A 144,179-nucleotide genomic window follows, 5' to 3' on the forward strand; every position below is an offset into this window, starting at 1 on the left:
TTATTTTTCTTCCATGTTTTATATTTTTAGTCTTCATTTTTTTCTCCTTTTCCTCTTTCTTTGAGGAAAAAATGGAAATGTCCTCAAAAAATTGTTGTGGTGAATACATAATTATGTGATTATACCAGGAATCATTGATTGTTTACTTATGGTAGATTGTATGGTATGTGAATAAAGCTGTTTAAAAATAAACAGAGGGATACAAGTGCTGGAAAATGTGGAGAGAGGGATGTACCTGGTCCCTGTTGTTAGGGAGCAAGAATGGCACAGCCAAGCTGGAGGGTAGTGTGGTGGTTCCACAGGAAGCTAACTATGGGTTTGCTGTATGGTCTTGCAACCCCATTACTGGGTATATACTTCAAAGAACTGAGAGCAGGGACATGAGTGGACATTGCACACTGGTGTTTATGGCAGCAGAATTCATGATTCACAATGTATAGAGGTGTCCTAAGTGTACATCAACTGAAAAACAGAATGGTGAAATGTGGTGTACACATACAATGGAATGCTGAGAGGTGGCAAGAAGAAATGAAGTTGTGAGGTGTGCACCTAGGTGAGTGGACCTTGAGGACAGTATGTTGAGTGAAATAAGCCAGAATAAAAAAGACAAACATTATAATGCCTCACTAATATGGACTGACTGTAATGTGCCAACTCTGAGAATTCAATCTGAGAGCATAGGTTATCAGGGGAAGGCTTATGGTAAAGGTTCCTAGATTGTAAGCTCTTACAGTAGTCACATTTATTCATGAGTTGTAATGGTTATTTCTAAATTCTGAGATGCTGAATTGTTTGTGTATAACCTGGTTGGTCCCTAACTTCGGGTAACTGTGTGACACCTGAGACTCAAAGCCAGAGTTTGGTAGCTATGAATGTCAGCATTACCCCATACAGCAACTGTTAAAGAAGCTGAAAAAGAGATCAGACTTTAATTAGAGGTATGAACAAAATGGACTTGGTTATAGCTAAGGTAAACCAGACTAAAGGGAAAAGGATGATATTGACTGTGTTTTAAAACTTCAACTTTTATGTGAAACCAATAGAAAAGATGTTTATTTGGTGGAAAAGCTATATTTTCTGTAGCATGCTATATAATGTAACTTGTATGGTCCATTTATTCAAATACCATAATTACATGGAACCTTGAATAGGGGGTGAGATCTAGTTGGTTTGTACAGGTTAGCATAAAACCCTGACACATCTGAGAGTAATTTGTGCAGGGAAGAAAAAGTGTTTGCAAAGCCCCCTTGAGGGACTGGGGGAAAATGTGGAAATATTAAACTTCCCCACCTGGGGAATTCCTGATATTTTGTCAAGCATTGGGGACTACCATTGTAGTAGGCCAAGTCCTCGATCTTGGGGCTTGCCATTATGAAGCTTGTTACTGCAAAGGAGAGGCTAAGCCTACTTATGATTGTGCCTAAATGTTACTCCCAGAGAACATTTTTCATTGCTCGGATGTGGCTTGTCTCTCTAAGCCAACACTGCAGGTAAACTCACTGCCCTCCCCACTATGTGGGGAATGACTCCCAGGGGTATAAATCTCCCTGGCAATGTGGGACATGACTCCCAGGGATGAGCCTGGACCCAGAATCATGGGACTGAGAAAGACTTCTGGACCAAAAGGGGGAAGAGAAATGCAATGAAATAAATTTTCAGTGGCTGAGAGATTTCAAATGGAGTTGAGGGGTTATTCTGGAGGTTATTCTTATGCATTATATAGATATCCCTTTTTAGTTTTCAATGTATTAGAATAGCTAAAAGGAAATACCTGAAACTGTTGAACTGCAATCCAGTATCCTTGAGTCATGAAGACAATCGTACAACTATACAGCTTAAACTGTGTGACCATGTGATTGTGAAGTTGTGGCCCACACTCCCTTTGTCCAGTGTATTTACAGAGGAGTAGAAAAAAGGAGGACAAAAAGTAAATGAATAATATGGGGGAAAGGAGTATGAGATGTTTTGGGCATTCTTTTTAACTTTAACTTTAACTTTAATTTTATTTAATTTATTGGAGTGATGAGGGTGTTCAAAAAATTGATTTTGGTGATGAATGCACAACTGTATGATGGTAATGTGAACAACTGATTGTACACTTTGCATGATTTTATGGTGTGTGAATATATCTCAATAAAATTGCATTAAAAAACAATAAAGAGTTCAAATCAAAGACTTAACCTCAAAACTGGAAGAATTAAAAAAGAATAGCCAATTTTGTTTGCTGCCTCCCAAACTAAAGGGAACAGAAGAAGGAAATAACAAAGATTAGAGAGGAGTTAAATGAAATAGAAAACAAAATGCAATAGAGAGTATCAACAAAACTAATTGTTGCTTCTTTGAAAAGATCAATGAAATTGACAAATATTTAGCTCGACTGACAAGGAAATAGAGACAATACAAATAAAAATCAGAAGTGTAAAAGGGGACATTACTACCAACCCCACTGAAATAAAAAGGACTAGCAGTGCACACCAATAAATTAGATAACCTAGATGAAATGAACAAATTCTCAGAAACACACAAACTACCTACACTGGCTCAAGAAGAAATAGAAGATCTCACCAAATCAATTACTAGTAATGAAATTGAATCAGTATCAAAATCCTCCCAACAAGGAAAAGCCCAGGACCAGATGGCTTTACAGGGGACTTCTACCAAACATTCCAGGAAAACTTTATAATTCTGCTCAAACTCTTCCAAAAACTTAAGAAAAGGGAATGCTCCCTAATTCATTCTATGAGGCCATCATCACCCTCATACCAAAGCCAGATAAAGAAACCACAAGAAAAGAAAGCTACAAACCAGTGTCTGTTATGAATATGGATGAAAAAATCTTGAATAAAATATGACAGACCTAATTCAACACCATATTAAAATAATTATACACCATGATCAAGTAGTATTTATCCCTGGCATGAAATGTTGTTTCAACATAAGAAAATTAATTAAATTAATACTGTACATTAACACAATGAAGGAAAAAATTCTCAATCATGTCAATTGATGGACAAAACATTTGACAAAATCTAGCATGGCTTCTTGATAAAAACAAGTAGAATACTTGGAATAGAAGGAAACTCCTTCAGCATGATAAAGGGCATGTATGAAAACCCACAGATAACAACCTCATCACTGGTAAAATGTTGAAATCTTTCCCTCTAAATCAGGAACAAGACCAGGATGCTCACCATCACCACTGTTATTCAACAATGTACTGGAAGTTCTTTGCCAGAGCAATTAAGCAAGAAAAAGAAATAAAAGGTATCCAACTTGGAATGGAGGAAGTAAAACTTTCCCTCTTTTCAGATGACATGATCTTTTTTTTTTTTATTAATTTCAGTTTTATTGAAATACATTCACACACAATACAATCATCCATGATATACAATCCGCTGTCCACAGTATGATAACATAGTTATGCGTTCATCACCACAATCTATCTCTGAACATTTTCCTTACATCAGAAAGAACCAGAACAAGAATAAAAAATAAAAGTGAAAAAAGAACACCCAAATCATCCCCCCATCCCACCCCATTTGTCCTTTAGTTTTTATCCCCATTCCTCCACTCATCCATACACTAGATAAAGGGGGTGTGATCCACAAGGTCTTCACAATCACACTGTCATCCCTTGTAATCTACATTATTATATAATTGTCTTCAGGAGTCCAGACTGCTGGGTTGGAGTTTGGTAGTTTCAGGTATTTACTTCTAGCTATTCCAATACATTAAAGCCTAAGAGGTGTTATCTATATAGTGCATAAGAATGTCCACCAGAGTGACCTCTCGACTCCATTTGGAATCTCTCAGCCACTGAAACTATTTCGAGATGACATGATCGTATGTAAAGAAAATCCTGAAAAATCCACAGCAAACTACTAGAGCTAATAAATAAATTCAGAAGAGTGACAAGGTACAAGAATAACACCTAAAAATCAGTAATGTTTCTATAAATAAGCAATGAACAATCAGAAGAAAAATCAAGAAAAAAATTCCATTCACAATAGCAACCAAAAGAATCAAACATCTAGGAATAAATCTAACCAAACATGTAAAGGACTTGTACACAGAAAACTATAAAACAATGCTAAAAGAAATCAAAGAAGACCTACATAAATGGAAGGATATGCCATAATCATGGATTGGAAGACTAAATGTTGTTAAGAGATCAATCCTACCCAAAGAAATATATAGATTCAATACAATCCCCATCAAAATTCCAACAACCTTCTTTGCAAAAATGGAAAAGCCAATACAAAATTCATATGAAAGGTTAAGGGGTCCCAATAAGCTCTAGTCATCTTGAAAATGAAGAGTGAAATTGGAGGACTCACAGTTCCCAATCCTAAAACTCTACAAAGCCCTAGTGATCAAAACAGCATGGTACTAACACAAGGGTAGACATATAGAACAATGGCATAGAATTTAGAGCTCAGAAATAAACCCTCACATTTATGGCCAACTGATTTTGGATAAGGTGGCAAAGACCACTCTATTGGGAAGGAATAGTCTCTTCAACAAACGGCACTGGGAAAACTGGATTTCCATGTGCAAAAAATAAAAAAAGGAAGATCCCCTCCCTCACACCTAATACAGAAGTCAACTCAAAATGAATCAAAATCCTACATATAAGATTCACAATTATCGAACTCTTGGTAGAAAATGTAGGGAAGCATCTTCAAGACCTTGTATTTGGCAATAATTTCTCAGACTTTAGACCCAAAGCACAAAGAACAAAAGAAAAAATAAATTAAAGGGACCTCATCAAAATTAAAAGATTTTGTGGCTTTAAAGGAATTTATAATGAAAGTAAAATGACAACCTACACAATGGGAAAAAATATGTTTGGAATCTACATGTCTGATAAAAGTTTAATATCCATAATATGTAAAGAATCCTTCAACTTAACAACAAAAAGAAAAACAACCCAATTTTAAAATGGGCAAAATTGTTCAACAGACATCTCCCCAAAGACGATGTACAAATGGCCAGAAAGTACCTGAGAGGATGCTCAACATCATTAGCCATCAGGGAAATGCAAATCAAAACCACAATGAGAAATCATTTCATACCCGTTATAACAAGTGTTGGAGAGGATGTGGAAAAATAGGAAGACTCATTCATTGCTGGTAGTGATATAAAATGCTGTAACTACTGCAGAAGACAGTTTGGTGGTTCCTCAGAAAGCTAAATATAGAACTAACATATGACCCAGTAATCTCTCTACATGGTCTATACTCACAATAATAGAAAGCAGGTATGATGGTTAGCTTCATGTGTCAACTTGGCAAGGTAATAGTACCCAGTTGTTTGGTCAAGTAAGCAGAGTCTAACTGTTATTGTGAGGATATTTTGTGCATAAATCATCAGTAAGTTGATTACATCTATGGCTGATTAAATCTACAATCAACTGAGGAGATTGCCTTTAGCAATGAAAGATGTTTCATCTAATCAGTTGAAGGCTTTAAAAGGAGAAGTGATGATTTCAGCAATCAGAAGAGAGGATTTTCATCTCTTCATCAGCCAGACAGCTTCTCTTGGAGAATTCATTGAAAATCTTCATTGGAGTTCCCAGTTTGCAGTCTGCCCTATGGAATTTGGACTCCTGCATTCCCAAGGTTTTGTGAGACACTTTTATAAAATCTCATAATATTTACATGTATCTACTGTCATTTCTGTTTGCGTAGAGAAACCTGACTAATAAAGCAGAGTCTTGAACAGATCTTTTCACCTGATGTTCATAGTAGCATTATTCACAGTTTACAAAAGATGGAAGCAAACCAAGTGTCTATCAACCTATAAATGGACAAATAAAGTGTGATATATACATACAATGGAATATTATTCAGCCACAAAAAGGAAGGAATTCCTTATGTATGTGACAACCTGGATGAAACTTGAAGACATGTCAAATGAAATAGGCCAGACACAAGAAGACAAATATTATATGATCTCAGTGATTTAAAAAAATTAGAATAATCAAAGTCATAGAGTCAGAATCTGGAATATAGTTTACCAGGAGACAGGTTGGAGGTATAGAATGGGAATTTAAGGCTTAACATATACAGCGTTTGTATGTGGAATGATGGAAATGTTTGAGAATAGATGGTGGTGATAGTAGCACAACATTGGGAATGTAAATAACAGTACTGAAATATATATCTGAACATGATTAAAAGGGGAAATATTAGATTGTGTATATAGTAAGGAATGAATTTTTTTAAAAATCCATGGAACTACACAACACAAACAGTGAACCTAAATTAAACCACGGACTATAGTTAATTGTACAATTATAAAAGTGTGCTATCCTCAAGTGTAAAAATGTTCCACACCAATGTAAGCTGTTAATAGTAGGGTGGTATTCAGGAATCCTGTATTTTATGCATGATTTTTCTGTAAACCCACAACTTCTGTAATAAAGAAAAAAAATTAACACTTAGAACATTGCCTGGCACAGAACAAAGTAGGTGCTGAATAAATATTTGTAAACAAATGAAACTGTTCTTTAATCTTTGAGACAGTTTAGAGTGGTTAAACACTTTTCCTTTAAAATGCTAGGAAATGGGACAGTGAAGAGTGGAGAGGTTGTGAGGGTAATACAAAACTACCTCACTCCCAATCCATTTTCTAGAATTTGTAGTTTAGAATTAAGCCACTGTCATATTATGAATAACATGAAGAATTAAAGTCTTTTAAGAAAAAACTTGGGATGAATTTAAATTTTCACTTCTTTGGATTTTTTTGTAAAGGTTTAAAATATTTTGTGGTTGTTTTGCTAAATATGTTGCATAAATATTTGTCTTAATTTAGAATATGACTTATAGTTTTGTCAGAAGTCTTAAATTTTAAATTTTCATCTAGATTTTCTTATTTCTCTTTGTTTCTTATATCTGCCACATAAAAGGCATTCGCTTACTCTTGAAAGGAAGGAAGGCAATAAGAAAGGAAGGGAAAGAAGGAGAAAGGTTAGGAGGGAAGGAGTGAGAAGATATAGTAATATGAAGAAAGAGAGAAAAATCAAGTGCTTGGTACATAGTAAACACATTTTTAAAATGATTTATGAATAAAAAAGACCTAAAGAGCCATAAAATTGAATTCTCTTATTCCTACCAACAGAAAATTCTCAGTAATTCAGTTTAAAAAATTCACTCTAACTTACTAACATTTTTTGAGCGCCCCACTTTATGCAAAGTCACTGTGCTAATCCTGCAGGTTTATATAGCTGAAAATATAGTTCTTCAAGAAATTTACTCACTAGTGTTTGTGGGAGTGAGAGAAGAAAGTAAAAATTAATAAATGTCATTCAAGATAAAGTAAAATGTGTTATAAGAAAAGAAAACAGAATGCAGGAGATCACGTCCAGTGACAAATAGCTGGAGAGGATGTGCCACTTGAATAAACCTTCTTGGGAGTCAAAAGAGAAGGCATTCTAAGTAGAGAGCAGCTTGGTTGAGGTGGTAAAATCTGCTACAGATTTGGGAAAAAGAAAGTGCAAACATCTCAGATGGATATCACAGTCATCATCCTACAAACAACTACATGCCAAAAAATAATATTGGCAATTGGAGATTGAAGCCAGATTAAAAGACAAATAGATAACAACTATCTCAGAGTCCTTCTTTGAATGAAGAAGGCTAGGAATATGTAGTTATATACATACCAGCTTTAAAAAGTATTTCCTTATTATTGTAAACTGCCCAACACAAAAGCACTTTAATATTTTTCTTCCAGTTGTATCTGTGAGTTCCATTACATCCAGTGGAAGCTTAATTCACATAGAAACTCTGCAGTTGGTTCTGGAAACATCTTCCATGTGCTTTTTGTTAAATAATATATCAGAATATCAAGAGAACTGAATTATAATGCTTAGCACTGGAATGCTGAATCTTTAGCTACATATGCCTCCCAGCTACAATTTCATGTTTTTTTGAAAGACTAATCCAGGCATTACATTGTCAGTGCCTCCCGAAGTATGCCTTGCCAATTATTCTGCTTGTTTTCAAAGGTTCTCTTAGTACAGGTATTTCCTGTTTTATTTTAAAATTAATGATAAATGATAGGCTTTTGAAGGTTTGGAGAATGAATTGTGGTCCAAGAAATATTTTTTTGTACTGGACAGGCATTGCCTAAACTGTTCCAACAGTTTTCCTTCTCTCAAGTTGAAAAAGTAGTTTTTTTTTTTTTTTTTCCTACTGTAATACCTTTTTGAGGATTTAAAGAATATATTTTGAGTTCATTCACAGAATATATTTTCAAAATAAAAACATATTAATATGGTTGTTATTTTTTTCTTAAAAGAAGAGAAACTGTTGAATTAACAAATATCTGTCTTAGCAAGGATCAGTCCATTTTTCTCAATGCCAGCTTTGGTAGTGATGGGATGGTCTACAGAATATCAGTTTCCTTTTATTTTTCCTTTCAGAAAATGATATTGTTTCAAGAAATCATAAGATCAATTAAAGAGTTTGGTTTCCAATGTTAAGGCTACCCGTGCACAAATGAAAGGGTGAGGAATATTTTGGAGTTTATCATTGTGAAAAACACCTGCAATTCAAATCCTACAAAGTTTGCACTTTTATTCTTTGCCTGGGTTAATCTTAAGGGAGACGTTTTCCTCTGGATTCTAAAGACATTTTACCTTACCCCTAAAATAGTGTCTTGAACTCTCCCTCTTCCAAACTCTGTGCCTGGATGGTGCCTCCTCTGCCTCAGATTCCATGATCTTCTTCGTTCAATATGTCCAAATTCAGGGATGCTCTTTCTGGCCACACGTGAATGTGACTGGCGCCATTTGCAATCTCTGCAAACCTGGGCAAAGAACCAAGGAATCACACCTGGCACTATAGTCCTGTCCAAGTAGGATGAAAATAGGGCAAGCTGAACTTCAACTGCTGACATAGCCAGGGCTGTCTGGCCCTCCACATACCTTTGTTCTCATCTTGAAAGATCACAGTGACCCAATGTTAGTCCAAAACCTGATGGAGATCCTCTTTTCCTCCAGGCCAAGGCCACTGCCTCTGAGATTAGGTTAACCTTATGTTCAAAGCACTTTTTTGGACCCCAGTTCCACATTAGAACTGAAAAAAAAAAAAGTTTATATACATATTTATGTATATACACATACACACATCTATCTATATGCATATTCTAAAAATAAAACAAAATATTGAAAGCATATTATTTTTAGAATTTCATTGGGATGCTGTGCTCCTTTGGGCAATAAGATATTTTAAAACATCAGTGATAATGATGTTCTTACATTTATTTAACTGCTTGTCACAGCCACCTGGTGGGTTGGCCCTTAGATTTACATGCTGAAAAGTAGGAGGAAAAATAGTAATGATTAAAAAGACATTTGAGTGCTACTCTTGCCTCTGGCTGGTTTACTTTGGACATCATAACCCCTTTTTTTTCAGGATCTAATATTTGGGAGTATGCTTGAGAAAACAGAGCTTCAGGGAAAGCTAAAAATGACCTCTTTTTGGCCAACTCACTCTGACTTTAAAGTAGTATGTCTTTACAGAACATGGTAAGTGTTCAAAGCCTGCTTTTAGTTTTCCCGTATTTCTTATTACAAAAGAAAAATAATTTTGTAATTTATGTATTTGTTTAATTTCTACTTTTATTTCAATAGGAGAAGCATTGCCTCCTTTGTCATAAAAGAAAATGTTGATAACATCATTCCTTTCTTACCGTTATCTTTGTATTCCTTCAGCTCTGCAAGCTGCAGGGTGGAGGTTCTGCTCCACTAGCCTGGCCTAAGGAACATACACAGGAAAGCAAGAACATTCTGTGGTGGCAATACTGTGTTACGCAAAGAACACGGGCTTGCTTTAGAAACATGGACAAGATATTTACTTTTCTGTGCTTGTTTCCCCCTGTAAAACGGTGATGATACCTGCTTTCTGGTGTCTTCGTTATGATAAATAAAATTTTAATTACAACCTCGGCTGCGGCGGCCCACACCCCTGCCAAGATGCACCAGATCAAGGTCAGTTCCGCTGAAGGGGCGGGGAAGGAGGAGCCCAAGAGGAGATCGGGGAGGTTGTCAGCTAAACATGCTCCTGCGAAAGTGGAAACGAGGTAAAAACAGGCAGCAGGAAAGGATAAATCTTTAGACAAAACAGTACAAACAGAAGGGTAATGGGGACCAAAGGGAAAACAGGCTGAGGTGGTTAACCAAGAAACTAAAGATTTACCTTTAGAAAACTGAGAAACTAAAATGAGGAGAGTCAACCCCTAATGAAGCAGGAGAGCAAGAAGCCAACTCTGATTAATGTCACATACCACATCTTATCAGTGGTCCTTGTATCTCCCTTCTTGTACAATTTTTATCAACTATTTTGTACATACAAGTTTTTAAATGGAATCCCACCTCACTCCATTTTTTATGTGTAAATGTTTGTTTTTTTAACAGGTGAAATCACTTGCTGGTTGTTTATTTTTTGGTAAAACCAGAAAACAGTGGGATATTTTTCATGGGAGGCTTTGACTGTCTTGGTTGGAAACTTAACATTCCAGAGATTGGGGGAGGCAGTTTTTATATTCTATAATACAACACATACAAAATGGCAATTTGGAGTCACAGTCATTGAAAATAACATTTTAAATTACTTCCTTTCTCATGTTGTTTTTTAGTAGAATTGCTTTTAAAAGAAAACCACTCCCTCATCTTGGCTTTCTCTGTCAGAATTGAGGGTACTCTGTAGCATCTTTGGTCATGGAAGTCTCGTCTTCTTAATAACTTTGTTATGATCTATGAAAGATTGGAAATTTGGATTTGTAGTGTGTATGATATTCAGTTGTGAATTAGTGGGACTTACAATATCACTTATCAACATTTGAAGATTTTTGTACTTGATATGCTGTTAAGGAAAATTTACCTCCAAATTTTAAGCTGGAAAATCACTGGTATAATTTTAGGAAAGAATTACAACTTCATGGGTTTTTAGATTTTTTGGTATGTACATTAATAATTATATACAAATTGTTCATAATTCCTGTGCGCTGATCTTCAAAACAACCAATAAAATCTCAATTATGAAATAGAAAATTTTAATTATAAAAGTATGCACATTGTCCTTGGCACTTAGTAGGTGTTCTGGGACTTTCCACAGGTTCATTGGTATATTTAGCAAAAATGGCCTATTTTAAACTTTTTTATTGAATTCAAAAAAATTTAATTGCTTGTCACAATCACCTGGTGGGTTGGCCATTAGATTTGCATGCCAAAAAGTAGGAGGAAACATAATAATGATTAAAAAGACATTTGAGTGCTACTCAGGCAATTTTCAAGTTTCAAAGTATAAATTTTGTTTTCTCCAGTTCCTCAGAACTTACTGATCAGGGCTTCTGCCAATCTTTGAACCTGATAAATTTTTAAAATCCCCTTTTCTATTTTACATGGTGCATCACATGCCCTTGGTTCCACAGGGCCCCAGGGCTTTCCTTTGCTGCTCCAGGACTTTTCTGCTGGAGCAGCAGGGAGGCCAAGGAGCTCCCTAAACTGCCAAATAGCTCCCTAAATGTGACTCCAAATTGCCATTTTGTATGTGTTGTATTAAAAGGATATAAAAACTGTCTTCCCCAACCCCTGGAATGTTAAGTTTCCAACCAAGACAGTCAAAGCCTCCCATGAATAATATCCCACTGTTTTCTGGTTTTACCAAAAAATAGACAACCAGCAAGTGATTTCACCTGTTAAAAAAACAAACATTTACACATAAAAAATGGAGTGAGGTGGGATTCCATTTAAAAACTGGTACAGTATCCTCTGTACCAGTTCTGCTAACTGGCTGACCATCTGGAACACCTGGGAAGCTATTTAAACCATCGGATTTATGCAGATTCTGATTTAGTAGCAGACCATGAAATGTGCAGGATGCCAGACATTAACTGGACTAAATCATGTCCACGTTTCCCTCCCCTTTGTTTAAATTTATATGTCTTCTAATGACCCCATTTTCTTCCAATTTACTTTAAACAATTGTGCATAATCTCAATCCTCTTATTCTTCTATTGACTAACCCCCTGGATTCTCCTTAGTGACCCTCGGCATGCCAAATCATACTTAAAACTTTCTCTAGCCCTCTTGCTCCTTTCTCTTCCACCTCTTCTCTAAACTTGAAGGAATTATTCATTTGCATTTTCCCTGTATGCCCCCCAATAATTCCCTCTGTACCAGACCATGGGCTAGGGTCCTCTGAATGCTTCTCTCTTAACTTCCCTCAGTGTGATCACATTCTCCCTCTGCCTTGACGTTCCTGCTGGCTGTGGTTATTGAGAGGAATTCCTCTCCTGGTTTTCCTCCAATTCCATTCAAAATCTAATGGGAAATGGTTGCCTGCTGGGGCTCCCGCCTGTCCTGACCCCTTTCTCTCTTGACAGGACTTGTCCCCAGGGTGTAGTGACAGACGACTTTGCACTGTGGCCCCTGGACCCAGGTGGAAGCCAGTCTGTTTGCAAGGGTCTGTTTGCAAGGGTAGTGCTGACACCCTGAGACTGCATCCTGCCAGAACTGTCAGTGCTCCTAGAGGTGCGTGGGAATGAGGGAGTTGGGGAGATGGGCTGATGTGAGGGTTATTGATGTTTCTCATGGTTTGATTATCTCCTCCATGAAGAAGAGCCCACATTTCTAGCTCTATCTTCACTACAGTTAAAGCTTCCATCTTTGCTGCCTCCTGGACATCTCCCCTCAATGTCTCACTTCATTATAACTTCTCCAAAACCTGTTTTCTACTTTACACTTCCTTGTTTTCCAGTGGTTCTTTCTCCTTACCAATCAGGCTTGAATATATGGACTCCTATTGGCTTTTTCTTCTCCTTCCCACATACCAGTCTATGACCAATTCCTTTTTCTTTTAAAAATTTTATTGTGGTTAAATATATATAACATAAAAGTCATGACTAATGATTTTTTTTTTCAAAAGGAGAATGAGTTTATTGCTCCCTAAAGCAAGGAGAACTATTGGCGTAAAATCTGTCTCCCTAAGTCTAAGGGGTTTAGAATTTTATGGATTCAAAAATGGGGAGATGGAGTTGTTACCATTACAACAACTACAATTTACAAATGTAAAGGAGTGAAGGTAAGCTAGAATGAAGCTAACCATTACAATAACAAGTCAGTGGTTAATTCTGGGCTGAGTAAATTTCCTTCATTAACATTAGGGTGCTGTCTTTGTGATTTTAAGACTCTAAAACATGTTGTAAAACATGATAAGGGGGTACAAGTTGGGCCATTCAGGAGATTTTTAAAATTTGCAAATCAATGGGTTTCAGTAATTTCAAGTATTTCCTTTTGATTATTCTATGAAACACTAGAAAGTAAGAAAAAGGCATCTAGTAATGGGTCAGTCATCATAATTATTTGTTAAATCTTACTTTCCTGGTTACAATTCCTCACTTTTGCTTTTGTTCATTCATCAAACTCAAGGGATATTTGGAAGATGACCATCTGACTTCTTAATGCTGTAAAGGGGTTTTGACCTTCTAGGGTAGAGGAATGAAACTGGTGGTCGTTCCTGGAGAGACTGGTACCTCAGTGTTCCAGGGCTTCACCGGCATAGGAACAATCCAGCTTTAAGTCTGGAAAAAAAAAAAAAAAACCCTGAATAAGTAAATTGAAAATTGTAGGTTTAAACAAAAGGAGTTGAAGGATTATGATTATATGATTTATTTTAGATTTTTGGATAGAACTCATGGTGTTCTTTAGGGTTTTCAGGAAGAGTGTTGGCAATATCTGGCTGAGGACTGCATAAGAGGAACCTTGAGAGTGACCTCCCAACTCTGTTGGAAATCTCTTAGCCACTGACACTATTTTATTTCTTTTCCCCCTTTTGATCATGAAAGCATTGCTAATCCCATGGTGCCAGGGTGGGTACCCCTGGGAGTCATGTCCCATGCACAGGGGAAGGTAGTGAGATTATTTGCAGAATTTGGCTTAGAAAGAGAGGCCACATTTAAGAAACAAGGAGATCTTCAGGGAGCAACTGTTGGGCATTACAGCATTACAGAAGTAAGTTTTATAAGTGCAAGCCTGAAGATCGAGGACTTGGCTTATTAGCATATTTCTTTTTACTAGACAGGGTTTATATATTTTAGGATTCATTTTTATAGATGTGGGAATGCCAGGCCCCCAAGTGTCTTGAAGACTGCACACAGCAGTTTGCTTGACCTAGGACAGTTAATATTTGACCTATTCTCCTGGTCCGTGCTAAATGTAAGCTGTAACTACCTCCTCCCTGAGACTCCCTGAGACACTGTTATTTACAAAATAATCTATAAACCTCCCCTCGTCCTGGTTGATTACAATCAATCCCTCCCTACATTGCAAGCCTGCCTTATGCTCTAATACCCATTGTAATGTCTAGCCCTTATAACCAGCTTATTCAGCTCCCCCCTCCCCACACAGTGCAGAGTATTTTCACACTGAGCTCTGAACCCACCACCATTCAGAGCAGCTCCTGAATTCAGGGAAATGTGACTTGACTTCCCACCCTGTCAGTAAGCCCCATAATAAAGGTTCATGTCTCAGAATGTGTCCAGTGCTTTCTTTAATCCTTTGGCTACAAAAGTCCTCTTGGGCTGTGGCAACAGGTTTACAGTTTTAAATGGGGATAATTTATGTTTTTTAACAAGGAGTAGATCTTACATTTAGACTTTGCAAAATTTCTTGGTTACAGTTTTAGTAAATTGGGAGCCCCTTATTGCTTGAGAGAACAGCAGGAATTCCCCAGGTGGGGATATTTAGTAGTTCTATATTTTCCTTTTACTTTGTAAATACTTTATTTTTTTTAATTTTTAATTTTTTTAATTTTTTAATTTTAATTTTTATTATTTTTTTAACATTTTATTTTGGAATAGATTCAAAGTTATAGGAACAGTTGCAAAAACCATACAAACCCCATGCACAGAACTCCATCATTCCCTGACCCCCCCCGATACCCCCCAATACCCCCCCCATTCACAAACTTTAACATGTTGTCCCACTGCTATTTCTTTCCCTCCCTACATCCCTCCCTCCCTCCCTCCCTCTTTCCCTATCTATCATCCATCATCTATTGCTTTGTCTTCTGAACATATGCGAGCTAGCTGCACACCTCCTTGAACAAACACTATAATTCCCATATACAATTCCCATGAACAAGAACATTCTTGTATGCAATCCCATTAAGCGCAGCTAAGAAGTACAAGAGATTCAACAATGATACAAAGCTTATGTTCTATGTTTCCTTTTCCTTATGTCTCAACTATGTCCCTTTGAGCCTCCTGTCCTCCATCGTCTGATCCTATCCAGGGTCATCCTTGGCATTCAATTGTTGTCTATTTAGACTGTTTTTTTTTTTCCTCAACTGTGGAAACATATATACAGCCTAAATCTTCCCATTCCACCCCCTCCCTAGCCTTCCATTAGTGGGATTAATCACATTTAGAATGTTGTAATGCTATTACCTTCCCACCCTCCATTGCTAGAAATTTCCCTTCACCTCAAACAGCAACCTTACACTCATTTCTTAACTCCCCATTGCCCCTTCCCCCATTTCTCTTTGATACCAGCTTAACTTCTATAGGGCACATAGACTATGTTCCTATACTCCTCCATTCCCCCACCTTTATATAGTTCTTGTCAAAAATTACATATTTTACATTGAGTTCAAAACCACTGATTTGTCCTTAGAGTTTGTGTATTTTATATCGTGTAGGAAGTAAATAGTGGAGTTATAATTCAAAAAATTATTGACTTCTATTTGTATTCCATTGTGGTTGGAGTATGTGCTTTGAATATATTCAATTTTCTTTTTTCTTCTTAAATTTATTGAGGCTTGTTTTATGTCCCAGCCTATGGTCCCTTCTGGAGAAAGAGCCATGATCCCTAGAGAAAAATGAGTGTCCTGGTGATTTGGGATGTAAGGTTCTATATATGTCTGTTAAAATTCTCTACATCTCTTTCTACTTTCTTTGTTTCTCTGTCGGTAGGGCTCTGTTTAGTATCTGGAGTAGGGCAGGTCTTTTATTGGCAAACTCTCTCAGCATTTGTTTGTCTGTGAAAAATTTAAGCTCTCCCTCAGATTGGAAGGAGAATTTTGCTGGATAAAGTATTCTTGGTTGGAAATTTTTCTCTCTCAGGATTTAAAATATGTCATGCCACTGCCTTCTTGCCTCCATGGTGGCCGCTGAGTAGTCACAACTTAGTCTTATGTTGTTTCCTTTGTATGTGGTGAATTGCTTTTCTCTTGCTGCTTTCAGAACTTGCTCCTTCTCTTCAGTATTTGAGAGTCTGATCAGAATATGTCTTGGTGTGGGTTTTTTTGGATTTATTCTATTTGGAGTTTGCGGGGCATTTATGCATTGTGTATTTATATTGTATAGAAGGTTTGGGAAGTTTTCCCCAACAATTTCTTTGAATACTCTTTCTAGACCTTTACCCTTCTCTTCCCCTTCTGGGACACCAATGAGTCTTAAGTTTGGACATTTTATTTTATCTATCGTATCCCTGAGATCCATTTCGATTTTTTCGATTTTTTTCTCCATTCTTTCTTTTGTGCTTTCATTTTCTGTTCTGTGGACTTCTAGGACTTTGAGTCTTTGTTCAGCTTCCTCTAATCTTGTATTGTGAATATCCAGAATCTTTTTAATTTGGCCAACAGTTTCTTTTATTTCCATAAGATCTTCTATTTTTTATTTACTCTTGCAATGTCTTATTTATGTTCTTCTAGGGTCTTATTTATGTCGCTTATATCCTGGGTCATGGTCTTCTTGATGTCCTTAAATCCTTTGCCACATTTTCATTCCTCGATTGTAGTTCTTTGATTAATTGAGCCAAGAACTGGGTGTCTTCTGATATTTTGATATGGTGTTTGGACTTGGGTTCTCCATATCATCTGGTTTTATCATATGCATTGAGATTTTCTGTTGTTTTTGGCCTCTTGGCATTTGCTTTGCTTGATAGGGTTCTTTCAAATTGTTAAAAAAAAAAATGCCAATCTAATTTTTCAGACACACAGGTTGGTGGCGTACACTTTCTCTAGCTAACCAGCAAGTGGCGTCTGTGAGTCACCTATACCCCTCAAGTCAGCTCTCCCCAACCTTGTCCCCGCGGTGTGTGGGGAAATGATTCTTGTGGGGTTCAGTTGGTGAACTCAGTTTGGGTGTGTTGCTAGAGCCCTGAATGTGGGGCGTGTGTCCGGGTGGCCAGGGAGGCAGGGCAGTTTTAAAATTCAATCACCCCAGGTGTTCCTGGAGATTCAAGGCTGTCACAAGAGTCTAAGCCTTCATTTCATTTCAGCCCAAGACCCTCTCTCTCACTGTCCCACAAACCACCGGACTTGGCACAGAGTCCCTGGGTTTTCCGAGTGGGCCCTCTCTCTCAGCTGTGATCTTCCAGGACCTCTGCTGAGGTAGGGCTGTGCTATGTCACAACTGTGCGCTGTCCCTCAAGGGAAGGCCCGGGCCGCCCTGCTGTGCTGGGGCATTCTCAGCCCGACGCAAAAATGGTTGAACAGGGTGTCTCCACAACCCCCTCTCTTCGCACAGTTCCTCCTTCCCAGCTCCAGGACAACTGGTGGGGCTCTGGGCTGTGGGCATGGCTCCAGGCAGGAGTTTATCCAGCCCTCCAGGGATCCAGCTACAAGCTGTGGGGCTTCTCCCTCCCTCTGGCTCTCCCCTGCACTCCCCGGTCCCAAGGGTGTCTGCCGCGAGCTATCCTCCACGGTGGATACAGAGAGGCCGGTTCAGCTCGCTCCTGTCGTGTTTCGCTGTACGGTTTCCACCCTCGGCAACTGCGGCTGCTCCTGGGTTTTTCCCTTCGTTTTTTTAAAGAACCAGTTTGTCTCCAGCCGCTAACCCCACACCGCAGCACGGCTGCAGGTCTTCCAGCCAGCTTACTCACTCATTTCGGAACGCAGGCTCCTGGTTACACCAAGTATACAGCCCCTGTGGTGCTAGGAGGCCTCATTCAACTGGCGCATCGCTGAAACTGGTACTCTGGGTCTCCTTTTGGTTTTTTTCTAGTATTTTTCATGGAGATTTTTTTTTTGTCCTGTCTCACCTAGCCGCCATCTTAGGTTCTTTGTAAATACTTTTTATTTTATGTCTAAAACATTCTGAAAGGTATCAGGGTATTTCATTAACTTCTACAGAATACAAAAATCTCAATCTCTATCTTAGGCTTTATGTTAAATAAAGCTGAGTTAGGTTATCTGTATAAACTGACCAGACAGGTTAAGTCAAAGAGCGTGCTATAGAAAGTTAAAAATTTTAGGCCAAAATAAATCCCTCCTCCTTTGGTCTCTCATAGAAATTCAAGTCTTAAAATTCAATTAAGACCACCCTTTACCCTGTATTCTAATTCACTTTAGTTCTAATTAGTTTAGCCCCATTCACATCCCTAATTGAAGTCTGATCCCTCCTTCAGCTTCTTCAACAGTTGCTGTATGGAGCCATCTTTTTAGAATTAATGCTGCTCCTGCAGTATACCTCAAGAGTGGGAGAACCCCAACTCCAAGTCTTAGGTGTCATAATGATTTTTACCTCCTTTGAAGTGTCTCTTCCTTTGCATCAATTTGACGGGTGGTAAGATGTAAGGAATCAAGTATATTAAAAATACATACATATTTTATATATTTATATATGTAATACCCATTGTACAAAGATATCCTAAAATACTATTTTTCTCACTATCTTGCCTCAAACCTTTGATGAATGAAGAATGCTCATCACTTAAAATTACTCAAAAAACTAAAATTGAGCCTTGATTTCACATTCAAATTTCATCACAATCCAGTTCTTGGTTAAATTTCTGTTATTCCCCTCACTGTTTTTGGGAGTGGGTTGGGATTTGTAATTTTCACCAATCACATCTTCCCATATCATTCATATATTCAACGAATGTTGAATATGTCTGTGGATAGTGCATCCTGTGAGCACCACTCATCAAACATGCTGTAATTATACCCACATGCTATCTTCGTTCAAATTGACCATCCTGCTTGGCCTGTCTTCCCCACCTAGTTCTTATTCCAGGTTTAGCTTAAGCCTCACCTTTTCCAAAGCCTCATCTTGGTCAACCCCATTCTCTTTGAACTTTTAGTTTCCCCAATATCTGTATTCCTCTTCATTTTGTCCTTTTGTTTAAGCAGACTTGATACCAATGTTTTCTTTACTTATATGTCTTTCTAACAAGTTGAGAAATTGTTTCAGGTAAATAGTTTTCAAATTTTTATCCCTTATCAGCAGCATCAGCTACAGGCAACTTGTTAGAAGTTCAGATTTTCAGGCCCTATCCCAGACCTACTGTATCAAAATTATGGTGATGGAGATCAGCACTCTGTGTTTTATCAAGCCCTCCAGGGCATTCTAATATTCCCTGAAGTTTGAGAACAACAACTCCAGGATCTGAGGACAAGGAAGGTTTGGTCTGGTGTTTATTCCCCCAAAACACAGCAAGATATTTGGAACAATACTCTTTCTAAAAGTGTATTTGAAAGCCTTTGAAAAGCTCCAAGTCTTCACATACATATGCAATTGTTTATTTTTAGCCTATCTCTTTTTAACAATTAATTGAATCAATTTAAAAAGATGATGAATGGAAAATTGAAATAAAGGAAAAGAGGTAAATGTGCTACCACAAGGTTGGCTATTGTTTTCAGAATATCTCTGAGCTTCCTGGCAGCAAGCAAAATTAGGGAAGCATGGTATCTTTCTTGCTCTGTTTGTACCAAAGGAGGTCAAAATTCTATAACTAAATTCCCAAAAAAATTCCTCAGTTGGAGCCTTTTGGAGAGATCATTTAGTGAGATAAAATACAAAATCCTCAGCAAGGATCTTCTGACGTTTTCAGCAATGATTTTCATATGACTGGCTTATGTTTATAATCACCGTTATACAAAGTGTACGAAGCTTAGCATGCAAGAAAGAGGAGCTATTACTAAACCTGTGATGAGCTTACTCTTCCCTTTCTCATAATTGGATGGCTGGGAGAGAGGGGTTACTTTTCCCTTGCAAGCCAGCCACCAAGAAAATATTGTGGAGTGCTGTCTTGGACTGAGATCCATTCTGGCTGAGCCCTGTCAGGGACAAGAGGGGTGTGAGATGGGTGGGCCATTATCCACAGGAGAGAATAAACATCTAAAAGAGGGTAGTTGTATGAAAGTTCCCAGGCATTGCCTATGTGGCCCCAAGGTCACTGAGCCTGAAGAAGGTGAGTTTGGACTGGAGTGTGGGGTTCCCCATCAAGTAGAATATTGAAGCCAGTGCAGTGAGAATGGACATTTGAATCTGAAAACAGAGAGTCTAAGAGATCAGGCTAGTATCTCCTCAGCACTGTCCACCATGGAGAACAATTTACAAGAAGACAAAAGCTTTTATCATGATGAGCAGATGCTTGTATTTGATGGTTGAAAATAAGGCTTTTCTGGAATTTGGAGTTTAAACCAAAGCCATTAGATAATCTCAGGGCTGATCTTAGATAGGACTAGGACACAAGCAGATTTATCTTTAGTATAACCCTATCCAATTTGGGCATGGCCCTCTATTTGCAATCTGGTGTCTGTTCTCTCTGATTGGACAACCTTAGGACAGATGGATGCTGGGGGTGGGGGGGAGTTTAATTCCTAAATAGCCCAACAAATATTGGCTATAAAGTGTTTTTTAAGCATCTTCCATTAGCAATCGTGCACAAGAAATTTTCCTGAAGACAGCACTATGACGAGTCTCCAAAATGTTTGATAGAATAAAGACGTGATGAAGAAGAAAAATCACAAAATTTTGAGTCAGAATTCCAGACTCCTGTCATTTATCAGCTGCATGACCTCATCAGAGGAGAAAATGAGCATAAAAGTGTTATTTCTTATATTATACATGGTCAGGGGAATTAATCTTTGTTTCTTTGACTTCAGATACAAATTACACTAAAATAAGAGACAAAAGCTATTTCAGGGGAGTTGTCCATGCATTTTCTGGTGTCGGCTACACATTTCCAAAGTTTTGTTCAGTCCTAACCCCAGGGTACATGGTGCCACTTACTGAGTGTCTGCTACCTGCCAGGTGATGGCCCACTTTCACAACCATTTCACAAATGAGGAAATCGTAGTACCAAGATGTTCAATTTTATCCAAGCTCTCATAGAAAGATGAGGTTTGTGAGCTCCTACTGCAGTCTTTTGTACCTGTCTTTTTAGAAGGGTCTCCACTGGAAGAGGAGAGAGAAAGAATAATAATAACAATAATAGTAATAGTAATAGAAATAACAGTAATAGTAATATAGTAATACCAGCTTACTGAATGCCTAGAGCTTTGTTAAACATTTTATGTGCTTTATGGTGTACAATCAACTCTTCACAGTGCTTTATCTTGTTTAATCATCACAATGAGCTTGTGAGATGATTATTAGTTATCCAATTTTATAGTTAAGGATACTGAGGTTCAGAGCCTTAAAGAATGTGCCCAAGGTAATTCCTCTGGCATTGAAATCCAGGTTTCCTTCCTTAAGGCCTTGATTTTCACACTATGCTCTACTGCCTCCCAGAGTAGAGCAGGAATAAGAACCACCACATTTCTCACTTCCAAATCAATGAACTCAACAACAATATCAAATTCCTGAAGAGTCCCCCCTAAAATTTAAGTAAATTTAAGTCCTCACCAAAGTTTGAGTACTGAAAATAAAGGAATCAAGAGGTTGCTAAAGTGACTTAGGCCTATATTGCATTTAAATGGAAACTAAAACTTCCAAAGATCTATAATAATAATAATAAAATCACTAATAGTATTATTCCCTAAACTAGTATGATGTTCTTTAGTATAAAAGATAATTAAAACCGATCATTCCTTTCTGTGATCCTTTTCTTATTTTATTTTTTTAGGATTCTAGTTTCATCTTTATACAAAATGATTAAGGTGAGTGTTTTTGTTTGCTAAAGCTGCCAAAATGCAATATACCAGAAAATGGGTTGGCTTTTAGCAATGGGTATTTATTAAATTATAAGTTACAATGCTAAGGCCATGAAAATGTCCAAATTAAGGTATCAACAAGAGGATACCTTCTCTGAAGAAAGGCTGCTGGCATCCAGGGTTCCTCTGTCACATGATAAGGCACAAGGCAATGTCTGCTGGTCCTTCTCTCCTGGATTCTGGTTTCAGCAGCTGTCTCCAAAAGGTCTCTGGGTATTTTCTCTCTCTTATCCTCAAAAAGGACCCCAGTAAAGGGATTTAGACCCACTCTGAATGGACTGGGTCACATCTCAATTGAGCCAAAAGGTCTTACCCACAATAGGTCTGCCCCCACAGGGATGGATTAAAAGAGCATGGTCTCAGATGTGGCCCTGTCTCTCTAGCTAAGCCAACTTGAAAGGTGAAATCACTGCCCTCCCCCCTACGTGGGATCAGACACCCAGGGAAGTGAATCTCCCTGGCAACGTGGAATATGACTCCCGGGGAGGAATGTAGACCCGGCATCGTGGGATGGAGAACATCTTCTTGACCAAAAGGGGGATGTGAAAGGAAATGAAATAAGCTTCAGTGGCAGAGAGATTCCAAAAGGAGCCGAGAGATCACTCTGGTGGGCACTCTTACGCACACTTTAGACAACCTTTTTTAGGTTCTAAAGAATTGGGGTAGCTGGTGGTGGATACCTGAAACTATTAAACTACAACCCAGAACCCATGAATCTCGAAGACAGTTGTATAAAAATGTAGCTTATGAGGGGTGACAGTGGGATTGGGAATGCCATAAGGACCAAACTCCACTTGTCTAGTTTATGGATCGATGTGTAGAAAAGTAGGGGAAGCAAACAAACAGACAAAGGTACCTAGTGTTCTTTTTTACTTCAATTGCTCTTTTTCACTCTAATTATTATTCTTGTTATTTTTGTGTGTGTGCTAATGAAGGTGTCAGGGATTGATTTAGGTGATGAATGTACAACTATGTAATGGTACTGTAAACAATCGAAAGTACAATTTGTTTTGTATGAAAAAAAAAAAAAAAAAAAAAAAAAAAAGAGCATGGTCTTTTTTTTTTTTAAATTCAGTTTTATTGAGATATATTCACATACCATACAGTCATTCATGGTGTTCAATCAACTCTTCACAGTACCATCTTATAGTTGTGCATTTATCACCCCAAACCATTTTTGAACATTTTCTTTACACCATAAAGAATAAAAATAAGAAAAAAAAACAGAAGTAAAAAAGAACACCCAAATCATCCTCCCCATCCCACCCCAATCTTCATTTAGTCCCTGTCCTCATTTTTCTACTCATCCATCCATACACTGGGTAAAGGGAGTATGATCCACAAGGTTTTCACCATCACACTGTCACCCCTTGTAAGCTACATAGTTACACAATTGTCTTCAACAGTCAGGCCACTGGGTTGGAGTTTGATAGTTTCAGGTATTTACTTCTAGCTATTCCAATTCACTAAAACCTATAAAGGGATATCTATATAGTGGATAAAAATGCCCACCAGACTGACCTCGCGACTCCATTTGAAATCTCTCAGCCATTGAAACTTTATTTTGTTTCATTCTGCTTCCCCCCTTTGGTCAAGAAGATGCTCTCAATCCCACGATGCCAGGTCCAGGTTCATCACTGGGAGTCATATCCTGCGTTGCCAGGGAGATTTACATCCCTGGGAGTCAGGTCCCACGTGGGGGGAGGGCAGTGAGTTCATCTGCTGAGTTGGCTTAGCTAGAGAGAGAGGGCCACGTCTGAGCAACCAGGAAGCACTCAGAGGGAGACACTTAGGCACAGTTATAAGCAAGTTTAGCCTCTCCTTTGCAGCAACAAGCCTCACAAGGGCAAGCCCCAAGATAGAGGGCTCAGCACACCAAACCATCAGTCCTCAATGTTTGTGAGAACATCAGCAACAACCCAAGTGAGGAAGTCCAACACTTCTGCATTTTTCTCCAGCTCCTCAGGGGGGCCCTGCATATATATTTTTATTCTCTGCCCTAATTATTCTGGGATGTGTCACTATTTCACACTAATCTGTGCAAACCTACCAGATCTCACTTCCTGTTCAAAGTTCCACGTAATTGTGGTGTTTGAACAAGCTGACTGTACAAATTAAATTGTTTAATGTACTACAGAAAATACAGATCCTGCTCCAGATAACCATCTCTTCCCTTGGTCTCACATGGAAGTTGCAGTTTTAAAGCACAGTCAGTATTGTCCTTTTCCCTTCGGCCCGTTTTACCCTAGTCCTAACCAGATCTGTTTCATTCATATATCTAATTGACATCTAGACTCTTTTTCAGCTTTTTGAACAGTTGCTGTATGTACTCATACTGATGAAGAACATGGTCTTTTTGGGGGGTGCATAACAGATTCAAACCAGCACAATGAGGAAAAAGATCCAAGGTGAGAAAAGGGAATATCATAGCTTTCTGGAATACAGTTTGCCTGATTCCATGAAAAGAATGGGGAATTTAGCAAACTTCCTCCCTAAACTGGGATTGTTAGTGCCTACCTCCCAGCAGGGCTAGCTACATAATTTGTGGGGCCCAGTACAAACTGGAAACTCGGGGCCTCTTGTTCAAACTTAATAAGAATTTCAAGGCAGTGACCAGTAGAGCCTTAAACCATGTGGGGGGACTTCTGTATACAGATCACAGGCTCATGAGCTGGCTCTGCCTCCTGGTACTATTGGAGCACTAGGGACACACCAATAATGTCTATACTTCTGATAGGAAAGATTTTGGGCAATTTTTAAAAACAAACTAAACTTGACTTAACCAAAGGATAAGTTTCCTTGGTGAGTACAGACTTGGCCCTCTTAGAGATGCCACACTAAGGAGGCTAAGGAAGGATACCTGAAGTATTTGCTGTCAAATTCAACCAAGGAATTCTATCTCTGAACACAAGTTTGTATAGGTGCCTAATTGCTACAAGTTATTTTATTGTTTAGTTGTTATTTTCTTGCAAAAAGCCACTCAAGTGTTTTATTTTAGTCAATAATTACACAAAATACTTTCAAATGTAAATTTAATAGGGTAGAATAACAATATTGATTTTATTTGGCTTGTGATCTTGATGGCTCTCATTGCTTAATTGACTAAGCAGGGGGCAGAGCATGTTTAGAGCACCTGTCTTGGGTTTGTCTCTGCTTCTCTGTCCCCTCCATTCACCCACAAGCTACAGAAACAAGGAGAGGAATGGGGGAGGGTTTAAACCCAGAAATAGTACATGTCCTCTATGTAGATATTAAACAAAAGATTTTAAAAATTTGCAAAATTCAAAGGAGATGTTTCTGGAAAAATAATTTCAATAACTGGTATAATTATATTTTAGAGGAAAATGTAAAAGATCACCTTGCCTGCTAAAATTTTAACCATGTCAAGTAAAGAATATTAAAAATATGTACTAGAACTATCTCTTTCTCCCTCTTAGTTTCCATGTAGATTTATACTCAGAACCCTTAAAATAGAAAGAGGGAAATGAAAACAAAAGAAAACAAAACTTAAGCCATAACTTCAAAATGCAAAAAGATAAGATAGACCCTTAATGGAACCCTGAAAAATAAGTAACCAGTCTACCTGGTTTAAAGCTTTTAAATAAAGTGACTAGTTTTCTTGAGTGTGTTCTGGGGTAGAGGAATGGGGAGAAAGAATGCTATAAAACTGTCACCTACAGGAATGCTCCCTTTATTTGAAATTTTCATACTGGGATTGTCAAGTCTGCTTGTTAAAATGGCATCTTGGAAAGCAGAAGTTACCTTTCAAAGTGCAGAAGGCAGTCAATAAGAGAAAGGGGTGGATCAAACACAATGGGTATTCAGATTTAGTGAAAGAGAAGAAATTAAGGGGTACATTTAAGAAACAGATCAGAAAATCGAGGGACGGATTAGTTAGTTGTACACAAAGACATACTGCTCAGGAAATGAGCTAAGAGAACAACCATAGAAAACACAATTTAGGGGAAAAGGTTGGCAGAAAAATATTAAATACCTCAAGGGATAGATTGTATGCCTGCTTAAGTACCCAATTTAGAAACATTGACTGGAAGTACTAAAAAAACCTGAGATTTGATCTTCAAATACAAATTTAATTAGATGATTCAGAAAGAAAATTTCCTGGAGTTGCCATAAAATTGAGGTAAAAGTTAAAACTGACCTTAAATAGTCAATCATATAACTTAGTGACTTTACTTTCTGTGGTTGGATATAATATTTATCCAATATGTATTTATTCAACTTTACTTTCATTGATCATGGATGCAGGGCTCTGGGCTAGGTAAAAGTAATAGAAGGTGAATGGAGAAAATATACAAGGTTCCTATTTGTAAAGATGAAAATGTTTTGGTAATGGATGGTGGTGATGGTAGTGCAACATAGTGAATGTAATTAACAGCACTGAAATATATATCTGAATATGATTTAAAGGGGAAATACTAGTTTGTATTTATGGTAACAGAATAAAATTAAAAAAAAAATTATTGGAATTGCACCTCACAGTGAAGGTTTTATTGTTTGGTACCAAATTACTTTATTTGAAGGAATGATACAAATGAAATAACTTAGTGGATGTTTTGATATAACTTACAGAAGAGATAAAGGTAAATTCACCATACATGTACTGCTGGGGTGACTACAGAAGTCACCCCATGGTTACGGGGAAGCCTGCTTAAGGCTTGTGCTGGTCAAGAGATCTCTGCCAAGCCAGATTCCTGGCCCCCATCTTGAATAAGTTGGTTACAAACACCCGATTCTTTGCTGGATTTCATCTGCTTGCTCAGGTGCTGAGTCTCAACGAAGTCACACAGGCGGGGGTCATTGCTGTCAGCCGCCATTTTGTGCAGTTCGGGTAGTGCGTGATTCCCGCTCTTTTCCGAACACACTCTATCGCATTCCGCCCGCTCTCCCAGTTGCCACCCCCCCGGTCTTCTGACATCCTGAAGGAAGATTCATCCACCGTGTTGGTTCTGCAGCTTCGTAAGTTTCTCAGCATGTTTCCTGTCCTCTCTCAGGAGACCGGTGAAGAAAATATTTGGCACAGTTCTTCAAAGCCACATCGTCATGGTGAAAGCAGTGAGATATCGACAGCTAAGAGGTACAGAGCTCCAGGGTGATCTGGAGGTCGAAGGCAGCCTCTGAGCCCTGGGGATGGTTCTGGCTAACTCTGTGGCGGGGTCGTTGTGGTCAGGGCGGGCGGCGGCGGGGGCCTCGGGCGGGTCCGAGGACGTGGTGAGGACACAGTGGACAGCTGGTTCCGGGCGGCCGCTGAGTGGGGCGAGTGCAGGTTCCCTCCGAGCACTGTTGAAGCAGGAAACCGCTGCGACACTCCGCAAAGACCACTGTCTTGGTAGAGTTTTAAGCAAGAAGGAGTCCTGCATAGATTTTCATTTTAGAGAGCTCACTTTGACTGTGGTACTAAGGATGGGACAGAGTAAGACTCATAGGACGCTGGTGCCATAATCAAGGGCGAGATCTTGAGGGCCTACAGAAGATAGCCCATTAGGAGTGCAAAATTAGCAGGTTTAAGTAAAGTTTGGATGTGGGGGTGGGGGGTGAAAGGAAGAATAAACTGAGCACAATTCTCAGGTTTTAGCTCTGGTGACTGGGTAATTACTGTGCCATCAACGGCCTTAATGCAGGAAAAGGAGGATGTATGTCTGGGTTAGGATCCCCACAGGAAACAGGAATTTCTCTTTAACTTGGGGAATTTGAGGAGAATTTAATAACTGCAGTATTTACAAAGAAGTGAGCAGGGTATAAGAAACAGTGAGGAAAAACAAACATCCTGAAATAACTACATTGCTTCTAATATGCTCCTACCGTAACCCAAGAAAATTAACGAACCATAGTCATGTTTTCTATTCCCTTGTACTTCATAATTTTTCTTATTCCTTTGTTTTGTTTTGTTTGAAATGTTTTTTTTTTTTTTTAAGTTTTTGATAAATAAAGTTAAAAAAAAAAAAACAGTGGGGGATAGGACAACACCTTGGAGCTATTAATAGTGGGGTGGGAGAAGGAATGCTGTTATCACCCCAAGACCTGAAGGGAACAGCTACTGGAACCTGGAGACAGAGAAGGCTGCCTGAAAAGCACTGTGACCTTGGTCAAAGGAAAAGGGTAGCAGCTGTCTATTGCAGCCATGCAGGGAGGTGAGGGTGGAGGGATAATAAACCCTGTGACCTCACTCCTCGCTCTCTCCTTCTGATTTTGTGCTGGGATCCCTCGTTGGCCAGACCTGACCAGAAACAGAAGCAAAGGGCAAGGAAGCTTGTTGATGTAGTCCATAGAGGTTATCCTTTCTGGGTAAGAGTATATAGCTCAATGTTGCTGAAGAACATAGTGAAGTCAGCAATGAGCAGGTGGAGTTTGAGGTTTGTGAAGAATATCCTGAGGCGATATTGCATAATAGTCAGGGAGAGGACGGGTTCCATAGGCGGAATTGCCTGCACTTGCATCCGAGATTCACCACTTACTGGCCATGTGAACTTGGACATGTTTCTTAACTTCTCTGACAAGAGAAGCAGCAGGCTGTTGCCACCTGGCAGGAAGAATTCCTCATCTCTAAAATGGGGGATAATAATATATCTACTTCCTAGAGTTGTTGTAGTTTATGATGCGTTAACACATGCAAATTATTTAGGATCATGCCTATCACATGGAAAGTACTCAGTAAATATCAGCTATAAGCTACTGTGGTGGTTTGGAATTGTACCTACCCCCAAAAATCATGTTCTTAAAGTTAATCCTTCCTGTGAGTGTAAACCTATTATAAGTAAGACCTTTTGATAAGGCTGCTTTTGATGAGGTGCAGCCCAGGGTGGCTCTCAATCCTCTTACTGGAGTCCTTTATAAGGTACTGAAATTCAGACAAAGAGAAAGCCACAGAAGCAAGAAGCTGAAAGCAATGAAACCCAGAAGAGAAGGGAGAGCCCAGCAGACCCTCCATGTGCACTGTCATGTGGCAGAGGAGCCAAGGATCGCCAGCAGCTAGTCTTTGGGAAGAAAGCATCACCTTGATGATGCTTCGATATGGCCATTCTCACAGCCTCAAAACTGTAAGCTTGTAAGCTGATAAAGCCAACCCATTTTATGGTAATTGCTTTCAGCAGCCTAGCAAACTAAAACAGCTACTATCCAAATGAATGTGCCAGGTAGACAGGTGAATAAATGAATCTTAAGTTCAGGGTAAAAGGGAAATTAGATTCACTAGTGTTGAGGGAAGTTATGATACTGAATGAACCACCCAGGATGAGTGTCGAGAGCATCAGTGCCCAATAGAAACATCATGTGAGGCATACATGTAATTGAATTATGTCCCCCCAAAACACATGCTCTTAATCTTAGCTCACAGCTCTGTGAGTGTGAATTGTAAATAGGACCTTTGGAACATGTTATTTTTAGTTAGGGTATGGCCAACCGAAGCAGAGTGGGCCTTGATCCAGATTACTGCATACCTTGTAAAAAGAACCCCAAAGTCACAGAAAGCATAAAGGAGAGGCATCATCATGTGACAGGTGGTAGAAATGCATACCAAGGAACCCCAGGGACTGCAGCAGCCAGCACCAGAGCCCTAAAGTCTTCAGGGAGAAAGCAAGCCTTGCCGATATCTTGATTTTGTACCTCTTCTAGCCTCAAAACCATAAACCAATACATTCTCACTGTTTAAGCAACCCATTATGCAGTAATATGATAGCAGACAGGCAAAATAAGACAGAATTTTAAAAATTTTAAACTTAAGAAAACAGAAAGAATTGTGGGAAGATGATAGAGTAGGAAGCTCCAGGATTTGGTCCTTCTACCAGAACAACTATTAAACAGGCAGGAGCTGTCAGAAGGAAATATTTTGCAACTCCAGAAGCCATAGAGAACACAGTACAGCATCTAGGGAAGAGTGGGAGGAGGAGGCTAGTAAATTATGGTGAAGAACAGTAAATTGCTCTTTCCATGTGGTGTTTACCCCCCAACTTGTGGCAGGCTGACACTGGGTCCAGGCCCTGGCTGGCTCACTGGTGTCAGAAAGAGATTTAAAGAGACCCTCTTCCCCAAGACTAGTAGTGGGTACAGCCAATCTCTGATCATGGCTTTTGATTAGCAACTTAGGGCTTCTAGTTAGTGACTTCGGGCCACTGGGGGCCTGGGTTGGAGGGCAGCCATTGTTCCAACCAAGCCTGGACAGAGGTGGCTGCAGAAGACACTTAAAGACCCAGCGCTTCCTCAGTGCTGCAGGGACAGTTGGCTGAAGGGCTGCATTTGCTGGGCAGGTCAAGAGAGCTCAGTTTGGGGGACTATGGGAGAAGATCATGGTACCCTTCCTAATCGCCTCCCCAGGGCACTTTGGAGGTGGTCTGTGGCCCCTTGGTGGGTCCATAGCCCAGAGTCGGCTGGGAAAGACCTACTTGGGAAACTCCTCTCCTGCTTGTCCCCCTCCCAGAATTTTCCCTTCAGATGAAAGCAGCTTGAGGCAAAGAAAGAAACTATAGAGGCCTGGGAAAAAGGCTTGTCCACTTTAAAAACCTGGGAAAGGAAGGTCTGTCTCCTGGGAAACAGAGAGGGTAATCAAACTCCTATAAACAGGGGAAGTCTAAAATAACTAATAAGCACATTTCTGTACCTCAAAGGATTTTATCATGAAGTCAAATGAGAACCTACACAATGGGAGAAAACATTTGGAAACCACATATCTGATAAAGATTTTCATTTAGAATATATGAAGAAGTCCTTCAAATTAACAAGACAAACAACCTAATTTTAAAATGGGCAAAAGACTTGAATAGACATTTCTCCAAAGGGGAATTACAAATGGCTAAAAAGCACATGAAAAGATGCTCAACATCACTAGCTATCAGGGAAATGCAAACCAAAACCACAATGAGAGACTATTTCACACCCTTTGGAACAGCTGCTGTTAAAAAAAAATGGAAAATTACAACTGTTGTAGAGGGCATGGAGAAATAGGAACACTCATCCATTGCTGGTGGCAGTGTAAAATGGGGCACACTGTGAAAGACAGTTTGGCAGTTCCTCAGAAAGTTAAGTAAAGAATTACCATATGACCTGGAAATAAATATCGAAAAGAATTGAAAGCAGGGTGTAAGCGGATATTTTCACACCAGTGTTCAATTGCTAAAAGAGGAAGCAACCCAAGTGTCCATCAACCTATGAATGGATAAACAAAACTTGACATATACATCCACTGGCCTATTAAGTCATTAAAAGGAATGAAGTCCTGATACGTGCGACAAGGATGAACCTGAAGACATCATGTTGAGTGAAATAAACCAGACACAAAGGACAAATATTGTCTGATGTCACTGATATGAAATAATTAGAATAAGGAAACTCATAGTGGAATTTGAGTTCCCGGTGATGGGGTGGAAGGAATAGGAAGTTACGCTTAAAATGTGCAGGGTTCCTATTTGGAATGATGGAAATGCTTTGGTAATTAATGGTGGAGCTGGTAGCACAACATTGTGAACATAATTAATAGCACAGAATTATATATTTGAATGTAGTTAAAAGGGAAATGTTAGGTTGTATATATGGTAATAGAATAAAATTAAAAGAAAAAATCCAAGGAACTGCAGTATACAAACAATGAACCATAAGTTAAAACCATAGACGATAGTTAATAATGCAATTATAAAAATGTGCTGCCATCAATTTTAATAAATGTTCCATAACAATGCAAGGTGTGAAAATAGGGTAGTATAGGGGAATCTTGTATTTTATGTAGTATTAGTCTCTAAACCTACAACTTCTCTAATAAAAAATAAAAAACTCAAAACTCAAAGCATTAAAAACATTAAAAGGGATAAGCCAACTTGGCGGGTGAACTCACTGCCCTCCCCCTATGTGGGATCTGACTCCCAGGGGTGTAAATCTCCCCGGCAATGTAAGATATGACACCCGGGGATGAACCTGGACCAAACGTTGTGGGATTGAGAACATCTTCTCTACCAAAAGGGGGATGCGAAATGAAACGAAATAAAGTTTCAGTGGCTGAGAGATTCCAAATGGAGTCGAGAGGTCACTCTGGTGGGCATTCTTATGCACTATATAGATAACACTTTTTAGGTTTTAATGTATTGGAATAGGTAGAAGTAAATACCCAAAACTACCAAACTCCAATCCAGTGACCTTGACTCTTAAAGATGATTGTGTAACAGTATAGCTTACAATGCGTGATGGTGTGATTGTGAAAGCCTTGTGGATCACACTCCCTTGATTCAGTATATGGATGGATGAGTAGAAAAATGGGGGCAAAAAGCTGAGTGAAAAATAGGGTGGGAGTGGGGGATGATTTGGATGTTCTTTTTTACTTTTTTTTAAATTCTTATTTTCACTTTTTCAGGTACAAGGAAAATGTTCAAAAAATAGATTGGGGTGATGAATGCACAACTACGTGATGGTACTGTGAACAATTGATTTTACACTTTGGATGATTGTATAGTATGTGAATATATCTCAATAAAATTGAATTAAAAAAGGACAGCTGAAATTAATTTTGATATAGTTTATTTAACCCAATATATCCCAAACATTATTATTTCAACATGTGTTCAACATAAAAAAAGATAATGAGACATTTTAATTTCGATTTTTGTTGTTCTCAGTCTCTGAAATGTGGTGTGCATTTTCTAATTACAGCACAGACTAGAGACATTTCAGATGCCCGGCTGCCACACGTGGCCAGTGCAGGTCTAGGGTTAGAAGCTCGAGAAGAACAGGAGAGGTATCTGAACAATACACATGATTAAGGCTCTGGGGCAGGAGGAAGAGACTCAGATGAGAAGGGGAAGATTATAAGAATCAGAAGTGTGGAGGCATTCAGGTAATAGAGTTTTTTTAAGCAAAGTTTTAATTTTAGATGCAGCCGTCAGTCCCGTAAGAGCAAGTCTATAAAACGTGCTCTGGAATTGGCAAATAGAAAGTTGTTGGTTACCTGGAAGAGAATTGTTTTTATAGGGAAAATGGTGGTCAAATAATGGGTGGGGATAAGTTGGAGGATTGTGCTGGAGGGGAAGGTGAAGTCAAAGGAAAATTTCATTGATTTTATTATATTTTTAGAATTGGAGTGACTTGAGCATATTTCTAGGTTAAGGTGAAGGAGTTTGTGGGGCATCCAGATGGGTAAAGATGTGTAGGTGGCATTTCAAAATGTGTTAGCAAGAAAGAATACACACCAGGGCTTCTCAACACATCTTTAAGGAAAGAAGCTTAAAAGGTCACTTTCACTCTCTCCCTTTTATTCTCTTTATCCATCCATTTTTCCTGTCATCACTTCTATTTCAGTATCCCCCTTTCCTCTAGTCTTCTACTCTCACTCATCTCCTTTACTCTTGTATCAGAGCAATCATAGTCACAAATATCATTAATCCCAGAAATTATTTGACAACTCAGCAAACATTTTTTGAGGCCCACTTGTAAACTGTCTGTCTTGTCGATATTCATTTCCCAGTTTTCCCGTCCCATAAACCTTTTATTTCCACTTCAAAATTAGTATAATTCTACAGATAGGGCTTGTTACCTAGACAGTTCTGTCTCCTTTGACACATAGATTTGTTCCTATGTGTGCATTTCACCTAAGCCTGCTGATTAGAGTAAATGTTTAGATTCAATAGAAATGTTAGAAAAACGGTGTTCACTCTCCCTCTAGATGGTGTACTATGCAAATACGAGGCCGGGAATTGCTACAGCTATTATTTTATTGTGGTAAAATTTGCCATTTTAACTGTTTTCAAGTGTACAATTCTGTGGGATATTAATTACTTTTGCAATATCGTGGTATAGCACCACCTTCATTACTTTTTCATCCCCTATCCCCAAATGAAACTCTTTATCCAAAAGAAACAACTTCCTACCCCCCTTCCTCCAGCCCCTGATAACTTCTTATCTACTTTCTCTATCTATGAATTTTGCTTGTTCCAAATATTTCGTAGAAGTGAAATCATACAATATTTTTCCTTTTGTGTCTGGCTTATTTCACTTAGCATGGTGTTTTCAAGGTTCATCCATGTATCAGGACTTCATTCCTTTTTATTTCTTAATAAAATTCCATTATTTGAATATACCACATTTTGTTTATCCATTATTCTGTTAAGGGACATGGGTTCTTTCTACCTTTTGGCTATTGCAAATACTGCCACTATAAATATTAGTATAAAAATGGCATTTTCCTAATGACTAATGATGTTGAGCATCTTCTCCTGTGCCTTTGGCCATTGTAGAACTGTTTATTAAAGTATTTGCCCATTTTAATGGGATTGTTTGTCTTTTTGTTGTTGAGTTGAAGCGATTCTTTATATATTCTGGCTATAAAACTCTTATCAGATATATTATTTGCAGCTGTCTTCCATAATGTTGGTTGTCTTTCAACTTTCTTGATAATGTCTTTTGATGTGCAAAAGCTTTTAATTTTGATAAAGTCCAATTTATCTATTTTTTTTGCTTTGTTGTTTGTCTCTTGCTTTGTTGCTCATGCCTTTGATATCATATCTAAGAGCCCATTGCCTAATAAAAGGTCCTGAGGATTTTTCCCTATGATTTCTTCTAAGAATTTTTTGATTTTAGCTCTTATATAAGATCTTTGATCCATTTTGAGTTCATTTTTGCCTATATTGTGAGGTAAGGGGTCTCTTCATTCTTTTGTGTTTGTCTATCTAGTTTTCCTAGTACCATGTGTTGAAGAGATGATTCTTTCCCCATTGAGTAGATTGACTCCCTTGTCAAAAATCAACTGGCTGTAAATGTGTGGGTTTGTTTTTGTGCTCTCAATTCTATTCCTTTGACTGATATGTCTGTCCTTATGCTAATACCACACTGTTTTGATTACTGCAGTTTGTAATACATTTTGAAATCAGGATGTGTGAGTTCTCCAACTTTGTTCTTCTTTTTCAAGATGGTTCTGGCTATTCGAGGTAAATTATATTTATTTTTTTCAAACAGGTTGAATTGTATTTTCTATTATTTGCAACCAAAGATATCTACTCCAGAGCTTGCCATGTGCCAGAATTTGTGCTAGAAGCTTGAGGTCATTTACTTAATAGCCCTCAATGATTCTCTTTTTCTATATGGATATTGATTCTTAGGATAGTCACAAAGTCTAAATTCCTTTCCAGGGAGTTTCAAGGTCAACAATGCCACCGAGGCCTGGCCTTGCTTACTTGTTCAGCTGCATCCCCTTTTGGCATTTTACCCTCTAATACTAATGAACTATTTATAATTCTCCAAATATGCTCTGGATGTTTTAAAATATGGTCTCAAATTATTTGAAATTCCTCTGAACATGGTACGTGATATATATGCTCCTTCCCCTACAATCTGGTTGGGCTTGTGACTGCTTTGGCCAAGAGATTATAGCAGAAGTGATGCTTAAGTGACTTCCAAAACTAGGCTCTAAAAGGTTGTGCAGCTTCCTTCCATTTCTCTTGGAATTCTCACTCTCTAGATGCTTCCTGTTATTCCCTCTTGGAACCCAAGTGTCATGCTGTGAGAATCTTAAGCCACTTGGAAAGCCCACACATATAGGTCCTCCTAACCACAGTCATAGTTAAGCACAGCTTTGGCGTTATTTTGACCCAGACACAAGATATGTGAGTGAAGAAGCCTTCAGATGATTCCATCCTTTAAGCATTGTGTCATTCCCAGGCATGTCTGGATTTCTAGAGCTTTTGTAGTTGAGGATCAACACACTGTGGAGCAGAGGAAAGCTGTCCTGCTGTGTTCTACCTGAATTCCTGTTTCACAGAATCCATGAGCATAATAAAATGTCTGTTATTTTATGTCATTAAGTTTGAGATCCTTTGTTACATAGCATTAGATAATTGGAACATAATTTGAAATTTGCATTAGAATTTACGTCTGTGTGGCAGGAACACACTTCCCCTTGTTGCCCAGGGAAATTCTCATCCTACAAATATAGAATAAAATTCTACTAACACATTGAAGCTTTCCTTTAAGCCCCCAGGCCAGCATTACCTTTCCTTTCTATGCTACCTTAAGTGTGACCTCATAAATTATCTTGAAGAATTTTAATTGTGGTCTACTTCTGCACTGATTTTTTTTTTTTTTCGCTGTCATTTCTCTTAGTTTATTATCTAGAAGTCTAGAAGTGGGATGACTGGGCATGTGGGATGAGCCCATTAAATTTTTTTTTTAATTCAGTTTTATTCAGATATAGTCACATACCATACAATCATCCATGGTGTACAATTAATTGTTCACAGTACCATCATATAGTTGTGCATTCATCACCCCAATTTTTGAACATTTTCCTTACACCAAAAAGAATAAAAATAAGAATAAAAAATAAAAGTAAGAAAGAACACCCGAATCATTCCATCCCCCCCATCCCACCCTATTTTTCATTTAGTTTTAGTCCCCATTTTTCTACTCATCCATCCATACATTGGATAAATGGAGTGTGAGCCACAAGGTTTTCATAATCACACCATCACCCCATGTAAGCTACATAGTTATAGTTACAATCATCTTTGAGAATCAAGGCTCCTGGGTTGCAGTTTGACAGTTTCAGGTATTTACTTCTGGCTATTCCAATACACTAAAACCTAAAAAGGGATATCTATACCATGCATAAGAATGCCCTCCAGAGTGACCTCTTAACTCCATTTTAAGTCTCTCAGCCACTGAAACTTTATGTTGTTTCATTTTGCTTCCCCCTTTTGGTCAAGCAGATGTTCTCAGTCGCACGATGCCGGGTCCAGGCTCATCCCCGGGAGTCATAACATACATTGCCAGGGAGATTTACATCTTGGAAGTCAGATCCCACATTGGGGCGAGAGCAGTGAATTCACCTGCCAAGTTGGCTTAGCTAGAGAGAGAGGGCCACATCTGAGCAACAAAGATGTACTCAGGGGGAGACTCTTAGGCACAATTATAAGTAGGCTTAGCCTCTCCTTTGCAGCAACAAGCTTCATAAGGGCAAGCCCCAAGATCGAGGGCTTGGCACACCAAATTGTCAGTCCTCAATGTTTGTCTGCACTGCTTCTTGAGGGTAGGAAGCTATGTATCCTAAGGGCCTGGCTGTAGCACCTAGTGTGCAGATGTCCAATAAATACACTAAAATATTTTATGCTACAAGGGTTATAGAGTTCAGGATGACATTGTCCAGAACAAGGAAGAGTCTGAGATTTTATACTACTTGCAAGTTAAAAGGTTACCCTGCCACATTTCATGGATTTTGGCCAAAGGTAGACAACTCCTTGACCAGAGACAAAGGAATGTATAACTCATGACAATAGTGGTAGCCAGAGTGTCAGCATTTCTGTTAGTTCCTAAAGCCCCAATTCCTTCAAGGCAAGGTAAAGAGGGCCAGGTGATGCCTGAACATGCAGTGGGTTGCCTTATAGGAGAGGAACCCCAAACTTAGGAGAGGAACCCCAAACTTAGGAAACCTGAATCTTTTATAATAGTATATCTGCCTGCCCTTTGTACTGGAGGGAGCTATTATCTTTATTATATGAAACTGCCCTCTGCTCTGGAGGTGTATACTAGTCTTTTTTTCCTAGACTGTTTGATGTACAATCTTCCTATAAAAGATAATTGGGAACAAAGGTGGTTATTCTGTGCAGGATGAGTTCAGAATGTGAGAAACCCAGGGAGATTTGTCTCTCAACAAGCACACAGAAGAGATCAGTTCTACCAGTGATCTTTGAAGTCATGAAAGACTTCAAATAGGAGGTGATACTTAGGTTGAGTCTTAAAACAATACACATGGGCATCCTCACCAGGCAGATGGTATCAGTATGACTTTTCATGAAGCAGGAGCAATTTGAGCAAAGGTAAGGAACAATGGAAGTTTTGGGTATCTAGTGGTTTGGCATGGATAAAGTGTAAGGGATGAGGGAAGAAGAGGACTAGTATGAGATAGCTGGAGAGGTAGGCCAGTGGGAGCTTACAGAAGGTCCTCTGTGTCATGCTGAGGAGTGTGGACTTTCTCCTGCAGTCAACAGAGGCCCACTGAAGGTTTTTAAGCAAATGAAGCATGTGATCAGATCTGCATTTTAGAAAGATCCATCTGGTGGAGACAGACAGGGCATTCCAGGGAGTGAGTACACATGAACAAAAGAATGGAGACATAAAAGTGCTCAGAAAATTGAGGGGACTGTAGCAGATCTCTGAACATGATGGCCAATGCAACCCGTAAAAGGGAATGTTTGTTAGTAGTAGTTTAGCTTTCAGCCAATCACCAGGTGCCAATTTTTAAACTGGACATAAACTGGGAAAGTCCAGGGCTATGCCATGTTAGGATAAGTTAATATTATGTCTAAGTAATCTGTGGTGATAGACTAGATCTATGATGGGAAGTGTGTTCCATCTTAAATGTCAACTCAGATTAGTTGCTATGGGTTGCCTAGAAAATGATGTTAGGAAGGATAGTCAGCCCCTGGTAACCTGTATTCTAGTTTCTGACTATGAATTTGCTTATTCTAGTTATTTCATATAAGTGACAACAGAAAATATTTGTCCATGATGAAAAATTTTGGTAATGAATAGTGGTGATAGTAATACAACATTGTGAATGTAATTAGCACCAATGAATTATATATCTGAATGTGGCTAAAAGGGGAAATTTTAGGTGGTGTATATAGTGCTAGAAGAAAAATTAAAAAACTAAAAACAAGCACAACTCGAAGAGTGAACCTCAGTGTAAACTTTGGACTATAGTTAATAGTACAAGTATTATAATATTATCAATTGTAACAGAGATATCACAGAAAATTAAAAATGTTAAAATTGGGGGTGGGTATATGAAAACTATTTTCTGCATGGTATTTCTGTAAATCTACGACTTCTCAAATAAAAGTAAAAAATTTTAAAAAAGGAGGTACTATAATAATGTTGTATCATGTGTCTTTTGGGTTTATTCTAGTTGGAGCTCTTTGAACATCTTGGATGTATATATCCAGGTTTTTTGTTAAATTTGGGAAGTTAGCCATTATCTTTTTGAATATTTTCTGTGCCCTTTTCTCTGCTTTTTTTTTTTTTTTTTCCTCCTTCTGGGACTCCCATAATGCACATATTGGTATGTTTGATGGTGGTTGCTTGTGCTTTTGTTATAAAAACATTATCTAATTCAAGTTCCTAAAGATGCTTCCTTGTTTTCTTCTAGGAGTTTTATAGTTTTAATTCTTATATTTTGATCTTTGATCCATTTTGAGTTAATTTTTGTATATGGTGTGTTCTGGTTTGCTAATGCTGCCGTTATGCAAAATACCAGAAATGGATTGGCTTTTATAAAGGGGGTTTATTTGGTTACAAATTTACAGTCCTAAGGTCATAAAAGTGTCCAAACTAAGACATCAACAAGAGGATACCTTCACTGAAGAAAAGTCTATGGTGTCCGGAACACCTCTGTCAACTGGGAAGGCATGTGACTTGCATCTGCTGTTAGTATGCTCCCGGGTTGCATTTCAAAATGACTTTCTCCAAAATGTTTTTGGGCTTGTCTCTCTTAGCCTCTTCAGCACCTGTGTATCTAACTGTCTGTGGGACCTCTCTCAGTTTCTCTGGAGCAAACTCTGGACTAGCATCTCTTAGCTTAGCATCTCCAAACGTCTCTCTGTCCATATCTCCTAGTATCAGCTTTCAATGGCTGTCTCCAAAATTCTCTCTAGGCTGCTCTTATAGGGCTCCAGTGATTTAGTTAAGACTCACCCTGAATGGGCAGGGTCAAATGTCCATGGAAACATTCAATCAAGAGATCACACCCTAATCAAAAAGATTAATAACTCTTCCCCCACAAGATTGCATTAAAAAATATGGCTTTTTAGAGGGACGTAATCTATCCAAACTGGCACATGGTATGATGTACAGGTCCAATTTAATTCTTTTGCTTGTGTATATACATCTTTCTTGGCACCACTTGTTAAAGAGACTCTTCTTTTCCTGTTAAGTGGACTTGCCACTGACAAATGGAGCTTTAAATCCAAGGTCTACCTAGAATAGGAGATAAGTGAAGCAACAGCCAAGTGGGAGGTAGAGATACCATCAGGTTATACCAAAGAGGTGAGTTGTTAACACAAGATTGCTTTTTAAAAATGAGGTGACTGGGGGCACCCCCCCTCCCCAATAATTTTATCCTGGCATTTGTGGATAATAGTGAGAAAAGTGAAATAAAACAAGGACATTATGGTCAGTACCAAAGGGGCTGACTATGGGTCTCTTTTTGCTTGGGGTTTTCTAGTCTTTTTCAATAGTAAACACCATTGTAATGTGTGTTTGCTATGTTATTTGACAATATTTGATTCTGTTATGGAGGATAAACAAAACAAATGGGTTGGATAAACTCATAAGGTGTAAGTATAGGATCTATAAAAGCAAGTTGCTTATAAAACATAGAAAATTAACTGAGTGTAGTAAGTATAGATATTAACTTACCTGTAAGACATAGTAAAGATATTTGGAATAGTTAGAATATATAGTGAACAGGATTGAACCAGAAGAATTTCACTTATATAGTAAGGGACAGATGGTACCAAATATTCGTGATACATTAAATATGCATGAGGCACACAAATCGCTCAGTGCTCACTATTTAGTATCTGTGGTGGTATGAAACTGTTTGTGCCCCAGAAAAACATAATTTGAAATCTAATCCATTCCTGTTGATGTAAACCCATTGTAAGTGGGACCTTTTGAAGAGGCTACTTCAGTTAAGGTGTGGCCCCTCATTCAGGATGGGCCTTAATCCTACAACTGGAGTCCTTCATAAACTAAATAGAGAGAGAGAGTGAGAGTGTGAGAGTGTGCCACGGAAGCAAGTAGCTGAAAGCAACAAAATTCAGAAGTGGAGGGAGAGACCAGCAGATGCTGCCATGTTCTTTGGGAAGAAAACGTCACCCTGAAGATGTCTTGATTTGGATGTTTCTTGACCTCAAAACTGTAAGTTAATAAATTCCCATGGTTTAAACCCGACCCATTTCAGAGTATTTGCTTTGAGCCACCTAGGAAACTAAAACAGTATTCAATATTGAACCAGTCAGTATTAACTTGCTCACTCATTGGTGACCTCATACTTGACCTATGTTACCTCTGACCTAAAAACACAGATAACCCTCTCAACAGGTTAGTTGTTGAGCTAATCCTTTACTTTGGATCTTTCAAGTATGTATTACTTCTAATCACCTCCCATTTGCTGATCCCACTTGCTCAAACTTAACTCTGAACCTCTGAACCTTTAAAAAAACTACACCATCAGTGGAGAAGGCAGATACAGCAGAGGAGCAAGACATTTGAACATAGTATAACACAGGGTGCTTGTAGTGTGGCCCGTCCATCTGTTCCTACTCTATGCTTTGAAAAGTTTATGTATGTCCTTCTGTTGTCTTCTGGCTTGCACCGGATCTGAGGAGAAGTATGCTGTACTGTCTTGTCTTGGTTTATCTGTATGGAATGTAAGTTTTATTTCTTCCTCAAATTGCCGGCAAGAGTTAATTTTTATCTCTGGTTTATAGCAGTTTGTATATGATGTGTCTAAGGATGTGTGTGTATGTGTATGTGTGTTTTATATTTATCCAGTTTGTTGTTCTCTGAGCTTTGTGGATCTGTGGTTTGGTGTCTTTGATTAATTTTGGAAAATTCTTGACCATTTTATGTTCATATATTTATTGACCATTTTATCTGTATATATTTCCTCTGTTTCATTGTTTCTAGCTTGTCCTACTTGAATTCCAATTACAAGTATATTATATAGTTTGATATTGTTCTGCAGTTTGTGGATGCTCTGTTCTATTATTTTTAAACATTTTTTCTTTGTAGTTCAGTTTATGGATATTCTATTGCCCTATCTTTACATTCACTCATTCTTTTCCTGGCTGTGTCAAGTTTATGGATGAGCTTGTTGAAGGCATTCTTCCTCTCTGACTTTGTTTTTCATTTGTAGTATTTCAGTTGATTGTTTCTTATAGTTCCCATCTCCATGCCGAAATTTCCCATCTGTCTACCTTTTCCACTAGAGACTTGTAACATATTAATTGCAGTTATTTTAAATTCCCTATCTGATAATTTGAGCATCTAGGCCACATCTGTGTCTAGTAATTGTTTTGTCCTTAACAGAATGTTATTTTTTTCTTGTTCCTTTGTGATAAGTTTTGATTGAAAGGTGGACATTATGCGTAGGATGTCACTATAGATGAAAGTAGGCATGCTTCTTCTTTGGCTAGGACTTTAGCTTGGGTGTTAAGTCAATTTATTTAAGAGTTGAGCTGTGTTTGGGTTTTATTGCAGTTACCCTCTGCATACAACCATCTTCATACTGCTTTAGCATTTCCTTGTGCTTAGGGTAGGAGCTGGTTTGTCAGATAGCTTTTCTCAGAGTCTGCTCCACCCTCAGCTTTAAGTCCTCCCTTTGTGCCTGTGTGCCAGAAAGGGAAGTCTCTTTGGGCTCTTGCCCTTCTCAGCAGAAGATTTGCCATTACTTATTATCCAATGCTTGCTAGCCTGGTGGGGGCTAGGGTGGGGAGTTGGGTTCTCAATTGTTCTGGTCCAGTCTCAGTCTTAGCAGCTGTGTTCCTGGGTTATAGGGGTGGGGTCTTCTCAGTTATCCTGCCCTCCCCTCAGAGGTAGTGGACCTTTAATGTACAATAAGGTTTGTTGTTTTTTTCCTGTCCCCTTCTCCTAGCTGTAAGGGTGTCCTGACAGTGGCAGGTTTTGTTACCCTTCCACCAGTGCCTTAAGGTTTTTATTTCACAGGGAAGAAGGGTCTGGGCTGGGCTTTGTGCCTTTCCAGCAGTGGCTGTTGTTCTCCTCCCCCAGGCCTGCACCATAAGGAAAGAGGCTTTCTGTGTCTCTTGCCTCAAATGTTTCTGTTGAGCTCTTTGTGAGTTCCTTGGAGAAAAGCCTGAAAGTATGTGCAAACTTTCCTTGCATCTGTGGCTCTTAGGGATTCTATAGTCTTATACTATCCCACAGCCAGCCTTTAGCAACCCAGTCAATATTTTTAGCTCAAGTCAAACCTTCCTGGTTTGTATGGCATCCTGCATCTGTCTCAGGTTAGCAATTGCTTGTTCTTTTTGGAAGTCCCTAGCTTTCCTTAGATTTTGTGGTAATTGACTGCCCTGCAACCTCAACCCTTGGAACCAGTCAAGAATTGATTTTGTAGATTACTCAAACTTGTCTGTTGTAAAGGTAGGAGCAATGGACTCTCCAGCTTCTAGATCCTAAACAGAAGTTTGCACCTTATCCTAACCTACACCATCTGTTTCCCTTTGCTTCTCATTGTTTGTTTTAAATTGTTTTAATAAACTATGAGCATCTTAATTTGACCTGTGAGCTTTTCTGTTCCCTAATGTCGAGAATTTACCTGGTAGGGTATTGCTAGTCTACTACTGCATCAAGGTAATTTCCCACATGGCTACTATTGCTTGATGTAGACAAGGCTTCTTCCTGTTAAAATTATTTCCTGAGAGTCTTAGTTCCACACAGACCCATGGGTTTATAGACATGCTGAAGAGTGACAATACTTTCATACATGAACAATTAATCATTAATACAATATGTAAAACAGGCACACATATACACATGCATAACAATGAAAAACTATTCCAATTATAATGAACCATACTTCTCTTTCCAATTTCTTGAAATTAGAGAGTAAGAAATTACCCAGGATTATTTTGTCCAATCTCTTTTTTCATGGTGATGTAACTGAGATTGATTGGTGGAGTGACATATCTGAGGTCACAGAGGACTTAGATCTGAGATAAACCCTCTGTCTTCTGAGGCCCAGAATTTGGGGATTTAGAAAAGACTTCAAATATGAGAAATTTCTAGTGGGGAAGTAGCAAAAACATACAGTTTGTCCTTTCACGAGTATATGAGTTAATTTTCATTTGGCCACAAGTAATAAACTCAACCAACCCGATCTGAAGCATGTATTATCTCATAAAACAAGAAGCCTAGAGAAGGTGGCTGGTGCCAGGTATAACTGCTCAATAGTGTCAGATTATTTGTATTTCTCAACACTGCCGCAGTCATATGTTGGCTGTTTATCCTTGGGCTCATTGCCAAATAGTTGCAAGGTAATATTGCTGCTTGAAATACAACATCTTACATAACCATGTTCCATGAAGAAAGGGGAGGCAGGCCTCCTTGTCTTTCTCTTTTTATGCACAGGTAAAATCCTTATAGGGTGTACCCACATGAAATTTTTTCTTACATCTCAAAGACTCAAATAGGGTAATGTGCTCACCTAGAAACCAATCACTAGCAAGGGGAATGGCTTAGAGTCTAAATCTAAACTGAGCACAGTTCAAACATGGCCTAGTCCCAGGCGAAGGAGCCTCTTTCCCATGCGTGTTGCTTCCTTGGAGTTCTAACTACTAAGGACAAAGGTGGCAATAGCATTGGGTTTAGCTGTTTTTTAGGTTCACTAAATAATGTTTTGCTGCATTAAAAATAACCACAATGAAATAAAGATGAAAGTCTGGTGGGGAAATAAAGCAACTATAGCAAAGTCACAAAAAATATACCTGCCTTCTTCACACTGGAAATCATAAAGAGAAAAAAATCAAGTGATAAAGTCAGTCAAGATTTATATTTCTGACGTGATTGTATTATCTAAGAAGCCTATCACTATTTCAAATAAAGCCTGGGGAAAATGAGAAGAAAGTAAATTTAAGATGAAAGGACTGCTACTATTTTTAATACCAAGAAATCTTCATTCCTCAGTTGTTGGCTCCATAAAGATTGTCAAGGAAGATTCTCATTTATTCTACATGGGTTTACTCTCAAAACTTCAAGTAAAAGTAAGGCTCGACCCTCTACCATAGGTTTTACCCTTGGGAAGACGGTTGCTGTAAAGGAGAGGCTAGGCCTCCCTATAATTGTGCCTAAGAGCCTCCTTCCGAATGCCTCTTTGTTGCTCAGATGTGGCCCTCTCTCTCTAGCTAAGCCAACTTGAAAGGTGAAATCACTGCCCTCCCCACTACGTGGGATCAGACACCCAGGGGAGTGAATCTCCCTGGCAACGTGGAATATGACTCCCGGGGAGGAACGTAGACCTGGCATCGTGGGACGGAGAACATCTTCTTGACCAAAAGGGGGATGTGAAAGGAAATGAAATAAGCTTCAGTGGCAGAGAGATTCCAAAAGGAGCCGAGAGGTCACTCTGGTGGGCACTCTTTTGCACACTTTAGACAACCCTTTTTAGGTTCTAAAGAATTGGGGTAGCTGGTGGTGGATACCTGAAACTATCAAACTACAACCCAGAACCCATGAATCTCGAAGACAGTTGTATAAAAATGTAGCTTATGAGGGGTGACAATGAGATTGGGAAAGCCATAAGGACCACACTCCACTTTGTCTAGTTTATGGATGGATGAGTAGAAAAATAGGGGAAGGAAACAAACAGACAAAGGTACCCAGTGTTCTTTTTTACTTCAATTGCTCTTTTTCACTCTAATTATTATTCTTGTTATTTTTGTGTGTGTGCTAATGAAGGTGTCAGGGATTGATTTGGGTGATGAATGTACCACTATGTAATGGTACTGTAAACAATCGAAAGTACGATTTGTTTTGTATGACTGCGTGGTATGTGAATATATCTCAATAAAATGAAGACTTAAAAAAAAAAAAAAGAAATCTTCATTCCTCAGTTATTGGCTCCATAAAGATTGTCAAGGAAGAGTCTCATTTATTCTACATGGGTTTACTCTCAAAACTTCAAGTAAAAGTAAGGCTCGACCCTCTACCATAGGTTTTACCCTTGGGAAGACGGTTGCTGTAAAGGAGAGGCTAGGCCTCCCTATAATTGTGCCTAAGAGCCTCCTTCCAGATGCCTCTTTGTTGCTCAGATGTGGCCCTCTCTCTCTAGCTAAGCCAACTTGAAAGGTGAAATCACTGCCCTCTCCGCTACATGGGATCAGACACCCGGGGGAGTGAATCTCCCTGGCAACGTGGAATATGACTCCCGGGGAGGAACATAGACCTGGCATCGTGGGACAGAGAACATCTTCTTGACCAAAAGGGGGATGTGAAAGGAAATGAAATAAGCATCAGTGGCAGAGAGATTCCAAAAGGAGCCGAGAGGTCATGCTGGTGGGCACTCTTACGCACGATTTAGACAACCTTTTCTAGGTTCTAAAGAAGTGGGGTAGCTGGTGGTGGATACCTGAAACTATCAAACTACAACCCAGAACCCATGAATCTTGAAGACAATTGTATAAAAATGGAGCTTATGAGGGGTGACAATGGGATTGGGAAAGCCATAAGGACCACACTCCACTTTGTCTAGTTTATGGTTGGATGAGTAGAGAAATAGGGGAAGGAAACAAACAAACAAACAGACAAAGGTACCCAGTGTTCTTTTTTACTTCAATTGCTCTTTTTCACTTTAATTATTATTCTTGTTATTTTTGTGTGTGTGCTAATGAAGGTGTCAGGGATTGATTTAGGTGATGAATGTACAACTATGTAATGGTACTGTGAACAATCGAATGTACGATTTGTTTTGTATGACTGCATGGTTTGTGAATATATCTCAATAAAATGAAGATAAAAAAATAAAGTATATTATATTGCTTTTACAGAAATCATAGCTTAATTAGTAAAAATATTACCAGTAGAGTTTTACAGGCATTCAAGGCTAAGTCTCTCATAATGTGGATACCTTCACTTGATCTTCAACCACTCATGGATTGAGTTGCTTTGCTTTGTGTGACATTTGTGTTCATGAAGCATCATTTAATGTAAAAATAGAATATGACTTAAAGTTACTCTAAATCAAGATGCTATAAATTTTCTGTTAACTCAAACAAGGGGGAGTTCTCTGATCTCATGTCCAGTTGCTTCTGGAGGAACAGGGGCTCCCAGGCTTGGTAACACGTAAATTATTTTTTACACTGTAAACTTGTTCCTTTTACCTTGGGTGCTCCTTTAGTAAAAATGTGTTAAAGTTGAAATAAAAAAAAAAAAAAGTAAGGCTCAAGTAGTATTATTAAAACACAGCTGGTGAGAAAGGGAAATAAAGATGCCACAGGTAAAGGCACAGAAAATGTGGAGGAATTTCTCTATTTTCCTACTCCTACCCTCTTTCACGTTGGTCTGCCTCCTTCCAGTAATTCAAATGTAGGTGACTTTACTGTCATGTCTACTTTTAATTTTGACCCTTCTATTTAATCCTAGTGACCTTGAGCACATGTCCCTAAGTTTCTAAGTTTATAAAGTGGAGAATCAAATGCCTACTTATCCTTGAGCTCTCTTCCTCCAGTCCGAGTTTAGGCTTTCTCCCTAACATTCCTGACATATATCCATTAGTATCACTTTTCATATCAGTTAGCACCTACAATTACCAGATTAGATGTTCGTACCTCCATCATAGAGTGGATTTCTCAAGGATAGGGAGTTTCCATATTCATTTTGTTTTAATCGCTGGTGTCCAGGACAGTGCTTAGCATATTCAGTGAATGTTTATACACTGACCCATAAACGATAATATCTACCATTTAGGGTTGTTGTGTGGATCACATGAGATGGTGCATGTGATAGTATATTGTAAAGTGGAAAGTGCTTCCTGGATGATGGTTATTATATTTATGGGTTAAAGTTGGTTTTAGTGGAATGACTGAGCTAGTAATATAACTGCTATTTATGTTAATAATTCTGTGACAAAATAATTACAGTAGCAATCACTGGTGAACATTGACTGGACACTGCTTGTGGCTCATTCTTCGCTGATGTGTCACGCACTCTTTCTCATACCAGATCTACGTATTATTTGGCTCTGGCCTTCATTTCTGCCCTGATCTTGTCAGCTCTGTCCTCCCCCTAGGGGCCAAAACCTATTTCAGTTTGTTCTAATGTGGCTGAGGGCGTGCTCTACACAGGACTGACCCCCTGGAAAATAAGGCTGCCAACTCGCTGGCTCCATTAATTACTCCATATGGACAATTGTACAGACACATTCATACATCATTATTCATAATAGCCAAGAGATGGAAACAACCCAAATGTCCATCGACTGGTGAATGGATAAATAAAATGTGGTTTATCCATACAATGGAGTATTATTCAGCCATAAAAAGGAAAGAAGTACTGATACATGGAACAGCATGAATGAGCCTAAAAATATTATGCTAAGTGAAACAAGCCAGATAAAAATGGGCAAATATTGTTTGATTCTATTTATATGAATTGTCCAGAATAGGCAAATCCAAAGAAATGGAAAATAGATTAGTGGTTGCCACGGCCTGGGGGGAGGGGAAAATGGAGCATAACTACTACTGGGTAGGAGATTTCTTTTTGGAGTAAATTAGATAGTGGTGTTGTATGCATAATTCTGTGAAAATACTAAAAACTGACAAATTGTGTACTTTAAAAGGTTTAATTTTATGATATGTGAATTACATCTCAATAAAGGCGTTATTGAAAAGAAAAGATTAAGCCAACATTTCCTTTCACCCCTTGGGATACTCAAGTTTGTACTTATATAGAAATTAGTACAGAAGTGGTGTTCATTCACCAGTCTTTGAGTCGCTCTTTCAGACCATCCACTTGTTTTTGTCGTTCTCGTATACTTTATTGCCAAGCCTGAATCAGAAAAGGTTAATAAAATTTTGTTTTGTCACTCAATAACAACAGTTTTAGATTCCTGGATAAAATATATACTATTAAGCTGCAACAGTGTATTTCAACCCATACTCTAAGCATTCTGAAATATTGATTACATTTGGGAAATTCGGGTTTTGTTTTTTTTAACAATTCAAGGTCATTAGAAAAATTAACTGTCAGTCAGATGAATAACATTCTACACTTAGATATAAAGGTGAAAATATCTGGAATAATTAAGGGATTGACATGTAATAGTGTTTGCACAAAAATAACCTATTTTTTACTTTTTTATTGTGGTAACATATATATAAAAACATAAAATATACCATTTTAAATGTACAATTCAAAATCTCAATCTATTTTAAAGAACTTATGTTGTTCATTATAATTCTTTGTATACAACTACTTCAGTACAATTCCTCTAAGAAGTTTCTCCTTTAAGAAACAAACATAAGATTAAATGGTGAAAAGAAACCTTTCTCTACTTCTAAGTCTTTCAAGTTGATTTTAAAAATAAAATCTTAAGTTTGCCCTCTTTCCCCAAACTGTTTACCTACCAGGAGACTTGGGGGCAAAGTATACTTATATGGAATTCATTCTTGACATGTCCCTGGAATCCTTCTTCCACCATTCAGCAACCCTTATTGCAACAACAGGCAATAGAATATCACAATTTTTCTACTGAACAAATACAATTTGAGTTTGAAATGAGTGACACTGCACATCATCAGGCATACCTGAGAAGGCTGTAACCTAAACGATGAACCTGTTTATAACATATGCTAGACTCCCAATTTCTGTTTTGGTCTTCAGAGGCCTGTTGCCAAATCCCTTTCTACATTAAAAACACTAACCACACTCTCTACTTATCTGACAGACTGTGAAACAGTGGAGAATAAAAATTCTGCTTGGATATCATGTCTTCACTGAACATATAGCAGCCACACACAATCATGGTCAGTAATGACTAAAATATGGCACTAAATACAATCCCCTCCATGTGGATTGAATTAATTGATTTATTAGGTGTAAAGTAGCCAGGTGGATTCAAGCTAATTAAGAATTTGATTGCTAATTGCCAACAAGGGGGATTTTAAAAACATGAGTAAGTTGAAGAAGGGGATATATTTGTAGCACATACAAACTGCAGGCTGCCTGCAGCAAGGAAAGCAATGATAGGAATATATTGCTATATATATAACGCTATATAACTACAGGTCTGAGCAGTACCATATCCTTGTTAGGAGACATCCATAAGAAAACCAGACAAGACAAACAAACAACAGCAACAACAACAACAAAAAAACATGAAAAATTAAGAAGGAGCATCAAAAAAGAAAGATATGAAGCGTGAAATAATAATAAACTAGGATGACCTTACCCTCTAGAGGAATGATATGGAATGAAATAATATTCCATGGTATCTTATTTTGTCCATCCATTCATCCTTCCTGAACATTCATCCACTCACTGATCTACCTAACCATTATGCAAAGGTTGTTGAATGTTTTTTGTACACTTTTATGTCCAGTTTCTTTACTTGATACTGTATTTGAGTATGTCAACATGTTAGTAGAAGAAAACCATTGACATTTTCTTCAAACAATTATTTAGAACACATGTGCTATGCAATGTGCTAAGCACGTCACATGGATAATCACCTTTAATTCTAGCAAACATCTACAGATGAAGAAACTGAAGATTAGACATGTAAAAAAACTTGCCCAAGGGCATAAATCTGGTAAGTGGTAGAACTGAGATCCAACCCACAAGCTCTTTCCAGAGCTCGTTTACCTACACTACATTTCCATAAATCTTTTTAATGGTTAAGTCATATTTCATTTTCTAGATGTACCATAATTCATGTAATTATCCCCCTATTTTTGGACATGTACCTTACTTCCAATATTTTTTGTTATTAAACAACTATTGGTGTAGTGAACACATTTGTTTATTAATTTGTCGACTTCTCTGATTATTTCTTGCCATTTGTATGTCATCTTTGGAGAAATGTCTATTTAGATCTTGACTCATTTTTTTGTTGTTTTAAACTAAAGAGCATTTATTTCTTACTAAGACTTTATTTTGAGTACATAACTAAACTTTGTCACCACCCCCAACCCAATCTTGTGGAAGTTAGTACAGTGACTGTTAAAAGCAGATACAAACAGCTTGCATGATTGAAACCAACATTAACTGACAAAGAACAACTTTCAAATAAATCATCATGAAAATGTTTAAGTAAATAATAAAAGGGAAAAGAGGGGTTTCAGATTGAACAAGATCTTCACATTTCATCTAATACATTCATTCCCAGCTAGAGCGTAACAAAATGGAAACAGAAACTACCATAGTACAAAACTTCCACTACAGTCCGCTGTACACACCTGTGTGTCATCTCCCCACCACCCGCTAATGCGTCCAACTCATTTATTTCCCAGCCTGTTGAGCCTGCCGACGAAGATGCACGTAGATCTTAATCCTGTCTTTTTTGTAAGGTTGGTATGTCTGGGTTTCATCTCGGTAAACAAGGCATCTGACTGCCAGATCGTCAATAAAAGCAAACAACTGACGGATCCCTTATGTGATGGACTGATGGAATTCATTCTCTTCAGATGTTCTTCATACATTTTACAAACACCTTCCATGCACTCATTCACAGATTCATAGTCAGCGTTAAGTTCTGCCTTCTGGCCTCTTGGTAGGCTGCACCAGCAAGATGGGTGTGAGACATCGCGCCAACTCCTTCCCTGCAGCTGCTGCCGACGCCGCCGCCCGCTGCCAACAGCGAATCCCTGTGAGAGAAGCCGCCCCACTCATTTTAAAATTGGGTTGTTTTTGGATTGTTTATCTTTTTATTACTGCATTGTAAGAGTTCTTTATATATTCCAGGTACAAGTCCATTAACAGATATGTGATTTGCAAATGTTTTCTCCTTTCTAAGGTGTTGTCTTTTCATTTTTTGGAGATTTGCTTTGAAGCGGAAAAGTTTTTAATTTTCATGAAGCCCATTTTTTTTCTATTTTTTCTGTTGTTACTTGTGCTTTGGGTGTCATATCTAAGAAACCATTGCCTAATCCAAGGTCATAAAGATTCATCCCTATTTTTATGGTTTTAGCACTTAAATTTAGGCCTTTGACCAATTCTGAGTTAATTTTTTATATATGGTGTGATGTAGGGTTCCAACTATTCTTTTGAATTTGCTATATGGTTGTCCCAGCACCATTTTTGAAAGACTGTTCTTTTCCCCATTGAATGGCCTTGATACTCATGTCAAAAGCAATTGACCAGAGATATATGGGTTTGTTTCTGGCTTCTAAATTATATTTCATTGATCTATATGTCTAATCTTATGCCATTACCACACTGTCTTGAATAATGTTGTAATAAGTTTTGAAATCGAGAACTGTGAGTCTTCTAGTGTTCTTCTTTTTTCAAGATTGTTTGGCTATCCTAGATCTTACGAGTTTCCATTTGAGTTTTAGAATCAGCTTGTCAATTTCTACAAAGAATCCAGATGGTATTCTGATAGGGACTGTGCAGAAACCGCAGATCAATTTGGGGAGTATTACCATCTTCACAATATTATGTCTTCTTACTCATAAACATGGCATATCTTTGTATTTATTTAGATCTTTAATTTTTCTCAACAATGGTTTGTAGTTTTCAGAGTATGTTTTATATCTTTAATTTATCCCTAAGTATTTTTTTTTTGATTTGCTATTGTAAATGGAATTGTTTTCTTAATTTCATTTTTCGATTGTTCATTGCAAGTGTATAGAAATATACATTTATTTTTGTGTCTTAATCTTGTTTCTGGCAGCCTTACTGAACTTATTTAGTAGCTCTAGTAGTTTTATGGTAAATTCTCTAGGATTCTCTCTATATGAGACCATGTCATCTGTGAATAGTGTTAATTTTACTTCTTACCTTCCTTCTAATCTGGATGCCTTTTATTTAACTTTCATGCCTATTTGCCCTGGCTAGAGCCTCCAATAAGTTGTTAAATAAAAGGGGTGACAGCAAATATCCTTGTCTTGTCACTTATCTTAGTTCAAAAACAATACAGTATTTTACCATTAATTATGATGTTAGCCCTTTTTCAGTTCAAGGAAATTCCTTTCTATTCCTAGTTTGTTGAGTGTTTTTATTATAAAACAGTGTTCAATTTTGTAAAAAAAATTTTTTTTTTGCATCTATTCTGGTGCCCATGTGGTTTTATTTTTTATTCTATTGATATGGTGTACCATATTAATCGTATTTGGATAGCAAACCAACCTTGAATACCTAGGGTAAGCCCACCTAATTATATGTGTAATTATTTTTATATGTTGCTGGATTCACTTTGCTAGTATTTTGTTGAAGATTTTTACTTCTATCTTCGTAAGAGTTATTGACTTATAATTTTCTTTTCTTGTTATGTCTTTGTCTGGTTTTGGTATCAGAATAATGCTACGTAGAATGATTTGGGAAGTGTTCCCTACTCTTCTATTTTTTGGAAGAGTTTGTGAAGAATTGGTATTAATTCTTTTTTAAATGTTTGGTAGAATTTACCTGTGAAGCCGTTTGATTTTTCCTTTAGATTAGATTTCTGGAAGTGGAATTACTGAGTCAAAGATATAAAATAATTCCAAAACTCTTTGGGCATATTGCCAAATTGCTTTCCAGTGAGGATGTATCAATTCATACTTCTACTATTAGTGCATGAGCTAGCACATAGTCACAGTAGGTACTCACTAAATATATGTTGAAATAAATTTCCTTGAGGATTGTTTTTTCTCAACCCTAAAAAATCACATTCAGTAGTGTATTAATCAAAAAATTGTTTTCAGTCCTAGGAATGAATTTCAAATCTTTTTCAAATTAAAGATTGTATCTCCTGCTTTCAGTAATTAAAATTTTCTGAGTTTACTATCTTGATTTCAGCACCATCTCAACTACAGTGAACCTTAAATTATTTAGGTCGATCATTGTTTAGAGTGCAATAAATAATAATCGTGGCCTATATCTGCGTAATGCTTTTACACTTGAGAGAGTCTTTTTACTAGAAGTATACCTTTCTTAGGAAGGATGTGTAGTAAGCATCTATATGATATGCTAAATGTGGTTCAGGACACAAGCTAGCTCACTTTGTTCTGCTGTTGCCATTAACAAAATGTGACAAATTATCTATGGCTTTCATAATTATGAATATTAATATAAAATGCTTGACAGATTCTTGTAACATACGTATCATATATAAGAGATTTCATATTTTCATCACAACCATTCATAATTATTCTGGATGTATTTCCCATGTTGATGAATTTTAGTACCCACTAGTATTTCATTTTAATCTTGATTGTATACTAAGAATTTGCTAATCAACTGAGATACTTGAAAGAAACATAAAATGTGGACCTTAGTTGTAGAATGTAGCAATTTGAGTTGAGTGTTTTGCCCATTAACCGTAGAGCTCTGTTCTCTCTTGATGCACTCTCTTCACGGAGGCAGGCTCCTCTTCACAAAATGTTTTGGAACTTTACACCCATTGTCCACTTCGGCACAAGATCCATTCTAAACCTGCCAGATCCAGTGTATTCCTTCTCTTGTCCTTGTTTCTTTTAGTACTGGGAAAAACAACTCAATAATGTAAGACATATTCCATACAGTTTGGTTCCAGGGGAGGTTTAGAAAACCAGTTAAACGTATTCTTTAATCACTCTGGTAGCAGAAAACTATATTGCTTAAAATGGCCTTCCGGGCACTAGTCATTATAAGTCTTCCTTCATTACATTTGAGCATCTTAGTTTTTCTTTTTTTATTGCCTTTCACTTTGGTGGTTGTTTGTAGCTCTGCTGGACTCATTTGTTTCTTTCTCTAAGAGTTCCCTGGGTTTGTATCTGATCTTATCTTTAGTGTCACCACCTTCCCAACTCTTGCTGGTTGATTTAATACTCAGTGACATTATCTCCGATTCTCTTGTGAGTTAATTCACACCAACTTAGAGCAAGATACTGCATGAATTATAAACAAAACATTGTCAGTCTAACAGGCAGAAAAGGTTAAATTCTGGATTTAATTTTTATTGTGACTGGTTCCTACCTTTCTTACCCCATTTCCGTGTGTGTGTGTGTGTGTGTGTGTGTGTGTCTGTGTGTGTGTGTGTGTTAAGTTCCCTAGGTTTCATGATAATTTCCTAAACATACAGTTTTCTTCCTTACACTTTATTGTGCTTCAAACTTAGCTACTGAGGGTAAACTCATTTCATATTTCTTTTCAGGCGTAGCTGTTTATTTCTGAAACCTGTGACTTCCCTCTCAAAATTCACTGAGGAGTTCATCCGGAAGTGGGCTTGAATGCTTGTATCACAGGTAGGTTCTGGGCACATAATGTGTGTACTTCCCACTTCTTAGTTAAATTGTTTTGCTTGGAGGTAAGAAAAATTAACTCCTTAAATAATGAGAATTTATTGCAAGGGTATAGGAGTATCTCAAGGAACCCCAGACCAGCTGGCCTGCCCAGGCACTGAATGCAGAACCTGGAAAGCCACCAGTCACTCAGGCACGCAGGACCACTCTACTCCAGTTCTGCTTCTCTCTGGGCATCTTCGTGTCAGCTGCTTCTCAGGATACATTGTAGAAGAGGTTCACCCCATAGCTCCTGAATTTATACCACATCCTATTTCTAGATCTCTGGGGAAAAAAATAATTAGATTTGCCCAGTATGGATCAAATTTACATCCCTGGTCCAATCACCTGTGAGCAGGAACCACATTCTCCGGTGGAAATGGGTGCTTGGGGTGGTTCTTAATGAAAAGATGTCACATAAGCTAGGCAGACAACTTTGTGTTTATATTTAGTGTACTGTGTAGGTGCTATTTCTGGAATTACAGAAAGTAGCCATTTAACAAATAATACGCTATATCTAGTTTCCTTCAAAAATGTGTATAAGGTTGAGGCTTCATCAATATCATGGTGTTTGCTCTCTTAATTATCCTCATCTGTCATGTTCATACTTTCCACATGGTCTCTTGGGCCCATCCTTTTATTCATTTATAGTCCCCTTCCAGGTATCAGGGAGCTCATAAATCATTTGCAAATTTTTCTGATTCATTCATTTCTGGATAGAGATAAGTAGAAGGAATGGAACTGCCCTAGTGAGATTCAGCTTTGTGCTCTCTGAAGCTGATGTGGGTATTATGTCTCCAATAAACGTTCTTAATGTTCTCAATAATACCAGCTGTTGTGATTTTCTTACTAACGTGGTCTTTAGTGAATTGCACTCTCTGGCTTGTTACTACACATCTGTGTGACAACGGGAACATTTCCGTAATCATGAAATTGGGTTTGAATTTTGAGATACTGTCTCTGAAGATATATCTATTTAGAATCTGGTGATACCAAGGTCTATGTCTCAATGTAATTTGTTGATGGAGCAATGTTTTATATTTATTCATTCGTTAATTATTTATTTATTGAGATCTAAACAAGAGCTTAGCACCATATGGGCTAAAAAGAGAGAAGACTGTTCCACAGGTGGTTTACAAATAAAAAAAGAGGAGGTATTAAGATAAGAGTTTGGTGGATAAAGGACATGATAAAAAAAAAAGTCATGGAGATCAAAATAGGAGAGTTCCAAAGAGGAGAGGGGTACTACTATAAAGGGAAGGGGTCATGGGATTTGGCAATTAAAGGGGACCTGTTGGTGAGTACTTAGAGATGCTAATTTTTAATTATTTCAACATATATCCTTTTATTATCCACTTTTACTCTGTTTTCTCCATTGCTCATACTTAAATTCTTGTTTAACGTTTTTGAAACACCAGAAACTTCTTTTCATCAGTGTGGAGATTATAGTCATGGGGGTAGGGTCAAGAAATAACCTCACCCCTATTATTTGTAGGTCCCCAGGACAAGAGTACAAATGGAGACCCACATACCATTTGTCTAAATATTTAAAATTGTATTCAAGCTTGAAAAATTTTAAGCTAATATTTTTAATTATCTTAAATTCAGTTTAAAATGCATTTAAAATGTATTTAAATCTTATTGAAATTTTTATAAAAATAAACCTATTTTCAATTTTAGCTTTTAACATCCATTTAGTTGACAATGTAGTCAGTACCAAGCATGCATCAGTATTCACATATGTAACGTATAGCCCTAATAGTATACAAATTAAACATTTTTAATTTTACAAAACTGTACTTCCTCCACAGCCATGTGCAACTGTTGAAAATACTGTGTGCCAAATTTGTGATTACCTCCAGAACTCTCCAGTACCAGGAAATGTAATTCAAAGCATTTGCATGCTTCACACTAATAAGAAAGGATAATTCTTTATGCAAGACTGTTGAATTCATGCTATCAGAGAAGAATGGTTTGACAGGTCAATTTGCCTTTTCTCTTAAGTATTTTCTCCGCTCAACTACTCCCCCCCCTCCTCTCCCCCATGCTCTGAAGCAGTGTCCAACCCTGAACCATGGCCTTTGGACACAGCTACCTTTTGTTTCAAAGATCTAGGGAAAGAGTTGTGGAAAGGCTTGCCTCTGGGGCCTGAATGGTGTTCATCTCAAGAGAGGATATTAAGATTTCAGGCTGTGCTGAGTCTGTGCTGAGAGCTAGATCCCAGGTGACAGAAACACAGAAGCACCCCTGGGGCCATTGGGGTATGTGTGTGTATGGGGGGGGGTGGCGGGGAGGGGGAGAGAGAGAGAGAGAGAGAGAGAAAGAAGCATAGAGCCTTCTAAAGTGTGGGGCCCACTGTGGGGACCTCTCTAAGGGCAGGGCTAGAAAGAGAGGAAGCAGTGACAGTTAGGCTGTATAGCATTAGGAGATTAAGAAAGTAGCTTGTACATCCTCCACTAGAACATAAGCTCAATGAGGGCAGCAATTTCTCTTTGCATTATGCCCGGCTGTATCCCAAGCCTAAAACAGCATGCCTGGCACATAGTAGACCCTCAGTAAACATACTGAATGACTGACTGGGTTAATAATAGTCAATAATATTTTACCATTTCAAACACTAACTGAATGCTCAGGGGTGGCCAATCGACTGGCAATTTCTTTTGGTGCTCTGAGCCTCACTTCACCTTTTTAAGAAATATTTGTCAAATGACTGTCCTTGCCTCCTAGGGATTCCATTGCTCACATTAAGAACTGCAAAAATGAATCATTTGGGTAATTCATCATTTCTTGTATGTGAAATCTTCTTGCCAGACTTAGACCTTTCCAGGCCTCAGATATCCACACATTACGCTGACTTAGGCTAATGTATTTGGAGATGCGGTCGTGTCCTGCAGGAGCCTGGAAGGGCCTGTCAGAAAGATGCCACGTAAGTGCACGGAAATCTGCAAACAAGGAGCTGCTCAGTTGTTTCCCTGCAGGGACAACTGTATTGTTTTTAATAGTCTATTTTAATGGTCCTGAATAAAATACTCTTCTTTTTATTTGATCTCTGTCTCCTAGTGGGATTTCTTCCTGTCTTCTTTCTGTGATCAGGATAATTTGCTCTTTAGACATTTATTTCTTTCAACAGGGGTTCTTGATTATCAGTGGCAGGGACTCTTTCTCCATTTACTAATGTTCAATCCCTGTGGTCCCTGACTTATGGGATCATTTGCAAAAATAGGTTGAATGTTGGGAGTCTGGGATGAATGAAAGGAATTCCAAAAGAAAAAAAGGCAACAAACAAACAAAAAATCAAGCCCAGGCTTGATTTAATCTGCTAAAGGTATCTGGATTGATTTTTTTTTTTTTTCAAATGTTCTAGCAGAGAGCATAGGCATCCAAGATTAACCCTAGTTTCACCACGCCCAAACTCCAACTGTATGATTCCTTTAACAAATATAGGGCCAAATTAGAATGACCCCTGCTTCTAGATCTGTGATGCCAACAAAGATTTTTTGGCTTATGTTCATAGCTGTGCTTTATTTTCACAGCAGATCTAGACTTCGGTTTTGCACCACTGTGTATATTTCAGAAGATTCCTTCTTTATTTTAAGTTTGAGGTGACTCCACAGAACAATGAGTTTGTATAAGTAAATGTGCACAGGCCTTGTGACTTAGTTTATCATTGGAACCTGTTGAAAAAACGGTAGAGATAAAGAAGTAAGCTTTGCAAAACCCTTTGGTGGATCACTGTATTTTTGCACGTATGTTATCCATTCTGTACTTTGCTATCCATACAAGAGAATATCCTCTTGCAAAGACAAAGCCAGGAAGCCCTAGACACAGTTGGGAAGTCTGTGAAGTTGTCTTTGGTATGGGCCCCTTCCTGCTGCCCTCTCCTTCACAGAACTTCTCCAAACAGGCCTTCAAGCTGCTCTCCCCTGCAGATGCCTACCCCAACCCCACGCCTAGGCTTAAAATTCTCAGGCTATGCTGTGCTCCAAAATCCCGAGAAAAATGGAATAACAGCTAGTAAGAGTGTTCAAAATTCATCCTGCTCCTCTGTATAGTTTGGAGAGCTCCAGCTCTCCAGAGCACCCAAACCCACCTAGATCCAACTAAGGGCACCTGAGCCAAGGGGGGCAAATCAGACTCCTTGCTGGAAAAAGCCATGTGCCCTTCTTACTTGGATTATCAGCTAAAAGGACAGTAAGCCAAAGCTGCCCTTCACCTTCCTGGCCACCTTGTGGGAAGTCAGCCTGAAAATGAAATCATCACAGAGGGAAGCATGTGGAAAATGGTGACTGATTCCTAATGGTATCACCTGAAACTCTGGAAAAACTATGACTGAAATGCAATTGATTCCTTGAAATTCCCAGTTATGGGAGCCTATACATGACCTTTAATCTAATTTGGATTGTATTTCTTTCACTTCCTTGAAAACATTTCTAATACAATTCCTTAAATTCACTTCACTTTCAAGATTGACCCATTTCTAGTCGCCTGCTTTCCATCTCAGAGGAAATCTCAACAGTAGCTCATCTCTTGCCTCCACAGTTCTCTTGTTTCTCTTCCTATTTATAGGCAAATCCCTTTGATCGTATAGGTTAGTATCTTAATTTCTTTCCTGCCTTTTCTTTCTACAACTGCTTGTCAAATCTCATAAATTACCATTGGGACATCTCATGGATCCATACACTCCAACTGATCCTTCCTCCTTTGAAGGTCATTTCTCCAGTGCATTCTGTATACTTCAGTCAATCCTGAAGAAGCTTCAGAAATTTCCTGAAGAAGAAATTTCAGGATCCTCTCTCTACCCTGCCTCAGCCCAAAGGAAGAAGGATATGTATACTTCTCCAAATAACCCCTTTATTAGCTTTTCCCCAACAGGGTAGTAGTAGTTTGTCTGATAAATCATAGGGTACTATTTGAGGGAAAATTTTACTTCTGGACCAAAGGACTGCCTGAACTGCATCCTCACTCTTTCCTACCCTGGGCCTATGGACCATGGGCCGTCTCTTGTGTTTCCCACCCTCCATTTGCCAGCTCATTTGGGTGGCGTCTGCCTCTTTGAGGAAGGTGCCTGTCCAGAGTACACTCTGTTCCTATGTCTTCACCTTATCTAAGTGTGTAAATCAGTGGGTAGGAGTTGAAGTCCCACAGAGCACTGAAGTTTAAAAATGGGTTTTCCAATAAATAGCTTGGCAGAAAGGCCCAACATGAAGGTAAAAGGATGTTGAGTATCTGCTAGCAGCTATTAAAAATTAATATTTGTTTCCTTTGGTGGAGCCAGAATTTCAGAAGAGGAGTACCTTGTAGGATTCAGGCACACAAATCTGTAATATCTCCCTTCCTTGAAACCTTTGTGGTTTCTCTCACCCATAGAGTAAACTCTAAGCTTATTTGTAAGTCATTATGTAGCACCATAGTCTACTGGGGTACTTTGGGTTCCTCATCATGCCAAACACTTCTAGACTACTATGACTCTTCTCCTCTTCCCTTTACCCAGACTTCTTTTTTCTCACCACCCCATCTATCAAGATTCTGCCATCCTTCAATGAACTGTAAATGCCACCTCCTTCTTGAAGTCATACAATAAGAATTAATTGTTCTTCTCTTCAGGTCCTATGTCACTTTCTTCTTACTTTCCTTAGGTTATACTTTGGTTTTCCATTGTTTTCCAGTCATTGATGTATAACAGTCATTCATACAAGAGAGTATAAGTTCTGTGAGGACAGCGATTGTATCTTACTCATATTTTTAACTGCCTTACTCCATGCGTGAACAGTACCTTGCATAAAATAGGTATTTAATATAAAATTTTTTCTCAGAGATCTAATGGAAGACCAAGGTGGCTGTGGGGATTGGTGCAGGTTGGTTTTGCCCAATATTCTTACCCAATGATTATTTCTGTAGTTGAGTCCCTACCTACCTCTCTTGACTTAGCTACACCCTCACCCACCACCAGGACCTCTCCCCCAAGTCTAATGGAACTACAGATAGTTTCCCCTAAACTGCAATGATACTTCATTTCATGATATTGTTGCTTTACTACTTTTGTCTCAAATGCCTTCCGTATTCCTGTTGTTCAGGACAAATTACCTGTTACCTATTTTTTAAAGCTTTTTCTGTCAACCTTATCACCCTTTCTCATCCATTGGAAGAATTGATGCCTTTCGTCTCTGCCCTTTACACTTTCTGTAGACTGCTTTTACAGCATATACATTGTTTCATCATTTCCACTTTTTTTGTTTGTGGCTCTCTCCATTTACTATATTATAATTGCTTGAGAGCAGGTTCCTTATCTTATTCATCTTTGGATCCCTACTGTCTACTTCAAAGCTTGAAACATAGGTTTTGCCTTGTATTAGATTTAGGGATTTCTCTCCACCTTCAAGAAGAAGCTAAGGACTTTGAGGGCAAGAAGTATATCTAAATCATATTTTTACTACATCATTTCTACTCAGTAAATGTTTGTAGAAGGAATACATAAAGAACAATTCCTAGACTTTGGCCAGTTGAGCCTAGGAATAAAGAAATAGTCCTGTTTATGTAAACACAGTTATTCCTAGGGCTTACCTGGCACTAGCCTGGTCTCTTTATTTCAAGGAAGACACTCATTTTTATCCCATCTGTTCTGCTATGGCCCTATCCAGCAGCCCTCTGTCCTCTTTCAAGTTGGCAAAAGAAACACTTAAAAAGTCCTGGAGTCGGGGAGGGAAAAAATTCCATCTTTATCCCTGGACTTTCTTCAGGCTGCTTCTGGTTCATTTCACTACTTCACAATCTTTGGCATTCCTGCCTTCCTGGGCCCCTGCTTTGTCTTCTGGAGCTTGACTCCTACTTTCGACCAGTCCCTTTGATTGATGCCCTGATTTCAGGCCGTCCTCCCCCTACCCAACACTTTATGCCCCTCAGCTTCACAATATATCACCATATAAGAAGTACCCTTTCCCCAACCATGCCCCTCAGTGTCCCTAAAGGGCCCATTGAGGCCCTATTCCACTTTTAGCTGGCTCCCACGCAAAAGAGAAAAAGGATCCATCAGGACTAAATTCCCAATTGTGGAGCCTCAACTCACTGAGAAGTAACATTCTGACCTGGTTAGTCACTGCAGTGGATTCTATGGATAGGGTGGAGACATTGGTTTCATCTTGCAGTGCTGGTGTAAGACTGGTTAACTTCATTAAACATGATGGTGTGTTGTAAATATGTATGACTCCTTACAATCCATCAGTTTGCCAAGTCAAATGGAGTCATTCATCAGGACAGCTGAAGGGGTTAATTAAAAACAGCTGCATCTAACTGTGCCAGCGTCCACTTCCTTCTTAGAGGGCATAGGAAAGAAAGAATCCAAAAAAAAAAAAAGGAGGTGGGGAGACTTCCGTGGAGAGGGGAGTTCTTGAGAAGCCAAGATAAGTTTGAGTGTAGTCTAGTGCTCTGATAATTAGAAAAGAATCAGACCAAGTAAATAAAAGAGAGCAACTATAGCTCTCTTTTATTATTTATAACTATAAAGTATAAATTTGTCCTAATGAAGCATTAAGCAAGAAGAATACATTGAAAAGAAAGAAGAACATAGCACAGTTAGTTGTATAAAATATGAGCAGTATACATTTTCTATTTAAAAGTATTCCCCTATTGTTCTTTCTATAACTTGGTACTGCTTATTTTATCTGTATTTTGAAGTTAATTTGGGAAAAAAGTCATGAATTAACTCTGAAGTTTAAAATTATGGATTTTGTTGAATTGTACTTTTCTGTATATAATGAACTGTACATCTCTTACTTATCTAATTAGAAAACAGTGAATTTATTAATTCCAATACCTATATGTCATCATATCAGAGTATAAATCTGTATTGCGTTGATTTTTCTGTTTTTCATCCACAAAGTGTAAGTTCCTATACGTTACTCCAATACTCAAACTGTATATGGTTTTCTGTACAGCTCCCCTGTGGCTTGAGCTGCCATGCTCACTCCTTGCTCAAGGATGCCCTGTCAGGCTGCCCATTTCTGATGTGGCCCCTGACCATACCATATGGAGGCACCTGACCAAGTGTATCCCACTTACTGGCTTCTAGGTATCCCATGAACTCATGACACCTGGTTGGAGGAGGCACTCTATCCAACCAAAGCAAGTGATGTTTCTGTCAGATTTTGGACTAGAAAATATGGAGGAAATTGTCCAGTTTGGTGTGAGAGAAGAATGGAACATTCACTAGAGATAGAGACTTCATGGTTGAGGGAAACAAATAGAGTTGAGTGTAGCTGGAGTTGCTTTAATCCTTCACAACCTTCCTAACAGTAACCTTCCTCAGGTTTTCTAAAGAAATCCCTGTACCTGGCAGCCAAGAGAGTCCCCTAGTCTTGGTGAATCCTAGACCAGCAACACTGGCAGCTCCTGGGAGCTTGATGCATCACTTTCTTGACTCACTCCAGACCTAGTGAATCAGAATCTACATTTCAGCAAGATCCCCAGGTAATTTTTCGTGTACATTTAAGTTTGAGAAGCTCCACACTAGGGTACCCAGGATAGCAGACTTCTGCTTATTCCTCAACACCTATTCTCTCCTTCCATAATAGTGGTGAGCTCCCAGCTCTCAGCTCCACATCTCCCTACCACCCTTCCAGCTGGGTGCAGTCACGAGACCAAATTCTTGCCAATGTGATGTTTGCAGGAGTGATGTGGGCCACCTCCAAAGTTTGCCTTTAAAATGACTGGGTCAGCACTCTCTTCTTCCCTCTGGCTGTGAGGTGGGAAGAACTGAGACAACCACCTTGGACCCATAAGTGGAAGTCACAAGTGGAGGATGTCAGAGCCACCTACTAGCACAGGGCTGCCCGCCTACCTCTGCACTTTTACTTGGGAGAGAGCAAATGGACAGCTCTTTAGAATTAAAGGTTTAACTCATTAATAGTGCTGGGAATAACATTTGTATCTGTCTGCTTGTGTTGCATACATTGAAATGGGCATGAAATGATGAAAAAGCAAACTCTTGGTGGGGGTAGAAATGTGGCTCAGAAATTAGCTATGGAATTTTTTTTTTTTTTTTTTTTTGATTAATGGGAAAAAGTTGTCTGGCATTAATACTCACCCAGAGATTCTTTCTTTCCTACAAAAGGCTAGTATCAACAAACCCTGAACCAGCCCAGATTAGTTGAGTTTTCAGGACATCATAGGAGTTTGGTTGTATCCACTACACAATATATATTACAGGAAAGCCTTACCTCCTGCATTGGCATAAATCCCTGGCTTTGCAAATTAGAAAAGAAGTAATAGCAAACATTTTCAGTTGATGGAGTTTCTAAAACATATGAACTTTTAGTAATGTAGACAGTCAGAGACCTCTCAGTAATCCATGGATCCACTGTGTTACAAGGAAATAACTAAATCCATCTGGGATTTGGAGCATTTTGAGATGCGGAATTACTGAATTACTTACAACCAGGATAACAAATCAAAAACTTATACAAAACCAGGGATGGAGATATTTTCTTAATCATTCTTGGCAAAAAATTTTATTAATGCCTTAGTGTGGAGGTGTAAGAGGTGAAATACCAGGTACAAACTCTATTATGTTAATTGTAACTTTGGGTTTCTGTATGTTTATGTATAATGCATAATCTAGTCTCTGCTGTATCACTTTCCAGTTAAAAATTTCTTATTCTTTCTCCTTGTCAAGATTTCTTTAATAGTGCACTGTACCTTTCATGGAGAAAATAACTCATCTTTCTTACTCTAGATAAGGCAATTTTATTGACTTTTTCTGGGTTCCCAGTATTTAAATGAGATCTGTTTATGACAAAAACAGATTTAATGTATTTTTAATTCTTACTACTCATTATGTTTGTCTAAAATCAGACTCAGTCAATTATTATGGCCTTTGTCTCTAATTTAATGGCAATTTTTATCCTGTCTTTGGAATAATAACTAACCTGTGTATCATACTTCACAGTTGATAAAATACTTTTCACATGTTTTTCCTTTGACTCCTCTCAATGGCCCTAACTCTCTTTTACAGATGTATAAATTGAGCCCTCAGACAGGTAATTTGTCCTAGACAAAAAACTAGATGCTCAAACTGAGATGGTCTTGTCACAATCCTAAGCTTTTTCCATTACCCTGCTTAACCACAATTGTGATTTTTACCATTATTGCCACCGGCAGTACAGCAGCCTCCAATCCCTGAGCCCTTACTATGTCCCTGAATATTAGGGTTAATTATAGCATCTCATTTAACCCTTACAATAGCCCTTAAGGTCCTTTATCAATTAGGAAAGCTTTCAGCTCTTAGCACAAAATCCAATTAACAGTGACTTAAGGCAAGTAGGGGATTACTTTTCTCATACAAATAGCCCAGACTAGAGCTTTCTAGCATTGGCTCAGTGGCTCAGTGGTGTTGGGCTCTAGGTCAGAGCCTCTTGGCCTTCCCCTCGTGGTTGTATAATGAACACAAGAGACTGGAGCATCATGCCACCCCATGGTTGCCTTCAAAAGCAGGGACCAGGACAAAACTTTTCTCCTCCTGGGCCTTTCCCTTACCAAGCTCCCCTACTGACTTTCCTTTTCATTTCCTTGGTCAACTTAGGGCCACCTTCCTGGAGAATCTCAGCCAAGGACAAAACAAAACCTGGGTTCTGTTCAGGGCCTTGCTGCAAAGAAGTGCCCAGCAGTGGCTGCAATCTAGCCCCTACTCTGCACATCCACCTGCATGACCTGGCTGTCAGTCCAGAGGAAGTGGTTCTGCTTTGCAGTTTGCCTGCCTTTTGGGTTGCATTGTTGTAATTCACAGAAAGGCCTAGTAGCAGCTAAAGTGTTCCTGGGTGAGGAAGACAGTGGTGGGGTTTGGATTTTTGGTAGACATGCAAAGGGTTCTGCCACTGGAAGTTATTAATAGCCCCATTTGAAAGATGACAAAACCAAAGCATAGGGAAATTAAATAATTTTCCAACATTACACAGCTAACTCACAAAGTGGAACTTGAAAACTAGTTTTCTGACTTTAAGGACAGATCCCCTAACACTGGTCTAACAGCTTTTCTTAAATAAAGACTAATATTAACCCTGCAAATGAATATAGGCTCACAATTCTAAAAGCTGCCTAAAATTGATTCTTGAAGGAACCAGTCTCATAATAAATTAAAAAAATGGGGAACTGATCAGGCTCATGAAATGACTACATTTAGGGGCTTCCAAGCAGTCATTCTTTATAAACAGGGCAAAGGACACAGAAAATTATACATGTTGGTAAAAATTCTAAAAAGTTTTTGGCTCTCACTGACTTGCAAGGAAAATCATCCTGTCAGAAGAATTAGGAATTCTAACGCTGTTGCCAAATCTACCAGCAATTTCCTTTGTGACAATCTAAACTCACTTACCTCCATTTTTCCTCAGGCTAATAATTTATGTCAGTAGAGCTCAGTGTTTTATGAACCAAGGGTGAAATTATTAAATTTTATTGTTTGTGATTCCTTCCTTAAGTTATATTCCTATAATTGCAAACTTACTGCATTCCCCAACCTCTATTTTGAATTTATTACTAGCCTTCTTACTGCCTTTTTAGATCTCAGAAGTAAACTTCAAATATTTACAAATCTCAATTTCATGTTTTCCCTTTCATAAATCTGTGGGTAAATTCAGTGCGAGAGACAGAGAGTAATAAATCTAGACATTTATGTATTGTGCCAGCAGGCACTGCACAAACTTCCCCATGTAGTTTGGTCAATGCGCCTCAGTCTTGACCTGTAACACTGGTTCTAGTCTAATCCTGAGGCTGATATTAACAGAGTTATTATAAAACATCTGCTGACTTGTATATACAAAACCCTCCCCTCATTTCTTCAGTCATAATTTGTAATCAGACAAGTTTAGTGGGCACATATGTTCTACATGTTAGCAGAAGAAAGGGAATCATTGGAGTTTATGCCATTTACCACATTATCTTTTAAGATAGAAACATAGCGATGACCTACCCTAGTTTTAAGGTTATGACCAAACCGGCAAGTGGTACAGAAAGCTATTCTTTTAGAAGATCACTCATTCCAAGCATATTTAATGTGCTTAAAATATGAAATAAAAAATACCGGAAGGAAACAGTGGAATCAAAAACCAATTTTATAGTGGAGAATGCCTTACAAACCATGTCACAAAATTCAAAAGCCATAAATGAAAAGACTGCTAAAATTGATTACATTAAATTTTAATATCTATATGACAATAATACCCAAAACAAAGCCCATGACAAATGAAAAACTAAGAAAAAAATACATGAATCCCTTATGGTAAAGAGCTATTTTTTAATATGTAAAAAGATCTTACAAAGGAATATGACAAAAAAGATTAATTCAATTATGAAATCAGGCAACATGAATGGGAAGTATATGGAAAAACATATATAAATGGTGAAAGAGGAAAGAACGAAAGAAAACAGGTTTAATGTGATTTATAATCAAGAAATGCAAATCAAAACAGTAAAATATTTTTTCAATGGTCAGACTGGCAAAAATTAGAAAGTTGTGATAATATCCAAGGCCCTGTCATACATTCACGTGGAGGGTAGACTGGTGAAACCATTTTAGAGGGCAATGTGGTAGGATCTATCAAAATGTAAAATAAACTATTATCCTTAGAAGCAATTCAGTGTTTTTGTACTTTGAAATACTATAAACATCTTTCCTGTCCATCAGTAAGGCATGGGTTAAATAAATGATGGCATTCCCCTACAGTGGAAAGTAGGGAATTTATGTAGCCCTTTGAAAAGAATGGGTTAGTGCTTTATGTCCAAGACTAGAGAGAATTCTCTATTCATTACCTGCGTGTATGTATTTTTGTTCTTGTAGTAACAAGATTGTGTAGTAAAGTAAAAGCCATTATAACATGAAAATATTCACTAAAATATTAATAAATAATTGGCCACTCAAATATCTTTTCTTGCTGTCTTTGCTCATCTAGTGATGAAAACAGCTCAAATCATACTGGTGCCATATGTCTATTTGACAGTTTTAGAATAATCGACAATTAAAGATGACAAAAACAATAAAAATGATGACAAGATAGGCACTTCAAAAGAAAGTAATTTGAATGTCAAAGGATTTGTAGATGAGAACGTTGGGAAAACTGATAAAGCACAGAAATAATTTTGCAAAAATGACCCTCCCTAAGATAATACTATGAAAATTAAATGTGAATGTAAATATATTGAGCTATCATGCAATTTGGAGTGGGGAATGACCCAACCCCTCACCCCCAGAAACACTTGATTTCTTTTCTCCTTCTAAGAAATACCACATGGTTGCAATTATAACCTAAATTTTGTTAAAAGTGAGAAATTTATGATTTTTAGCGTTTAAGATTAAGACCTAAAAAAAATGTTTTTTCCCACTGTTAACTATTGTATTTTGGCTTCAGTTTTAGAAGGCCATTTTCAACTCCAGTTATCTTGATATAACCTGCATATTGTTAAATGAATGTTGTAGATTGCCAAGGTGTACCCTCCTGCCTGGGTTAAAATTTTTAAATTATATACATATATATGTGTGCTGTATATACATAGAACCTTCTTGATCGCTATATGAGAAACTCTTGATAGCTGTACCTCTGGGGAGTGAAATGGGGGATTGCAGGACAGGGAAGGAGACACATTTATTTCCTTGTATATTTTTTGAAAATTTCAGTATGAGAATATATTAATTCTATAATTTAAAAATCCTAGCTAACAAAATAAATAAATTAATTAAAAGAATAAAAATGAAAGAAATCTATCAGCAGGAGTTTTCAATCATTGTTGAAGATTCTCTTACTATTGAATAAGAATTCACATAGGTGAAGAAGAAGGAAATATTTCCCCCAAACACTCATGTAGCTTTAATTAAAACCCCTACTTTTAAGGCCAGGGACAATCATCCACACAAAAGTGTGAAAATGTCTCCCTGCCAGAGTTAGATACATTTTGGAATTTCTTTAGCTCTTTCTACGTGTGTTAAGTTGAGAGAGCAGGAGCAGACACTACAGCTGTCTTTGGAGGCTCCTTTTGCCTTTCTTAGAAATCACTTCTTTCATACATTTCCCTGTTCTTTGTCTTGCCCTTTCCCTTTTCCACAAGCCTCACCCAGCTGCAGCTTGAAACACCAGCACAGGGACACAATTTGTCATTGCTGGTCTCTCCAGCCCTTTGGCTTACCGGTTACTGAATCAGTCCTCAACATGGGCTGCTGTTCAGGAACGGTTTCAGTTGTGTGTTTATGGCGCCGCAGTTGTTAGCTATCCTTTGCCTTGCTAATTGCCAGTAATAGCTAATATTTGTTGCATGTAAATATTGAATATTATTGAATGCAGATATTATTGAAGGCCTATGTACCAGGCATGATACTGAGGACTTTTTGTATATTAAGATGGGATCTCAAAATCATCCTCCTCATTTTGAGGATGAGAAGTCTGCAAAAATAATATGATTATGACCAAGTAGAACAAGGAGCAACTGCGTGACTCTAAAAGCAGTGCACAGCTGTCTATCAGCAAATCTTGTGTAGAATCTAACCATTTCTTGCAGCCTCCGCTGCTACCACCCTGGTACTGGCCGTCCCATCTCTTGCCTAGATTATCGCAAGGCTCTTCAACTGGTCATCCTTCATGTTCCCTTGCCCCCTTCCTAAAAATCTTCTTAAAATGTGAGCCAGAGCACATTACTTCTTTGCTTCCCACCTTACAGTAGGTATGAAGCCCTTAAAATGGCCCACGAGGCCCTTCATGAGCTGCCTCTCTCTACCTCTCTGAAATCTTCTATTGCTTGTCCCTTAGTTCACTCCGCTCTACCCACACTACTTTTACAACCCCTGATTTCCCAATTTTAGAATGCACACTAATTCCATTTCAGCGATGTGCCTAAATAATTGAGTTTTTAAACAAATAGGGACCCATATTGCATTGTGAATTTGTCTACTGTCTGCCCCCAAACTAGGATGCATGTTTTACCAGGGAAGGAACTATTTTGTTCACTATTGTTTGTGGTGTCTAAAACAGTACATGGAACATAGTATGAGTTTGCAAATATTTGTTGGATTCATGACTAAACGAGTGGAAAGAACACATGCTTTGGAATAGGTAGAACTGAGTTCAAATTTCAGATTTATCAATTATTATATGTATGTTTTTATGTAATCACTCTCTTTTCTGAACATCAGTTTTACCTTCTGCAAAACTGGAATAGAAATACTGATCTCATAGGTTTGGGGGGATATTTAGTGACATCACAGTTGCCAAGTGCCTGGTATAAAATAAGGTTTCAGTATATTTTAGCTATGTCTAGTCCCTTCTTTCCTCTTTCAAATTTGCTTCAAAGAAGGAAATGGAGAGAAAGGAATATTCAAAGTCAAACTGGTGTTCACTGAGTCATTCAATAAATGTTTCTTGAACATTTAGTATGTTCTAGACATTGGAGATACAAATATGGATGAGATATCATGAATGCATTTTAGTATAATGATTCATCCATAAAACCAAGAATCATAAAACATGGAGAAATGAAAAGTTCTCTTCATAAAGTATGAAAATATTAATCCTGCACTGACCACTATTTTCCCTTGTACCTTTGAAAATTACCTTAATATCCTTAGCATTTATATTTTTCAATTATACTTTAAATATATAGCCAAACAATCTGATAAACCCAACAATGTACATCCATTCAGGTTCAATTAGTATATTTAAATTTTAAGGTTTTCTTTTTTCTTTCTTACTAATACCATAATAAATGTGCAGTTTAAAACAAATATTATTAAGATTGTGTGAAAAAAGTTTTTTTTATTATGACTCGTGAACCATTTCTTAATGAACAAGTGATGAAGGGCATTTTTAAATGGGATGAATTGAAGACAAATTGTATCCATTTGAAAAAACTTTCATTTTTAAATTTACCTCTGTGTGTTCATTAAACAGGGAATCGTTGTGGATCTGTGTGCAGTTCAGAAAAGTGAATATCAATGAAATATAGCAGGCACAACAGTTGAATGGTCCCTAAATTGTTATTACTAACATTTCAATTATTTATGCAGTAAACTGTATAATATAACAATAACATAAAAAGATAAATACAGCCCTTAGCTCCCTGATGTGCTACTTCTTCCTCCAGATCATATTTACAATTAACCAGAAGTCGGAATTCCAAGTCTTATTGAAAAATATTTCACCTGCTTTTGAATTGTACCAGCTCTTTCTGAGTCTCCCTACTGTACTCTACATTTGATGAAACATTTATTTGAACAAACAAAATACATATGTACCAATAAATACAAATGTCAGGAGCTGACACACAAACGCAAACACATGTCTTTACCCATACCTACCATTCGACAGCATGACAAGCTAAAGAGCATTTTGAATGGAAACTACACATAAAGCCTCTGAAATGTATGACCAAATAAAAGCGCTGTAGTCAATTTAATGTCTTTAGAAGATACACTTTTCTTTAAAAGTGTGATACTTTGATGACTCATACTGGCAGGACAGGTAACAAAGGAATGGTATGCTTGGAAGTCACGGCTGTCAGTACAGCTACTTTAAACGGTTGCCTTACAGCCAGGTTGCCTGACTCTGCTTCTTGATTGTATAAGAATTAAGGGCAAGTTTCTGACTCTCCCTATACCAGAAACCAATCATAGCCCAGGCATTCTGTTGGGCCATTAACAGAGCCTCGAAGTCTATCTTTCTCCAAATGAAAGCACAAAGAAAATAATTTTTCATCTAAAGAATCATCTTAAGATCCCCAAATGGAAAGTATGGGGAACCGTAAACCTCTTAAACTCCAGTGTGGCAGCCCTAACACAGGGCATAAAGGTAAGTAGGTTATTTATGGCAAAAGAAGGGAGAGAGAATTCCAGAGTGAGTGGTTTGGAAGGACAAAGGGAGGTCTGGAAGCCGATTTGCAATCAACCCCTGACCCACGAAAACATGGAGGATAAGCAATTGTAATCAGGAGCCAGGTCCCACAAATCGTTCAAAGGCAAAAACTTCAGCTTTAAGCAGGTCATCCAGATAATTCAGGCAAAGTGTAGATTTCTCTTCATAAACAAAACATTACCTCAGAATTCTTGCTGACATTGCCGCAAGACAAAGCAGTAGGGAGTTACCACTGGGAGCGTCTGTCCACTCTTCCTCCCACCCTGCCTTGGCCCCTTGTCACCGAACAGTCTTCTCTCTACGTCAGGTCACGCTGCTCCTCCTGGGGCTTCAGATGGTGAGATTTGAGTTTCTCCCTGCCTGCCTAGATCTTGGAAATCAATATTCAGACCAACCACCCTCCTTTATATTTTCTTTCTCTCAGATTTGAAAAATAAGGGAAAAAGTTCTGTTTTCTCTTTTAGGGCAAAATTCTTTTTGGTTCCCTTGGGAAGAGGATAACAGGTTAATCTTTTTTTAAATTTTAAATTCAGTCTTATTGAGATATATTCACATACCATGCAGTCATCCACAGTGTACAATCAACTGTTCACAGTACCATCATATAGTTGTGCATTCATCAATTTCTGAACATTTTCCTTACTCCAAAAAGAATGAAAATAAAGTAAAAAAGAACACCCAAAGCATTCCATCCCCCGCATCCTACCCTATTTTTCATTTAATTTTTGTCCCCATTTTTCTACTCATCCATCCATACACTGGATAAAGAGAGTGTGAGCCACAAGGTTTTCACAATCACAGTCACACCATGTAAGCTACATAGTTATACAGTCGTCTTTAAGAATCAAGGCTACTGGGTTGCATTTCCACAGTTTCAAGTATTTCCTTCTAGCTATTCTAAATCACTAAAAAGTAAAAAGGGTTATCTATATAACGCTTAAAAATGCCCTCCAGAGTGATCTCGACCCATTTCAAATCTCTCAGCCTCTGAAACAATTTTGTTTAATTTCTCTTCCCCCTTTTGGTCAAGAAGGCTTTCTCAATCCCATGATGCTGCGTCCAGGCTCATCCCTGGGAGTCATGTCCCACGTTGCCAGGGAGATTTATACCCCTTGGAGTCATGTCCCATGTAGGGAGAGGGCAGTGAGTTTACCTACAGAGTTGGCTTAGAGATAGAGAAGCCACATCTGAGGAACAAAAGAGGTTCTCTGGGGGTGACTCTTAGGCACAATTATCAGGAGGCCTAGCCTCTCCTTTTGCAGTAACAAGCTTCATAAGAGCAAACCTCAAGACTGAGGGCTCGGCCTACTAAATTATTAGTCCTCAATGTTTGTGAGAATATCAGTAAACGCCCAGGTGGAGAAGTCCAGCATTTCTGCATTTTCCCCCAGTTCCTCAGGGGGGCCCTGCAAATATATGTTTATTTTCTGCTCAAATTACTTTGGGGCATATTGGGATTTCCCACTAAACAGGTTAATCTTGATGGGACTATTTTGTGTTTCCAGGGACCCCATTCTGGAATCACCCTCCCAGGCATGGAGGGGAGTGCTCTGGACTCTAGCTTTCACCCAGCCGGGGCGGCTGATGTTTCTAATTCCCAGCCAGCCCAGCACTTTCTGCTGAGCAGACTTCTTCTAGATCCCAAGTGGGAGAAAACCACACTGCTTCTGAAGCAAATGATGGTTCTAATCATTTTCAAAGGTATCGTTTTCACCTGGGAAGGGACTTGAGGAGGCAACACGGCACACCACGAATATTTATGAGTGAGCAGAGAAAGCTATTTCTTTCGTGTATGTAATGGAAAGGGTAGCTGAGAGTTGCACCGCTGTAGGTAACCAGGTGACCCCATTCTGGGAAGCCAGAAGGGCAGGGACACAAAGGAGGAAAAAGAGGAGAGGGAGCAAATTCCAGTCGGTTGCTTCTTCCAGAAGGAGAATCAGTCAACCTCACTCCCTCAGACTGTACCTTCGAGAAAGCTGGAGCCAGAGATGTGTCTTCTGTCACCAAGTGTTTGTGTCAGGGGAGTTTGTTCAGGAGATCAAGAGTGCATGCAAAGACCCTTGGTTATTAGTACTACCCAACTTTGAACTTGTTTAGCTTCCGCTACTTCTTCATTTGTAATCCAGGGCTAAATACTGGAGATGGGAAACTGGACTCCATAACCTGATGCTGCCCAAAGTGGTGAATTCAACCCCTTTACTGGGCCCCTTTACTCAACAGGCAAAGACTCATTATAAATGCAGGGGGAAATGGCAATCTGCAGCTCCATGTAGCATTGGATTAAACAAGTTTCTCTAGAGGAGTAGGGAGAATGGTGGGAAAAATACAAAGCTGACTGGAACCTTAGGACCACTCTTTTCTCCAACCCAGTGTTCCCCAAACTTTTAATTTTTTTTTAAATTCAGTTTTATTGAGATATATTCACATACCATACAATCATCCATGGTGTACAATCAGCTGTTCACAGTGTCATCATATAGTTGTGCATCATCACCCCAATCTATCTTTGAATATTTTCCTTATACCAGAAAGAGTCAGAATCAGAATAAAAAATAAAAATAAAAAAGAACACCCAAATCAGCTCCCCCATCCCACCCTATTTTTCATTTAGGCTTTGTCCCCATTTTTCTACTCATCCATCCATACACTGGATAAAGGGAGTGGGATCCACAGGGTTTTCACAATCGCACTGTCACCCCTTGTAATCTATATTGTTTTATAATCGTCTTCAAGAGTCGAGGCTACTGGGTTGGAGTTTGGTAGTTTCAGGTATTTACTTCTAGCTATTCCAATATATTAAAACTGAAAAAGTGTTATCTATATAGTGTGTAAGAGAGAGAGTGAGTGACCTCTCAACTCCATTTGAAATCTCTCAGCCACTGAAGCTTTATTTCGTTTCATTTAGCATCCCCCTTTTGGTCAAGAAGATGTTCTCAATCCCATGATACTGGATCCAGATTCATCCCCGGGGAGTCATATCCTGCATTGCCAGGGAGTATTTTCATCCCTGGGAGTCAGTTCCCATGTAGGGGGGAAGGCAGCGAGATCACCCACCAAGGTGACTTACTTAGAGAGAGAGAGAGGGCCACATCTGAGCAACAAAGAGGCACGCAGGGGGAGAGTCTTAGGCACAATTATAAGCAGGTTTAGCCTCTCCTTGCAGCAACGAGCTTCATAGGGGCCAGCCCCAAGACAGAGGGCTCAGCACATCAAGCCATCAGTCCCCAATGCCAAATTTATTTTTTAAATACCAAATCCTTTTTGCAGAGGCAATCTTATACTGAACTTTAATCTATTAAACAGATCAAAGCAGAGCTGCCCTTGTTGAAGGAGTTGGGGGCATGCAGGCTAGGAGCCTCACCTTCCTGCCTCCTTCCTCGGGGAGGGTGGAGGAACATAGGGTTGGGGGGGTGGGCCCTGAGGTGCATTTCGGGGGTCCTAGGGCTCATCAGAACAGTCTGAAAACCACTGAATTAAATGATCTCCAAGGTCCTTTTCAATTTTAAAATTTTGTGGTTTAAAATATATTCTTTCTGAAGTGCTCAGGTTGATGACTGGCAAATTTCGGGAGTAGAGGAGAATGGGGGAGAAGGGCTGGGAGAAAGCCATCCTTGTAAATTTGGGTCTCTCAGGGCAGGAGTCCCAGACTGGAAGAAAGTCTCGGATGTTTCAGCAGTGTTCAGCATGCTGTGTCACTGTTTGTCTTGGCTTTTTACATCCGTGTGCAGCAGCCGCATAAATGAATGTGCTTTGTTTCCTCAGCAAAAAGACTGGGTCCCACAACCCCCTACCCCAGTGAGCAAGCAGAGGAGCCAGCGGGTGTCACTGTGTTGCCAGGGACAGGCTGACAGTAGGACCAAATTAGGAAAAGGACAGACTGAGGATTCCCAGCCAAACTGCATCACCAATGCGCAGCTAGCAACATCAGTCAGGATGTGTGCAATGCTGTGTAGGCTAGGGTGGCATGTGCTCTGCCAGCAACACAGGAAACAGGATAATCAAGTGGGACGTGGTTTTTCATAAGTGTAAAGCTAAACATCATCAAAATACTGCAACGCAATACCAGGGGCTGGAAGTGGTTAGTGTTGTGATTACAGAAAGGGCATCAGTATAGGATATCATTTCTCACAAAGATCCAAGAAAACGTCTAGCATTCGTTTTTATAAACAAAGCCACAGCACACTGGAGTTATTTTTTATTTCAAACATATAGTCATACCACCTTTATTTAGAACATGGGCAAGGGGGTTGAAATGGTATATGAATCTGGAACAAGATGAGGTATTGTATGTTACTCCTCAAAGGAGCAGGATGCAAGACCCATTCTAAACAAATACACGGCTATTCAGCTCCGAAGCATTGTTAATCTTGTCATTAAAAGGCACAGTCACTATATTCCAAATCCTTCCAAAGATCAGATCCAGATTTTCCAACTAATGAAACAATGGGGCCATTTCTACAAAAACCAGAAGAGAGACACTAGACAAATATTGCAGACCAGAACCCTACAGTCATAAAGACCAACAAACACGCACAAACACACCCCAGACACACACAGAGGCTTATAAACTGTTCTCTCTACGAGGATAATAATAGAAGCAAAAGTGATCTATTAGCCCACGAATAAGAGACAACATGAATCAAAGATCTCTAGTGGCAACTGCTCCTTGGGCTGCTGCTACATAGTAGAGCATTGTGCGTGTGTGCGCAAGTGCGCGCGCGTGTGCTTCCTTTCAATTCCTGGCATCGGTTTAAGAACCACAGTTGTGGCTTGTGGCTGTGCCTCAGCATGCCAATCTAGGGTGTTGCTGTTTAGAGTAGTTAGCCTATTGGGAACAAAAGGTATTTGATCTTCTCTCTTCTCCTTAAGCTCATGCTACCTAAATGTAACTTTGGCTTGCCTTTGTGGTGAGAAACATGCTGAACAGTTGGAAATGTCGTCAGAGCCTACAATATATGGGTGCCAGTTCATTGTTGGTGACCACACTTTCCCGTGGGGTAAAAGTCTTACAGACAAGAATGAGTCTACATTTCCAGCTGCATGTTCCCTTTGAACGCATTCCCAAAGCGGGGAAGGCGGGGGAAAGAGTTTGAATGGGAGGCCTGCCTTATACAAACTCATGGCCTGTTCTGTTTGTACATTTCCTCCACTCAGCTGAGGCTGTGAACCGTGGAGTAGCAGGAAAAGTAATAATATGTCTACTTACACTAACTTGTGGGTTGATAAGCAGGGAGAGAAGGAAAACACATTGCCAAGGTATACTTTTTGGCACAGGCAATACTTTTTGGTGAAGTTCTAAGCATCCGATATAAAAATTCCCTGTTTTTATTTTGAATTGTGCCAGGGCGTTTTCCACATGGGCTGAGGAAAACTATATTCACCTTACACCAAAAATCCCTTGAGCATTTCCTGTACCATGGAGGCACATTCTGTGAGTGGAAGGAATGTGGAATTTAAAGGGGGAAATTCACTTTGCTGGTGACCTCTGGAAGGGTGTATGAATAAAGTGTTTCATCGATTTAGCAACTATCTCCCCAGAACAAGGAGACTTTATAGACTATTCATCATCAATTGTTATGCAACTTATCATAATTTCCTGAGGTACATTCCATCAGGTTACATAAGTAGGGAAAGGTGAGTTGTCCTAGGTTCATTTGCAAACCAGTGGCAAAAACAAATGCACATTGCTTTTTAAATTGTATGATATGTGCTATAATGCAAAGCTTAAACATTAAGACTTTCCCTATAATCCTTGAGAATCCAGTATGGGACCGAGTGGAGTAGACTGTGGGCCAGTTTTCTATCAGAGAATCTCACCCAGTAGTAGCATTAAGCCCCCGCAAGTATTCATCAAATAAGCATTCAGTCCAAGGAGAAACGCTGTGCTTCCTCCACAAATGCAGCTTCAAACTAAGTCCCTTAAACCCCTCTCCCTCCAACAAGATTTCTGTTCCTTTCTCTGTAGACATTCTGGCACAAAACCTGATTTTACCCTTACTGGGCAAAATGATATCTCCTCATGAAACTACAGTGGAAAGGAGATAGATTTTTGTTCTTATTTTATCAGTCAGGGTCCTGACAGGAAACAAATGGCATTCTCAATTTGGGAATTTGAGGAAAGTTTAATAAAAAGACTATTTACAAAGGTGTCTATAGACTGTAAGGAAACCAGAAGAAATAGTGCAGCACCCGGGGCTGTTAACAGCTGGGTGAGCACCGCTGGCCCAATAGGGGAGGGGTGGGAGTGGCTCCTGGCACCTGAAGAGTGACACTGTGTGAGGACGACCACCTGATGGAGAGGCGACCATCAGTGGCGGGGCACAGTGAGCCCCTGGAGGGAGGAACAGGGGGAGTGAATACCCTACCTCCCTGTCCTCCTTCCTCTTCTCCAGCTGGTGCTCCTCATTGGCCAGTCCCAGTGGGAAGCCAGTGGCACACCTAGCTCAGCGATGCAGACTTTATAGGTCAGCCTCCTGAGGGCAGAGCAGGGCAGAAAAACTCCTGTGTGATTACCTGTTGACCTTGGACATGTTCTTTAATTTCTCTTAGTCCTTCTCTTGAGGAAAGAGTCACTTGGGAATCATTTCTGCTCCACAGACCCAGTCCCCATTCCAACTCCAATAAAGGGGGATTGTTAATGTTATGATTTTTTATAAACAGGAAGACTTTAAACAACCTTAAACTTAATACTACTTACCAAAATATTTTAACTGAATAATATACATTTATATTACATTTTAATGCTTAATTCTTTCATATTTGTTATTTTTATATAATTTTAGCAGCTTTATTGAGATATAATTAATATACAGTATATAATATCTCAAAGTATACATTTAAACTATATAACTTGCTAAGTTTCAACGTATATAGATACCCATGAAACCATTATTACATCAAGATAGTAAAATATCCATCTGTGTCAGTTTGAATGTATTATGTCCCCCAAAATGCCATCATCTTTGATGCAATGTTGTGTGGGTGGACATATTAGTGTTGATTAGATTGTAATTCTTTGAGTGTTTCCATGGAGATGTGACCCACTCAACTGTGGGTGATAAATCTGATTGGATGACTTCTATGGAGGTGTGGCCCCACCCATTCAGCATGGACCTTGATTAGTTTACTAGAGCACTGTATAAGCTCAGACAGAAGGAGCAAGCTTGCTACAGCCAAGAGGGACACTGAAGAATGCATGTAAGCTGAGAGAGGAGCTGAAGCTTACAGAGACATTTTGGAGATGGCCTTTGAAAGCAGACTTTTGCTTTGGAGAAGCTAAGAGAGGACAAACGCCTCAAGAGCAACTGAGAGTGACATTTTGGAGAGAAGCTGAAGCCTAGAGAGGAATGTCCCGGGAGAAGCCATTTTGAAACCAGAACTCCAGAAATCTGGAGCAGACGCCAGCCACGTGCCTTTCCAGCTAACAGAGGTTTTCTGGACACCATTGGCCATCCTCCAGTGAAGGTACCCTCTTACCTTGGACACTTTATGGCCTTAGGACTGAACTGTGTAACCAAATAAATCCCCTTTTATAAAAGCCAATCCATTTCTGTGTTTTTGCATTCTGGCAGCCTTAGCAAACCAGAACACCATCACAACAAAAATTTCCTCATGCTTCATTGTAATCCCTCCATCACCTTCTTCCTCATGTCCCCTTCAGTCATTCATTGAGATTCTCTCTATCACTAACATGGGATTGCATTTATTAGAATTTTAGATAAACATAATATTTCTACCCTTTCTGCAAAAATCTGTCTTCCTTCACTATGCATAATTATTTTGTGAATTATCCATGTTGTAGTCGGTATCAATATTTTGTACCTTTGTAATGCTAAGTAATATTCCATCCTATTAATATACCACTGTTTATATATCTATTTACTGGTTGATGGACATTTCTTATTTTTTCCCCTCCAGTTTTTATTGTTTGAATAAAGCTGCTTTGGACATTTCTAAGGATTTATGCTTCCATATCTCTTCAGTAAACACCTAAAATGGAATGGCTGAATCATATGGCAGGTATATGTTAACTTTTTACAAAACTGACAAACAGTTTTCCAAAGTTTGTTGCGCTATTTTACAGTTCCAACAGCAGTATATTACAGTTCCAGTTCTTCTGTATCTAGTCTGGAAAATTCTTAAATTTAAGCCATTTTAATAGGTGTATAGTGGTATCACATTGTGATTTACTTCGCATTTCCTTTATTTCCAATGATGTTGAACATTTTTTGATGTGTTTATTTGCCATCTTATTTGGTGAAGTGTTTGTTCAAATCTTTTGCTCATGTTTTATTTGGTTGTTTGATTTCTTAATGTTGCTTCTTTGAGAGCCTTTTATATATTTTGGATGCTAGTCCTTTATTGAATATATGATTTGTAATTTTGTCCCGCTCTTTTTTCATTCTTTGTACAGTGTCTTTTGAAAAACAGATAGTCTTAATTTTGACAAAAGTATAATTTATTAGTTTTTTCTTTTGTGGAGCATCTTTTTGGTATCATATCTAAGAAATCTCACTCTAATCTAAGATTTTCTCCTAGAAATTTTATGGTTTTAGGTTTTATATTTAGGACCATGTTCCATTTTGTGTTATCTTTTGGATATGGTATGATATAATTCTGGATTTGTCTATGTTTCCTGGCAATTCTTTCAGTTTTTCCTTCATATGTTTTAAAGATCTATTTTTAGGTGCCTAAATATTTAGAACTGTTATATCCTCTTGACTAATTAACCCCTTTATTATTATGAAATGATCTTCCTTAGCTCTGGTAATTCTTTGCTCTGAAATATACTGTGATAATTATTAGCCACTTTGCTTTCTTTTGATTAGTGTTACCATGGTAAATCTTCTCCTTTCCTTTTACTTTTAATGTATTTGTGTCTTTATACATGAAGTACATTTTTTTTGTAGATAGCATAGTGATTATTTATATGGTTAGGTTTAAATCCATCATATTGCTATTTGATTTCTGTTTGACAAATCTGCTTTGTTCCATTTTTCCTCTTCTTCTGCCTTTTTTGTGATTAATTTCATAATTCATATGATTCCATTTTATCTTCTTTGCTGACTTATTAGCTGTAACTCTCTGTTTTGTTATTTTAATGGTTGCTTTAGGGCTCAAAGCATGCATTTTAAATTTATCAGTCTACCTTCAAGTGATATTGTACCAATTTGTAAACAGTCTAAAAAACTTAGAATAGTGTATTTTCATTTCTCCACCCCAACTTTTATGCTATGGTTGTCATACACTTTGATTTTACATATATAATAAACTCCTCACTACATCACTATTATTTATGTAGTTGTTACATTATTCTTCTATTTATATGTATCATAAACTCCACAGCATTATTGTTGTTTAAAAGTCAATTATTTGATAAACAAAATGTGTTATAGAGATGCAATGAAGTAATGGTCAGCATAAATAGGAAAAAAGCACTGATACATGCTACATGTTTCTGACCCACATGGATGACTTTGAGGGGTTCAAGACTTTAGTGGAAGAAGTAACTACAGACGTGATAGATAGAGCAAGAGAACTAGAATTAGAAGTGAAGACTGAAGATGTGACTGAATTCCTGCAATCTCATGATAAAGCTTGAATGAATGAGGAATTGCTTCTTATGGATGAGCTGAGAAAGTGGTTTCTTGAGATGGAAGCTTCTCCTGGTGAAGATTCTGTGAACACTGTTGGACTGACAACAGGGGAATTATAGTATTACATAAACTTAAATAGCTAAAGCAGCAACGGGATTTGAGAGGATTGACTCCAATTTTGAAAGAAGTTCTACTGTGGTTAAAATGCTATCAAATGGCATTCCATGCAACAGAAAAATCTTTTGTGAGAGGAAGTCATTTGATGCAGCAAACTTCATTGTTGTCTTATTTTAAGAAATTGCCTCAGCCACTCAAACCTTCAGCAACCACCACTCTGATCAGTCAGCAACCATCAACAATGAGGCAGAACCCTCCACCAGCAAAAAGATTATGATTTGCTGAAGGCTCAGATAATGGTTAGCAATTTTTAGCAATAAAGAATTTTTAATTAAGGCATGTGCATTGTTTTTTAGACATAATGGTATTGCACACTTAGTAAACTACAGTGTAGTGTAGACATAACTTATATATGCACTGGTAAACCAAAAAATTAGGATGACTTGCTTTATTTTGATATTCACTTTATTTGTGGTGGTCTGGAACCAAACCTGTGCAATATCTCCATGTTATGCCGGTATATAGCATGTCTTTATTCTCTGATTGCTCTTAAGATTTTATCTTTATCACTGGTTTTGAGAAGACTGATTATTATGTACCTTAACATAGTTGTTTTTTTTTTTTTTTTTTTTTTTCCATGTTTCTTGTGCTTGGGATTTGTTGGGTTTCTTAGATCTGTGTGTTTAAAGTTTTCATCATATTTTGACATTTTTAGCCATTGTTTCTTCTGTTTCCCCTTTCCTCATCTTTCTTTGGTGACTACAATTACATGTATATTAGCCTGCTTGAATTTATCCCGTAGTTTACTGATATTCTGTTCATTTTTTAAAAATCTCTTTTTCCCTCATTTTTTTTTGTTTTTTTTTTTTTTGATTTTGGAGAGTTTCCATTGATACGTCTTCATTTCAATAAGCTTTTCTTCGGCAGTGTCTAATCTGCTGTTAATCTCATCCAGTGTATTTTTCATTCACACATTGTAGCTTTTTTGTTTTCTGTAGGTCCTTTTATGTCTTCCATGTTTCTACCTTGAACATATGGGATACAGTTATAATAACAGTTTTAATGTTTTAATATCATTATCTGATCCTTCTGTTCTACCCAGGGCCCCATGAATCGAGGTTTCCCACTCTGGCTTCCCGGAACAACTACAATTCCGAGGCCTGTGTGAGCACCTGGCAGTGTCTCCTCTAAGCCTTTGCTGTGGTGCTGGTTGTTTCCCAGGCCTTGGGTGGTTTTCTCATATGCATGTACTGATCAGTACTCTGCTGAGTCTAGAGGGAGCCCTCCTCAGATCTCCAGAGCTCTCTCTTTTTGCAGTCCTCTCCTCTCCACAGCATTCTGTCCTGTGTCCTCTTGCTTCACCTCCCCAGACTCACAGCTTCATCTTTTCAACTCAAGGAGGTCTCTGGGTCCTCTCTAGTTTCTCTGTCCCTGTACCACAGCCTGGAAATTCTATCACAGCACAAAGCTGAATAGTCACTGGGACTAACTAGTTTGTTACTATTCTCTGGGATCACTGTCCTTTATTGCCTGCTATCCTGTGTCTTGCCAACTTTTAAAAATATTTTTCCAGTTTTTTGCTTGTTTTACACTGAATGGTAAAGTTGGTCTCTTTACTCCATCTTGACTGGAAGCAGGAATTGATAATTAAGAATTTTTTGTTCTCCTATCTCACCTTTTGCTTCTGTTACTAATGTTGTATAAGAAGCTGTATTTATAGAACACTTCTACAAAATAGTAAAAAATATATAAAATTTTGAGTCATTGTTGCATTTATGGAATTTAAAAAGGAAAAGACGCAAAAATTGAATACAATTTTAATATATTTTTCCAATATTGTGTATGCCTTTTATTAGAAAATTTTAAAAGATACCTTTCAGAAGAAAATAAGACATCATTCAAAATCATTGCCCTTCAGTAACGTAGACAAAAGCATGCACAGTGGAAAAGGTCACATAGAAACCTGCTAATAGCTTACACACAACATGAGCTTAAGAGAAGAAATCCTGTTAATAGGTTAGATCTATTTAAAAAAATAATTTAACACTAAAAAATCAAACCTGCATTCTGGAACACAGTGTAACTTCCATGAAAATAAATGGAAAATCAGAGATGCAAAGTACTAATGTGGAAATTATGATACTAACGTGACTCTATTTTGGAGGGCACTTCATATTCAATATCCTTTCTCTGAACTGTTTCATTCAGTTTATCAAGTGTGATCATGGTATTTGCCTAGAATAGTAACAAAAATTATCAACGGCCAGATTTGTAAGATGAAGTAAGGGAGAATGTGGCCAAATAAAGGTACATGAGGTATTTGGTTGCTTCGCACCTAATGTATTTTCATTAGTTATTGAATTTCTTCTTCCTCTCACTGGCTTTACCCCAGATTTAGCTGCTATTTATCCCCAGGGTGTGACTGAATTAGAGCACTCTCCCTTGGGTGTGGTTTTCTTGCTCTGGAGGAACTTCAAAAGAAGCAGGCAGTCTGAGCCTGGGGTTGAATCCTTTGTAACCATGACACCTTGGAATAAAGAGCCTTACCTCTTCAAGCAGCTACAACTTTTAGAAGAGTAAGAATTAGCAGTTAAAGTTATTGAAGGAGAAGTTGGCAAGAGGATTGGTGACAGTATTTTGGAAATCTTGACTGTATATTTCTTATACCATAATTTAGAAGACTTCACACATCGTAGGTGCTTTCAAAAACTTCAGGCCTGCCCTAGACAAAATTATTAGTTCACTGTCATTAATTGAGTAACTATTAAGTGCCATCTCTTATCTCATTTAATCCTCCAAATAGCAGTGGAATGGTGCCTTCAGTTGGTGGGTATCATTATTCTATTTTTGTAAGAAAGCAAAGTAGGGCTCAAGAATCTTGGGTGAGTTAACCCAATTAGTGGCAGAAGGGTAACTTCAACCCAAAGCTCTCTGACTTTCATGTTTTCTACTTTACCCCGATGCCTCAAGTGGATGAGATTTGTCTTCCATTTGTCTGCTGGAGGCCTGTATATTTTTAATTCTGATGTTTATTGGGGTTTGAGGGCAGTTTTCTATTGCAGAGGGTACTTGTCACAGTAAGACTGAGGGATTTAATGTGTTAATCCTTCCCGGGTATACAGTAAAGTATTTATATTTCAAAAGGCAAACACTAGGAATGGGCAGTGTTTAACATAAAGGAATTAATACCGATTAGTAGTTTCAGTCACTGAAAAAATGGTCCTGGGTGACTCCTCAAATTTATAAGCATTCTTCAAATCATACTAGAGTCAGCTTTCTCTATGCCCTCCCTTCCCTATTTACTTGCTCCACAATTTGGCTATGTCTCTTCGATCTCTATTTGTCAACCCACCATCAACTGAAAATAATTTTACTTGAATTTTACAGGAAAAAAATGGGAGGAATTGCTGATCTTCAGATAAATATTGCTTTAGAACAAAATATCTTAGTTCCTAAAAACTCCCTTCAGTTTTTAACTTGTGAGAAGCATTAACTATATTTCCTAACAGAATAGTTTAAGTGTGCAGTCAGGAAGATTTCCTGGTTTTCCCTTTATGCTTGAATTTCAGAAGGTCAAGTTGTTGGTGTCTAGGTGTATCATCTAACAAATGCCTGGGTGGGAACCAGGCCTTCCTTGGTAGTCGTAATTCTCCAGCTTTTCTTCAGCTCAAGGAAAATTCTTTTCCTATTGTTTTAGATTATTTCCTACCTTCCATTTTCTCTCTTTGCTATTTGTGGTGCATATTTTAGATGGGTATAGAATCTCTGGCTCTATTGTATGATGTCTTTTAAATGCTCTCTAATACCCACCCCCCTTTGTCTCTTTACTCTTATGTTCTGGGAGTTTCCTTGCATTTTGTTTTCTAAATCATTAATTTAGACTTCAAGTATGTCTATTCTATTATTTAGTGCTCTTTAACTTTTTTCTTTGATTGCTTTGATTGTTCTTGTTTTATGTGCTTCTTACACAGATGGATGAGGATGCTAATTTCAGCAATTCTTGTTTCCTATTTGCTTCCTGTGAGGTCTGTTGATTTGTTTGTTCACATTGATCCTTCTCTTTCAGTCATTCGGTTCTCAAATGAATAGTGATCCTTGATACATGAATGAAAGACTGGGTTGACTAATGGGTAACCAGAATGCATTTTTCTCTGTAGTTGTGGAAGTTAATCTCCTCGGCAGTGCCTTTCCCTGATTGGAGTGTGGTCATGGATGGAACTTGTCAGTAACTCCATAAGAAAACTAGAGACAGCTGGGCTTTCCAGTTCCTCTGTCAGCATCCCTGCATGGAGGTGGTGGGATGCTGGCCTAGCTACTCCCAGTCTTTTCACTCTGGGGTGCAGATCTTGCTTCTATACCCGATTAGACTAGATTTTTCTCCCGCTCCCAGCTCAGGAATTTTCCTCGTCTCTTCTTTGTGCTTCTGGCACTCACTCTGTTCAGGATCTCCTGGGTGGGCTTTCCTTGGATTTCAAAGCTGACTGTTTAGCAGCCTCAACTCAGACTTAGGACTGGAGGAGCAGTAGCAGACCATGTTCCTATATTTCTGGGGCCCCTTTGCTCTACCTACCCCTTTCTTCTTCTCTAGGCATGATCATCTCCCTCCATCCCAGCATGCCACTCATCGTCACAGAATCTCAGTTTCCTGTTTCATCAAACCAGATAATAATCTGGGCCTTTTCCCACTGATTATGTGGGAAGTGTGTGTCTTAATTTCCTAGCTGCTAAAACAGTTACCATACAATGGGTTGGCTTAAACAATGGGAATACATTGGCTCATAGTTTTAAGGCTAGGAGAAAGTCTAAAGCGATGCATTCTCCCTGAAAACTAGGACATTCTGGGGCTGGCTGCCAACAATCCTTGGTCCTTGGCTTTTCTGTCATGTGGCAATGAACATGGAAGCATCTTCTCCTTTCTCTTCCAGGTTCCACTGATTTCTAGCTGTTTCTTTCCTTTGCTTATAAGGACTTCAGCCGTTTTGGATTAAGGGCCACCCTCATGCAGTTTGGGCACACCTCAATTAGTAACATCTTCAAAGGTCCTGCTTATAAATGGGTTCACCCCCACAGGAACATGGGTGTGAATATGCCTTTTGAGGGGGACGTGATTCAGTCCCCAACAGTATGTAAAATGTTCTTTTAGACTCTAATGTGCTCAACAGAGGAAAGAACCCCTGCTATTAAGGGATTACCAAATCGACAGTCTATGCAAAACACTTTTCTTGACTTTTCAGGAAGACACCAAAGATATCATAGCTATAATCAAAGGTCCTGTAAGACTTGATTTCTATAACTTTCTCAATATCAGTTAGCCCCAACTTCCAATGTCACTTTGTGAATGCTCCACCTCCCAGATGGAAAGATATTAGCTAAACCAAATGTGTTGGTTTGTTAGCCCTACTTAAGTAGCTAATAAACTCAGTCTTCTTAGAATACAGTGATCATGTCTATGAAAACCATATGGGAGTTACTGACTTTTAGACCTCTATTAAGGTCACAGTTTAAGTATGATAACAGCTGACATTGATTGCATGTCAACTATAAGCCAGATACATGTTTAAGCACCTTACAGTTATCACTTCATAGAATCCTCACATCGATCCCAGGGGATGGATCCAATACTACCTCCATTTTTCTGAGGAAGAATTCAAGATATAAAGAAATCAAGTAACTTACCTAAGATTTCCTAAGGGTTGGGGATTGATAAGAAACTCAAACCCAAGAGTTCTGATACAGAGCACGTACTACTGACAATTATGCACGCTGCCTCAAATTATACAAATATAAGATATACATCATGCTGAAAAACTTTCACATGCTTGACTTTGAGCATGAATCACATTTATGTTTGAAATTTACCAAACAGTAGGAATGCAGTATTACAAAACTAAGTTGGGGGAGGGATTTGTTGTAGTTTTTTGGGTTATAGTCTTTCATAGCCTATGTTTTTTATTCCTCCATTAGACTTACTTCATTTTTTAATTTAATACAAAAGCTAATGCACCTTTCCCCTTTTTGTGCATAGGATAGAGACCATTTTATTTTTCCAAAATAATAGCTAACATATGTTGAGCTCTGAACTAGTCAGGCACTCTACTAGGCATTCTATAAATATTACCTCATTTAACACAGCAACCTTATGAGCCTTTTGTTGATGAGGACATCTGTATACCACCACCAAGTTCTAGAGGTGTTTCATGGTGGGGAACTTGAAGCCACAGAGTCCATCTCAGAGCCCTGGGTAGAAGGACTTTAGATGGTCCCCCTGGTCTTTGTGCTTTGGTATTATTCCCATGATTATGTTATGCGGTATGGCAAAAAGAGTTTTGCGGTTGTGATTAAGGTTTTTTAATCCATTAACCATAAGAGGGAGAGTATGTGAATGAAGCTAATGTAATTACAAAGATATTTAAAGGCAGAGGGCTTTCTGAAGCTTGTGGCAGAAGTATGAGAAGACCTTTGCTGTTTTAAAGATGGAGGGAACCATGTCAGATGGGTTATGGGCAGACTGTAGGAGCTGAGGGTGGTTTCCAACTGACCATACAGCAAGGAAGCAGAGACAGTAGAGCTATGGCTGCAAGAAACTAGATTCTGCCAATAACTTAATGACCTTGGAAGGGTATTCTGCAGAGTTTCCTAGCCGGTACTTTGATTCTGCTCATAAGACACCCTGAACAGAGAACCCAGCTGGGTCAGGCTGGATTTCTGATGTACAGAATGGTGAGCTAAGAAGGGTGTTTTAAGACACTAGGGCTGAGGTAATTTGTTATAAAGCATAGAAAACTGATACAGAGACCATGTTATTAACCCCTACAGTTACAGAGGCCTCTCTCTCCCGAGGCTCCACCTCATCTTGTTTATTCTCCTGCCGACTCTCCATGTTTCCAGCTGCATTGGTGTTTCCCCAGTTGGATGTACCTCATTCCATCTTCACCCAGGATTAGTATGCTACTTCTCTGCTGGGAAAGCTCTCCTCCCGAATCCACTCCCTCTTCCTAGCCCACTCCCATTCATCCTTCAGAATGGAGTTAATATGTTACTTCTGCAGGGGAAACCCCTGATGCCTCATGCTGGTCTATGTACCCACCACATGCTCTCACAATGCCCTCTATTTTGCTTTTCTAGCTCTTACACCATTTGTGTATGTAACCTATTTGTATGATTTCTTTGATAAATGTCTCAGTTGATTTCCTCTTATTTCCAATTCTAAGTTCCCCTAGGACAGAGACTGAGTCCATGTGCTTGACACAGCATCCGCAGTGCTTAGCTCAGTGTCAGCCATAGTTGGCACTCAGTATCCATGTCAATCAATGAACGAGGAAACTGGGATCTATGCAAACTCCACTTGACTGATCCTAAAGTTCCTCTCCCTCTTTCAGTATTGTTAGCTCTGTTATGGAGCCATCTGTGCATTCACTCTTTGTTTTGAATTGTTTTTCTGCAATTAAAAAAAAAAAAAAAGAAAAAAAAAACTTTCGAAAAAGACGGCTGCAAGTGGTTAAAAAGAATAAGACAACTTCTTGCAGCATTAGGTGAGACATTTGAATAATGTTCACTTTATTTAAATCATTCAGTTATTTGGAAAACCAATAGGTTAGCTTAAAAATATTGAGAAAAGGTGTTTAAGTAGTGATCATGGAGGAAATCTTGAAAAAGATAAAATATGTACAGGCTAGAAAGCAATGAGGCTGAGTTTGATCCCTGGCTGTGCTGAAACTACTGTGTGACTTTTGCAATTTGCATGCCCTCTCAGGGCCTACTTTCTCAAATTAGAGTTTGGGTCTAGTTGTATTTGATGAAAGGTGAAGAATCTACAATAATATTTTTTTCACGTAAATCGTTAGAGAATTTCCAATTCTTAAAACCCTGCCCCATTTTTCCATCAATTTTGAATGACCTTACCAAATATTGCTTTAAACCAAAGTAGTTCTCAACATTTTCCTGTAACAAATGTTTTTTCAGTCTCTCTTATTCAACTTTATTTAGCAATCCCTACACAGTAGGAGAATCTATTTATTCAGTTATGTATTCAACAGACATTTATCAGGGTTCCATTTTTTGCCATCTAGAAGAAGATCAGAGAACATCAAAAGGAACAGCTTACTTAACTTAGTCATATGCACCCCTTCTATGAATTGTACTCTGGGACTTTTAGCTGTCACCCACCAAGATAATGTTTGACAATCATGGGGAAACACAGGAGTTTTGAATATTGTTGTATTTCCAGCATTAGCCAACTGATGAAGTTTGGTGAGCTGGCATTTCAACCATCAGTAACAGCAATAACCAGATGTTGGTCATAAAATAGTGGAATAATCCCTCCACTCTCTCAGTTCCGAATTTGTTTAGGCTATCTATGGTTTAAGAGCACAAAACAAAATAAATGAAAAGAGCATAAATCATCTTGAGCTTGTTTAAGCAAAATGGGAGAGATTCATTAGAAATAATATGAGGATTGCTTACAGAAACGATGAGCAGAAATGCAGCCAGGCCTCAGACTCTGGAATCAAGGCTCGGGAAGACCATCAGGTCTCTTTCCTCCTCTCATCTCTGCTTTTTCTGAACACCTGTTTCACTCTTTGCTCCCAGCTTTCTCTACTTTTCAATCTTTTCAGTTGGCCCTCCACAACCCTCAAGTATGCATGGTAAAGGTGCATTTACGTGGGAAAAGACTTACTGATTTTATCTTGTTCTCAGTTCCGACTTCCCAGGGAAGGTCACTTGACTGGCTCAGCTCGGATCGGATGTTCATCTTGGGGCTGGCGTGCACCCCCGCCCAACCCAAACGCCCGAGGTCTATGAGGAAGCCATGCAGTTCAGCACGGCTGCTCTGGGTAGGTAGAGCTTAAGTTTTTAAAGGGAAAAACATCTGGAGGAGGCAAGGGAGACGTACAAGTGTCAACAAGGGATCCTTCAGGGATTCCGAGTATGAAATGCACGAATTCCATAGAGTGGGAGGGAGTCAGGGAGTGGTTTCTGTTCAGTAAGATATGCCTTGTTTAACATGAAGACATTGTGCTGTGATAATCCTGATAACGTGGGTGGGAACGACTGGGGGATGGAAAAGAGGGAAGAGAAGGAGAGTTCAGAGCCCTAATACAGTGGGAGGATTTGGCTGACAGAAAGGAATGAATCTGATGATGTGGAGGGTAAGAGTGGGAACGGGAAAAAAAGACACTCGGCGTGAAATCTTTAGTGTTTCTTTTAGGTTTCTCTACCACTAAATAAATACTGGTGCTAAGTTTGAGCTTTTCTGTTCTAGTAGTAATTCAAAAGAATGTTTCAAAATAAGTGTGTGTATGTGTGACTATAAGTATAAAAATGAATATATACTTCAAGAAATTCATTCAAGGAATTGCAAATTTCATACTATGATCAGACTATAACCTGTTTTAATTTTCTACATGACAACTAACTTGTGGCTCCTTTTTTTTTAGTGGCTATTGTTTTTCCTGTTGCTCCTGTCCCTCTAACTACTTTTGGAGGAAAGGTTCATTTAAGTGAATATATATTCACTTTAATACTTATATTTGTTTATAGGAAACTGGTTAACATTATTTGTATCTCTTTTCATCTTTACACTAATACTAGACAGTGTGGAATTCTTTGGAAAGTATTAAACATGTACTTAGCCAGTGAAAATTACTATCTCAGGGTAACAGGGAGAAAAATATAATTTTAAGTTCAGAATTTTGCAAGGCTTTGTTACAAATCAGTAGAGGAACTGGAATTTGAGAGCATAATACATGAGGAAATAATGTGAAGTGGCTTAATTTGGAATTATGGAACTGAAATGGTCAATAATGTGAAGTGGGTGGCTTAATCTGGAATTATAGAACTGAAATGGTCATTGAGGCTTGTATTCAGTAAGGAAGGAAGCCCCTATCAATGTTCATGGTGGCTTACTGAAGTAAAAATTATGGTTAACATTTGTTCTCTGTAAAGAGAATGTATTAGTGGAGTATAAGTTTGTTGTTTTTAAACATTCTTATTGGCAACCTCCGTTCTCAAATTATATCCTTTATTTGATATATAATAATCATTCTAATAGCACTCTAATTTTTCATTTTTAGATAGAATAGTAGTATTTCTGCAGTCAAGATAATATATGTACAGTAGGGAAAATGTTGAGAGTACAGAGAAATACAAGGTAGAAGGGAAAAAAATCCCATGGAGTCACACAACTCAAAGGCAGCCATATTTTATATTTGGGTTTGACGCAGCAAGCTTGTCACACCTGAAATTTCATAAAAGTGGCAGCAAAAACTAAAGAGGATTATGATTTACATCATCTGTGAATTAGTTATCCCAAGAAACACTCCATCAAGGAATTGCAACTTGTAGACTCCAAGTAGCCCACATTTTGGTTTTGTTTTCTATTTGACATACTTGAAGCTGCTCTTTATTCAGTGGCTATTTCCCCCGTTTTTCCTGTCCCTCTATTGATTTTCAAGGAAAAGTCTGTTAAACATCTAAACATGCAAAGAATGTTTTTAGAGTAAAAGACTCTAAGAAGGCTAGGTTACAGAGACAGTCTGACTGGGAGAAACACTTAGAATTTCCCTCACCTGTGGCCACAGAGCTGCCTGACCTCACTGCAGAGCTCTGAAAGCTGGTCAAAGAGAAAAGCCTAGTGTTACGGCCGATTCCAATTCACACCATGTTATTTATACTGTATAGGAGATGTGCAGTGAGTCTCCATGGAAAGCCTACATGTAAATTCCTCTATATTAACTTATACTGTAACTTAGCAGTCAAACTGATACAAATGAAGCTAAAATTATTATTCTTGTAGCAATAGAGTATTTTTAAAATTCAGCTTCTTTTTTTGTTGGTTAACAAAAACAAAACTCAATAATTAACACTCAGCATTAATAAATCCTATAGATAATTTCCCTTCAAATTCAAAGACATGCCAAGAAGAAAGTGAACTTTACATTTTTTCAAGGCTATACCCCCAAAGTAGCTGAACTACAGGTTTTTAAATTACCTTTTGGAAATAATTGACTGCAAGCTACAAGTTTTGCTGGCTAAATTTTGTCCCCAAGCCATTTTTTAAACTACTGCGTTTATAACTACCGAAAACAAAGAGTAATAAGGAAAGCGCTGATGACAGTATAATTTATAAGAGTGATGTTTGGGGGCTTTTTAAACTGCAGCACCGAACTGGGAATTAGCAATCCTGGGTTCTTTCATCTGACTGGTGACTGACTCCTTTTGTAACCTTGGGCGAGTCACTTGAGCTTCTTTGTGACTCTCTACCAGTGCACTCCAAAAAGAGAGTGTGGCTTTAAAATAATGAGGGGAAGGTGCTTGGAAGGTGCCGAGTATCACAGCCTTTCCATGACTCTCTGGTTTTAGTTTTCATGAAGATTATTAACATTTGGCAAAGAGTCATTACTTGACAATTTATTATCCTGTTCAAATCCAGGTAGGTTAAAAGTTTAAACTCTTTATACCAAAAGTCAAGTCTCTTGTGCTCATAGAAACCCCAGAAACCACATAGTAAAAGAGATCACGATCTGCATTTGAAAAACCTCTTTCCTGGCACATAGGCTCTGCACTATAATGAAATATTCCATTGAAATGTCTGCTCTGGCACCGTGAACGGAGAAAAGTCTTGTGTTTGTATACTCTGTGAAGTTGAACAACAACTTCCAACATATGTTAGGAGAGGCTGCCCTCTTTGGAGATGGGAAAATGGATAGCTCCAGAGGGAAAAGAAAACTGAGTGCTGAAAAGTTTTTGTTAATCTTTTACTGGTGAAACAGAGCTGGGAACAGAGCAGCCTGTTGGCTGCGGGGAAGGCTGGAGCCAAAAGACCCAGCCCACAGGAAATGAACGCTGTCCTCCTCAGCGAGGCTACTTAAGCGGAGAGAAAACATTTACAGTACTTGTAATTACGATGGTTTTCGGCACCTAAATTGTCATAAATCACATTTATAAAAGCCATCTTCGCACCAGTCAAATTTTGAAAGTTGCAAAATATATTCAGCTGGTGGGTAGTTTGAAACGGTGGTACATATGTTTGGAATAAATACATGTTATAATTATGGTTTTTAATACTGGGAGGTTTCTTATGAGGATTTATTCTCACATACTGATGATAATGGAGTACATTGTGAACATAATAAAGTGGTGATGGGTGGTATTTGTTCCAGCATTTCTACAAAATACGGCTTCCAACTCTAAGGGGTATGTTCCTATGTAAATCCCCATACATCAAGATAAAAATATACTTCTCAGTGTATTTCCTGGAGCAAACTACCTAGAGAGAAAATACCTGCATTTTCACAACCAGTTCATGGATCTTAAAACATAATTATGTCTTATTGCATTGTTGATCCCAGAGCAGTATTTGAATTAAAAAGGAGTGCCAATAGAATTGGTAGAAAGTAAAAGAGCTCTATTTTATAGCCAAGAGCATGGTGGAGTGAAATCTAGTTTTAATAAAAGACTAGTAACATAATAAGCAGATGAGTCAAACTGGTAATTAGAGGTTGTTGTTTTTTGTTTTTTGTTTTTTAACATATGTATAACCTAACACCAAAGCCAGTCTTTACCAAGGAGAAAATGAAGGGGAAGAGATAGTGATGAATTATATAGCTTGGCATGGTCAGGGAGGAATCTGAATTGGCTCTTTACATAGTTCTGATACATTGGACAATAATACTTTGAACTGTGAGGACCTGGGCTCTCTGTAATAACCTTTCATTCCATCATTCGCTCATTCATCATGTACTAGCCTAGACCCTGGAGGCAGAATTGTAAGACAGAGGTCCAGCTTTCGAGGAGTTTCTGCCTTTAAGAGAAACAGATCCGTAAACAATTCCAACACAACTTATTATGTGCACAAATAGAGGTGTGAATAATACTTTTTATCTCGACTTGTACTTCAAGACATTGCTTCGTGAACACTGCAATCAATGACCTATTTACTTTGGGTTTGTTGCTTCTGGGAACTGGTCACAGGGTATGGCAGTCTAGGCAAGGAACTTGTTTAAAACTGAGCTTGGTCAGCAGATTCAGAATGATATCCCATAGCTCTTGGTCTTGCTTCATTTTCATAAGTATTTTAAAAATGTGTATCTTTGGTTACTGCTAATGCATGTATTCCACAGGATCCCTTTCCTCTTTTGAAAGCTTGTGCTTAGACCAGAAAATGTAATTAGACTTGTGAGTTAACAGCCTACTCTTGGAATGCAGGACCTTATCACAGGTAAAATAGGCAGTGATAGGGTGTAATACCAGGGTTTTGCTCACTTTCTGAGTGTGAATTTGTTTCCATGCCCACACCCCCACCATGTCATAAAATTCTATTGCAGAGGATTCATTCTATTAGCTTAAAATTTTCAGTTCTGTTTAGCTGTAAATCATTTTGTGGCATTGAGCTTCAGATTCATTCTCTAGAGAAGATTTTGCCTGGGAATAAAAGTAAGGAATGTGTAAGCAGGCAGAAGGGGATGAGGCCCCTGGGGGCGTCTGTGAAGGGACACCAGACTGGAGGTGCTGGAGACCACTGCACTTTCATGGTTGGCTTGGAGGTGGCTTGTGGGTGGGCACACTTCCTCTTTAGGTTCCTAGGCCCAGAATGCACTGCGATGTTGATGGCTCTACCCCCTGTTTAGGGTAGTGGGCCATTTTCAACCTTTTTTTAAAGCAAAGAATCAAAGGTATGTTTTGGAGTAGCATGTCTCTTCAACATTTGTTAAACACATATTGGAGAATCACTATGTGCCAGGCCCTGTGCTGGGAGATGAAAATAAAATGATGAGCAAACCCAGTGTATGCTCTAATGAAGTTAATAAAATCTAGTGGAGAAGACAGTGGCTAAGGGTTTTGAAGGAATGGAGCACAATTCCATGATGTAGCATTGAGAATGACACACCAAACTCCTGCTCTGGGAGCATAATTGACTAATACCATTGCTGCCCTTCTGCCCTTCCAATATCCAGCCCCGTATTGCTGCCAAGACCACACAGCCCAAGAACTGCTCCCAGCCAATGAATGAGGGCAGTGGGTGTAAGAAGGCAAGCCCATTCCTCCAAGATGTGCTACTCCTTTAATGGGTAACTTTGTGATGGTTATGTTCATGTGTCAGCTTGGCCAGGTGATGGTACCCAGCTGTCTGGTCAAGCGAGCACTGGCCTAACCAATGCTGCGAGGACCTTTGTGGCTGCTTGATGAAACAGAAAGCTGGTTTGTTAAATCATCAGTCAGTTGGCTGTGGCTGTGACTGATGACATCAATGAAGGGCGTGTTTTCCACAATGAGAGAATGCAGTCAGCTGGATTTAATCCAATCAGTTGAGGACTTCTAAGTGAGACAGATAGAGGACCTTCACTTCTTCTTCAGCTGACCAGCAAAGCGTTTCCTGAGGAGTTCGTCGAACATCTTCATTGGAATTGCCAGTTTGCTGCCTGCCCTATGGAATTTGGACTTATGCATACCCACAGTTGCATGAGACACTTTTATGAATCTTATATTTATAGATGTCTCTTGTTGATACCCACAGTTGCATGAGACACTTTTATAAATCTTATATTTATAGATATCTCTTGTTGATTCTGTTTCCCTAGAGAACCCTAATGAGTACAAATTCCTATTGGCTTGGTTGAAACCCTTTTAGGACTTTGCTGATTTCTGAGACTTTTCCTACCCAGTCCTCCTTTCTTCCCCCTCTCCTTCACAGGAGTCTGAAGTACACCATGGTCTGAGGCTCTCCCTGCCTTTTCTGGCTCCTTCCCTTTTATCCTTCACAGGCAACTCTGGCAGCTAATACTGTCTTTGTGTTTGCTTCTTGGGGGATCTGAACCAACAAGTGGTATCAGTAATCATCTGAGAAAACAGGCAGTAAGATGGGGTTTGGGGATTGCCCACTCACCACCTGGTGAGTGGGAGGTGGAGGCATGGACAGTCCCTCACTCAAGGTGGCAGTCTAGTTGGTAAAGATTTCATGGTGGTGATCTGAGAAAATGTCATGGTGACAGGGAGCACCCTGGCAGGTGCAATGCTTCAGGCATTTGGCAAAAAGTTGGGGGGTGGGGAGGCAATGCCTGCAGTGCAGCAGGGTTGACTGGTAACTGCTCAGTTGTTTTGATGCTCTGCAGAGGGATAATGAAAGACTGAGAGCTGTTAACAAGGTTAAAAGCTAAGTGTGAGAGCCAGAGGGCCTCTTTAGTGGCTTACAGAGAGGCCCTTATCTCCTTCAATGGAAGAGTGACACAGCTGAGCAGCAGACATGGAATCTGATGGAGCAGCAGAGTTCCTGAGATGTTTGAATGCTCAGACAAGGAAGGCCTGTTATATTAAAGTCAGGGTCCTGGTCAGGAAGACTTGAGACCACAAAACATAGGATGGGGACATCTGGACGAATGCCCTGAGAATGTTGGCACTATAGTATCCTCAGAGCTGGCAGAGGTGCCTTACTTTGCCCCAGTAAGAGCCAGCACTTCCCCCATACTAGAAGATGTGGCAAAGGCCATTTCACTGCAAGGAAATAGGCAACCCTGCCAGAGTTACCCCCGTCTCCTCTTCTGGCTGTCAGTCAAAAACGAAAGTTAAATCCAAGAATAACCTGGCTGTGTGTAAACTGGACCCCATACAGGAGGAAAGAGATTACACACTGATGAAGCTGTAAAAACTAGCTAGCATTTAACAACAGGAACTTGAGAAGTACACGTCAGATTGGATTTTGAGGGTGGTTGATCAAAGGTGCCAGAATATATGATGGAATAAACAAGAATTCATTGACATCAGGGTACTTTCTTAGGACACAGTATTTAACATTCTGGCATGGACCCCAAGGGATGGGACAAATTCACTGCTAGTTTAAGTCTTAGAAGCATGAAAAAAGTGATGGTTAATGCTGCTAAGCTTGGAGAAAGCTGACAGTCATTAGAAGTATTTAAGTTGCAGATGATGTAGGAAGGAATAAAGATTCTGGGGGAAGTGGGCATGCTGGAATGGATATATTACATGAGTCCAAAAGACATATTAGAGGAATATATTCCAGAACAAGGCCCAGAGGACACACCACTCACCATGGCTATTAGGAATGAGCTGGTGAGAGGCGCACCAGCGTCACTAAAAGTTTGGATGGGGCAAGCCCAGCAGGAGAATTGCAATGCAGGTCTTTGGGATTCTGAAGTGAGGCCATGCTGTCTGCAGCAGACAATTATATATGCCTTTTGGTAAACAGACCTTGGTATGTTACTATGCGTTGATAGAAACAAAACACTTGACCTGGGGCATCAATTGACTGCATCCAGAACTGCCCATTATTGGCTGTATTTTGTCAGACCCTCCAAATCATGAAGCCACAGGGGCCAGCAGAGCAGCAGCATCCCATCCTGAGATGGAAATGGTACAGCCCAGACAGATGAGCTGCATGGGCAGGGAGCCCAGACTCCCTTGTCTCCCATCACAGATGCACCAACACCCCTGTCCTGCTCACACTTATGACTGCATGGGGGAAGTTCTGTGCAACCAGCTGAAAGAGGGGGAAAAAGCTGAGTTATAGATGGGTTAACTCAGGCCAAAAATGAATGGTGTCCTTGAAAGACAGTGGGGAGAGAAAATTTTCCCAAAGGGTGGAGTTGCAATCAGTGGATCTGTTCATCCAGTTGCAGTAAATGCTTATTTGATGTTGAATGAATGAATTTATTTCTCCCAGAGGAGAAACTGGGCTCCGTAGATCATTCATGATAATGGCTTCTACCGGCACGATAAGGATCAAATTGTTGCAGAAGTTGAACCTCTAGAACTTCTAGTCTCCAGTAGTCAGCATACTTGAGTAAGACAAAAGGGAAAGTTTTGCCCAAACACCATTTAATGCTAATTCTAGAAAGAAAGAACTCCATCTGGACTATCAGAATGTTTCTTTGAACATGAAGTGTCTCTTGTTAGAATAAAGTATTCAATGAGGCCTTTCTCTTCTTCAGTGTATAAAGTAGGCCAATTTGTGGCAAAAATAAAAGTTACATTAAAAGCCAGAGTAGGGAATACATTTTGTAGGAATTTACTTTCCTACAACCAGAACAAGTGTTGAAAGCAACACTTAAAAGGAGATGAGAGACGGGCTCTGGGGTTTTAAAAAATCTACCTGCCTCAGATATTTTGTAAAGTAAGTACAGATGTGCAGAGTTAATGGCACATTTATCTCAACAACACTTTAAAGACAATGTTGGTAAATAGGCACCATTTAAAACCAGTTTGCACTCAATATTAGTAAAATCTAAAATCTTCTTTAAAATACCTGTTTCTGTATGGAGAATAGTAACAAAACGTGATGCCATTTGATTCATTTGTAAGACTACACAGGTAAAGGGAGAGAAGTCTGTTTTTACATGCAGTAAGTCGATTAAAAAAAACACTGACTTACAGATACTAAGTTATACATTTTCTTGCTGATTTATCTTTTCTGTACTTTATTCATGTATTAGAATAAGAAATATGCTGTCAGTGTATAGTAAGAAAAAGTAGCATTATAAAATGTTTTTGTCCTGTAATAAAAGTTTGTCACTATTCTAGTTGGATTAATGACATAACATTTTTAAAAAATTACTGGTTAGACTATCCTTGAGCTCTCAGAGCAAAGACATTCCATAGGAACTGAAGAAGTATAATTTTAGTTGTAGTTTAATTTTCCAGCTCTGCAAGTTAGCATGTTTTGTCATATTTCAGAACTAGTGGTTAAATCAGTTTTTATTTTTAACAGCTAGGAGACAAGATCTATAAGTCACTAATTCTTTTCTTATTTCACAGTACCTTTGCCACAAATAAAGCAAAAATTTGGTGTCATAAAATCCTAATGACTCCCTAAGATCTTCGGGGCACGTGCTTATGAAAATGACTCTCGGGACCTGGACACATTTCCTTGTTTCTTACTTTGCTTGTGTGCTCAAGAAAAGATGAAATGTAAGGGCTGATTTCCATTCTGCATTTCAGGTGAAAATCCCATCAAATGGGCAACAGTTGAGTATCAACCAAAATCATCTGCATGTCCAAACTGAAATTTTTTGCAGAAAACAGCCTGAATCTGGAAAATGGTCACATTTAATCACTTTCCCAATCATGGTGGCTGAGGGAAACACCACTAGCAGAGAGTAGAGCAAACCCCGTCTATCCAAAATGTTTTAAATGTTCATTTAAAGCATGGCTTTAAAGAATAAAACATACAGTGTTTTAAAGGAAATCAGTTACCAAGTAAGACTATCAAAATATTAAAAACGATTTTGTGAGAGAGTAAAAAATCTACTTTTTTATGAATGCAATTAATAACAAGATCTCAAAGCAGATCTAGTAACTACCATGATTTCTCAAAGTAGTAATGAGTGTAAACAATATTTTCAAATACCAGAAGTAGCTATACTCTGTTATGAGCATATCTGTGATTTCTATTAGTGTCAACATTCACAAGTACTATATAGGCTAATGTTGCTTACATGCATTGTTTAAGAAATGATACATTTCAGTTGGAGGTTAGTGAAAATAATGATGTAATAATCATTTTGTCCAAAATCACCTATGCCCCTAATTCTAGTCCTGATGTATAGAATGGAGAGAATATTTAAATGTTTTCTCTGTGTCAGGCCCTGAACTTTACGTGCACTCATGTCCTCTCAGAGCAACTCTGTGAAGTAGGTAACATCAGTCCCATGTTACAAACCAGGAATCTGAGGCGCAGAGGGTTTCTTGTTCAAGATCTGGGGTTCAAACCCAGGTCTGACTGATCTCAAAGCTCATGATCTTTTTGCTTTACTATTCAGTTTCCCAGGAGAAAATCTTTTTCTGATTAATTATCTCAGGCAAAAAGCTTTAACTCCTCTCCAGCAATTACCTAGCTCTTTGTTTTATTAAAATGAAGCGTACATGTGTTCATTCTAAATAAGTTCAAAATCTCTGCGGGAGTAGGTGGAGTATAAATGATAAACTAGTCCTGAGTTGATCAATGCTCTAAGAAAACTGAGTTCATGCACATTCCTGTGCTACAGCGTTTTATTTCCCTCTCCTCTAGTTCTAGTCCCTATGTTAGCTGGATAGAAATGAAGTTTGGCATTTACTGTTCCCCCAAATGATGAACTTCATTACATTATACTTACAAAAAGCTCTTTCATTTTATTCTCCTTTAATGACCAGTTCCTCATTTGTTGAATAAGTGGGCAGCTTGGCCCCAGTGAGACCTCCACCTTCCCGGAGTCGGAAAGGGAGCCAGCAGCTGCAGCCCTATCCTGCCGGAGTTTCCAACCTCAGCCTTGCCCGAGAGAGACAGTGCTCCTTCGAATAGGAGGTCATTCGGTCTCCCAGGGCTCGTTCGGGGGCTCCTACTGATCAGAGGCCACTGCTTCTAAACAGTGCCAAATTTATGTGAGGTGGTTTTCCCTACTATGTACTACTGACCACCAGGGATGGAATTGAGACTTCTAAAGTAATTCTATGTGGTTGTCTGGATCTAACTCATATTTAAGAGAAATATTTAGTTACTTGGTGCATTTTAACTTCAGGATAGCACTCTTAGCAATTCCAGAGGAAATACTTCATGTAACTTAGAGGAATCCGAAATATGATAAATGTATTATACATACATCTTCATGTTCAAGGCTAGAATTTTTATAATATCAGAATAGAGAAGTTTAATAAGCCACACAAATGTTATAAGACATTTTTCAAACCAGGATGAATTATGTCTGCATCAGTGGCTTAATGTATATGTTCTATCATTTTGAATATTGAATGAAAACATGTTTGAATAATGTGAAAGGTCTGATTTAAAGCAACACATATAAATAAAATCAAAGTGAAGGCTGACAGACCTTCTGTAACTCATAAAGATTGTTTAGGAAAGGTATGATAGAGAAAGTATTAAAGATGCAGTCCCAGAATTTAATAAGTCTGCTTAAGAACATAGTGAGTACCCTAAATTTTTCAAAGGCAAATCCATTAAATTTGCAGAATTTTAAATACTGATGATTATAATACATCTGTTTTAATGACTAATTTTCTATCCCTGTTTTCCTGAAAATGTGTTTCTAAAAGATGGATTCTTTAATTCTGTTTTCATATACTAGCTCTACAGATATTCTTTATACATTTATAGGTGTTGTATTTCTTCCTAAGGTGGGTAAGGAAAAATGATTTATATCAAATCTGATTTTTTTCCGATTGAAACAACAGCCCAGTAATGTGTTACATTGGTTCAGGATGTGAAAACCAGCTTACAGAAATGACCTCACTTAGAGCTTCTTCTTCATTATATTGCCTTTAACAAATCAGCTCCTATACAGAGCTAAGGATTTGAACAAATCTTTCCTTGTGAAGATTATCACCAGTAACTTTGAGTATCTTTTGGAGAGACCCAGGATCATTTGATGACTTTTTAAGTAATTGATTCATCAATATAAGCTTTGTTGCTAACTTATCTTATTCCTAACACAAAAGACCCCATGACTAGCATCGTTAGGGCGCAAAGTATCGCGCGTCTAGTGCTTTCAGATCAGCAAGTCTTTTTGCTTTCTGGAACTGCCACCTCAGCACTTGTGACTTCATCTTGCACCCTGATGTTATATAAGGCATCACTACCTTTAAAATGCATGAACCAAGTCTTACTTGCATTGAACCTTTTATCCTTTGATCCTTTATCACAATGCTCTTTCACCACGTCAAAAAGCTTCAAAGCTTTGGCTTGAGTACTAGCCAAACTGAAAACTGAATTAGATCCTGACTTCACAAAGATCTTAAATCTTTTCCCTCTTAGCCTCGAATCTAGCAACTTTATCTGTATTAATGAACAGTAACCATCACTAAACTACTTTCACTCATTTTAAGGACCAGGTCTGGAGCATGAGTATAGGTTTAAAGTAATGAGACCAACGATTTAAAGAAACAGAGCAGAATGAATACTTATAGAAGTGAGTGTTACCCTACAAAGTAATCCCTTTGGGAAGTCATATACTTAGTCCAATAATGATGTTATTTCTCAAAACATTTTTGGAGCTTTTCCTTTGGCCTTCAGAGTGTACTGGTTGCAAAGATAAACAAGTTTTATTTCTTTATGGCCTAACAGGTACAAGTCTCAGGCTGCAGAATCAGCTGTGCACAAAAACGGTGTACCTTTATTTTCTTTTACTTAATTTCAGTTCAACCCAGGGTAACCTCAGTCAATCATTTATTCAGCCAGTTCAGATTTTTTTCCCCACCCTCTTCTCCCTGGGGTTACCTCTAAATTTTTGAGTCTTAAGTCATAACATGATGTCCTTGGGCAGAGGACAGCCAGTCCTCAGAAATTATCGTTTATTCATGCTGACATCTATTGGTCTCTGGTATCTTTGGGATGTCTTTGGGATGGCCTTGTTCTCCTCTAGGCTTGTGTTTTCTGTCCATGTTTCTTTGCAAGACTGCTAGACTGCTCTTTTGCACCCCTTTTGGGGGCAGGGTGGGGGAAGCACAGGAAATGTTTGATTGCCTTCTTGTGCTGCTCTGGGGTTCTGGGAAACTTGATGGAGCTGTCTCATGCCCATTCTTCTCTGATATATCCACTAGCCCCATCTTTACTTTCCTGCTGTCTGCAACTGATGGGGTGAAGTAAAGGGAGGCTGGAAGGTTTGGACTTTTGGTTCTCCAAAACCTTTCTCTTACACTATTCTCTGCCATGAATTTCAAGGCATCATAGTGTAGAGTTCAGGAGTGTGGAGTCTGGAGCCAGACTTGAGAGGTTTGAATCTTGGCTCGACCATGCACTGGAACCTTGGGCACATCTCTCTACCACAGTTTCCATATCTGTAAAAAATGAGTTGATACTAGTGCTTGGTATCCTGAGGTAGGCACATGGAGTTGTTATGGGGATTATAAGTTAATGTATATAAAGCACTTAGAACAGTCCTTGCAAATAGGAAGCATTGTGTGTATTGTATATGATCAGTTAAATTTTGAAAATAAACACATAGACTTCAGAAATGAGTATTAACTCTCTTTTTTCCTTTGGTGCTTGATGCTGAGTGGGATGAAGGATAGAGGTAGGAGGAAAATTTGGAGAGTGACATGTAGCATAATATTTCAGAATATCATAAGTCATAAGCATCTAAAAACCTGCTCCTACCCCTTTCCCTTGCTCTCTCTGCATCTGCTTATTTTTCCCTATTTTGCTTCATTTCCTTCTTTGCTCAGCAAAATGGAGAAACTGACTTAGGTTAGGAAGGGCACTGAAGGAGAGCATCTGGGGCCACACTGAAGTTAGGAGTTTGAGGTTACCTCATGTTCTGTGCAACTGGACCTGGCCTGACAGGTTTTGTCCCTGAAAACTGGATGTCCTGAGTTTATAACGTAGGAGCTCATCCCATAGGATGTCATAGGCTGCCTATTCAGGGCTGCTTCATACCCGGCACACTTAGATTTGACCATGTTAGGCGTATATTAATTTCTTATTTTTGAATAACATTTTCTGTGGAAGATTTATTTTCTTCAGAGAGTTGAGATAAATTATGTGATTTAGTTAAAATAGACATTTATTATTGGCAATTACAAAATTGCTCACATTAGAAGCTTCAGGTTCATGAGATCCTATTTGTCAAAAAAAAAAAAAAAACTGTTATATATTTTATGTTGCTTCCGTGATTTATAATGAGGATTGAAAATCAGAATCTTCTGTTTCCTCATCCTCCTTCCAACACTTTATAGTGTTGTGGTCTTCAGCATGTCACTTAATCTCTCCTTGACTCAGATTCCCCATCGGTAAAGTGAAACGATTAATAATATTTGCTCCCTACGGAATTGTTATGAAGATTAGTCAGTTAATGTTTGTAAAAATTCTTTAACCATGAAAAGAGCTATCCCACTGTGAACTATTAGAATAAGGACTGCCCATATTTTCCTTTTATACCATGGCCAGTTTCTTAAATGTCCTTCAAATGAGCTTTGCAGATCAACAAATTTAGTGTTTGTGCACTTTTAAGTGGCCACAGTTTTTGACCTATTTGAGAATTCAGGGGGCTCCAGTGTGTTGTTATAATTTGCCTTCTTTTTAAGAACTTTTTATTGGTGCTTTATGAACACACTTGCACACAGGCACACACACACGCCTCTATCCATGTGTTATTTAGGTGGATGATTTTCTGATAATACTTGTAATGTACAATGTGGCTCTGTGTAAGTTAGCAATTTTACTTGTCCATCTTGCATGTGTGGTGCCAGATTTTTCCAGAAACTAATAGAGTAATGCTGGTCTGGACTTTTTTGCTTTTTGAAAATCTTTTTGGACAAAGAGAAATAGGGAGCTGCTGTAATCAGCCAGTCCTTGGAATTCTGTCCAGTCTCTTATCTGCCCGGCATTGGTGGAAATATCCACTGTGCTCTGTAAAGCATCTGAACCTGAGTTTCTATAGGTACATGTGGAAAAAAAGAGAAAATAAAATAAATGTATAGGTCCTTGCTTTAGGAAAAAAATGGCATGGGAGACTATTCTTCTATTCAGTCTGGAATCATTTAAAATTAATAATATGGTTGAAACACTAAGGCAAGTTTTGCACTTGGATTATCAAGTTCCACTGAAAGATGCTTCTAAAAGTGGACAGGTAAAAAGTATCCATTTTCTTATTCCACGGAGGTTTTTGAGGGAGACTGAAATGACAAATAGGTCCAATGTTTTCTCTAATTCCATTATTTATTGCTTTTCTAGTCCACTGCATCAAACCATGCCATGTAGTGTGCACCCATCCACTGATCACATCAAATTAAATCAAGGAGGCAGCTCGGGCACATCATATTTTCCAAATGATAAATGTCACTGTAACTGTCTAGTGTTCATTGGAAGGAAAAATTTCAGTAAAACATCAAATAAGATCAGCAAGTCATCATAGTATCTTGAGTCTAGAAACAAGGAAATCTGGATAGGCTAACTAAATAAATAAGCAGGCAAGCAAGCAGGCAAGCAAGCAAACTTAGCACCCACTTTACTGCTAAGGACATTTTTCAGGACAGTTAAGAAGGATTTCGACTTTATAAATGAATGCTAATGAGACTGGAAGACTTCCACTGCTGTAAACCCTCAAAATGAGTGTGCATGTTGGAAAGGGGAAAAGAGGAATCAGTGGCTTGGAATATAGGCACAGGGAGAGGGAGGGGGTAACTGACATTTTTTCCTAGAAGGCCAGAAGGTAAGAATTATTTATTTGATGGAAGGAGTCTGCAGGGTTCCAACCCAAAAGGCTTTGTGTGTTTCAAGGAAAGTTTGAAATGTTGAGATAATTGTATGATACCCTCTCTTCATCCATTTACAAACCCTGGGAAAGAATGTGGAGAGGAAATGGAATAATATTTGGATTCTTTAATTCCTGGGAGACTATTGATCATCCCTCTGAATCCCCTTGCTCCTTTCCTCCCTGATTTTCCATTATTTCCATTGTTTAGGGAAGAGACTTGGGGCATGGAGAATGAAGCATGTTATTCTCCTCACCCCTTTTTCCACAACTGGCCAGATACACGCAAATATGCATGTCCCACCTTGAAGGGAAGTTTAGAGAACTGAAATACAGTTAGATTGCATAGTATTTTTTAAGCTTGTCCTTTAAACTTCTGACTCCTACTCTGCTTGATAGAAGGACTTGAAGCTTAAAAAACCATTCCCCAAGTATTTGAAACTCAAAAAACGTGAGTTTGATTTGATTCAATTCTTCCATAATATAACAAAATTTTTAGCTGAAAGATTTGTGATGAAGAAGACAACATTTCCACTTTGGGCAGAACTTTAAATAGGGGGATGTATTTATTGGATTGCTGTACATATGCTTATTTTAGATATGCACACATATATACAAACTGGTAAGGGAAATCTGTCAGAGTCATTCAAAGGGGCAGAAAAGCCCTTCCCTTCAACATGGTTTCTATCAGCTGTGGTTTCCTTTTTAGAGATTAGCCTGCTTTTCTTACCTGAAGTCTTAAAAACATAAAATAAACAGAGGACCACACTCCCTGAAAAGAATTAGCTGACAATGATTGTTGCTTTTCTAAAACATGAGTCTGTAGAAAAAAAACTGCTCTCCCCTAATCTCAATTCTAAAGATAAGTCTCTGAATTGGCTAGGAATTCTATAAGCTCGGTGTCTCCAGTCCAGATGCAAACATGAGGCTTCAGAAGTTTCTAGAGCTGGCTCTGGTCTTAGCAGTCAAATCAGTCTCTTAGAAGTGGAATAATTAGGAGCAAGTACTTTGAGAGTGCATCCACATTTTTTATCACTTAGAGGTAACTTTTCTTTTACAGAGATATCCTTTTTCTCCTCCCTAACATTTATCTGATATTCTTTAGGACAAGAAATCTTAAAATGTGCTCCTGAATGAATAGTGGTTCAGAGCTCAGAAAAGGAGGCAGCCTTTCATAGAACTATGCTGATTACTTAGCTATAGAGTAACTAGTCAAGGGAACAGGGGCATGGACTGTTCAGTCCAGCTTGTAGCATGTGGCTGCTAGCTCACCTAAAGAGGTCACTTATTTTGGCCCATAAAGGACCAGACCACAACCAGTGAGGAGGGCATCTCTGCAGAGCTTAGAGCAGCAGGATCTGGTAGACTCTGTAGGACCAAGAATGTTCATTACCTTCCAGCCAAACCACTCCACACTCCTCAGAGCCAGCCTGCTTCTGACCGAGGCTCTCAACACACCTTCTTGTTGAGCGGCCTCTGCCCTGTCTGGAATCTCTTGGCTTAGCACCTCTTGGGCCACTTCCAACTGGACACTCCTGGGAAGCATGTGCTATGCATGGAATAACAAGGTTAACTGGATAAAGTTGAATAGCCCTGTGATGAGACTGCCTTCAAGCCACATGACAGAAATGAAATAGGATTCATAATGGCTATAATGCGGGGAGAAGCAGATTCTTCTCAGCAGTTCCAATCCTGGCTTGGTTCTCTGAGATGCCGCAAATCATCCTTTCTCTCCTCAGAAAGGAGAAGGGGAGAATGAGGTGTGGATGCAGTCATCTCCCAGATGGTTCATCTCTAAATCTATTCCTGGGCAAAAGCTTTGAGAAAAGTTAAATTGCTCAGCCCAAAAGAAGCCTGAGAAGTAGGAAGAGGTCTTGGAAATCCCCTGGGGAAAAAAATGTCAGGTGGGGTTTGATTTTGTCTCTGTTGTCAAATTTGGGGCTTAGTCAGTTTGGGCAAAATGAGCGGTTCCAGGCAGAAAGTTGCAGCAGGTGATTAGAAACTGGAATTTTGCATTTGATAAAGCACAGTGTGGACAGTAGAAAAAGGAGAGCAGGCTGGATTCAGTAGTATTCTGGTCAGGGTAGTTGGGATGGAGCTCCAGTGTGGAGCTCCAGTGTGGCTCAGCATGGCTCAGTGATGCTGGAGTTCTCAGCAGGCTGAGTAACAAAACCAGAAGAGCAGAGAGGTGTACATAAGCAAGTTAGTGGGGCCAACCTGCAGGCAGGCAGGCAGCTCAGTGGTGCTGCTGAAGGGCTTGGGTATTGGAGCACAAGTCAAGGCAGTTGGGCAAGGCAGACACCAGGGAGTTTTAGATGCTGTAGGAAAAAAACAAAGGGGCAAGTCAAAGACCCTTCAAGCAGTGAGAAACAAGGTGATTTGCAAGAACCGGGAGTGAGAACCAGGTGTAGGGTCTGGATCTAGGAGTGGCTGGGGACGAGGCCTTAAGGCAAGCAGTCTACACCACAGACTTGGGGTGATTCCGGCAACAGGAAGATCTTGATCCTTAGGCAACTTTCACCCCAGCCAGGAAACCTCCTATACAAGATAAGACCATTACTTTTTTGTAACAGACATGCCACACAGTAAGCGTTGGGAAATGACACATTATTCCCCATCACCTCTCACCTGTAGTATTGCACCAGGCTCTTATCTTGTCTCCCAGAATTTGGCATTCCTCCTTCACAACCCACTCCTCATACAGCTGCCAAAGCAATTCTCCTAAAACACAAGTCTGTTCACATCTCCCTTCTGCCTAAATCTTTCCACTGGCTGCCTATCGTTTAACCAGGATTCCCCAAACTGTTTCAGGGAGTACTAATTCTGTGAATGTTGTTTCTGTGACATAATTAACCAAAAAAGAGGTCTGGAGTCAAATAAGTTGAGAGTCCTATAGGTTATATTCCCTTTCTTGGAGATTTCCAAAGGAGAGGAGCATTTTAAAGTCTTTGAGAAGTCCTACAACGACTTGTTGAATGTCAATTAACCCAATTTCTTCCAAACATTTTTAACCATGGGGTACCTTCTCTCTGTCTTTTTTTCTTCCATAAAATCTATTAGCATTGATGGGAAATGTTTTGAGAAATACTGATCTATTGAGGGGGGTTGGCAATTATAAGGTTCTTTGGGTCTGGCCCCTCCCTGTCTGCCTCTGCAACTCACCTCCCATGAATCCTCCTCTTGGGTTTTATGCTCTTGCAAAACAAAGCTGACCATTGTTTTCACACATATCATTATTAGACAACTATTCTTTTAAACAAAAAATATTCTCCTGGTACCTTCCCTAACCCTTTGTCAGTAATATGTAACTTATTCTTTAAAATCCTGCTCAGATAACACCTCTGTAGGGAGCTTCCTCTTTACTTTAGAGCAGGGGTCAACAAACTTTTTCTGTAAAGGGCCAGATAGTACATATTTTACATTTTGAGACATGGTCTTTGTCACAACCCGTCAACTTTGTCATGGGGGTGGGAAAGCAGCCACAAATCCGTAAATTAATTGGCATGGCTGTGTTCCAAGGAAACCTTATTTACCAAATAGGTGGTGGACTAGATTTGGCTCATGGGCTGTAGTTTGTCAACCTCTGATTTAGAGTCAGACTTATATATTTTTTGCTGAGGCAGAAGTTAGTCTCAAGAAGTGAAAAAGCCAAGGTCTGTAGATGAGAGCGCTAATTGGATATGTTTAGATGGGTTAGAAAGGACATGAGGGCAGAGATGAGGGTAAATCTAACTAGTGAAGCATAAGACACTCCTTAGAATTATATTAGACTCTTATCATCTCAGGTAAATATAAGAATTTTCTGTGAAAGGTAATGTAAAATTAGAAATTCTTCTATAATACTGGTTTAAGAATCAGCTCTTGAGAAATATTACCAAAGACAATAATGTCTATTGTAAGCTATGTGAGACACAGGAAACAGTTTCTATCTCAAGTGCTAGACACTCATTAGCTGCTTAAAAAGGACCTCTACTTTTCTAAACTGCTTTCTGAAAGATGAATCCCAAAGTACAAAATAAAATGAAGCAGTAGACCAGCAAAAGAGAAATATAATGGTTTAATGAAGCCTGTGGCCCCATGTGGACCACACTGCAAGACTGAATGATGGGGATTGTTGATGTTTGGGCGACCAGAAAGGAGGTGAGTCAGAAAGCCAGGAGAGAGATGGAGGATGTAAACATGTCCAGGAATGGAAGTAACAAGAGGCTCATGACCAGGAGCTATTCCTGGGGGAAATGGGCAGGAATCTCTGACTGGGTAGATGTAGGAGGTAAAATCTGTGGGGCCTCTGAAATTAAAAACTGGCCATGGCTAAGGTTCAAACCCAGGGGATTGCAAATAATTTCACTGGATAGTACTTGTCTGACTCTGAACCGTTTGAATGGTAAGAGCCCCAAATCCAAAAGAAGGCCTCCTCCTACCTTAAAGTCACAGCTCTCTGAATCCACCTGGTAACTGTGAGAATTGTGAATGGCTGTGAGACAGAGATGACAAGCTGTCCATTCAATACTTGGACACTCCATTTATGATACAGAATTATCACAGGGGCCGCATTTCCCAGTCCCCTTGGTTTCTATGTGGAGATATGAGACTGAGTTCCAGCCAGTGGAACGTGGATAGAAGGGAGTTACATCACTCCTGGACCTGGCCGTTAAATCTCCCACTAGATCCTCCCTTCTTTCCTTACCCCACCTGCTAACTAGATTTGAGTACCCTCAACTGCCATGTGCTGACGACAGCAGAAATTTTATCAGCATAAATTCTTGAGGGACTCTGTGGGACAGAAACTATGTATACACGAAACTGCTACCATAAACTTCCTTTGAATTAAGCCATTGAGTTTCCAAGTTTATCTAGAAAGAGGCAGCATTTGCTTGACAAGTACATGCAGACAATTAGTAAAGGGAAAGCAATTCTAGATAAGAAGGTGGTGTCCACTGAATCAGAAAACTTAGGGAAGATACTACATTTTGAAAATAAGTTTTTATTTTCAATCTCAAAAAAAAAAAATGCTACCTCCTTTAACAAGTCATTCGTTTGGAAATACATTTTTATTTATGTCACCATCTATATTGTCAAATGAATTAACTCAAAAACCCCACCATTTTTAGAAGCTTTAGGAAACAAAACACTCAGAGGAGTAAAACTAAAGCTGAAACTAAAAGTAAATGAAATAAATTTAAAAAATAAAAAATAAAATAAACGAGCAATATATATTTCTCATTGCTTAAAAACAGACAAATTAATAAAGTGAAGCCATTTTTAGGGGACTCATATCAGGAACAAGCCAACTGAAAAACTTGAGAACATAATTAGCCAAATCAATTTAACTATCTAAGGAGGCCATTTTCAGCAGATTGATATGAAAAACGACTCAATTTGATTATCTAGTCACAGCCTCCCCCCACCACCCCAAAATCATGGTGGAACCCATTTGAAAAGCAATTTAACTTTTTTTACTCTTTATTTCTATTTTGTCTTCACAAAGGGGGCATTGGAAAAGTGTGATTTTTGATGAGAAGTTTTCCCAGGTGAGATTATACTGGTGTCTTTATGACCCAAAATAAACAAAGCACAGAATTGCTCACAGACATTCTAAGTGACATAACATACAGTTTGGTCAATTATATCTGATCAACATGGTTTATTAGACCATACAGGAGAAACACAACTTTGAAGTGTCAATTAAAGAGCTTCCTAAGATATCTTTATTATAATGACTCTAAAAATTACTATTCTTTTCCAGGATTGAAGAAGGACAGCATAGTTCATCAAGTTGCCATTACAAGAGTGAAAAGATAAAACAGACTATGATTTATGCAATACATATTTATGACAAAGGATAATATTCAGAATATATAAAGACTTTTAAAAAATCAATAGGCAAAAGATGAACAACCCAATAGAAAAATGGGCAAAAACTTGAACAGGTACTCAGTGATTTGCTCTTCATTGTTGGTTATCAGAGAAATACAAAAAACCACAGTGAGATATCATTACACATTCAGCTGGATGGCACAAGTAAAAGGCCAGACAATACCAAACATTGATGAGGATGTGGAATAAATGGAGCTCTCACACACTGCTGGAGAGAATGTGAATTGATATAAACACTTTGAAAATTGTCTGACAGTTTCTAAAAAAATTGAATATACCTGTACACTATGACCGACTATACACTATGACTACTTCTGGATATGTTCTGAGTGTGTGTATGTGTGTGTATAATATACACTAAAAAAGTATACATCTGTGCACCAAAGTACATGATTAAGAATCGTCACAGTAGCACTATAGTTAATAGCCCCAAACTGGGAATTGTTCAAATTTTCCTCAACAATAGAATGGATAAATACATTTTGGTAAAGGCACATATTAGAATACTATACAACAATAAAAATAAAAGAACTACTTCTCTACACAATGACATGGATGACTCTTATAATCATAAAATTGAGTGAAGGCAGCCAGACCCCAAAGAGAAAACGTGGTATGATTCCATTTACATAAAGTTCGTATGTAAGAAAAATTAATCCATGGTTTTAGGAGTCAGGATACTAGTTACCTCTAAGAGGGGTTAATAACTAGCAGGGGTACAAAGAGGGGCTTCTTGATCTGAGGGGTACTATCCTAGGGGTTGCTTTGCAAAAATTCACTGAGCTGCGCACTTGTGATGTGTGTGCTTTTTTCCCATGTTACACTTCAATACAAAGTTTACTGGAAAAGGAAGAAAGATTCTGATGCCCAGTTGCCTGACTTCATATTATAGCCTTGCTCCTTACTAGTCAGTGTCCTTGGGGAAGCTATTTAACCTTTCTTTGTCTCAGGTTATTCATCTATAAAATGGAGATGATACTATTGCCTTAGTTCACACAAAGCTTGTAGAATAGTGCAGGGCACATGCTTAGCATTCAGTAAAGGTTAGTTGTTGGCATTATCATTAACTCTCAGAAAGACCAGTTGATAAATATTTTCTTATACTGTCACTTGATCCAAGATAAGAATAATTATAATAACACAGAATGCCATCTGATATTTTTATTTTGTGTAATCATTTTTTGCTTCCTTGACCTTTAAACTAGGGAGTTTCTCAGAAAAACCAACATGGACAACTCCCAAAGCGAAAAGAAAATTCGTTTGAAAACCATGGTGTAGGCCCAACTAATATAAATATTATTGCAATGAAGGACATCTGTAAGTAGGTAAAGTGCCTGAGTAGAAAAAAATGATCAAGTTTCAATTATGTAAGGCATGAATTCTTATTTTAAAAGGGTCAGTCATACAATGCTCATTCCTCAAGATGGAAGGAATTAGTCAATTTATCCTAATATGCAATGGGGCATGGATTTTTTTAATAGTGTAGATATTTTTTATTTATTAATAACTTTTGAACAATTTACCCTTCAGGTATATTAGGTTTTCTACTTTAGTATATAATCCAATATTTACAATGGCCTCTATTGCACTTCTGTCTTACTAGCTTATCTCATCTGTGTACAAATTCATTCTGTTTGCTTTTATATCCGAAATTGGGTTGGAAAATTCAAACCCAACTACTCATATTAGGTCAGGAAATTCAAACCAGAACTTGGGTTTTTATCAATACTGGCACTTGATTTAGTACTTTTAACTGAAACACCCAGTCATCAAGCTCTTGAAACACTGGTGTCCATATTTGGAATTAGGAAAATCAGCATTATGCTTTTACACTAGCCTCAAGAATCTTAGAGCAGAAAAGGCTTTTAGACTTCTGCATTTCCATCTTCTGTCATTTGCACTGTGAAAGTTGTATTGGCTTCAAGAGAGTTTATTGTTATCTATCATTTTTCATTTGCAGTAATTCTCATTTTTTACTTTAAGAGGGAGGGGCCATGTCTATCTGGTTAATTATTATATTTCGGACAGTGCCTGGAACATAAATTTTCAAAAGAAAATTTGTTATGTAAATGAATAAGTGTATGAATGGGAACCATTGGGCCATATTCTGAAACAACGTATGACTCAAAAATAGCCAATTAAAAATATAAAACTCAAATAATTAGGATCTTGAATTATTAAGATTGATTTGTATGGCACTGGGCTTTAATTATAGGAAAAACAGGCAAATTACTTCAAATAGCTCACAGATGTAGGATTTTCTTCATACTCTGATCTCTTTAATGTGGCCCAAAGGAGAGACTTGATGTGAAACGATCCACCAAAGGCAGATGACCTTGGCTCATCAGAGCAAAGAGCTGAGGTCCTCTTTGCCTGGTAGTCCTGAGTGTGCTGGTTCCAGTGTGGGCAGATACAGGAAGCATGGCTTCACAGACAGCGGCTCCCACAGCACGGGGCAGGGTGTGGCCGGACTCCTCAGCTTCTTCAGAACTGCTTGTCGCTCACCATAGCCAGAAAACACAGGCACATGTGGCAAAAGGAGTTTCTCAACATGGCCTGTAATAAAAGGTTTTTCTGGTAACCTAGAATGTCTTGACTATCCCAGTTCTGGGATATTTTGCTTCCTCAAGGCTCTCTTGTTATTTGATTTTGGAATTATGTTATGACAGGTTCTTCTGATGTCCCAGGGATTCCCACTTTTTCCAACAACATAACAAAATTGTTTATGAACATCCAGCTCCACAGTTCTCTTTTCCCATTTCCCAGCCCATACAGGAGAGAGATTGAAGTACTTTTCAGAAATGTGCAAAAGTTAGTCCAAATGGTTGGTGTCTCTTTAAATTTGTTGACATGTATCTCTTATATGGGAGGTAAGAACAAGAAAAATTTCCAAATTATAAACATACTACATGATGGTTTTAACAAGTCAATTAATAAATAGGTGCATAAAGAAATGTTAATAGTCTCTCTTACACCTCTCTAATTCCACCCCTGAGATAAACTGTTAACAGTTTAGTATGTATGCATCCTTTTATATATTTCTCTGTGCACTTAGAAAAAAATGTTTATCAAATATAGAAGGATTTTCCTATTTTTTAAGAACATAAGAGAACCCTATTTACATTTCTCTGAAACACTTTTTCACTTAATATAACATGGAAATCCTTCCAGGTTGATTTATAAAGCTGTAACTTAGTATTTTAATAGCTACATAATACTATATTGTGTGGATATACCATGATGCATTCAACCATTCCCCTATTAGTAGGCATCAGGTTGAGTCAAGATTTTGGCCACCACTGTGATGCTGAATAAAATCCACATGCACATGTGTGCACACATGTTCAGGCTCAGGAGTTAGTGCATTCCTTTCTGCAGGATAGATTCCCAATGTGACATTACTGAATCAAAAGTCAGATGCATTTAGAATTTACTGGATGGTGTCAGATTACTTGCCAAAGGGTTGTAACAATTCACATACCCATCAGCAACTCATAGGTGTTACTAATCATTGAAGGGCAACATCAACAACAAAAAAGACACCCCATTATTAATATCTTAAATCCTGCAATATACCAAAATGCAAAAGAGAATTTAGAATACATACGTATTGTTTAAAGAACTATCATTCAAAAAAAAAAAAAAAAAAAAGCCAAATAACCTTTGTGCCCACCAAATGTGTTTAGCACCATCCCCTATCCTGTCTGATAGAAGCAACACTACTCTGATTTGATTGTTTTATATTCCCTTGTACTTCATAATTTTAGGACATATGTATATATCCATGCATAGTATATTGATAAGTTTTGCATGTTTTTGAATTTTATATACATGGAATAATTTTGTATACATGTTATGACATGCTTATTCTACTCAACATTGTGTTTGTGATTTTCATTCATGTTGATGTGTATAACCATAGTTCATTGATTTTCATTCTTTTATTCCATTGTATATCACAATGTATTCTTTCTCAAATAAGTGGATATCTTAGATGTTTTTACATTTTTGCCATTACAAACATTGGTACCAAGAACATTTTTGCCAATATTTCCTGATGCACATGTATAAAAATTATCATGGTAATATTTTTTAAACTTTTTCACCTCAGGATCTCTTTAAACTTTTAAAAATTATTGAAGGCCTCAAAAGAGTTTTTGTTTACATTGGTTATATGTATAGATATTTACTGTTTTATAAATTAAAACTGAGGAATTTTAAAAATATTTATTTATTAATCCATTTAAAATAATGATACACATTACATGTGAACATAATTTTTTCTAAAGTATCTACATTTTCCAAAAATAAGAATAGTGAGAAGAAGAGTGGCATTGTTACATGTTTTTGTAAATCTCTTTTATATCTAGCTTAACTGAAGATAGCTAGATACTCTTATTTGCTTCTGCATCAGTTTTTTGCTATATGTTGTTTTGGTTGAAGAAGATGAAGAAAATCTGATTTCACACAGATATGAAGTTAGAAAAGGGAGGGTGACTTTAATAGCCTTTTTAGATAATTGTGGATATTCTTGTTGAATGGTACACCAAAACAATAAATAGCAACTTCTTAAAGCTAGTTGTGTTATAGAATCTGAAATCATATAAATGAACATTTTATACTGTTTTACATTAAAATAGATTGGTTTGTCCTGTAGTTTGAATGGATATTTTGGATATTTTACCTATGTATGATTTTGTAATATCCTACATTGGTCACAATATTGCTTCACTGCTGAGTCACACAGGTCTTCTAAATGTTGACATATTATGTTTTGCATCACCAAAAAGAATCACATACATCATTACCAATCTCATTAGTGGGGCTAGGACCAGGGAGAGGTGAGTGAGCCCTCTAGGTTGCAGAATTTAAGGAAGCTCTCATGCTCAAGAGTCATGTACTTGCAGGACCCTGAGAATGAGTACCTCCTTAAGAGTGAGGCATCGATATAAGCAGAAAGAAAGCCACAGAAGCAAGAAGTCGAAGCAATGAAACCCAGAAGAGAAGAGAGAGAATGGAAGAGAAGGATGAAGAGAAGAGAGAGAGCAGCAGACAACACCATGTGCCTTGCCATGTGACAGAGGATTTCAGGATTACTGGTAGCCGGTCTTCAGAGAGAAAGCATTGCCTGATGATGCCTTGATCTGGACATTTTCATGGCCTCGGAACTGTAAGCTTGGTTTTCCTCAACTCTCTCTGTGATCCTGAACACCAAGATCTCAATACTTGGATATTAGGAATGTGACTTGGAGGAAATGAGTGCATAAGACAGAGTCTCAATGCATATATATAAAAGCATTCATTGAGAAACTTCTCACAAGTAGTCAATGCAAGCCCTTTGAAAGAAAAAACCTTACATTTATTTTGTTATCTCTCTAGTGTCTATGAAAGTGCCTCACTTGGGAGGTGATATTGCAATGGCTCATTGAAGAGATGGAATTTTCCACTGAATTTTCCCCCTAAATTTTGTATTCCACAGGTTGTGAATATAAATGCAAAAATAAAAAAAAAGTGAGGCCTCTCACTGAGATGCCCTAAGCCCCTCACTTGCTTCATCCTAGACTTGGTCCAGCTCATCAGAAAAGTCTTAAGTATTGGGAAGGTAACAAGGTCACAGTAGCAGACCCAACATTTCCAAAATTCAAAACACGTCTTAAAATATTGAATTTTTATCATTAATAACACATATTGCCAATTGCTTACCTTGAAGTGACAGGCTCACTTTGTTCATTTTTGAGAAGACATCTGAATATCATAGTTTGTCTGCCAGTGAAAATGTTGTTCCTTGAAAATACAGCAGCTAGTTTAGCTTGCAAGTCAAACAATTGCATATGTGATTTTCCTTGAGGCAGACATCACGCTTTGGTATGCTGCAGAAGTGCTTTATGCATACTTTCCGTTTTATCGTGTCTATTAAAAAGATGCATACTTAAGGGTCAGTTTTAATCATGTTAATAATTTTTTCTACTATATCAAGTGCATTCTGAAGTGAAACTGCCTTGTTTTTTCAAACTGCAAGTGTGTGGTGGTAAAGAATGCAATAACTACCAGGACAGTTTGGTGCCACTGCAAATGCCTATATAGTTTTTCTGGGCTAAATAAGAGATTTAAAAACTATTCCATACTTTAAATATTTCAGCACAACTTGTCTCTGCTGCCTAGAATTCACATAAAATAAGATCTTCAATGATTAGTTGGTGTTAATATTGGACAAATACAAGCAAAACAGCCACATTTGCAGATGCCTCCCTTTATAAGGCGAAAGTACAATTCTGCAAAAGAGATAGCAACTCAATCTTCATATTTTCAGCTAAATCTTTAATTTGATGAGTTACAGTATTGTTGGAAAGTGGCAGTGCTATGAATTCATTTATTGACTTTTCATCCAGCAGGCATTCATCTATCCAAGTCTACAAGGCTGTATTGTCTCTTAGCTATTGTGTGTACTTCTCTAGCCAGAGCAATATGATGGCTTACCCTTTAAGAGGCCTCAGGGCTTTTCTAGAAGTTGTAACAAACAATTTTGGCTTTCAAATGTTCAATTCCCTTTTCTTTAAATTGTGAATGATTGGTCTCAAAATGAGGCTGCAACTTAACTGGCACCATAATGCCGTTCAACAATGTTCTGTGGCCTAAGACACAGTGAAGTATATTATTATCATCTGTAAAGCAGGGAGAAAATAGCTTTCATCATGTTTTCATTTCTTGTTTACAGTTTCTCCCCCTTTCTTTGTAGTATGTTCCCCCTTTCCATGAGTCAAGGAACTCTCTGAGAGTTCAGTTTCCTCTGTCAGCATTTTTAGTCATAAATGGTACAACTGTGTGTTGAGTAAGCATATCCTTTAATTTCTCCCTTTTAAGCCAATGATCCATTATCAATAAATTTTATTTTAGAATAAAATAATTATAAGATTTAAAAATAACAGTTTTATATGAAATTTAAACACATACAAAACATTTTTTTTAAAACCACAATTTTACAGCTTTTGTGAAACAAGCCAAAGTAACCTTATTCTTGTTATTTATCTGTACTGGTGCTTGGAAAATTTTAGAATTTCAAAATAATGATTTATTGGAAGATAAATGATAGCAAGATTTCAGAGATTATAGCAGGTATAACTTAAGTAGCTAGAAAGAGCAAAGTGGGGGTACAGAGAAGAAACTTTCATCTCTGAAAATGCTCATTGTTATACCCTAAATCTGCGGCATTAGAAAATTTTAGAAAACACATGATTATACAAGTACACATTTCATTAGCCTTCAGAGCAATGGTGTCCTTGAAGCCCCTTGAAAACAGCACTGTATACTCATGAGACAATGATAGTGAGAAAGAAAGTGTTATAAAATATTTTGACCTTATAAATAACCTGAAAGCATCTCAGAAACACCCACTCCCCACAGGGGTTCCCTGGAACACAACTTGAGAACCACTTTTCTAGAGTGTTTACCTAGAAATGGAATTTCTGAATTGCATATTATATACCTCTTTGGCTTTACTATATGATATCAGGTGTTTTTTCCCCAAATTAATTTGAGTAATTTATACTCCCAACACCAGCATAATAGAGTGAATATTTCTCCACCTCTCTCATTGCAGACATCAGACAGGATTATGAGTCCTAGAGATATATAGGAGCATAAAGGAGACAGAGCCTAAGAAGTCAGGGGTAGCCTTTGGACCATGATGATGGTCTGTGAAGGAGAGGGGGAAGGAAGAAGGCTTAGGTAGGAAGAGACTCACATCTCAGCAAAGGCTAAGAAAGTTCCAGTCAGGCTATTGGAGAAGGCCCAAACCAGTCAACAGTCAAAGGGTTCTGCATCTTACAGGAATAGGCCTGCAGTATTACCCTACTGTGCTCAGTCACTGGCTGGCTATGACAGGGAAGCTTGGCTTTGGTGGATTCAGACAGTCAATATCTGGAGTTATCAGTCAGTTATGCTGTCACAGCCTGGGATCTGACCATTTCATGGTCTCGAAGCATTTTAGTTCCCCTTGGTTGGGGTGAGGATTTCATTATATGATATCTGTTTTTATTTTATCTCTGTTTTTATTTCCTACTCTATAAATTTCCTATTCATTTTCTTTTCCCTGGTGTCTCTTAGATTGTCTTTTTCTTACAAATTCATAGGCGCTTTCTTGCATATAGAAATATAATTAATATCATAATGTACTGTCATATGTTACAAATAATTTCTCTCAGTTGACCATTTATCTTTAAAGATTTTGTCTATGGTATACTTTTCCATACAAGTAATTTTGGTTTCCATAAAGACAAATCTGTTGGGGTTTTTTGTTCTTTTACAGCTTCTTAGCCCTTTGGGTTGCTTAAAAACTTTTCCCAACTCCTGCATCATATAAAATATTTTCCTAAATTTTCTTCTAATGTTTGATAGTTTTGCATGCATTTCCATCTATAATTCATGTTGAATTATTTGGTTTATATATACAACAAAGTAGGAATTTAGATTTGTTTTACTCTAGGTGGATAGTCAGTTGTACCAGTATTATTTGTTAAAGTATCCTTCTTTTTCCATGGCATTGAAATGCCATCTTTATTTTGTCTAAGATAAGATTCCTAGAAGCATATAATTTTGATATTGTCCAGCACAGATATTCACTTAGTACCTGGACTAGAACAAAACAGTCAAGCCATTCTGAGAAAATAAATCATACCAAGTTAATACTTGTGTATGAAGCAAGTGCCAATTCAACAAAGTTGGTATAAGATCACCAGAGGCTTAATATATAGTTTCTTTAAAAAAAAAGGAAAAAGAAGAACAAAAGAAAAAATCTGCCTCCCACAGTGCCACAATGATGGTTTACATGTTAACTCTGACTTGAAGTGTTTTAGAAAAGAAGGAATAAATTATAGCTAGAACATATGGAATGATACAAATTCTCTGCTAAGTAGCATTTTTAACCTATTTCCTTCTTCGAAAATGAAAATATTGCAGTAACATATGAAAAAACATTAATTTAAAAGTTATTTATGCTTTAAAATAACTATATAAATAAATATAGTTATTTTAAAATAAATTATTTATATATGAACATAATTTCCCCCCAACTGAAACAAAAGAACTAGTTTCAAATCCTGGATCCATTATTTACAGTCATGTCACTTTATGCAAATTATTTAGCATTTCTGAGACTCTAATTTTAGTAGCCAGTTGTGGTGAATGCCAATTGTAGTGTCATCAATAAAACCTTGCTAGACTAAATCTTGTGATCATAAATGTTGTTATAGATGTTATCATGCCATTGTTTATAAATTCTCACCATCAAACTTTCTGATCCAACAATGAGTTGACTGTGATACCTCCCAGGTCAACGGGCAGAGGCCGGTAAACGCTCACACCACCACCCACCCAATCCAAGGACAGGACATCAACCCAAATGGTTCAGCAATCGCCTCCCAGGTGGAGTGGTCACTCTCGGAAGCAATGCACACTTAATTGACCTGGTATGAAGGAGCAGCCCTTTCCAGGAAATCCTAGGGATGGATTATTTCCGTAACAAGTAGAGACCAAGTATGGTGGTTTCTCCATGACTGGGAGAGATTTGGCAGAACAAAAACCTGGAAGTTTCGCAAGGGTGTGTGCAAGTCTCAGCATAATAGGTTGTAGCCTAGGTACCTGAAGGTAGCGTGACTGCAAGTATAATTGTTTTATGGGTGAAAACACAGAGATATATATCTTAACAAATAGGAACTCCTGGGGAAAATCAAGCTAAACCCTGAAATGGCACAAGCCTGAGTGTTGATGTCATTCCTAGACAACACTGCTTTGGTACTCTCTCTAAAAATAAATACAAATGCTTGCCGGAAAGTTACGATTGTGCAACTCTTTCTCATTTCCTCCTGGCATGTTATTGAACTCGCTCCGTATTTTCAGAGCCCAGGTATCTTTGAATGTTGAAGGAAAATAGGGATTTTCAAGTTTAGGAAGGAGAATTCAATCCTTTGAAAGTGGTAATGACCTTGGCTTCAAACTTAATTATTTCCATGCTTAAATCACGTTGATAAGTTTTGGTACAAACCTTGCGGTAGTAAATGGGAAATGAAATTCAAAATCAGAGTCTTTTTAGCACTGTGTTTTTCTGTGGTTTAACAAAAAAAAAATGGTATTCACATGTTATGTCATCATCATACATTATCTCACAGAAATCATTTTTCACGGCTATTCTTTTCATTTTTAGTGTTACTTACAAAATTCGGGGGGAAATCATCTGTATATGGAAACTCAATTTTGTTTATATAGCCTCCTCAGTTTTAGGTAGAGTAAATGTATATTCCCGCCAATCATAACATTCTCTTTCCATCACTTAAATACTTGGCAATTTTCTATAAGCAGCTTCATATGTATCCTTACTTTGTGATTTAGCAAATTTTGCACATAGCAATTAGACCTGACAGGCTGTATTTATATCATAAAGTGTTCCTTAGCACTTAAAATAATATCAGAAAGTAGGAGAGAGGAGTGTTAAACTAACCTCTGAAAAAATGGGGTTGGCAAAATATTTGAGAATTTTATTGTTAATATGTTTGGCTTGTCCAATATTTGTTAAGAGGTTCCATTTGAGCTCTAAATTTTCCTACAATTTAAGGAAAGCTCGAAGAGCTGCAGGCATTCTCACCTCGGCTTGAATTTTATTGAGAAGGGTCAGTGAAGTCAGAGAAGGGTCGCTGCCCCTGGTCTTTAGAGGTCACAAAACAATGCACATAGATTATTTAATATGCTTTCTCCTTATGCCATATCTGCTTCCAATCACCACCTCTCTTTTCAGCATGGAAAATTTTTTGTTTTGTCTTAGAAAAGAAGATAGACTCAGTTGTATACAATCAGTACTCATATGTTTATTAATCCTGCTACAGGGATCAACTGTACTGGGCCCTGGATTCTGGGATTGTGTGTGACACCCAAAGTGAAATCAGAAAAGGGAGCGTTGAATCGTGAGGCTATTTGAGGCTATATGTGTATAACTGACATAAGCAAGGGCCTTCTGTCTAGGCTTTTTTAAAAGTAAGGAGCCCCTTCCAAAGGGGATATAAATATGAATCTTCAAAGCCTTGAAAAATAATTAAAATAAAAGATATTTTTTAAAGAGTCAACAAAAGAAATGAATTACACCTCACAGTACTGACTAAAGCCTCCTAAAACTTATTACCTTGTTCTCGCCTTAAAGGTCAGTCTTTTTGTCTTAGTAGCAACTTTTTTTTTTATCTCTTTTCGATATATTCCTCAAAACTCTGGCCAGTGGATAGTCTTTCTTTTTCTCTCTCTTTCTAGATTTTTCCTTCCTGGGATGGCTTGATGTCCTTTCCTGTGTACTTTAATCTACTCCCTGTGTGTGGTGGCTTCAATTCTGCAGCCCTACATATTACCACAATTGTTAAAAGAGAGGCCCAAGCCCTAGAGAAGACGAAGCAACAAAAAGTATATCCTTCTTGGTGCTGGGAGGGGGAAATGCTTCTATTTTAAGAATCTTATCCTTGTGACAAGTGTGGCTGAAGGTATATAACGAGGTCCACAGTGCTGCTTCCTGGAAGATGGTGTCTTGTGTACTAGGATAGCCCAGTGGGTCAGGAATAAACCAGCAATGGGAAAGTTAATACCTAAATTTTGCCAACCATGACCAAAAGTTACACACAAGCTTAGCAAGTTAATAGAAACCCCTGATGTTATTTGGAAACACTCAACTCTAGACCAGATTTTCAGACGTATAATGAAAGATTACCATTAAGGGGAAGCTAGAGAAAAACAGACGTATAATGAAAGATTACCATTAAGGGGAAGCTAGAGAAGGTATATAACGAGGTCCACAGTGCTGCTTCCTGGAAGATGGTGTCTTGTGTACTAGGATAGCCCAGTGGGTCAGGAATAAACCAGCAATGGGAAAGTTAATACCTAAATTTTGCCAACCATGACCAAAAGTTACACACAAGCTTAGCAAGTTAATAGAAACCCCTGATGTTATTTGGAAACACTCAACTCTAGACCAGATTTTCAGACGTATAATGAAAGATTACCATTAAGGGGAAGCTAGAGAAAAACATAGAGTTTAGGTAGAAATGAAGCAATAATTGGAATTTTGCATGTACTTGGTTTCATTGGCTTCCAACAATCTGGATGGTGCATAATGACATCCATAAAACGTGTTGCCAAATCTCTGGTCAATTGAAACCGCTGTGTTTCATTCTTCTCTGGTGAAAATGTCTTGATTTTGGCCATGTGATGTTTTTTGTCTCATCTGGTTTCTTGGAAACTGAAGGTCTCTTATTAACTATACTAATAAAAGAGGAGGCAGCAAAGACACTGGGGAAACAATCCAGAAACAACACCCTCTGAGGTCACCGAGGTGGTGATGACCGACAACTGGAGGCCCTAATAAAGGTACAAGAATAAGGGAATGAGGAGCTGTTTTAAGGCAACGAGGAGTGTAGCTAGGATTCTAAGAAGGAGAGGCAGCGTGGAGCAGAAGGTACTTTGGAATGACATGGAATGATGACAGTAAGCAAATTACCTACACTCTGTGCAGTTTTCTCTTTAAATGTGAAATTCTAATGCAAAAACTCATCTGCTTGTGAACTTGCATTTTCCCACATTTTATGGGTTCTAAGATGCACTTTTTTGTTTTTCACATTTAAAAATCTTTGAAATGGGTCATGTCTTATAATCAATAGTGACTTAAAACAACTGTTGTGTCAATGTAGTTGCCATTGCCCATGCATGTAAAAACATGAAAAATGCAAGCATCACTCGAACAGATACTGACCTTCCTAGCAGAATTATTCACAATAGCCAAAAGATGGAAGCAACCCAAGTGTCCATCAACAGATGAATGGCTGAACAAAATGCAGCATAGACATACAATGCAATATTATTCAGCCATAAAAAGGAATGAAGTTCTGATACATGCTATCACATGAGACTTTATCTTGAGGCAAATAAGCCAGACACAAAAGGACACATGTTGTATGATATCACTTATGTGACATATCTGGAATAAGCTAATTCAGAGGCAGAAAGTAGATTAGAAGTTACCAGTGGCTGGAGGGGGTGGAATGGGGAGTTAATAGGTACAGAGTTTGTGTTTGGTGTGATGAAAAAGTTTTGGTAACGGGTGGTGGTGCCAGTAACACAAATAGTGTGAATGTAATTAATGTCACTGGATTGCACACATGAAAGTGGTTTAAATGGGAAATTTTATGTTGTATCTGTGTTGCCACAATAAAAATTAAAAACAAATGTCAGCCTCAAAACTGCAGAATGGGTGTTGTAAGAAAATCCCAAATGTAGACAATAGTGGAACATTCTTTAAGCCTGTAGGAAATAAATGGTAATAGGGAAGGTAGTGAATCAGATTGCAGGTAACAATATTTCCAAAGTTTGAAGTCCAAATCAATTAACTATGTAATCATAAAGCAGACTTAAGATGTTAAGACCAAATGATTTATTCTTTTAAGAAATGCCTCATCCCAATGCTGTTGATGCCCAAGAGTATTGTATTGAAAAACATGGAAAGCAACAGCTCTAATTGGGAAAATGATTCAGAAGACTCAGCCTCTGAATATGCCCCAGGTTTAGGAAAATTTTAGTAAATCTATTCCACTTACGTTTTCATTTCTGTGTGTAGAAGAGTGATTATGATAAAAAGCATATTTTCTAAGTCTGAAAGAGCTCTTTCAATAAATATAAAATAAATATTATAACTATCAAAAAAACATTGTGGTATTATTTAATTGGAAATATTTTTTGCTTTCTTATTCTTAAAATATTGGTGTGTCTTAAGGCCAAGTTGTCTTAGAGTCAACAAATTGCAATATATAAATATAAATCCATCCATTTAATCAAAAGCTTGTTAACACTGCCCAAAAACAACAGACGGTATTAACAGGAACTTGTAGACTGACACTTCTGGTTTTACAAAAAAAAGACTTAAGAGCACCTTTCTGAGTGTGGAAATATTGAGCTTCCCCAACTGGGGAGTTCCTGGTGTTCTCTCAGGCATTGGGGTCCTCCAGCTTGGTGGGCCAAGCCCTCCATCTTGGGGCTTGCCCTCATGGGGCTTGGTGCTACAAGGGAGAGACTGATTCTACTCATAATTGTGCCTAGGAGTTGCCTGCAGAGGGCCTTTTTTGTTGCTCGGATGTGGCCTCTCTCTCTAAGCCAACCTGGTGGGTAAATCACCACCCTTCTCCTACATGGGGCATGACTCCCAGGGGTGTGAATCTCCCTGGAAATGTGGAGTGTGACTCCCTGGAATGAGCCTGGACCCTGAATTGTGCGATTGAGAAAGCCTTTTGGACCAAAAGGGGGAGGAGAATTGAAACAGAATAAAGTTTCCTGGCTAGGAGATTTCAATTGGAGTCCAGCGGTCATTCTGGAGGTGCTCTTATGCATTATATAGATATCCCTTTTTAGTTTCTAGTTTATTGGAATAGTTAGAAGGAAATATCTGAGATTGTTGAATTGCAGTCCAGTATCCTTGATTCTTGAAGGCGATCATATAACTATATAGCTTATATGGTGTGACCATGTGATTGTGAAAACCTTATGGCTCATACTCCCTTCACCCAGTGTATGGACAAATGAGTAGAAAAAATGAGGACAAAAAAAAAATGAATAATATGGACATTTAGAGTATTCTTTTTGCTTTTACTTTTATTCTTATTTTTATTTTTTGGAGTAATGAAAAAAATTAAAAATTTGTGGTGATGAATGCACGGCTATGTGATAATACTGTGAACAATTGTTTTACACTTTGGATGATTGTATGGTATGTGAATATATTTCAATAAAAAAAGTAAATGAGGGGGTGGAGGGATATGGGATGCTTTGATCGTTCTCTTTTACTTTTATTTTTATTCTTATTTTTGTTTTTGTTTTTTTGGAGTGATGAAGATGTTCAAGGGTTGATTGTGGTGTTGAATGCACAACTATATGATGAAACTGTGAACAGTTGTGCACTTTGGATGATTGTATGGTATGTGAATATATTTCAATAAAATTACATTTTAAAAAAAGAGAACACCTTTCTGGAACCTGTTCATAATTGGAAGTGCTTTGTACCTACTCCTAAAGGTTACTGTGAGAATTATAAATAATTAATGAGAAGATTTTTGTCTAGTTTCTGACACCAAATAGGTTCTCAACAAATACTGGTCATTATCATTAATATTATATGTATGCAGCCAGGACAAAGTGGTTTAGGATGAATAAACCAATTATACACGGTTATATATCAATACATTAAGTCATAGGAAGAGAAAGTGACTTGCCCAAATCATACAGCTTGCTGTGCTAGAACCAGAACTACAATTAAGGTCTCTTGATTTAATTTATTATCACGTTCATTCATTGAGTGCCTGCTACATTCCGGTCCCCGCACTGGATCTGGGGTGATACAAAAATATCTACAGTGTAGTCACATCACATTAACTTAATCCAATTCTACTAAGGCTCTGGGGAAAGAGAAATAGAGCTATAGAGAACAATTTAAATAGAGCATCCTGTTCTGATTACCCTTCTACTCAATGAAAATACACCCAGAGTGAGTGTGAGATGGGAATTCTGAATATTTCTTCTCCTCCGTAGTATCAGTTCTCAAATGCTTCTCTTGATGTGAACATCTCACCTCACTGAGGGTGACAGTTATTCTAAAGATATGCATTTCCCATACAACATGGTCCTTAAACATAAGTCAGCTCCTCCTTTGAGTGTTTAACATGAAGAACAGCAATCTGTTCTAATGCAAGAAGAGCACCAGTTGTGTTGGACATAGCAAGCAATCTGAGTTAAATGCACTGTTTATGTTTGCACAGATACTGCATAGAGTGCTTCAAGGGCCAAAATATTTAAGGAGTTTTCAAGAGTAACTATGATTATATTCTAAAATCTTAGCACTTTTGTTGCATGAAGAATACAGAAATGGGTTTATGACTGGGGCATTGACAAGACAGACCAGAGAGAGGAAAGGTTGAGTCAGAGGAACCTGTTAGGGGACTGTTCTAGTTTGCTAATGCTGCTGGAATGTAAAACACCAGAAATGGATTGGCTTTTATAAAAAGGGGTTTGTTGGTTACACAATTACAGTCTTAAGGCCATAAAGTGTCCAAGGTAATGCATCAACAATCGGGTACCTTCACTGGAGGATGCCCAATTGTGTCCAGAAAACCTCTGTTAGGTAGGAAAGCACGTGGCTGGCATCTGCTCCGGAGTTCTGGTTTCAAAATGGCTTTCTCCCAGGACATTCCTCTCTAGGCTTCAGCTTCTCTCCAAAATGTCACTCTCAGTTGCTCTTGGGGCGTTTGTTCTCTCTTAGCTTCTCTGGAGCAAAAGTCTGCTTTCAAAGGCCGTCTCCAAAATGTCTCTGTAAACTGCAGTTCCTCTCTCAGCTTCTGTGCATTCTTCAAAGTGTCCCTCTTGGCTGTAGCAAGCTCGCTCCTTCTGCTTGAGCTTATATAGTGCTCCTGTAAACTAATCAAGGCCCATGCTGAATGGTTGGGGCCACACCTCCATGGAAATTATCCAGTGAAAAGATCTCACCCACAGTTGAGTGATCACATCTCTACGGAAACATCCAATCAAAAATCTCCAACCCAATCAACCCCAATACATTTCCTGCCCACACAAGACTGCATCAAAGATAACGGCATTTTAGGGGACATAATACATCCAAACCAGCACAGGGACTATCACAATAGCTCAAGCAAATGACAACAGGAGGATCAACCAGGAGAATGGAAGAAAACATAGAGAAAAAGAGACCAATAGAGGAGATATGGAGGAGGCAGAAACAACAAGTGGGTAATGACTGGCCATGGGATATACTAGAGAAAGAGGAGTTAAAATTTACTTTTTGTTTTCTAGTCTGGTAGATTAGCATAATGATGGTATTAACCAAAACAGAGAACATGCAATATGAATCATTTTATCAGTTTGAGGGAAGTCTGAGTAGCCCAAATTATGAAGTCAGTTTTGACTGTATTGAGTTTGAAATGCTGGAGAAGCATCCAGGTGGAGATGACTAGAGGGCAGTAAAATATGAGAATTGTATTGGGGGGGATTTAGGACTCCACATTTTGATCTAGTGAAGAAGATATAACTCAAATGGCCAGCCTTTGCTAGAACTATGAACTAAAATGAAGTATATAATGAGGCATCAAATACATTTTAATGCCCTGAATTACATTGGCTCCAGCCGCATCACTCTATGCCCAACTACTGTTTCAGTTCCATCCTATCTTACCCTTTTTCCCTAGAAAGCAGAGCTTGAGCAAAGGATTATGTTCTAGTTCTTTGTAGTGACTACAACTCCAGGGAGCAGAAGTGAGGGAAAGGGTGAGTGAGGCAGTGAAGGTGAGGAATGCACATGAGTGTTTTAATGAGATTGCCACCCCTTGCTATCAAGGGAGATTGTCTGTGGAACCATCTTCCAAGACTGCATATAAATAACTAGTTCTCAGGAGATCCCAGGGGGAGAAAGTGAGAAGAATTTATTTTCTGGCTCCATTTAACATAGGTCAAAGATTGCCCTAAGGAGCAATAACTCTCTCACACTTCCCAGTGGTGCTTGATGGGTGCTGAGGGGTTCTCCCTGCCTCTCAAGCCTCAGTGTCAATAGGGAAGCCCTGGGAGCAAGAAGCAACATGTGGGAGATGAGGGACTGTTGCATTGTACTTTGTGGACTCACAGGTGTCACCACAGCAAAGTCTGAGTGGGAAAAATTGCCAAAGACTCTGAAGACAGGGAGGCCAATAGGATCTGAAGGGGTAAATCGACAACATAAGTGTTCTTCAATCAGTGCTAAGTGTCCCCAAAAGGATGCATCATATATGCCCAACAAACTGGTCTGCCCACTTCACCTACCATGCTCTCTCTGGCTTATCTCCCCCACCTGATGCCATGCCCTGAGTTGCCCAAAGAAAATGGCACTGCCCCTGCTGGCAGTCATCCTCAGGAAACAGCAGTGTCTGAGTCAAGCCTGTGGTTCCTTAGGGCTGCCAAAACCACCACTTCTGGGGTGTCACAGTTGTTCTATAAGGAGGAAGGTTAGGGACAGGGAAACAGAGAAGAGCTCAACCTCCAATCTCTTGTCACATTTTATCACTTGCACCCTGAAAACTCTGCTCTTACTAGTCCTGTAAAGTTTCACAGGGAAACTTCTTCAGCTTCCTCCCTCCCATTTCTTATCTTCTTCAACCATCCCTCTCACTTTGCCACACCCCAAAACCCCAGGTGTTGCCGCAGGGAGAGTGATAGTTCAAGTACTCTAGTCTCAAAACACACATAAACTAGCAAGAAAACATTTACCTCTTCAACTCCTCACCTCCACCAAAAGCAAACAAAAACTGTCTCCCAAGATCTAACAAATCTATCCCCCAAAACAAAACAAAGACAAGCTCAGAGAAACCATCCAAAGTAAACACCGCAATCTATGTGCAAAACCAGCTGAACATCTGTGTTCAGGTAAAGGACACTTCAGTTTCTTCCAGGACAATGGGCAGTGGCTACATATTTTACATTTGTGTAACCAGAGGGGCCTATTCTGAAGAACCCCTGCAAAGAACAATCCTCTGCCAAAAATTAATTAAAGTCTCTAATTTGGAGAGAAAACTGCACAGAGGTGAGTGTCTTAGCCTGTTTTCCCCCCAAACAGAGTCTGAGACAAAGGCTTGTAGCAGGAAATTTATCTGGGAATTTGATCCCAGGGAGCAGAAGTGAGAAGGGAGTAAAACCAGGGATGGAGTGAAAACCAATACAGGAACTCACCATCTAACTGGTTACACATAAGGGTGACTAGTGTTGCGTTCCTGGGACCTTGTGAGGAGCTATGTGAAATGGGTTTCAGAGCATTCACCTAGGGGCCAGAAGGGGGAAAGAAGTGTTGATCCGTTGCTTTCCAACCTCCATTGGTCAAGGGCGGCCTCAGGAGCATTAACTTCCCTGCACTTTTGTATTGGTGGGTTTCCGTACATGTTCCAGGGGAAGCCCATGATGGGAAGCAAGAGGTATCTGTTAGAGGACTGTGGCCAGGTGCAGTCAGCTTGTACCTGTGAGATGCTATTTTAAGCCTGCAAGGACATGGTCACCACAGCAGTGATGGGAGTAAGAAGTGGGGTTGAAAGGATCCCAATGAAACACAAGAGGTATCTAACCCCGTGAGATTTCCTCATGGAGCAGGGAAAAGAGAAGAGGGTCCATGATATGCCCACACTTGCAAAGCTGGGGGAAAGACAGACCAGGCTGAGAAGAGTGCAATGAAAAGGCATCAAAGAGGTAGGGGGAAATAATGCTAATACTAACAGCAATGACGTGAACTGCGGCAGCAGTAGTAGCAATAGTAATAGCAGTAAGTACTCAACAAATGCACGCTATGTGGCGAGCTCTTTTCTAAGCCCTTTACGTATATTAACTCATTTATTATTCACAACCTGATGAGATGGGCACAACTGTTCTTCACATTTTACAAATGGGGACACCAGGTGACTGAGAAGTTAAAGCCCACAGTAAAAATCGCCAGAGACATATTTGATTCCAGAGCCCTTCTTAACCACTTCACCCTGCTGCCCCAAGGAATACAAAACATCTGTGAGACAAAGGAAGAAGAGAACCCCATGATGAAGGGAGTGGACAATGACCGGTTTTACCTGTGAGGGAGAGGAGAGGAAGACTAAGGAGAGGCCACCTGATTTTGGCCACAAGGTCATTGGTCAATTTTGAAGAAGTAGTTTTAGCTCAGGGTTAGCCAGATGACAGACTGCAAGGAGATGGAACAGAGTGGGGTCCAGGCCAGTCTCTGGAGACATTCGATAGTGAAGGGGAGTTAGTGTGGGATTTTAGTGAAATACCCAGATGTCCTAATTTCCTTATAGAAGACAAAGAGAAGAATCCAATAACTAGGAAGGGAGAATGCGCTCAAAGGACTCCAATAGCACCAAGCTTGAGTTGGTACAATTCTCACAGGTACAGAAAATGCCCCTCAGGTGGTGTTCCTGGGGCTAACAGCTATCAAGGAGAGGTTAAAAGATCAGATCAGAGACTGTGGAAGCCTTTAGAGACAAGAATAATGAGCAGATTAGCATTCTCATTCTTTACCATTTCTGATTTCCTGCAAAACGGCAGAAAGCGACACCCTTTCTTGCCATCCTTCTCCTTTTCCTCTTCCTGCTTCATTATCTGAGCCCAGTCATTATACTACATTTTCTGAACCTTTGGATAGAAAAGCCAGCTCTTCAAACCATAACATTGGCAGCAGTTTTCTTCCTACAGTTTGTAAAAATTAAATCAGAAATCAAAAGAATATGAGCCAAACATGCCACAGCCACTTGGATTTGTATGAAAGGGAAGCCATCAACACCTTCCTATCTTGGTTGATGAATGGATCTGATATTTCAGACTTCTTGCTCAGTTCTTTCATGACCACAAGACCAAAACTAATCAGTCCAATTAGACAAACTTCCAGATTATAGCTCTGAAGTCAACAAGTAAAATATTCAACAATATAATTTGCCAAGTATAATTTGGAACAAAGGGAGGGGCCGGGTACAGATGGGGGGTTCTTGATTTGTCATAGCAGCTAAAGCCATATTCAGTCTGAGTGCAAAGCAAGCAGACAAAGAATGGGGGCACTGTTAACTACTGATCATCATGTTTCCCTGATGTAGACAAAAAAGAGAAAGAAAAACTGAAGTTAGGGACATCATCGGGGGACAAGCCCTCATAATAGTTACAAAATATGCAAAACATATTCCAAAAGACCCAAATAGTTAAATGTAAAAAAGGAAAGTCAAACCCAAAGAGAACTAGAAGAATGTATAGATAAATATTTACTTGATTATGATGGTAGAATGGAAAGGAAAATACATAAAGAAAAAGATTAAGAAATGGCACTACATGAATACTTAATTTTTCTGTACTCCACAAAACCCACCAAAAACAAAATCAAGGCCCAAGACAAAAGGAGAAATAAATTTGCAACACATATGATAGTCAAGTGGTTTATTTCTTTAACTTCTTTTTAATTTTTATTTTGAAATAATTTCAAACATATAGGACAGTTGCAAATACAATACAAACCCCATACAGAGAACTCCAACACCCCCCCACCCCCAGATATCCATATCTACCAATTTTACATTTTGCTACCTTTGCAGTACCTTTCTTTCTCTTTCCTTCCTTCCTCCCTCCCTCCCTCCCTCCCTTCCTTCCTTCCTTCTTTCCTTCCTTTCTTCCTTCCTTCCCCTCTCCCTCCCTCCCCCCTTTTTTCAACTATATCTATTATCTTTCTATCAATTATCTATCTACCCATTTATCATCTTCTGCACGTTTGAGAGCAGGTTGCATATATCATACTTCTTGAACTCATAACACTTCCATGTACATTTCCTACGAACAAGGATAATCACTTATATCATTAACTTAACTGCAGTTAATTCAAGAAAATTAATATGGATATAAAGTTTAAATTCTATGTTCCAGTTTTTCCTTATGCCCCCTTTGAGCTTTTCTCCTCCATTCTTAAATCCACTCCAGTATCATATATTGCACTGATTGTCATTAACTCTTAATTAACTATATAAAAAAATGTTTTTAAAAAGATATACAATAAAAAACATTTCAAACAAACCATAACAAGAAAGTAAGAAAAAGACAACCAACCTAAAATATCTACTTTACTTCCAACATATTCCTACTCTACCCCAAGAAAATAACCTAATATAGCAACATTTCTGTGAACTTGTTCCTACCATACCCATCAGAAATTAACAAACCAAAGTCATTCCTGGGTATTCCCAGAATGTTAAATTTACTCACGATAGCTTATCAGTTCTTATTGGGTTATCGTTCCCCCTTCATTAATTGCTCTCTATCGCTAGTTCCCTTGCATGCTACATTATAAACCATTTATTTTAAGAGTGTGTTGTTTAACCTCCAGGTGTTTGTGAATTTTCTAAGTCACTGATGGTTATTGAATTCTAAATGTATTCCATTGTGGTCAGAGAATGTGCTTTCAATAATTTCGATTTTTTAAATTTATTGAGGCTTGTTTTATGTCCCAGCATATGGTCTATTCTGGGAAAAGTTCCTTGATCACTAGAGAAGAATGTGTATCCTGGCGATTTGGGATGTGATGTTCTATATATGTCTGTTAAATCAAATTCGTTTATCAGATTGTTTAGGTTTTCAATTTCCTTACTGGTCTTCTGTCTGATTGATCTATCTATAGGAGAGAGTGATGTGTTGAAGTCTCCCACAATTATTGTGGAAACACCCATTGCATCCTTTAGTTTTGCCAGTGTTTGTCTCATGTATTTTGTGGCACCATGATTGGGTGCATAGACATTTATGATTGTTATTTCTTCTTGTTGAATTGCCCCTTTTATTAGTATGTAGTGGGCTTCTTTGTCTCTCCTAACATCCTTGCATTTAAAGTCTATTTTATCTGAGATTAATATTGCTACTCCTGTTTTCTTTTAGCTGTAGCTTGCATGAAATATTTTATCCATCCTTTCTCTTTTAATTTCTTTGTGTCCCTGTGTAGAAGATGAGTCTCTTGTATGCAACATATTGATGGTTCATATTTTTTTATCCATTCTGCCAATCTGTATCTTTTAATTGGGGAGTTTAATCCATTTACATTCAATGTTATTACTGTGAAGGCATTTCTTGAATCAGCCGTCCTATCCTTTGGTTTATGTTTGTCAGATGTATTTTTCCCCCCTCTCTCTTAATGTCCTTTATTGAACCAATATTGAATCTCTTTAGTACTGAACCTTTCTCAATCTCTCTCTCTCCTTTCTTGGTTCCTATGTCTGTAGGGCTCCCTTTAGTATCTGAAATAGGGCAGGACTTTTATTAGCAAAATCTCTCAGCATTTGTTTGTCAGTAGTCACTACTGAGTCTTATGTTGTTTCCTTTGTATGTGCTGAATTGCTTTTCTCTTGCTGCTTTCAGAACTTGCTCCTGCTCTTCAGTATTTGACAGTCTGATCAGAATATGTCTTGGAGTCGGTTTATTTGGATTTATTCTATTCGGAGTTAAGCTGGGCATTTATGCTTTGTGTACTTACATTAGAAGGTTTGGGAAGTTTTCCCTAACAATTTCTTTGAATACTCTTTCTAGACCTTTACCCTTTTCTTCCCCTTCTGGGACACCAATGAGTCTTATATTTGGATGCTTTGTTTTATCTATCATATCCCTGAGATCCATTTTGATTTTTTTGATTTTTTCCCCATTCTTTCTTTTGTTCTATCATTTTCCATTCTGTGGTCCTCAAGGTTGCTGATTCATTGTTCAGCTTCCACTAGTCTTGTACTATGAGTATCCATAATCTTTTTAATTTGGTCAACAGTTTCTTTTATTTCCCTAAGATCATCTATTTTTTTATTTACGCTTGCAATTTCTTCTTTATGCTCTTCTAGGGTCTTCTTCATGTCCTTTATATCCTGTGCCATGCTCTCATTGTTTGTCTTTAGTTCTTTGATTAATCGTTCCAAGTACTGCGTCTCCTCGGATTTTTTGATTTGGGTGTTTGGGTTTGGGTTCTCCATATTGTCTGGTTTTATCATATGCTTTAAAATTTTCTGTTGTTTTTGGCCTCTTGGCATTTGCTTTACTTGATAGGGTTCTTTTAGGATATGTAGGATTATCCAAAGATGAATCTCTAATTTGTCAGATCTACAGCTTGGTGGCGTGCACTTTCTCTAACTAATCAGCAGATGGCACCCACGAGTCACCTATTCCCTTCAAGTCAGTTCTCCCCAATTTTGTCTTTGTGGTGTTTGGGGGTCTGATTCTTGTGGAGTCCAATTGGTGCACCAAGTTTGGGTGTGTTGTTTGTGCTGTCCGCCCTGAATGTGGGGTGTGTGTCTGAGTGGTTAGGGAGGGAGGGCAGCTTTAATAATCAAACCTCCCAGGTGTTCCTGGAGGTTTAAGGCTCTTGCAAGAGTCTAAACCTTCATTTCAGTCTTGCCACAGATTGTCTCTGCTGCTGACCCACAAGTCTTTGGTATTGGTGTATGGTCCCTGAGATTTCTGAGTGGGTCCCTCTTCCAAGCCATGCCCTTCTAGGGCATCTGCTGAGGGAAGGTTGTGCTACATCACAAGTGGGCGACATCCCTCAAGGGAAGTTCTGGGCCACCGGGCCGTGTAGGTGCATTCCCAGCCTGCCGTAAGGATGGGTGTATGGGGCATGCCAATTTCCCTCTTTTCACACAGCCCTGCCTTCCCAGATCTGGGACAATTAGCTGTAGGTGCGCAAAAGTTTGTTGTCCATGCCTGACACTGTGGCATGTGTGCGTGCCGCTGGAAACACCCCTGTCACACTCTGTTTCTTGGTGCAGCTCTGGGCTGAGGCCCCAGCACCGGGCAGGAACAGTTCCAGCCCACCAGGAAGATGGCTGCAAGAGGTGTGGTTTTTTTCCCCTTTTGGCTAACCTCTGCCTTCCTTGCGCCAAGACAATTAACAGCGAGTGCACTAAAGGCTATGTTCCACGCCAGATATTGAGGCATTTGCACAGCCCGTTCCTGCTGCGCTTCACTGTGTGGTTCTTGCTGCCATATCTGCAGCTGCTTTTGGGTTTTTTTAAAAAAGAATTAGTCCGCCTCCAAACGCCAACCTTCAGTTTCCCCACACCACAGCATGGCTGCCATATATTTAGTGGCTTACTCACTCGTTTCAGAACACAGACTCCTGGTTTCACCAAGTACATGGCCCCTGTGGATTTAGCAGACCTTGTCCAGCTGGTGCATCACTGGAACTGGTGTTCTGGGTTACTTTCTGGCTTGTATCTAGTATTTTTCATGGAGGTGTTTTTTTGCCCTGTCTCACCTAGCCGCCATCTTAGGTTCTCCCCTCTTAAACTTATTTTTAACAATTTTATTGGGGTATAATTCACCTACCATATGATTCACTCAACTAAAGGGTGCGATTAATGGTTTATGGTATATTCACAGAGTTGAGCAACCATTACCACAATCAATTTTAGGAAACTTTTATCACATCAGAAAGAAACCTTGTATCCATTAACAGTCACTCCCATTTCCTTCCAACTTCACAACCCTAGGCAACCACTAATCCACTTTCTGTCTCTAGTATTTGCTTATTCAGATATTTCATACAAATAGAACCATACAGTAAGCAGTCTTTTATGACTGACTGTGTTCACTTAACATAATGTTTTTAAGATTTATCCATGTTGTAGTGTTTATCAGCACTTCATTTCTTTCTCTTTTTTAATCGAGAAATAATTTACATACCATTGTACCCCCTTTCAAAACATACAAGTCAGTGGTTTTTAGTATATTCACAAAGTTATGCAACCATCACCACTAGGTAATTCCAGAACATTTTCGTGACCCCACAGAGAAACCTCCCATTTCCAAGTCATTTTCCATTTGCCTCTCACTCTGGCCTCAGGCAACCAAGAACATAATTTATGTCTCTATGTATTTGCCTGTTCTGGAAACTTCATATCAGTAGAATCATATAATATGTGGCCTTTTGTATTTGACTTCTTTCACTTAGCTTAATGTTTTCAAGGTTCATCCATGGAGCAGCATGAATCATATCCTTTTATGGATAAATAACATTCCATTATAGGGACATGCCACCTTTTATTTATCCATTCTCCAGTTGATGGACATTTGGGTTGTTTCCACTTTTTAGCTGTTAAGGAAAATGTTGCTGTCAATGTTCATGTACAAGTTTTTGCATGAACATTTGCTTTCATTTCTCTTGGGTATGAAAGTTCAATTGATGGGTCAAATGGTTATCTCTATTTTTAACCTTTTGAAGAACTGCCAAACTATTTTCCAAAGTGGCTGCCTCATTTTACATTCCCACCAGTAATGTATGAGTGTTCCAATTTCTCCACATCCTCACCGATGCTTGCCATGGTCTTTTAGATGATAGACATTCTAGTATTCTAATGGGAATGAGGTTTCATCTCATTTTTGTTTGGATTTGTGATTCGTTATTGCTAATGATGTTAAGAATCTTTTCTAGTGCTTACTGGCCATGTGTATATCTTCTTTGAGAAATGTTTGTGAAAACCCTTTGCCTGTTTCTTAATTGGGTTGTTTGTATTTTTTGTTGTTGGGTTGTAGGAGAGGAGTTCTTTATGTATTCTGGAAACAAGTCCCTTATTTGATAGATGATTTGCAAATGTTTTCTCTCTTCTACGGGTTGTCTTTTCATTTTCTTGATGGTGTACTTTGAAGCATAGAGGTTTCTAATTTTCATGATGTCCACTTTTTCTATATGTCTTCTTTTGTTGCCTGTGCTTTTGGTGTCAGATCTAGGAATCATAATCCATGGTCATAAAGATTTATTTCCATGTTTTCTTCCAACAGTTTTACAATTTTAGATCTTACCTTCAGATGTGATACATTTTGAGTTAATTTTTTTATAGCATTTAGAGAAGTGGTCCAAATTCATTCTTTTTTTTTTTTTTAGTTTTTTTAAATTTTATTTTGAAATAAATTCAAACTTACAGGAACAGTTGCAAAAACAATGCAAATCCCATACACAGAACTCCGGCATACCACGACCCCCTCTCCCCTGATACCCTGATGCATTCCCATTAAAGACAGCTAAGAAGTTCAAGAAATTCAACATTGATACAAAGCTTACATTCTATATTTCCTTTTTTTTTCTTATGTCCCATCTGTGTCCCTTTGAGCCTCCTCTCCTCCATCCTCAGATCCCATCCACGATCATCCTTGGCATTTAATTGTCATCTATTTAGACTGTCTTTTTTTTTTTTTCAATTGCGGAAACATATATACAGCCTAACTCTTCCCATTTCACTCCCTCCCTAGCATTCCATTAGTGGGATTAATCACATTTAGAATGTTGCAATGCCATCACCTCCCCCCCATCCATTACTAGGAATTTCTCTTCACCCCAAACAGAAACCCTACACTCATTTCTTAACTCCCCATTGCCCCTTCCCCCACTTCTCATAACCTATACTCTAGTTTTCATCTCTATGGTCATATTCTCTGATACTTTCTTTGTGTTTATCATGGGGCTTAAATGTAAACTCTTAAATCTATAACAATCTTGTTTTTCTTTGATACCAACTTAACTTCAATAGGACACATAAACTATGTTCCTATAGTCCTCCATTCCCCCACCTTTATGTAGTTCTTGTCAAAAATTACATATTTTGCGTTGAGTCCAAAACCACTGATTTTTCATTACAGTTTATGTATTTCAGATCCTGTGGGAGGTAAATAGTGGAGTTACAAATCAAAAATACAGTAGTATTGGTATTTATATTTACCATGTGATCTTTAGTGGTACCCTTTATTTCTTCATGTAGTTTCAGTCAATTGTTTAGTGTCCCTTCCTTTCAGCCTGCTCAACTCCCTTTAGCATTTCTTATAGTACTGCTCTGCTGGTGATGACATCCCTCAGCTTTTGATTATCTGGGAATGTTTTCATCTCTCCCTCATTTTTACCCTCCAGGTGTTTGTGAATTCTCAGAATCTCTGATGGTTATTGACTTCTATTTGTATTCCATTGTGGTCAGAGAATGTGCTTTGAACAAATTCAGTTTTTTTAAAAATATATTTATTGAGGCTTGTTTTATGTCCCAGTATATGGTCCATTCTGGAGAAAGATCTGTGATCACTAGAGAAGAATGTGTGTCCCGGTGACCTGAGATGTAATGTTCTATATATGTCTGTTAAATTTCTATATATCTCTCTCTCCTATCTTTGTTTCTCTGTTGGTAGGGCTCCCTTTAGTATCTGAAGTAGGGCAGGTCTTTTATTAGCAAAATCTCTCAGCATTTGTTTGTCTGTGAAAAATTTAAGCTCTCCCTCAAATTTGAAGGAGAGTTTTGCTGGATAAAGTATTCTTTGTTGGAAATTTTTCTCTCTCAGAATTTTAAATATGTCATGCCACTGCCTTCTCACCTCCATGGTGGCCACTGAGTAGCCACTACTTAGTCTTATGCTGTTTCCTTTGTATGTGGTGAATTGCTTTTCTCTTGCTGCTTTCAAAACTTGTTCCTGCTCTTCAGTATTTGACAGTCTCATCAGAATATGGCTTGGAGTGGGTTTATTTGGATTTATTCTATTTGGAGTTTGCTGGGCATTTATGCTTTGTGTATTTTCATTTTGTAGAAAGTTTGGGAAGTTTTCCCCAACAATTTCTTTGAATACTCTTTCTAGACCTTTACCCTTCTCTTCCCCTTCTGGGACACCAATGAGTCTTAAATTTGGATGTTTTATTTTATCTATCATATCCCTGAGATCCATTTTGATTTTTTCAATTTTTTCCCCATTCTTTCTTTTGTTCTTTCATTTTCTGTTCTGTGGTCCTCAAGGATGCTGTTGTTCAACTTTCTCTAATCTTGCATTATGAGTATCCAGAGTCTTTTAAATTTGGCCAACAGTTTCTTTTATTTACATAAGATCTTCTATTTTTTTATTTATTCTTGCAATTTCTTCTTTATGCTCTTCTAGGGTCTTCTTCATGTCCTTTATATCCTGTGCCATGCTCTTCTTCATGTCCTTTATATCCTGTGCCATGCCCTCGTTGTTTGTCTTTAGTTCTTTGATTAATTGCACCAAGTACTGTGTCTCTTCTGATCTTTTGATTTGGGTATTTGGGTTTGGGTTCTCCATATCGTCTGGTTTTATCATATGCTTTAAGATTTTCTGTTGTTTTTGGCCTCTTGGCATTTGCTTTACTTGATAGGTTTCTTTCAGGTTATAAAAAATACCAATCTCTAATTTGTCAGATCTACAGCTTGTTGGTGTACACTTTCTCTGACTAACCAGCAGATGGCGTCCGTGAGTCACCTGTTCCCCTCAAGTCAGTTCTCCCCAACTTTGTCTTTGTGGTGTGTGGGGATCTGATTCTTGTGGGGTTCAATTGGTGCACTAAGTTTGGGTGCGTTGTTGGTGCTGTCCGCCCTGAATGTGGGACTTGTGTCTGGGTGGTTAGGGAGGTAGGGCATCTTTAATAATCAAGCCTCCTAGGTGTTCCTGGAGATTTAAGGCTGTTGCAAGAGTCTAAACCTTCATTTCAGTCTTGCCACAGATTGTCTCTGCTGCTGACCCACAAGTCCCTGGTCCCTGCGATGGGTCCCTGGGATTTCCGAGCTGGTCCCCTTTCTCAGCCGTGCTCTTCCATGACCTCTGCTGAGGGAAGGTTGTGCCACATCACAAGTGTGTGTGGCCCTCCAGGGAAGTCCTGGACCACCGGGCCGTGCAGGGGCATTCCCAGTCTGATGTAAAGATGGTTGAATAGGGAGTGTTAATTTCCCACTTTTCTCACACCTCTGCCTTCCCAGCTCTGTGACAATTAACTGTGGGTACACTAAAGGCCACTGTCCACGGCCAATACTGTGGTGTGTGCATGGTGCTGTGGGAGAAATTCCCCATCACACTGGGTTTCTTGGCATGGCTCTGGGCTGTGGGTCCGGCCTGAGCAGGAGTGTCCTCAGCCCGCCAGGGAGAGGGCTGTATGGGGTGTGGTTTCTTTCTCCTTTTAGCTCCCCTCTGCCCCCTGGCCCTGAGACAATCAGCAGTGGGTGTGGGAAGGGCTATCCTCCACACTAGACACGGAGGCGTTGGTATAGCCCGCTCCTGCCATGCTTCACTACACAGTTCTCCCCGTCATATCCATAGCCACTCCCGGGTTTTTTTTTTAAAAAGAACTAGTTCATCTCCAAGCGCCAACCCATGGTTTCCGCACACTGCAGCGTGGCCGCTGTACTTTCAGCTGGCTCACTCACTTGTTTCAGAATGCAGACTCCTGGTTTCACCAAATGCATGGTCCCTGTGGATTTAGCAGACCTTGTCCGACTGGTGCATCGCTGGAGGTGGTGTTCTGGGTCACTTTCTGGTTTTTATCTAGTATTTTTCACAGAGATGTTTTTTCACCCTGTCTCATGTAGCCACCATCTTAGGTGCCTCCAAATTCATTCTTTTGCATGTGGTGGCTATCCAGTTGTCCCAGCACAATTTATTGTAGTGACTATTCTATCTCCATTGAATTGTTTTGGTAATCTTGTCAAAAGTCAATTGACTATATATGTAAGGGCTTATTTCTGGACTTTTATTTCTATTCCATTGATCTGTGTGTCTACCCTTATGCCGGTACTATACTGTCTTGATTAGTGTAGCTTTGTAGTAATTTTAAAATCAGGGAGTGTGAATCCTCCTACCTTGTTCTCCTTTACAAGATTGTTTTGACTATTCTGGGTTCCTTACATTCCCATATGAACTTTATGATCAGCTTGTCAATTTCTGAAAAAAATCCTTATGGGGCATTGATAAGGATTACATTGAATTTGTGTATTGATTTAGGGAATATTGCCATTTTAACAACATTAAGGCTTCTGATACATGAACATGGGATGTCTTAACATTTACTTATATCTTCTTTAATTTCTTCTAACAATTTTTTGTACTTTTCAGAGTATAAGACTTGCATTCTTTTGTTAAACTTATCCCTAAATATTTTATTGTTTTGCTGATGCCATTGCAAATGGAATTATTAATTGTAAATTTCATTTCTGGAATGTTCAATTGTTAGTGTATAAAATATAATTGATTTTTGTATATTGATCTGGTCTCCACAACCTTGTTGAACTATTTGAATAATTTTAAGTGGATTCTATAGGCTTTTCTATAAACAAGATGATGTCGTCTGCAAACAAAGATAGTTTTACTTCTCACACCCCTAACTTTTGAAAAGTTCTTATAAATCAATAAGAAAAAGATAAACAAATACTCCAATAAAAAATTGCCATGGATATGAATAGGCAGTTCACAAAAGAACTCTACATGACTAAAATATGCTCACCCTCATTAGGAATGAAAAAATGCAAATTTAATTAATATGATACAATATTTTGCCTATCAAAGTGACAAGGCTTAAAAAAATTGATAATATTCATTGTTGGCCAGAATCCTACACTGGGGAGGAATAAAGTCTCTTGTAGTATAATTTGGGAATGTATATTAGTAGTTTTAAAGATGTTGACATAATTAATCCAGTAATTCTTGTTCTAGGCATTTATCCTAAGGAAATAATCAGATATGTGCATAATGATTTATGTACAAAGAGGTTCATAAAGGATTATTTGTAATAGGGAATAATGGAAAGAAGTCAAATGCTCGACAATAGCAAACAGATAAATCCATATCCATACAATGGAATACTACACCACCACAGAAAAATTAACTGCTAGAGTATATGCAAGGTCATAGGAACATGCTCATGACATATTTTTAACTGAAATATTTAGGTATAATATGACTCCAATTTTGTTTGAAATTATTGCATACACACATATATATATCTGCATTAGTTTATGACTGGATAAGGAAAGTGATTTTGTGTGATTTATTTTCTTCTTCTATACTACTTTGTATTCTCCTTTTTTAAAAAAAAACATTTATTACTTTATAATAACAAAAACCATAAAATCATTTAAAAAAATGAAAACTTTTTAGTTTGATGTTCTGTTCCTTAGAGACAAGTAGAGCTAGGAAGTTTGAGGCAGTGTCAGAAGCCAGATTCTTCTAAGTGTGAGGAAGGCTGAGCTGTTCAGATGTTGGTAGCTTGGGTGAATGTTGACACAACTCCACGGGGCAGGGGGGAGAAGACAAGTGAAAGTGAGGGATTTCTGTGTTCTGTTGTCAGCCTAGAACATGAATTGGACTTTTTGTTTTTTTAAACTGGGAACCACTGGGGGAAGAAATGATGCAGATAGCATTGAGAGCTGCATCTGAGAGGTCATACAGTAGAAAAATGCCAAAAGGCCAAAGATTTGGGCCACCAGGGAGTTTAAATTAAGAGAAAGTCTGGTTAGACATGAATAGGGAAGGGATGGACATGGACACCGATACAGCGGAGCCCGTCACTAATGGTGTTAACTGCCGAGCACTTGAGTCAAATTCGACTGCTCCTGCTAAGGTTTCCGTGTGACTTCTACCAGGTTCCACTCTTCTCCACTTTCCCAGGATTTCCATGGCCTTCTTCACGAACACTAGTGTCCTCATTTCTGGGGGTAAGCAAGCATCTGTTTCTTGCAAGCAATAGCTTCTCCAAAACTTGCACAGAGGAAGATGGAATCAATTTTGCTTGCAAAGTACTCTAAGCACTTTGGCTAAAGTATAGGGTAGGAGAGGAAAGCCAAGGAATTGGAGCATTTGAACACTAAGAACTTAGTTTTAGCCTGCATTTTCACTGGTTCTCTGCTCTAGTTCAGCATATGTCATGGGCTCATCCTGGAATCTGTCAAACCAACTCATTTTCTGACCTTGGACCATTTACCTTCTCTGACTTCTAGTTGTCTCTTAACATTGAGATATTGGTTTAGGTAAATTATCCCCAGCTCTAAAAGTATTAAGCTACTATGTGCATTATACCAAGTGGACAGATACCTTGCTACCTCAACCAGAGATTACTAGTCTCAGGAGCCTGGGGCACTACTGAGTGCTGTTATGATAAACCCAGAGAATACCTACTTTGCCAGTTTGGATATATTATGCCCCCCAGAAAAAGCCAGATTCTTTAATGCAATCTTGTGGGGGCAGATGTATTAGAGTGTTGATTAGGTTGGAACCTTTGGATTAGGTT

General features: G+C 38.5%; 1 pseudogene; it reads right to left on the bottom strand.

The window, feature by feature from the left end:
* Positions 1–50,948: 50,948 nt before the first annotated feature.
* LOC119545213 lies at positions 50,949–51,338 on the bottom strand (annotated as a pseudogene).
* Between the last annotated feature and the right edge of the window lie 92,841 nt (positions 51,339–144,179).

Source organism: Choloepus didactylus, chromosome 10 (genome assembly GCF_015220235.1).
Source record: "Choloepus didactylus isolate mChoDid1 chromosome 10, mChoDid1.pri, whole genome shotgun sequence".
Classification (NCBI taxonomy): Eukaryota; Metazoa; Chordata; class Mammalia; order Pilosa; family Megalonychidae; genus Choloepus; species Choloepus didactylus.